This window comes from Euleptes europaea, chromosome 1 (assembly GCF_029931775.1).
Source record: "Euleptes europaea isolate rEulEur1 chromosome 1, rEulEur1.hap1, whole genome shotgun sequence".
Lineage (NCBI taxonomy): Eukaryota > Metazoa > Chordata > Lepidosauria > Squamata > Sphaerodactylidae > Euleptes > Euleptes europaea.
The window spans coordinates 10,141,683-10,284,490 of NC_079312.1; the positions used below are offsets into that span (position 1 = coordinate 10,141,683).

The 142,808-nt window shown below is 46.5% G+C and overlaps 6 protein-coding genes across 6 annotated transcripts; 3 read left to right on the forward strand and 3 right to left on the reverse strand.

Moving 5' to 3' along the window:
* Positions 1-14,955: 14,955 nt before the first annotated feature.
* On the reverse strand, positions 14,956-18,947 carry LOC130487984 (zinc finger protein 501-like). The gene is made up of 4 exons (XM_056861599.1): positions 18,935-18,947; positions 16,576-16,736; positions 15,931-16,182; positions 14,956-15,594 (listed from the first exon to the last, which is right to left on the reverse strand). The coding sequence occupies exons 1-4, from the start codon at positions 18,945-18,947 to the stop codon at positions 14,956-14,958; spliced, it is 1,065 nt and encodes a 354-aa protein (XP_056717577.1).
* A 10,773-nt stretch (positions 18,948-29,720) lies between these two features.
* LOC130488068 (zinc finger protein 345-like) lies at positions 29,721-75,272 on the reverse strand. Its single transcript, XM_056861688.1, has 7 exons — positions 75,189-75,272; positions 58,871-59,000; positions 55,634-56,689; positions 42,166-42,815; positions 37,620-37,640; positions 37,178-37,276; positions 29,721-29,867 (listed from the first exon to the last, which is right to left on the reverse strand). The coding sequence occupies exons 1-7, from the start codon at positions 75,270-75,272 to the stop codon at positions 29,721-29,723; spliced, it is 2,187 nt and encodes a 728-aa protein (XP_056717666.1).
* A 3,682-nt stretch (positions 75,273-78,954) lies between these two features.
* Positions 78,955-85,863, reverse strand: LOC130488166 (zinc finger protein 883-like). The gene is made up of 4 exons (XM_056861807.1): positions 85,417-85,863; positions 85,189-85,320; positions 81,019-81,120; positions 78,955-80,259 (listed from the first exon to the last, which is right to left on the reverse strand). The coding sequence occupies exons 1-4, from the start codon at positions 85,861-85,863 to the stop codon at positions 78,955-78,957; spliced, it is 1,986 nt and encodes a 661-aa protein (XP_056717785.1).
* A 6,604-nt stretch (positions 85,864-92,467) lies between these two features.
* Positions 92,468-95,500, forward strand: LOC130493248 (zinc finger protein 24-like). Its single transcript, XM_056866949.1, has 3 exons — positions 92,468-93,238; positions 94,326-94,455; positions 95,034-95,500. Exons 1-3 carry the CDS (start codon positions 92,468-92,470, stop codon positions 95,498-95,500), a joined length of 1,368 nt encoding a protein of 455 aa, XP_056722927.1.
* Positions 95,501-106,713: 11,213 nt separating this feature from the next.
* LOC130488250 (zinc finger protein ZFP2-like) lies at positions 106,714-110,325 on the forward strand. The gene is made up of 3 exons (XM_056861931.1): positions 106,714-107,325; positions 108,387-108,507; positions 109,325-110,325. Exons 1-3 carry the CDS (start codon positions 106,714-106,716, stop codon positions 110,323-110,325), a joined length of 1,734 nt encoding a protein of 577 aa, XP_056717909.1.
* Positions 110,326-123,834: 13,509 nt separating this feature from the next.
* Positions 123,835-124,745, forward strand: LOC130493250 (zinc finger protein 397-like). Its single transcript, XM_056866951.1, has one exon. It carries the CDS (start codon positions 123,845-123,847, stop codon positions 124,703-124,705), a length of 861 nt encoding a protein of 286 aa, XP_056722929.1. The 5' UTR covers positions 123,835-123,844; the 3' UTR covers positions 124,706-124,745.
* Positions 124,746-142,808: the final 18,063 nt, after the last annotated feature.

Genomic DNA, 142,808 nt, shown 5'->3' on the forward strand with positions numbered 1-142,808 from the left:
AAAATACCAAGACCACCGTCACACAGCCCGGATAACCTACAAGAACCGATGAACTCTGACCGTGAAAGCCTTCGACAATACTGAAAACAGAATCAGCAAACTGTGGCCAAACGCCGCTGCATCGAGCAACGGGGGGGGGGGGGGCAGTAACTGGCCACGAGCCCTGCTGGGTCATATCAAGGGTCCGCCTAGCAGTCAAGAGCAAAACGAGCTCAGGCTGGTTGCAGGGAACAAAGTGGGTGGAAACACAAACCCCAGACCTGCTGCATGAAACCCTTCGATGACTCACCTCCCCTGCAGACGTGCAAAAGCCCGATTCTCCCTCCAGCCGGGGGGGACCAGACAGGGGAGAGGCCCTGCAGGACTCCATGTTGGCCAGATTTCCTTCTGCCGCTTATGTCCTCTTATGGATTGAGAGCTGGCTGAAAAATAGGAAGCAGAGAGTAGGAATCAATGGTCAGTTTTCCCAATGGCGGGATGTGAGCAGTGGGGTGCCTCAGGGATCTGTGTTGGGACCGGTGCTTTTCAACCTGTTCATCAATGACCTGGAGTTGGGGTTAAACAGTGAAGTAGCCAAGTTTGCAGATGACACCAAATTATTTAGGGTGGTTAAAACAAAATCGGATTGTGAAGAGCTCCAGAAGGATCTCTGCATACTGGAAGAATGGGCATTAAAATGGCAAATGAGATTCAATGTGAGTAAGTGTAGGGGGGGGGGAAATCCCAACTTCACATATACACTGGTGGGATCTGTGCTGGCAGCAACAGACCAAGAAAGGGATCTTGGGGTGGTAGTGGATAGCTCAATGAAGATGTCAACCCAGCGTGCGGCTGCTGTAAAAAAGGCAAATTCCATGCTGGCCATAATTAGAAGAGGAATAGAGAATAAAACTGCTGATATCATACTGCCCTTGTAGAAATCTATGGTGAGACCACACTTGGAATACTGTGTACAGTTCTGGTCACCACATCTCAAAAAGGATATTACAGAGCTTGAGAAGGTGCAGAAAAGAGCAACCAAAATGATTAGGGGACTACAGCAACTGTCCTATGGGGAGCGGTTAAGACGCTTAGGGCTGTTTAGCTTGGAAAGAAGGCGGCTGAGGGGAGACATGATAGAGGTCTATAAAATTATGCATGGTTTGGAGAGAGTGGACAGGGAGAAGTTTTTCTCCCTCTCCCATAATACTAGAACACGGGGTCATCTGCTAAAGCTGGAGGGTGAGAGATTCAAAACAGATAAACGGAAGTATTTTTTCACACAACGCATCGTTAAATTGTGGAACTCCCTGCCCCAGGATGTGGTGATGGCTGCCAGCTTGGAGGGCTTTAAGAAGGGCGTGGACATATTCATGGAGGAAAGGGGTAGTCATGGCTTTTAGTTAGAATGGATACTAGTCATGCTGCATACCTATTCTCTCTAGTATCAGAGGAGCATGCCTATTATTTTGGGTGCGGTGGAACACAGGCAGGATGGTGGTGCTGCCATCGTCTTGTTTGGGGGCTTCCTAGAGGCACCTGGTTGGCCACTGTGTGAACAGACTGCTGGACGTGATGGGCCTTAGTCTGATCCAGCAGGGCCTTTCTTATGTTCTTAGAGTAAAGCGATACCATCACTTCACGTGATCTGGACACTATACTTCTGTTGATGCAGCCCAAGACTGCATTTGCCTTTTTAGTTACCGCATCACACTGCTGACTCATGTTCAGAGATTATTCATATCTAGAATAACAAGATGAAAACTAGAAACCTCAAAACTGGCACCAGCATCCGAATAACTGCAGGAGTTGCAATTCCAAAAATGCAGGGTAGGAATGGAAACATTCTGGTCCAGATTAATTGTCGTATGTATAATATTTTTAAATAATTAAAAATGTTTTAATTATGTACCTAATACGCTTGTATTATTATTTCATGTTACTTTCCCATTTTATTAGATTCCCCCTGTTGATGCTGCACACGAAATGCATTGGGGTTGCAAGAATGACGACAGAATCTGTTCCCCTTTGCACCATTTGTTTCTCTGACTTCGTTTTGCCTGGCTGCAGCCCCCTTCTTTTCTTCCCAGATGAACAACATAAAATCCCTCTAACATTTTGCTAGGAAAAGGTGAGGCCAGCAGGAAAAGAGGCAGACCCAACAAGAGATGGATGGACTCAACAAAGGAAGCCACAGCCCTCCGTTCGCAAGATCTGAGCAAGGCTGTTAAAGATCGGACGTTTTGGAGGGCATTGATGCATAGGGTCGCCCCACACACAATATTTGGCAATGGAAGTGCCGGTTCTCTGCAGACGAGCCCAAAAGGAAGAGGCAGGACAGGCGGGGGGGGGGGTGAATTAGGTCCCCTCCCTTGACAAACCTGCAGACCAGCGGCCAGTTCAGAGCCCTTCTGAGGCTCCTGGGGATCCTACAGCAGAGGAAGCAACAGCAGGCACTGGAAACACAACTAGCCAACTGTGGCCAAACGAGCCACGGGGGGGGGGGGCAGAAACTGGCCCCGAGCCCCGCTGGGCCAGATCAAAAGGGTCCGCCCAGCAGTCAAGAGCCAGACGAGCTCAGGCTGGTTGCAGGGAACAAACAAACCCCCACGTGGGTGGGAACACCAACCCCAGACCTGCTGCAGGAGACCCTCCACGGACTCACCTCCCTTGCAGACGTGCAGAAGCCCGGGTCTCCCTCCCCCCGAGTAGGGGGGCCAGACAGGGGAGAGGCCCCGAGGGACTCCATGTGGGCCAGGTTTCCTTCTGCCGCTCTAGGAAAAGCCTGGCGGAGGCAGACGGGGCCTCGATGGTGCTCGCAGCGCCTTCTGGGAAACGTAGTTCCCTGCAACCACCGGACCCAGGCGGAGGAACAGAGGCCTTTGGAAAGAGGCGGTTTCCTCGCTCCGCTTCTGGGCGGGGGGGGGGGAGCAGCTAGAGAGAGGCTGGCAAAGGGACAGGGGGCAACGGGGAAGAAACACTTTCCTGCCCAAAACTTTAGGGTTGGTTGCAGCACTTTGTTCTCCTGCAGGAAGCTTCGCCTTCCCAGGTATCCACGTATTAAAAGGGAGGGTGACCAGGCCCAGGCTGCTCAGGCCTCGCAAACTGAGGGCCGGAGCTTCCCTTATGAAGTCAAGCTGGGTCTTCCTCTTTTCCTGCCACTTTCAACTTTTCTTAGCCTTATTGTCTTTTCCCGTAACTCTGGTCTTCTCGTGATGCGACCAAAGTACGATGGCCTCAGTTCAGCCATTGAGCTTCTAGGCTTGACTTGATCCAGAACCCAGTGATTTGTCTTTCTGGCAATCCGCAGCATGCCTCAAACTCTCCTCCGACACCACATGTCAAAGAATCAGAGAGTGGGAAGGGGCCATACAGGCGCCGTCTAGTCCAGCCCCCTGGGGCTCAAGGCAGGACCAGCCCAGAGCAGCAGGGCTCCTTGCACTTTTCCCACTCGTGACTCCTTTTCACCTGAGAAATTTTTACACGACCCCGGGTATAAAGGTATATATAAAATAGGTATACAGATCAAACATTTACAGATAATAAATTGTAAAGAAATTTATTTTAAAACAATCTGGTGTACATATAACTTTTGCACGACCCGCCACATGCGACCCACAGTTTAAGAAGCTTTGGCCTAGAGCATCCCTGACAAGGGTTTGTCCCACTGCAGCTCAAAGACTGCCAGAGAGGGGGAAGCTCGCCAGCTTCTTAGGTAGCTGTTTCCACTGCTGGACAACTCTGACTGTGAAATGTTTTTCCTAATATCCAGCCGGTACCTTGCAGCCCGAGGAGCCCCGTGGCACAGAGTGGTAAGCTGCAGTACCGCAGTCCAAGCTCTGCTCACGACCTGAGTTCGATCCCAACGGAAGTTGGTTTCAGGTCGCCGTCTCAAGGTCGGCTCAGCCTTCCATCTTTCCGAGGTCGGTAAAATGAGCACCCAGTTTGCTGGGGGTAAAGGGAAGATGACTGGGGAAAGCACTGGCAAACCACCCCGTAAACAAAGTCTGCCTAAAAAACATCAAGATGTGACATCACCCCATGGGTCAGGAATGAGCCGGTGCTTGCACAGGGGGACCTTTACCTTTTTACTTACCTTGCAGCCCATAATTGAAACCCATTATTGCGAGTCCTATCTTCCACTTCCAAAAGCAACAGGGCCCTGCCTTCCTCTAAGTGACAGCCCTTCAAATACTTAAAGAGAGAAATCATGTCCCCCCTCAACCTCCTCTTCTCCAGACTGAACATTCCCAGGCCCCTCAGCCTTTCCTCGTAGGGCATGTTCATGGTAGTATAGCCATTGTCCAGTGGGACCTGGAGATCTCCTGGAACTTGAATGTATCTCCAGGAATTTCCCAACCTGGAGCTGGCAAACCTAGGTGGAACGCTCCCGGCAAAGAAAGCAGAGTATATGTTTCCAGACAGCCTTGACCACCCAATAAATCTAGGATTTTCCCAGAGCAATTCTAAGCAGGTGTACATGGAAGGGACTCCCATTTTACTTAATGGAGCTTATTTCTAGGAAAATGTCCTAAGGCCTGCACACTTTGTGATCCATTGCTATATGTGGAGGTCACACACCCCATTGCAGACGAACTTGAATGTTTGCAAGGCTAATATTTGGATGAGTGCCATGGACAAAGTCCATGATCTGAGACATGTGCTCCTCAGGAGGCTTTGACCATTACAGAGGGATCTGTCCCCATCTCGAATCATGTGTTCAGAATGGCAAACAGTTTGGTTCTGTCCTTGCCGCCAGGAATGATATGCACCGTCTCGGCGGGGGCTTCTTTTTTTAACATTTTCTTTCCTCCTAAATTAATGTTGTTGTACTTTGTTCCGTTGGACTACGATGTACCTTGTTGCCCAAAGCTGGTGGACAGGGGGGAAACGAAGCATGGCTTGTGAGGAGGCCACGTTTTGAAGTACACGGTGGTGGAAAGCTGACTTACGGTGACCCTGTAAGGTTTTCAAGGTGGTTGAAATTCAGAGGTGGGGTTGCCATCGCCTGCCTCTGCATAGCAACCCAGGACTTCCTTGACGGTCTTCCATCCAAGTACTAACTGGGGCAACTCAGCTTAGCTTCCAAGGTCGGACCAGACTGGGCCAATCAGGTCGGGGCTTAAAGTACATAAGTAACATTAAAGGGACAACCCTTTCTGATATTCAGTGGGGCAGGGGTTCCCAGCCTTTATGAAGAAGAGTTGGTTTTTATATCCCCCTTTTTCTCTACCTTTAAGCAGTCTCAAACTGGCTTACAATCACTTTCCCTTCCTTTTCCCACAACAGACACCTTGTGAGGCAGGTGGGGCTGAGAGAGTTCTGAGAGAACTGTGACTGGCCCAAGGTCACCCAGCAGGCTTCATGGGGAGGAGAAGGGAATCAAACCCAGCTCACCAGATTAGAGTCCGCCGCTCATGTGAAGGAGCAGGGAACCAAACCCAGTTCTCCAGATTAAAGTCCACTGCTCTTAACCACTACACCACAAGAGAGCCAGGGTGGCGTAGCGGTTAAGAGCGGTGGTGAAAGATCGGTGGACTCTAATCTGGAGAACTGGGTTTGATTCCCCACTCCTACACAGGAAGCCAGCTGGGTGACCTTGGGCCTGTCACAGCTCTCTTGGAGCTCTCTCAGCCCCACCTACCTCACAGGTGTCTGCTGTGGGGATGGGAAGGGAAGGTGATTGTAAGCCGGTTTGATTCTTCCTTAAGTGGTAGAGGAAGTCGGCATACAAAAACCGACTCTTCTTCTTCTTCACACGGAGTCCCTGGGCACCTTCAGACTTCTGGCAGGGCCTGGTGGGCACAGAGCCACAAAGCGACTGCCAGAAAATGGGCTGCCGCAGGAGGCAGAGAGAGCCACAGAATGGCTGGCACAGCTCACCTTCAATCACACAGTGATGCTTCTCGTACTGGGGCGACAGCTGCTGCAAAGCAATGTTTTTAAAAATGTGAACACCCAATCGAATCTCCAATGGCCAATCAGAAGCCTTGGCTGGGCAATAGTCCCACCTGGCCCCACCCACTTTATAAAACCACTTAGTGGGCACCAGGAAAGGTGTTAGCGGGCACTATGTTGGGCATCCGTGCGGAATAGCATCTACCAATGAGCCCTACTGAATAACTTGGAGCAAAAGGCACAGTAGTCTTGGGATGGATGGCAATTGCCAGTGTAGCTTCCCATGAGCCACAGAGAGAGTACCACTAGTGTGGCGCCGTACAGAATGCTTCACAAGGTTACTTGGATAAACTGTTAGGGACTATGGCCTCTACCGCTGGGTATAGTTTACTGTAAGTAGGATCCTGCTATGTAATTCTTGCACCATTTAATGTCTAACGCTTTGCTTGAGTTCCGTTTTTAAACTGAAGACCAGTGGCGGGTTCAGAGAGATCTTCTTGAGGACGCTGCTCACTGGGATCAGACACCAGAAAAAGCAACCGCAGGCACAGAAAATGCAGCTAGCAACAGGTGGCCAAACTCCATGTGCATCGAGCCACGGGGGCCACTAATAGGCCACGAGCCCTGCTGGATCCGATCAGGGGTCTGTTGGGCTTTTAAGAATAAAATAAACCCAGGCTGGATGCAGAAAACACATCCTGCACCCCCCCCCCTCCGCATGAGGCTTTGGTACAGCGAGGCTTCTGGTTGGCCTTTGGAAGAGCTGATTGCTTGTGCAAGTTTTTAAAAACATTGCTATGGCACCGACTGCGACTACAGCACAAGCATCTTCGCTTTGTGACTGAAGATAAGTTGCAGCAGCAGCCACTTTGAGGCTGGCTCCGCCCCCTGTAGTAGCCGTTTTGGGGTAGCCTCACCCGGAGATTGGCAGCCCTAGCTTAAACCTAAAACCTTGCTGCGTTGTGGGTCAGTTGCTAGGGAGGGGACCCAAGCTGGAATTCAGTGCATACCTAGCAGGGGATATGAAACGTCCAATGCCAAGATGTGGAGAGCGCAGCAATACCACTGGCATCCATAACCATCAGCATCCACCCGTCATGGCACAGACAGACATCCCTGTGATCGGCAGAGATGGAAGTGGCCAACGAGGGTGCCCTGACGCAGCCACAGATCGGCACACTGTTGCCCACAGGAAGGACACAACAAGAAGGTGATGCAGGCATGAGTGGGAAGGGGCAGGATAGAGACCCACCAGGGAGCTCTGTGGAGGCAGGTTCGAGTCCCCCTCCTACAACCGTGTCCTTTATGGCAAGGCAGACTCACAAAAAAAGAAACGTGGTTGTCCCAACCACATCACCCCTGGCCCAGGCCTCCGTAGAACACTTGGCAGGGGCGGCCCTGACGGAAAACCAGAGTCATCCTCTCTTTTCGCAGGGATTCAGGTGAGTGAATGCGAGCAAGATGAGGGAGACCAGCTTTTTGCCCCCTTAAACGAACCTGCCTTTCTCTGGGGTAGTCCCTTGGTCTACCTGTTGCAGATGCCAGGGACTGATGCTGGGAGCTTCCGCATGCCAAACAGCTGCTCTAACTCTCAGCCACTGCCCCTCCTTTGGGGGCAGCATACCTTTGAAGACCATTTGCTGGGGGCCAGTAGTAGGGGTCCATGTGAAAGGTAGTCAGGTAGGAGTTAAATACTCCTCCAACAGCTTATTCCTGCAAAGAACTCAATACATGCCCTGTAGAACCTGTTACAGCCTAGATCAAGTGTACATAGTTGAATTAAAGGTAAAGGTCCCCTGTGCAAGTACTGGGCCATTCCTGACCCATGGGGTGACGTCACATCCCGACATTTACTAGGCAGACTATTTACGGGATGGTTTGCCAGTGCCTTCCCCAGATCTTCCCTTTACCCCCAGCAAGCTTACCTTGCAGCCCATAATTGAAACCCATTATTGCGAGTCCTATCTTCCACTTCCAAAAGCATAAACCCCCTTTAAGGTAGCTCAACTGAGACTGGTTAGGACTCTTGCATATGCAGTAAAGCACACCAATAAAAGCATTTTCTTAAAAGGAATATTAAAAGGTTCATGTACATACATAAGGCAATTTAGTAGGTGGAATAAAAACAGAAACATGTAACTTCTTAGCATACACTGACATACATGAAGATAGATCGGCATGAGCGAAGCATCAGGAAGATGATTCTGGCAAGATGGTCCTTTAGTTTTTCTCTTCATGATGATTCTAAGAATCAGGTTATCCCCCACCACCACCCAGTGTTTTTTCACGAGCTAGTTATCCACCCTCCCTGTCTTTGCTGCTGGCACTTACCTGGCTTCACACGAGTAGACCTTTGTTTCCATCACAAGCACCAGAGTGATGTTGTGCAGCTAATCTGTGCCAGGAGGGTGTGATTCCCTTCATTTTTGGCACTGCATGGCCCACCATCACCCTGAAGCAGGTGGCCAATTTTGAGGCTCCTAGCTTTAGTTCTGGATGAGTTATGCCAGCCACAGACAACCATAGCTTCCAGTACACATGCGGGGGGGGGGGGGGATGCTCTGGAAATAACCTTGAACAGGATGGTTCTGTATCAACTTGGAAATTCCTGTCATCATTCAGAGGTGAGAGACCCCTTTGGAAGAGTTATGCGTGCCACGGACAGCTGGAGCCTTCTATTTAAGTAGAAGCAAAAACAGGAGGGGTATGTCCACTAAAAAAGCAACAACACTCTTTTGCCTCATGAGTTGGATCAGAGCTGAGGCTGCTGAGCTGGGAGTCAGAGCAGGAGACACAGTGGCTGAATGAAAAGGACTTGTTTGCCTGGGGTTGATTGCAGGCCCCACCCTCTCCTGTCAGCTGTTGAGAGGTGGGGCTGCGATCCTTTACATTGCAAGGCTCCTCCTTGCCAGAGGCAGAGTGGGGTCAGAGTTGAGGCAGAAGTCAGAGCTGCTGGCAAGGCTTGTTGGTTTCAGGTTAGATCAGGGGGTGTCCAAACTTTTTTCAAAGAGAGCCAGATTTGATGAAGTGAACATGTGTGAGGGCCAACCATTTTGCCTGACATTCTTAATTAAATTAATTAAATGCAAATTAACTATTTTATGCAAAGTTTATTGCAAATGGCATACTTATTATGCCCATAACCACAGACTGCACCACAAAAAACCATGGCTACATTCCTTCCTTTCCCCCAAATCCCTCACCGGATGCCCCCCAGCTTCTAAATCTCCAACCTTCCTTCTGTAGGGAGGGAGCAGGAACTCTTCCTCCCCCTCCCCCCCCCACTCATGTGCCTCTCTGGGACTGTTGACTCTCTCCCTTCAACCATGCTGGGGGTATTCTGTCCTCCCCTCATCTGAGCCAGGAAATAAACTGGTTTTCATTCTCATGGAGTCCAAGATTCAAACACTCTGACATCTCCCGTGCAGGGAGGAATGTGGAGTTTTTCTCCCCATGAGAGCCAGCGTGGTGTAGTGGTTAAGAGCGGTGGTTTGGAGTGGTGGAGTCTGATCTGGAGAACCGGGTCTGATTCCCCCACTCCTCCACATGAGCGGTGGAGGCTAATCTGGTGAGCTGGATTTGTTTCTCCCACTCCTACACACGAAGCCAGCTGGGTGACCTTGGGCTAGTCACAGCTCTCTTAGCCTTACCTACCTCACAGGGTATCTGTTGTGGGGAGGGGAAGGGGAGGGCAATTGTAAGCCACCCTTAAGTGGTAGAGAAAGTGGGCATATAAAAACCAACTCTTCCCTTCTTCTTTCCTTCTGACCTCTTTGCTCTCTGCTCGGGGCTTTGACCTCCGGAATGAACACAGGTGTTCTCTGCAGACTTGGTCCCATCTGAACGCACCTCGTTTCCAAACACGATACATGCCAGGAGTCATTTATTTCCCCCACCCCATCCCTTCTTTCGAAGCAGCCACTTGCCTTGGAGAGAACCTGCTGGGGGGTCTGACTCCAAACACTCCCTGCCCCCAAATCCAGCCCCCTCTCCCCCCTGCCTTTCCTTGACTCACAATCCCCCCACTCAAGACCCATCCAGTCTCTCCCCTCCTCCCTCCCACCCACCCTGCAAATCTGGATCCCTCGCGAGGCCTCCGAAATGCAGGGAAGGGGCTGCATCTCCCCCCCCACCCCAGCCTTCTGCAGAGAGGAAGGAGGAAAAAGGAGAGCCAGAAAGAGCAGCCCCCCCCCACTCCCAGGCTTTTCGGTGTGTGTGTGTGGGGGTGTTTTTCTTCTCCTGACCTCCCTTGCATTTCCCTTCCCCCCCGCCACCTTTCCCACCCTCGAGTCCCCCCCAACCCATCCTCAGGATCCCCCTTGACCCACTCGGGAGGAGCTGCTGCTGCTTTTCAATGCATCAGAACAACAAAGGCCGCGTCCCCACGCACGGGTTCTGGGTAAGAAGGAAGTGGCCTCTCTAGGGTTTCAGACTCGCTGGCCTTCATTATGGGGGGAGGGGCTGAGACAGCCAATCGAGGCGAACCTCCGCCCAAGCATCGCCCCCTCGGTCGGGGATGCAAAGCACAGGAGCAGCCTCCACGTGCCCCCTTTTCTCTCTCTGCAAAACGGGCTGGGGGGCCGTATTAAACCGGCCCAGGGGCCGCAATTGGCCCCCGGGCCAGACTTTGGACATGACTGGGTTAGATCAACACATCAAGGTATTTCTGGTGTGAAAAGATTCACTACGAGGGTGATGATGGATGCTCACAAACCATTTCCAGTCACCTGAAGGATGTGCCATGTTTGTTTTTCTCCCTGAGGACAAGATGGACTTCACCTGCCACAAGTATAAATTGATAGGTCTCATAGAAGGTTCGGAGTCTGGAGGAGAGGATTGCTACTCTCCATGGCATCAAAGAAGGGGAGGATTCTGTTAGCAAAAGCCTGGAGGCCATGCATAAGGAAGGGGAGACTATTCAGAAGGTCAACAGTGGGGTTGCCTGCCCTAATGAGACTCCTCAGAGCTGAAGCGGGTCAGTGCCTTTCAGTGCCTATGCTCTTAGAATTGACCCCTTCCTGAGAACGGGTATGTTATCTTCTTCAGTTAGTCACCTACTAAGCAGGACTCAATTTACTCACAAAAGCAAGTCTTTTTATTGAATAGCTTCAATGTAATATACGTGTATAAGCAAGTATTACCAAGTCTTAAAAGTATACAAAAATGCAAGCAAGTTCTACATATTATTTAGTTTTAAAATCCAATACTTAAAATATAACAGTTAAAGAAGTCTGATTTAGTTAAAAGAATCTGATTCACACTATCTAGAATAGTAGATAAATAAATCCTTTCATACCAAAAGCCAATCCCTTCTGGGATTCTCTTAGTCCAAAGACTTAGAGAGATCTATTTTTTTAGCCTTTCCTTTATTTATACTGTCAAAAGTCACCTATTTACGACTTGGTATGTTTTTTACGACACATCCTCTGTAGCTGCAAGCTTCCTGCAGACTACCATAGAAGGATTTCCTCTTCCAGCAGATGATTTGCTGGTCATAGCTATTTCCTAGACAGTCAGTTTTTAGATTTGTTATATCTCTATAATGATTAATTTTACCAACATCTTCATCTCCTAAAGAACACAATAAAAATGAATATATTTTCAATATTCTACTACAACTCCTTCATATTTAAACCTTAAAACCCAGTATAGCATTTATACACCATTATTATTAGTTAGTTATTAGTTAACAGATCAGCTAAATACGGCTTGCTAAATATGACAGCGTAAATAACCAAAAGATCGTTTAAATACGTCCTTATGCTTAGAAGACAAAAAGAGTCTTTTGGCCAGGCATGTCTAGGCTTGTCCAATTTAAAATGAAAGACAAGCCTCTAATGGCTTTTCATGAAAAATACGGTTTTACGTTGAACAATTCTGCAAATGTACAACACGAATACAACAGTTCATATTTTCTAATATGTCAAAGCCTATAACAGAGCGTTTCAGGATGTCCCCAAAGGCGTTTAGCAAGATGGTACTCTGTGCCATTTGAACTCAGGAATAGATTCCAGGTCCTTGTGGGGGTGGCAGAGCTGGAAACGCTGCCAGCAGAAGAATCACAAGCACAAGGAAGACAGAGGAAGGAGAATAGGGAGACATGAAGAAATAGCACCGGAAGGGAAAGAAAGGTGTTGGTTGTTTGTGACTCCCTGTTGAGGGGTATAGAATGTCAGGTGTCCAGGCCTGACCCCATGGCCCGGGAGGTATGTTGCTTTCCAGGGGCGAAAATTAAAGATATTGTAGAGCAGATACCAACACTGGCCACACCTCAAGTTCATTACCCATTTGTGATGGTCCATGTGGGAACCAACGACACAGCCATGAGCACAACAGAAAACATTAAGGCTGACTATGAAGCTCTCGGGAGGAAGCAGAAGGGAACGGCGGCGCAAGTGGTGTTCTCTTCAGTCCTTCCTGTCTGAGGAAGGGGAATATGACAGGAACCTAAGATAACAAAGGTGAATGACTGTCTGCGTTGGTGGTGCAGGCAGGAGGGATTTGGATTCGGGGACCATGGGCTGGGTTCTCTGGACGACAACCTACTCGCATGCGATGGAATTCAGCTTTCATGGTCAGGGAAGAATATTTTGGGAAGAAACCTGGGGAGATTCATCAAGAGGGCTTTAAACCAATACCGCAAGGGAACGGAGATGATCAACATAGGGATTTAAATGAGGGAGAGCAAACAGCAGAGGCCTACCTGGGAGGGACGGGTCTAAAGGAGACAAAGGTGCAGGGCTTCAGGTGTCTATGCACCATTGGCCAAAGCTTTGGCAATAAGACGGAAGAGCTTGAACTTCTAATGTAGTCAGAGATATGATTTAGTAGGGAGTACAGAAACTTGGTGGGAGGATTCCCATGACTGGAATGTAGTACTGGATGGATACAAGTTGTTCTAGAAGAACTGAACAGGTCAAAGAGGTGGTGGAGTGGTGATGTATGTGAGGAGAGGGATTGCTCGCCGAGAAATACTAGGTTGAGGAGGTGGATGCTGCCCTCCTTGAGCAGCTTGACAGGGTATCCAAACAACAAGAGCTGGTAGCTATGGATGATTTCAACTTCCCCGATGTGTGCTGGGAGACCAACTCTGCAAAGCGACCACAGTCATGCAAGTTCCTCACCTGCCTGGCGGACTTCCTTCATCAAATGGTGGCTGTAGCTACGAGGGGCTCAGCCATACTTGACTTAATATTGACCCACAGGCAAGAGATGGTAGATGAGGTGAAGGCGGTGGGGACCTTAGGGAGAAGCGATCATGTCCTCCTAGAATTCATTTTGTTGTGGGGGACCAAGGAAGTTCATAGCCACCCACACTTGTTCGATTTTGGTAGGGCAGATTTTAATAAACTCAGAGGCCTAATGAGAATCATTCCATGGGCAAGACTGCTAGAAGGGGAAGGAGCAAGGGAAGGGTGGGCGCTCCCAAAATATGAGCTCTTGCAAGCTCAAGCCTCCACTATTCCAACAAGAAGGAAACACTGTAGGGGATCAAAAAAGCCAGTGTGGATGATCAGAGAACTCCATGATGAGCTAATGGAGAAAAGAGGAAATGTTCAAGAAATGGAGGCAAGGACATACCTCTAAAGAAGAGTATCTGTGGGTTGCTAGGCACCGTAGGTCAGCCATCAGAGAGGCGAATGCTCATTGAGCGAACGCTCAAAGTGAGCTGAGGCTGGCCAGGGAGGCTCGCTACAAGAAAACTTTCTTTAGATTTGTGAGGAGGAAATGCAAGGGAAAAGAGGCTATAGGCACACAGTTGGGTGAAAATGGAGAAATTGTGACAGAGGACAGAAAGAAAGCAGAAAGGCTCAGTGCCTACTTTGCCTCAGTTTTCCCCTGAAAAAGAGAACAGGCTCATCTAGCGATAATAGTAAGCAAGGCAAGACGTCAGGGCTGCTGGTGGACATGAACAAAGAGAAGCACCCGGCTGCATTGTATGAGTACAAATCTCCTGGGCCCCCGAGAGTGCTCAAAGAACTTTCTAGAGAGCTTGCAGAGGCTTTGTCTTGGAGGACAGGAGACATGCCACAAGACTGGAGGAGGGCAAATGTTAGCCCTATTTTCAAAAGAGGAAAGAGGGACGACCCAGGAAACTACAGGTCAGTCTATCCCAGGGAAGATAATGCAGAAGATATTAAAGAGATCAATCTACAAGCATCAGAAGGAAAACTTGGAGATCCAGGGAAGTCAGCACGGATTTGTCCCCAACAGGTCCTGCCAAACCAACCTCGTTTTCTTATTTGAGTGAGGAGCTTACTGGATTGAGAAATTGTGGTAAATGCGATTTACCTGGATTTCAGTAATGTTCTAACAGACTAACTGGTAAACTAGAGGACTGTGGACTTGACTTTAGGATAGTGAGGGAGTTGGGAATGTTTAGTCTGGAGAAGAGGAGGTTGAGGGGAAACATGATTGCTCTCTTTAAATATTTGAAAGGCTGCCACTTAAGAGGAGGACAAGTAGCTGTTCCTGTTGGCAGCAGAAGATAGAATAATGTGTTTAAATTGAGAGTGGAAAGGTACCAGCTAGATATTAGGGGAAAAGTTTTTAAATCAGCTACCTAGGAAGGTGGTGAGCTCCCCATCACTGGCAGTCTTTAAGCAGAGGCTGGACAAGCACGTCACGGATGCTCTAGACCAGGGATGGAGAACGTCAGGCCGGCGAGGACATTTTCGGTGGCCCCTGGGAGCTCCAGGGCCCTGCCATTGAAACGCAGCCCAGCACAGCCCTCCCCGAAACTGAGGCGCCCTTTAAACCTCCACTCACCCCCTGTCAGCTGTCGGGCGGCAGGAGGGGGGGAAAGAGGAAGCCATCCGCGTGCATGCGGTTGGGCGAGGCAGGAAGCCTTCAGCCCTGCTGGGCTGCGTGCGCATGTGGGGGAAGGAGGCGGTGTGTTGGTGCTCTTTCCTGCCACCCCCCTCGAAGGCCAGCCGCAGCAGCACCAAGCCCAGCCCGGGGGACAACGGCGGCAGCAGCCTGGAGCTGGACTTTTGGGAGCCGGCTGAGGGGGATGAGGAGGAGGCAGGCGGCAAGGAGGAGCTGCTGCTGCTGGAGCCTGGAGGAGGAGGCCTGGCCTTATCGCTGCTGGCCTCCCCGTCGCCGCTGCCGCCCCCCGGGCTGGGCTCGGTACTGCTGGCGGAGGCCTTCGAGGGGGACGGCAGGGAAGACCGCGAACACACCGCCCTTATATGGCTTCTCCCCTGTATGAATCTTTCGATGGACAGTAAGGAGGCTATTGTGAGAGAAGCACTTTCCACATTCTAAGCATTTATATGGCTTCTTCCCTGTGTGAATCATTTGATGTTGAGTAAGGTGGCTTTTCCTATAGAAACACTTTCCACACTCCAAGCATTTATACGGCTTCTCTCCTGTGTGAATCTTTTGATGTCTAGTTAGGCTGCCATTATCAGAGAAGCACTTTCCACACTCCAAACATTTATATGGCTTCTTCCCTGTGTGAATCTTTTGATGTCTAGTTAGGTTGCTATTATTAGAGAAGCCCTTTCCACACTCCAAGCATTTATACGGCTTCTCTCCTGTATGAATCTTTTGATGTCTGGTTAGGGTCCCATTGTGAGAGAAGCACTTTCCACACTCCAAGCATTTATATGGCTTCTTCCCTGTGTGAATATTTTGATGTATGGTTAGGGTGGCATTCACAGAGAAGCACTTTCCACACTCCAAGCATTTATATGGCTTCTCCCCAGTGTGAGTCTTTTGATGAGTAGTTAGATTGTTATTCTGAGAGAAGCACTTTCCACACTCCAAGCATTTATATGGCCTCTTCCCTGTGTGAATATTTTGATGTTTGGTTAGGGTGCCATTATGAGAGAAGCATTTTCCACACTCCAAGCATTTATACGGCTTCTCTCCTGTATGAATCTTTTGATGTCTGGTTAGGGTGCAACTGTGAGAGAAGCACTTTCCACACTCCAAACATTTATATGGCTTCTCCCCTGTGTGAATCTTTCGATGTTCAGTAAGGTGGCTACTGTAAGAGAAGCACTTTCCACACTCCAAGCATTTATATGGCTTCACCCCTGTATGAACTCTTTTATGTAAAGTTAGGTTGCTATTATGAGAGAAGCACTTTCCACACTCCCAGCATTTATATGGCTTCTGCCCTGTATGAACATTTTCATGTGCAGTTAGACTACCATTATGAGAGAAGCACTTTCCACACTTCAAGCATTTATATGGCTTCTGCCCTGTATGAATCCTTTCATGTGCAGTTAGACTACCATTCTGAGAGAAGCACTTTCCACACACCAAGCATTTATATGGCTTCTCCCCTGCGTGAGTCTTTTGATGTGCAGTAAGGTTGCTATTCAGAGAGAAGCATTTTCCACACTCCAAGCATTCATATGGCTTCTGCCCTGTGTGAACCCTCTGATGTGTAGTCAGGCTGCTATTATGAGAGAAGCACTTTCCACACTCCCAGCATCTATATGGCTTCTGCCCTGTACGAATCCTTTCATGTTTAATTAGGCTCCGAGTATGAGAGAAGCACTTTCCACACACCAAGCATTTATATGGCTTCTCCCCTGAGTGTATCCTTTCATGTGTTTTTAGTGCACTACTTCCAAAATTGCAGCTCAACCCATTCTTCTCCATTGAACCCTTACGCCTTGTCTTTCTTTTCTGTGTTTCATTTTGGGCAGAGACCTCTGGCTTATTTGTGCTCTGACAACCAACCAATTCCTTCATCTTCTTCTCTTTTACTTTCCATTTCCTTCTGCAATCCTTCTTTAGTACTGTTTGATCCCCAGATTTCACTTCCACCTGCTGATCTTTATCTTTTTCCAAAACTCTCCTTCCTAATTCCTTTTCACTCAGCATCTCCCTCACATCTGCAACTGCATAAGAGAGAACAGAAATTAAGTAAGAATGAACCGACACCAAATACCAGTAATCAGGTAAAGTCAGTAGTGAATGGCATTTCCTATAATGGAAGCCACAGTCCTGGACAAATGTCAGCAAAATTTAACCACACACTTGGCTGACTTGGAAAAAGAGAAAAAGATGACCAAAGGAAGGGGCAGAAAGCTGCTCTTGAGACCACATTCAGGTTAGTATTTTTTCTGGTGCTTATTCAGGAAACATACAGAAAGAGAATAGGGAAAGAAATGTTTTTGTTTTTTTTTAAATCATGACAAAAGGAATGAAAGATGGAAAGATGGCCTGAGAATTGTCCGGCTGTCCTCAACCAGGGCTTTCTCGGCCTTGCCCAGGACTGATGGGACTCCCTCTCAGAGGAGACCAGGACCCTACGGGACCTGTCACAGTTCTGCAGGGCCTGTAAAACTGAGATGCTCTGCCAGGCCTATGCTTGAGGGCTGAAATGGTTTACACAAAGCTGGCCTCCCTATCTCCCCCGACGTTCTTCCTACCATCTATGCGGGGGGAGCCTGACTGCCTTTTCAGGTTGGCCAAAGTCCTATAATTGAAACAGAGCACCACTGATGTTATATTTCAATCTGGAACTATTGTTTTTAAATTAATTATGTATTGAATTTATTCTTTTATTATGTTTTAATTATATCATTGATGTTAGTCGCCCTGAGCCTGGCTTAAGCCAGGATAGAGGGCAAGATACAAATCTAAATCTAAATAAAACAAATAAACAAATCTAGAGATTGAAGACATGGAAAGACAAGGTAGCTCTTTCTACAAACCTGGAAAATGATCTAGGTTTGCAGAAAAATCTGGCAAAAAGAAACATTGGGGCGTAGAACACCCAAAATAATAGAAGTAGTGCCTGTAACATAAGACACACATGCCTTCAGTGGCCATTGCAAGGCCATCACACAGTACTGTCAGCCTTCAAGCCTTGGTTTCTGTCAGTTAGAGGCACAGGCAGGCAACAGTGCCCAGCCAGCACCACACAACTGGGCCCACCCTGGCAGCTGAGCAGGCACATTACTAGGCCAGATTTCTCCCAGGTAGAAGGAAAGCTGAAGTAGGGGGGGGAATAAAGGTAGGTTGGCTGGTAGGTAGGAAAGAGAGACGAATGAACAGAATGATGAGGAAATGGGGATTGCCACAAGGAAGGAAACAGGTAATAGTGTTGGACAGGGGATATGGTGGGACATCAGTTGCCCCCAGAAACTATGCCAACTATTCAAGGAACTGGACGATCCTGGACCAAGGAACCCCGACTCCCCCCTCCAGCCCAGTGCCATGTGCTTTTAGTATTCAAAGCTATGGTTGGTGGTGAAAAGTGCCACAGCAAAGAGAGGATGGGAAATATCTCCCCTCTACAAAACAGCTGCAAAAAAGGCTTATGCGGTCTTATGGTCTATCCACAGAGGCACAACATGTAAATTGAAAGATGTCATAGTCTTGCTGTATTCCAAATAGGTCAGCCTGCACCCAGACTACTGTGTGCAGTTCTGGAGGCCTCAATGCAAAAGGGATGTGGACAGAATGGAGTGGGTGAAGAGCAGAGTGACAAGGAGGATCAGGGCCCTGGAGGCCAAGCCCTACGAGGATAGGCTGAGGAACTTGGGAATGTTCAGTCAGGAACAGATTGAGTGGGGACACAATTGCTCTCTTGATGTATTTGAAAGTCTGTCCCATACCCAATAATGAGTATCAATTAGGGACGGAAAGGCTAAATAGTAATTTTATTTGATAATAAGACTAGTGCAGCCTTTCTCGTTGGAATGGGCTGGGGGGGTGATGAGCTCCCCCTTGCTGGCAGTCTAAATGCAACAGTCAGATGAACACTTGTCTGGGATGATCTAGAATGATCGTGCATTGAGCACAGTTGGAGTAGATGGCATGTATGGCCCTTTCCAACTCTATGATTCTAACCTAACCAGATATTGTACCTCTCCCCACATCAGAGCCCTCTTCATCAACACAAATCTCTTTACCACAAGGGAATAATTAATGCTTTCATTTTCAGGCATTGTGATTTCCATACCCATGGGAGCTCCGTTATTTTGTCTGTGATGGATTGAAGTGTGCTCTGAAATTCAACAAAGAAAAGGGAAGATGCCGCCCCCTCTCTTCTCTTCCATGTTCATAATTAAAGGGAAAAGATCCTTACCCAAAGAGGCCATTGTCTCATAACTTTCCTTCATCACTTCCCAGTAGAGTTTCCTTTGGCCTGGATCCAGCAAAACCCATTCCTCCCCAGTGAAGAAGACTGCTACCTCCTCAAAGGACACTGGGGATCTCTGAAAGAGGAAAATATGTCACTGTTCGTCATCGATTCCTGTCTTCCAGTATTCAAGAAAGAAGAAAGGATCCCATTGGACACTCAGTGTGAAGCAGGCAAGCAGTATTTTCAATATATTTTTAACTTAAAATGATGTTTTTTTATGTAACATTTGCTAATTAAAATCTAGTTTCCACATCAGTCAGTTGGGAAGTAGAAAAACCTTTTGCGAAAACGTCGTGGCTAACCGGCAGTAAAAGTCTGGGCTGAACGCCAATAACCTTCAAAAAACGTCGTGGCCAACCGGCAGTAAAAGTCTGGGCTGAACGCCAATAACCTTCGAAAAAAGTAAATAACATTGGATCCTTTTCAAGGATGCTTTTAATGGCTTTAAGGTCCACTCTCTCAAAGCCTCCTCTATCTCTTCCACTTCCACACACTTCCCCCACCCCCATTCAAGCTGTTGATGAAGTCACCTTTCCAGCAGAGGTGCGAGAGCCAAATTCTCCCTCAGGCCGGGGGAAAGGAAAAAGAAGAGAGACCCCGTGGAACTGCCCATTCCATGCACTTCCTTCTCCGCCTTCCGGAAAAACCACCCCATGGACACCTAGGAAAGGCAGGGTTGACTTCTCTGGTGCTCGCAAGGTCCTCTGGGAAATGTCGTTCCCTGCAACTAGACCCAAACAGAATACAAAACCTGAAGTATTTGGGAACGTGGGAAATAAAGTTTCATTGTTTATTTGTCACTGTGTGGGGCAGCTTCACATGTATATCTTTGCTGTTTTCTGAAACCCAAGCCTGCTTGGGTGATTTCTGTCCCCTTCAGGCTTAATACAAAACTTACCTCACAGCAGTGACTTTGGGACCCCACAGGGAGGAAAGGCAGTAGGACGTTTGTTATACGTTTCATTTTGCCTATAGTCTGCCTGGAAATACTGACCTCTGAGGCTGTTCCTTTGTACAGTATTACCGCAAACCTTTCGTCAGAAAACACAGATAGGACTGTAAACAGAGTGCTGGAAAATTCCTGGAGATTTGGTGCAGCTTCCTACCCTCAGAACATCTTGGCACTGAAGGGAAGGCTTATACCACAAGAACAAAACTGAAGGCCGTAAATTTTCCAGCTGGTTCTCCCCAAGGGGTGGTGCCTCACGAGGGTCGCAGGCCTTTCCCAGCCTTGCAAACAAAGACCCTCCGGGTTAAACCCTTTTTCAAACTCCACGGACGGAACTCCAGACTTTCTAGATGCAGAACAGGAGCTCTGCCACTGAGGGAGGAGCCTTCCCCTGGCCTAGTCAAATCAATAAGACCTTCTCCTTCTATCAGCCTCAGTCACTCAAACAAAGGAGTGTGGAAGAGCCACTCTGCATCAAAATGGAAAGAACAGAGAACAAAATAGGAGCTGCACGGATTTGTTGTTACTGCAATTGTAACAGTATCTGACATGATCATGGTATTTTGTGAACATGTGCAGAATTAATTCCACATAGAGCTTAAACACATCATGCAATCTAAGCCACTACATAGGTTTGTGTAATGTATAATGAATGTCTGTGTCATGCTGACAGGCTAGCTCAAGGTTAGCTCTATCAAAGCTAACTACTAAAGTTACTCTGGCTTTGTCCTTGAAGGGGCAGCGCAGGGTACCTTCACTTATCTGTCCATAAAGTGTGCAAAAGTCACCTTTCTGACTCAGCTGCCAGATGTCAGAATCTCAAAGAATACCAAAGGCAGAATACTTGGCCTTTTCAAGGTCTCAATAGCTGAAACTGTGCTATTGAGGCATTAAAGTTCTCTTAAAGATAAGAGTAACAGGCTTACTTGCTCTTCTGTAATCTGCCCAAGGCTGTCAGTTACTAAAAGATGTTACACAGTGACAAATGTAAACAATAATTGTGTTTCATGAGTTATATAGTTAAATGTTGTGCTACAGATTTCGAAGTAGACTCATTTAATGCGTATAGTCCTAACGAAGAGGATGGTATAGAAATTAAATATGTAATGTGATCGTGTAACTCAGAAATGAGTGTTTATACTTTAAGCACAGAGGAGTGAAAGGGAAGGATGTCCATATTTGGACAATAAGATATCAGAGGACAGGAGCAGATGCCACTAAGCTCCTGGTATCTGATAAGAAAGAATAAAGGTACCCTTTTGAAGGATAAGGAAGAGGGGATAAAGGAACACTCTTCACTCTTAATGGGTCTAGAAACAGCATAAATACAGCTGCAGAACAGCTAGCACTTTAGAGTGCTATGACTGGCAGACTGCAGCTGTCTGATGTAGCACCTCCATCTCAAAAGGCTTGAGATGTAAAACATTGAAACTCTGGTCCTTGCGTGGACAGCAGTTCTCTAAGATATCTTGAAGTATCAAGATCTGGATATTTCAACATATCTTACTTACAGTCTTCTTGTGAGACTGCTCTATTCCTAGAAGAGGATAGAGACCCTTAGAATTCCTATTCTTTGAATGGGAATCTAAGTGCAGTGATCTTTCCATGTATTGGAACACTGAGAGTCCATTGTATTTATGGATTCTTACAAACTAAGCCTATTTGGCTTACCAATGCTAAGAAGCATCCTGAATACAGGGCTAATAGCTAGACCTCTGGGATTGTGTCAGAACGTCCTCTACTTAATAGAGGGACTTCTGAACCTCCTCAGAGCAAGAGACCAGAGATGTTCCTGAAGGGAAAGGAGACTCTCTGTATGTGAGATATGCACAATGCACATACACAGATTGTAAACAGCTTTAAGCTAACACATAGTATTTATATATTCAGCATTGCTGTCTAAAACTAGAAAGAACATGCATAGCATGTACATAGACAATGCCTGATCTTAATGATGATCAGTTAAGAATATTAATAGAAGTCTTTAAAGGATTCAAGACTTAGCAAATACAGATGCTCTGGGATAACTTCATATGTTCTCATAGAGCTTAGACTCTTACAGGACTCCAGATGACACAAATGACACAGCAAGGTATAGTGTGTCTTCTGTACAGAAATGTTATGATGTTTTGAATGGTTTAAGTTAGGATGCTTCTAACCAAATCTTTCTCCTAAGAATTAACCATATTTTGACAGGATTTCTGTAACCTTATATTCTGAATGAAGGTGCATTGCACTAAGGATACTTTATGAGTATATTCTGACTAAAATACTCCTTTATGGAGGCATAGAGAATGTGAATGATTACTTGCTACATAAACATGTTTAAGACTAATGATGTCTATCCTTATATGATATTTTAAGGCTTTGCAACCAAAAAGCATATATTGTATAATGTAAATAAATGTGTTTTTAATATACTTCTACTCTTGTCCATTATTATAAATTTATTGGCGTGTTCAAGAGATTTCCTAGGAGCAATAAGAAGTTTCTAGGAACCGTTGATTCCGGTCTAGTGGTGTCTCACTGAATAAGATAACATATCCCTTCTCAGGAAGGGGTCCTTTCTAAGAGTGTAGGCACTTAAAGGCCTGAACCACGACACAATGTTACTGGAGATTGTCCATCTCTCCCAATCAAAGCCCTCTTGATCAACAGATTGCTCTTTACAGCATGAAATGTTGAATGCTCTCTTTTTCAGATGCTGTAAGATTCCAGTTGTGGGACCTCCACCCTTTCCTCTGTGGCAAATACAACTATGTCCAGAAATTCAAGAGGGCCAACGGAAGCTGTCTCGGGTCATGCTGTTAAAGTAACTAGGCTCTTAGAAAGGATCACTTCCTGAGAAGTGATATATTATCTTATTCAGCCAGTTACCCAATAAGCACGACTCAAAGATTCCTACCAAAGTAGGCTTTCTACTGAAATGTGACAGTAAATTTATAAACAGTGGGTTTCATTTTACCATTTATTTCACATAAAATGTATGCATGTGAATATTTACACACTCTCAAAACATGTCATGAAGTACAAACATTATGATTCTTTTACATGTCATATATGCAAGCAATCTTAAACAATCTTAAGCAGTTTCTATGTTTCTTTATATTTCTCCATATAAGAGGTCAAACCTTAAACCTGTAATGTACTTTAATTCAGGAATATAAGTTACAGAAATCCTGTAATATAGGATTAGTACCAAGGGAAAAAGACCTGTCATAGTTAAAAGCATCTTAATTCAGAGTACCTGAAATGTAAGACATAAATTGTAGTAATCCAAGTATAATCTCATATTATTTCTAAATCTCACCAGCTCATATGCTTAGTTTAGGGAGCTTTGTAAAGGCTTAAACATAAATTAGGACCTTTATTCATTTTCAGGATATGCAAACCTTTTTCTGTAAGGATATTGTATTATTCCAATATTTCCATGTTCTTACAATACATCTTTGGGATATGCAAAGGTCAGAGAATCTCTGGTTCCTAGTTTATATGACAGCTGTAGTCAAAAAGCTCTTTAAGTAGTCCATGTCAGTTTTAGGAAACCATGGAGAATTCTTACATTATTCTCAGCCTATGTAAAGGCCTCTGATCTATGTTAGGAACAGGTTTATGTGTATGCAAAGCTGAAATCAGTCAGTGCTTTGTAGCTATGTGTAGCTTTATTATTCAAGAGTTGTTCTTAAAACTCTGAAGTCTCTCTATATGCCAATTGTAGAGAGATCGGTATGTGAACCTACAGCTCTGTGCAAGAGTTTCTGTGTATGCACTATCATGTCACTGAGTGCAGAAGCTTCCTCGGTTTTGTTGGGAAAACGTCTGGCTCTTGCCCTGAGAGATATCTCTGGTTGGTTAGAGGAATCTCCAAGAGTATCTCCATGAATTATATTCTTAGTCTCTTCAGCTCTGTGAAGGACCTGTATTAAGGAAGCTCCTGGGTTTCACAATTTCCATGTTTTGCAAGGAAAGCCAAGCTAGACCATTTAGATCTTTTAGTGAGAACCCATCAATCCTTGCTAGAATTAATGAGATGTCAGTGTTTCCAAATATGGAATGATCCAATACTCTTAGATCCACATTAAAGTTAGTAGGAATTCTAAGAGCCTCCATCTTATGGAATAGTCTGCAAGCATTCATTTCAGTCATCTTGAAATGAGTCTCCTTCAAGAGGAGTCTTTCCCATTCTCACAATGAAGCTCGTGAAATGTTAGAGTTCCATCTCACGCAAGAAATGGAATGATGGAATGAGCCATGGCCAGACAGACATGCTGCCCTCCGATAACTCAGTTCTTACGTCTCATGCAAGAGACGGAGAAAGCAAATGGCCAGACAACCATTGTTGTCCTCCACTCACACTTCTGCCTTCTGCGTGTTTGGTTCTTCCTTATATCCTCTCCAGATCAATGGTTATCTAAGGGGAGATGTTCCTGCAGTATGTGGCAGGGCTTCCACACCCCTGGTTATAGTGCTCTTGCACCTGGGAATCCTTGGAATGCTTGTCTCCTGCACCTGTGGAATACAGGGTTGTGGTGCTTCTGTACCTGTAGAATGGGAGGTTTGTCCTTGACAATGCGTTAGCACTGCATCTTTGGCAAGGATACAATAAGGAGAATAGTCTATTTCTCTAGGTTAGCAGCTGCGAGAAGGGCTAACCTACCACACCATTACATCATACAGTTCACAGTCAGCACTTTCACAGGGTATTTAAACATCTCCTCACTTCTTATCTGACCTTGAGAGGAGCTCTCACTCCTAGAGGAGCAAGACCCTTTAGTTCATGACATTGCTCCAAGACAGCACTATCAGCTCAACTCATAAAACGAAGTGAATCTCTTTGCCTCTGATAAGTAGTGCTGGGTTCTCACACATCCACATGGCAGGCGACTATACCCAGCTCATGACCTTGTAACAGAGAGCTGCAAACCATGCCCTCCTCAGAGAAGTACTGAGAACAAGCACTGAATAGTCATTACAATAATATATCACAGCATTATTCTGCTTCATTTTATACATCTAAGAGTTTGATATGGGATTCTATGAGCATATTATTCTTCATGTTGATCCTAGCCCATGACAAAGCTGCCAACCTCATCCTTCTCTTCTGGATTCACAATAAAAAGGGAAAATCCTTACCCAGAGAGGCCACATTCTCAGAATTTTCCTCCATAACTTCCCAGAAGAGTTTTCTTTGGCTTGGATCCAGCAGAGCCCATTCCTCCTCCGTGAAGAACACGGCTACCTCCTCAAGAGACAGCAGAGATCTCTGAAAGAGGAAAAGATGGCCCATTTGATCATCTATTCCTTTCCCCAAGCATTCAAGAAACAAAGAAGAATCCCATTGACCAGTCAACCGACTAAATGAATTATGTACATCAAACCGACAGCAATGACAATTGTATACATTGTTTTTTCCCAACCTCTGACAAGTAGAATATACTGAAAGTTTCCAAGAAATACAAATTCAGAAAAATGCACAGAAGTGGGCTTCTTTTGGCCAAGTCCAATTAAATGGGGGGGGGGGGGGGAGGAATGACCAATTTGACTGTATACCAGTCAAATTCAACAACAGAACGACCTTTCACGTGTAACTGCAAACATACACAGAAATCGTAATTTCATAGGTTTCTGCTTTAAACATCTTTTTCTGCAGAAGCTTTCTGTGCTACTCTTAAGTTTGCATCCATCTTAGCAAATGTTAATTGGCCTAATTTAGGCCATCCTGTCTTTGGTTCTCGCCCCCCCCCCCCCGCAACAAACCCAGGCCCTGTGATTCTCAGGGCTTGGCGGATGAGAGATGCAGGGTAAAGAACACTCAGCACTCTGCTGCCTAAGAGGAGGCTGAAGTTGGTTCCTTATTCCCAGTTCGTTCCCAGTTCCTTATTCACATTTCCTAGTTGCTGAATGATTTTGACGACAATTCACAAGCTCTGTACTCCAAAATATGGATTGGATCACCAAATACCATACACCCCCACATTCAGGGGACTGTGCTCTTCGAGATGGTGCATGCTGGGTCCTGGTCCAAAGTCCGGTTCTTGTGCCAGCGCCTCCCAAGTGGGGTGACTCAGGACAGATGCACAAACAGACACTGCACCCCAAAATAATCTTGGGATCACCCCAAATGACACATCCCCACACTCCAGAGACTGTTCCCTCCAAGAAGACATACAGGGGTGCCTGGTGCAAACACCGGTTCTGGCACCACTGCCTTCTTTTTGGGTCGTTTCCCCCCCCCCAGAAACCTGTATTGCAAAGAAGTTTTGAATAGGGAACTACTGTCCCCTGCAAGAGGACATGCAGTGGTGCTGTCCACACACTGGTTCTGGTATCACCTGTTTCTATTTGTGGTGGCCCCTGAAAACCTATATTGTGAAGAAATGTTTGGGACATTTGTGAGCCTTCTGCACCCTAAAATTAAGTTTTGAGCACCACATCTCATACACCACATCTCATACATTCAGGGTACGATGGAGGGCAGGTTTTGCAATTTAAATTGGGTTGCAAACCAAACGGAAAAAATGGATTTTCTAGATGTTGGTGTGTAACCAGGCCAATTATTTCATTTGTCTATGTAATGTTTTTTCTTGAGATGGGGGGAGGGGTGTGTTCAAAGGTAATGTGCTAATCATTGTCCTGTAAGTATCAAGATAATGTGTTAATGAGGGTGTTATATTGGTTCTTGTAGGTTATCCGGGCTGTGCAACCGTGGTCTTGGTATTTTGTGTGATATGTTAATATGGAACCATTGTATCCTGAAGTGATCTGTTAATGTGTGAAATCCAAAGCTAATCCGCATGGCTATTGTGGACGGTAGTCTTTGTTAGTCTGGAGGTTTGATACTTTTTGCAGGACAATGATTCAGCTCAAACCCAACCCCCCTTTCTGACTATATATTACTCTTCCTACACACTTGACACTGAGAGACACTGTCCTTCAGTGTTACTCCTCTGAAGATGCCGGCCACAGCTGCTGGCGAAACGTCAGGAAAGAAAATACCAAGACCACCGTCACACAGCCCGGATAACCTATAAGAACCGATGAACTCTGACCGTGAAAGCCTTCGACAATACTGAAAACAGAATCAGCAAACTGTGGCCAAACGCCGGTGCATCGAGCAACGGGAGGGGGGGGGCAGTAACTGGCCACGAGCCCTGCTGGGTCATATCAAGGGTCCGCCTAGCAGTCAAGAGCAAAACGAGCTCAGGCTGGTTGCAGGGAACAAAGTGGGTGGAAACACAAACCCCAGACCTGCTGCATGAAACCCTCCACTGACTCACCTCCCCTGCAGACGTGCAAAAGCCCGATTCTCCCTCCAGCCGGGGGGGACCAGACAGGGGAGAGGCCCTGCAGGACTCCATGTTGGCCAGATTTCCTTCTGCCGCTTATGTCCTCTTATGGATTGAGAGCTGGCTGAAAAATAGGAAGCAGAGAGTAGGAATCAATGGTCAGTTTTCCCAATGGCGGGATGTGAGCAGTGGGGTGCCTCAGGGATCTGTGTTGGGACCGGTGCTTTTCAACCTGTTCATCAATGACCTGGAGTTGGGGTTAAACAGTGAAGTAGCCAAGTTTGCAGATGACACCAAATTATTTAGGGGGGTTAAAACAAAATCGGACTGTGAAGAGCTCCAGAAGGATCTCTGCATACTGGAAGAATGGGCATTAAAATGGCAAATGAGATTCAATGTGAATAAGTGTAGGGGGGGGAAATCCCAACTTCACATATACACTGGTGGGATCTGTGCTGGCAGCAACAGACCAAGAAAGGGATCTTGGGGTGGTAGTGGATAGCTCAATGAAGATGTCAACCCAGCGTGCGGCTGCTGTAAAAAAGGCAAATTCCATGCTGGCCATAATTAGAAGAGGAATAGAGAATAAAACTGCTGATATCATACTGCCCTTGTAGAAATCTATGGTGAGACCACACTTGGAATACTGTGTACAGTTCTGGTCACCACATCTCAAAAAGGATATTACAGAGCTTGAGAAGGTGCAGAAAAGAGCAACCAAAATGATTAGGGGACTACAGCAACTGTCCTATGGGGAGCGGTTAAGACGCTTAGGGCTGTTTAGCTTGGAAAGAAGGCGGCTGAGGGGAGACATGATAGAGGTCTATAAAATTATGCATGGTTTGGAGAGAGTGGACAGGGAGAAGTTTTTCTCCCTCTCCCATAATACTAGAACACGGGGTCATCTGCTAAAGCTGGAGGGTGAGAGATTCAAAACAGATAAAAGGAAGTATTTTTTCACACAACGCATCGTTAAATTGTGGAACTCCCTGCCCCAGGATGTGGTGATGGCTGCCAGCTTGGAGGGCTTTAAGAAGGGCGTGGACATATTCATGGAGGAAAGGGGTATTCATGGCTTTTAGTTAGAATGGATACTAGTCATGCTGCATACCTATTCTCTCTAGTATCAGAGGAGCATGCCTATTATTTTGGGTGCGGTGGAACACAGGCAGGATGGTGGTGCTGCCATCGTCTTGTTTGGGGGCTTCCTAGAGGCACCTGGTTGGCCACTGTGTGAACAGACTGCTGGACGTGATGGGCCTTAGTCTGATCCAGCAGGGCCTTTCTTATGTTCTTAGAGTAAAGCGATACCATCACTTCACGTGATCTGGACACTATACTTCTGTTGATGCAGCCCAAGACTGCATTTGCCTTTTTAGTTACCGCATCACACTGCTGACTCATGTTCAGAGATTATTCATATCTAGAATAACAAGATGAAAACTAGAAACCTCAAAACTGGCACCAGCATCCGAATAACTGCAGGAGTTGCAATTCCAAAAATGCAGGGTAGGAATGGAAACATTCTGGTCCAGATTAATTGTCGTATGTATAATATTTTTAAATAATTAAAAATGTTTTAATTATGTACCTAATACGCTTGTATTATTATTTCATGTTACTTTCCCATTTTATTAGATTCCCCCTGTTGATGCTGCACACGAAATGCATTGGGGTTGCAAGAATGACGACAGAATCTGTTCCCCTTTGCACCATTTGTTTCTCTGACTTCGTTTTGCCTGGCTGCAGCCCCCTTCTTTTCTTCCCAGATGAACAACATAAAATCCCTCTAACATTTTGCTAGGAAAAGGTGAGGCCAGCAGGAAAAGAGGCAGACCCAACAAGAGATGGATGGACTCAACAAAGGAAGCCACAGCCCTCCGTTCGCAAGATCTGAGCAAGGCTGTTAAAGATCGGACGTTTTGGAGGGCATTGATGCATAGGGTCGCCCCACACACAATATTTGGCAATGGAAGTGCCGGTTCTCTGCAGACGAGCCCAAAAGGAAGAGGCAGGACAGGCGGGGGGGGGTGAATCAGATCCCCCTCCCTTGACAAACCTGCAGACCAGCGGCCAGTTCAGAGCTCTTCTGAGGCTCCTGGGGATCCTACAGCAGAGGAAGCAACAGCAGGCACTGCAAATACAACTAGCAACCTCTGGCCAAACGCCGGTGCATCGAGCCACGGGGGGGGGGGGGCAGAAACTGGCCCCGAGCCCCGCTGGGTCAGATCAAGGGTCCGCCCAGCAGTCGAGAGCCAGACGAGCTCAGGCTGGTTGCAGGGAACAAACAAACCCCCACGTGGGTGGGAACACCAACCCCAGACCTGCTGCAGGAGACCCTCCCCTGACTCACCTCCCCTGCAGACGTGCAGAAGCCCGGGTCTCCCTCCCCCCGAGTAGGGGGGCCAGACAGGGCAGAGGCCCCGAGGGACTCCATGTGGGCCAGGTTTCCTTCTGCCGCTCTGGGAAAAGCCTGGCGGAGGCAGAGGGGGCCTCAATGGTGCTCGCAGCGCCTTCTGGGAAACGTAGTTCCCTGCAACCACCAGACCCGGAAGGAAGAACAGAGGCCGTTGGAAAGAGGCGGTTTCCTCGCTCGGCTTCTGGGCCTGGGGGGAGCAGCTGCCTCCTCTGACGGCCCCCCCTGCAGGGGAGACCAGCAGGAGAGAGGCTGACAAAGGGACAGAGGGCAACGGGGAAGAAACACTTTCCTGCCCAAAACTGTAGGGTTGGTTGCAGCACTTTGTTCTCCCGCAGGAAGCTTCGCTTTTCCAGGCATCGACCTATGAAAAGGGAGGGTGACCAGGCCCAGGCTGCTCAGGCCTTGCAAACTGAGGGCCGGAGCTTCCCTTATGAAGTCAAGCTGGGTCTTCCTCTTTTCCTGCCACTTTCAACTTTTCTTAGCCTTATTGTCTTTTCCCGTGACTCTGGTCTTCTCATAATGTGACCACAGTGTGATGGCCTCCGTTCTGCCATTCGAGCTTCTAGGCTTGACTTGATCGAGAACCCAGTGATTTGTCTTTCTGGCAATCTGCAGCATGCATCAAACTCTCCTCCAACACCACATGTCAAAGAATCAGAGAGTGGGAAGGGGTCATACAGACCCCCATCTAGTCCAACCCCCTGGGGCTCAATGCAGGATCAGGCCAGAACAGCGGGGCTCCTTGCACATTTCCCACTCGTGACTCCTTTTCGTCTGAGAAATTTTTACACGACCCCGGGTGTAAAGGTATATAAAAAAGGTATACAAATCAAACATTTACTGATAATAAATGAGTACCCAGATTGTAAAGGGAAGATGACTGGGAAAGGCACTGGCAAACCACCCCGTAAACAAAGTCTGCCTAGTAAACGTCGGGATGTGACGTCACCCCATGGGTCAGGAATGAGCCGGTGCTTGCACAGGGAGATCACCTTTTTACTTACCTTGCAGCCCATAATGGAAACCCCTTATTGCGACTCCTATCTTCCACTTCCAAAAGGAACAGGTCCCTGCTTTCCTCTAAGTGACAGCCCTTCAAATACTTAAAGAGAGAAATCATGTCCCCCCTCAACCTCCTCTTCTCCAGACTGAACATTCCCAGGCCCCTCAGCCTTTCCTTGTAGGGCATGTTCATGGTAGCATAGCCATTGTCCAGTGGGACCTGGAGATCTCCTGGAACTTGAATGTATCTCCAGGAATTTCCCAACCTGGAGTTAGCAAACCTAGGTGGAAAGCTCCGAAAAGAAAGCAGAGTATATGTTTCCAGACAGCCTTGACCACCCAATAAATCTAGGATTTTCCCAGAGCAATTCTAAACAGGTGTACATGGAAGGGAGTCCCATTTTACTTAATGGAGCTTACTCCTAGGAAAATTTCCTTAGGCCTGTACACTTTGTGATCCATTTCTATACATGGAGGTCACACACCCCATTGCAGATGAATGTGAATGTTTGCAAGGCTAATATTTAGATGAGTGCCACGGACAAAGTCCATGATCTGAGACATGTGCTCCTCAGGAGCCTTTGACCATGACAGAGAGATCTGTCCCCATCTCAAATCATGTGTTCAGAATGGCAAACGGTTTGGTTCTGTCCTTGCTGCCAGGAATGATATGCACCGTCTCGGCGGGGGCTTCTTTTTTTAACATTTTCTTTCCTCTTTAATTAATGTTGTTGTACTTTGTTCGTTGGATTGCATTGTACCTTGTTGCCCAAAGCTGGTGGGCAAGGGGAAAACGAAGCATGGCTTGTGGGGAGGCCACGTTTTGAAGTGCATAGTGGTGGAAAGTGCTATCAAGTCACAGCTGACTTAAGGTGACCCTGTAAGGTTTTCAAGGCAAGAGACATTCAGAGGTGGGTTTGCCATCGCCTGCCTCTGCATAGCGACCCTGGACTTCCTTGGCGGTCTCCCATCCAAGTACTAACTGGGGCAACTCAGCTTAGCTTCCAAGGTCGGACCAGACTGGGCTAGGCTGGGCCAGTCAGGCTGGGGCTTAAAGTACATAAGTAACATTAAAGGGACAACCTTTTCTGATATTCAGTGGGGCAGGGGTTCCCAGCCTTTATGAAGAAGAGTTGGTTTTTATATCCCCCTTTTTCTCTACCTTTAAGGAGTCTCAAACTGGCTTACAATCACTTTCCCTTCCTTTCCCCACAACAGACACCTTGTGAGGCAGGTGGGGCTGAGAGAGTTCTGAGAGAACTGTGACTGGCCCAAGGTCACCCAGCAGGCTTCATGGGGAGGAGCGGGGAATCAAACCCAGCTCACCAGATTAGAGTCCGCCGCCCAAGTGAAGCAGCGGGGAACCAAACCCGGTTCTCCAGATTAAAGTCCACTGCTCTTAACCACTACACCACAAGAGAGCCAGGGTGGTGTAGTGGCTAAGAGCGGTGGTTAAAGATCGGTGGACTCTAATCTGCAGAACTGGGTTTGATTCCCCACTCCTCCACATGAGCAGCGGACTCTAATCTGGTGAACTGGGTTGGTTTTGTCGCAGGCCCAGGTGATAGAAGTTTAAGGTAGAATTCCACCTTTTTTGAACTCCATATGCAATGTATAAGAATGGAAAGTAACAGTTTTTAAGCCGACTGAATCACAAAGGAGCTGCCCTCTCAGAAAGACTGACCTTGAAGATAACGAGAAGGCATACAGGATGCTGAGAATTAAACTGCTGACAAAATGACTTTTAAATTCTCTCTCCGTAAGAGACATTTTTATTCTGTGCTGTGATGTAATTACAATGTGATTTTAAATGTGAAGCTGTAAGCAGGAACTCCTTTTAAGGTAATAGAGGCTCAAATCGCCAACTCAGGATCAGATAAAGGCAAGAGATCCTGATCTTAAAAGGTATAAAAAGGGAGGAAAGTACCAGCTTAGAGTTAGAGATTTCCTAGCAAATTAACACACATTAGCTTGACATGGATTCCTCTCCATCCCTTGCCTGGGATGTAATGTCTAAACTGTTAGCTTTGATTCTTGCGTGGACTGAAGCGCTAAGTCCCTTTTTCTTAGAAAGATTTCTCTAAGTATTTTTAGCCTTTAAATATGCTGAATGCTTACAGATTTCACCAACATTTACAAGTCTTCCTGTGAGACTGGAGAACTCCCAAAGGGGGGATTCTTTTCATGACAGCCAGTACTCGCTAAGGCTGGATGTCTGAAATGAATGCTTGCAGACTTCTTCATCCTATGAATAGGGTGGAGACTTCTAAAATCCACCAACCTTAGGATGGGGTCTAGGAATTTGGATCTTTCCCTATTTGGAACACTGAGAGCCCATTGATTCTAACAGGGATGAATGGATTCTCACAAAGAGCTATCTAGTCTTCTTTGGCTTCCCAGTCCTGGCAAGCATGAAGATTGTAAAACCTATAGTCTCCTTTACACAGGACTAGAAGGTTATTCTCTGAGCTTGTGACAGAAGAAGTCTTCTCTAGTTAACAGAGAGAATTCTGAACATTCTCTGAGCAGGAGCCAGAGGTCGTCCTAACTGACAGGAGAGCCTCTGTACTCTGTGATAGAGCACAGGGCTTACACAGTACACAGTGCTTACACATATTACATGGGGTAAGATGGAGCTTTTAGGCTCTTACATTGAACTAAAGGTTCATACACAGATCTCTCTGATATTAGCACTATCAGAGAGACTCTATAACAGAGTCCTACACAGAACTTAACATTCTTATAGCTTTAAGCTTACACATAACACATTACATGGCTTTCTCATAAGCTTTGCATTGCTGTCTGATTCTGACACAGCTATGGATAGCATGCACATACACACAGATATCCCTGACCCTAACATAGATCAGAGGCCTTTTCATAGGCTAAGAACACTGAAAGATTTCTTTAAGGTTTCACAGACTTGGTCCTGGCATGGACTGAAAATATTCTTTAAAATAATTATGATTACATAAACTCATGGAACCAGAGATTTCTCTAACCTTTGCATACAGCAAAGACATACATTGAAAAGACATTGCAAAGACACAGCAAAGACATACATTGCACGGACATTGCAATACTAAAATAACATATAAAGGACCTTTGAATTAAGATGATTTTAATATGTGCATTGCACTAACCATATTTTACAAGATTTCTATAACTGATTTATATTCTGAATGAATTTGCATTGCACTAACCATATTTTACAAGATTTCTGTAACTGATTTATATTCTGAATGAATTATCATTACTATATTAAGATAAGTTACTCTTTTATAGAGGCATAGAGATTGTTAAAGATTACTTGCAACATAAACATGTTTAAGACTTATGATGCCTAAACGTATATAATATTTTAAGACTTTGTAACCATCTACAAGCATATATTGTGGTGTCAAATAAATTGTACATACATTTATGTCCCTTTTCATAAATTTATTGGTGCACTTCAAGAAAAAGCTAACTTTGGTAAGAAATGTTGATTCCTGCTCAGTAGGTGTCTATCTGAATAAGATAACGTATTTCTTCTCAGGAAGGAGTCCATTCTAAGAGCTTAGGCACCGAAAGGCATGAACCGCGACACTTTCACCCAGCACGGTTGCTTTTCCCCTCACAAAGCTCTGGAGTTCACAGGGCAGGTTTGAGACACTCGTTCCACTCACAGAGATGACTGGTGTGGGCTGCATTTAAAGCCCTGCCTGCCCCCTTCCCCTGCGGTTGCCAACTGCCTGGAGAGAAAATGTCCTGATGGGAAATACCTATCCTTTACCTGGCAAGGTGATCGCTCTCCATCCTAGGAAAACCTTCAACGTCCCATTTCTACACATGAAGCCTCTGCTAAAGACAGGATGTTTTCTTCCAGGCCTGTTGGCAACCACATCCTTCACCTAACTTTTCTATTTGTAAATAAGCAAATATTGGAAAGGCCTTGCCAGCTAACCCTCTGCACAAGGAAGCTGCTGTGAAAAGCAGGATCAAAAAAAATATTCAGCTGTGGGGAGCTGGGGTTGCCAACTCTGGGGTGGGAAACTCCTGGAGATTTTCGGGGGGGTGCAGCCTGGGGAGGGTTGGGTTGCAATGGGGGTGTAATGGGGCTTCAATGGGGTGTAAGACCATGAAGTCCCCCTCCAAAGAGCCATTTTTCTCCAGGGGAACTGCTCACTGTTGCCTAGACATGAGTTGTAATAGCAGATTTCCAGGCCCCATGTGGACCTTGGCAACTCCAGCTGGGGACTGAAAGGGGCCCCCAATTTTGTCAGTGGGATGAGAAGGTCTCTGTTGGCTTTATGCTGGTTGCTCAGACCTAAGTGGGCCAGCAGCTTATTGGCCCGAGACCGGCTGACCCCAGGAGCAGCCCTGGGAATTGGCATGACTGAAGCAGGATTCAAGCAAGATCAAGGCAAACATGGTACCTTCCAACGTTGTCTCTGTCACAGGCGGTGGAGAGGTGTTGCTGAGCCACGGTCTTAGCAGAAGAATGAAAATGGCTGATGCCCCTCTGGTCCAGGTTGGAGAGATTGGGGGGGGGGGGGTGCCTGCCCTCACCTTCTGTTTTCAGAATGGAGCTGCTTCAAGGGGTCCATGCGAAAGGTAGTCAGGTAGGAGTTAAGTACTCCTCCAACAGCTTATTCCTGCAAAGAACTCGATACATGCTCTGTAGAACCTGTTATATCCTAGATAAAGTGTACATAGTTGAATTAAAGGTAAAGATCCCCTGTGCAAGCACTGGGTCATTCCTGACCCATGGGGTGACGTCACATCCCGACATTTACTAGGCAGACTGCGTTTACGGGATGGTTTGCCAGTGCCTTCCCCAGTCATCTTCCCTTTACCCCCAGCAAGCTGGGTACTCATTTTACCAACCTCAGAAGGATGGAAGGCTGAGTCAAACTTGAGCCAGCTACCTGAAACTGACTCCCTCCGGGATTGAACTCAGGTCGTGAGCAGAGCTTGGACTGCAGTACTGCACAGTGGCTGTCGAGTCGTTGCTGAGTGAAAAGGACTTGTTTGCCTGGGGTTGATTGCAGGCCCCACCCTCTGCTGTTAGCTGTTGAGAGGTGGGGCTGCGATCCTTTAAATTGCAAGGCTCCTCCTTGCCAGAGGCAGAGTGGGGTCAGAGCTGCTGGCGAGGTTTGTTGGTTTCAGGTTAGATCAACACATCAAGGTATTTCTGGTGTGAAAAGATTCACCACGAGGGTGATGATGGATGCCCACAAACCATTTCCAGTCCCCTGAAGGCGTGTGCCATGTTTGTTTTTCTCCCTGAGGACAAAATGGACTTCACCTGCCACAAGTATAAATTGGTAGGTCTCTTAAAAGGTTCGGAGTCTGGAGGAGAGGATTGCTACTCTCCATGGCATCAAAAAAGGGGAGGATTTTGTTAACAGAAACCTGGAGGCCATGCATAAGCAAGGGGAGACTATTCAGAAGGTCAACAGCATGGTTGCCTGCCCTAATGAGGCTCCTCAGAGCTGAAGCGGGTCAGTGCCTTTCAGTGCCTATCCTCTTAGAATTGACCCCTTCCTGAGAAGTGGTATGTTATCTGATTCAGTTAGTCACCTACTAAGCAGGACTCAATGTACTCACAAAAGTAAGTCTTTTTATTGAATAGCTTCAATGTAATCTGTGTGTATATGCAAGTATTACAAAGTCTTCAAAGCAGTAATAATGTATACAAAAATGCAAGCAAGTTCTACATACTATTTAGTTTTCAAAATTTTTACGGCTTGATATGTTTTTTACGACACATCCTCTGTAGCTTCCTGCAGACTACCATAGAAGGATTTCCTCTTCTAGCAGGTTATTTGCTGGTCATAGCTATTTCCTAGACAGTCAGTTTTTAGTTTTGTTATATCTCTATAATGATTAATTTTACCAACATCTTCATCTCCTAAAGAACACGATAAAAAGGAATATATTTTCAATATTCTACTACAACTCCTTCATATTTAAACCTAAAAACCCCGTATAACATTTATACAACACCATTAGGTAATGTTTCAGACAGCTGCAGCTGACCAAGTCATTCTATGCAGTCATTATTAGTTAACTGATCAGTTAAATACGGCTTGCTAAATACGACAGCGTAAATAACCAAAAGATCGTTTAAATACGTCCTTATGCTTAGAAGACAAAAAGTCTTTTGGCCAGGCATGTTTAGGCTTGTCCAATTTTAAATGAAAGACAAGCCTCTAATGGCTTTTCATGAAAAATATGGTTTTACATTGAAGAATTCTGCAAATGTACAACACGAATACAACAGTTCATATGTTCTAATATGTCAAAGCCTGTAACAGAGCGTTTCAGGATGTTCCCAAAGGCATTGAGCAAGATGGTACTCTGTGCCATTAGAACTCAGGAATAGATTCCAGGTCCTTGAAGGGGCGGCAGAGCTGGAAACACTGCCAGCAGAAGAATCAGCGGCGGCGGCCCGGAGCCGGACTTTTGGGAGTCGCCTGAGGGGAACTTGGAGGAGGAAGGCGGCGAGGAGGAGCTGCTGCTGGAGCCTGGAGGAGGCAGCCTACCCTCATTGCTGCTGGCCTCCTCACCGCCACTGCCGACCCCGGGCTGGGCTCGGTGATGCTGCTGCTGGCGGAGGCCTTCGAGGGGGGCGGCACACACCCCTTCAAGGGGAGAAGAGCACAAGCACACCGCCTTTCCCCCCCACATGCTGCACGTCAGCAGCAGCAGCTCCTCACCCAGCTGCAGGCCGCCGCCTCCTCCTCCTCCTCCTCCTCAGGGCGCTCTCGGAGGCCAGACAACCCCTCAGCAGCTGCACATCCGCCAGAGAAGGGCCTGCTGTCTCCCTCAATTCTTTTCTTTCTCTCCTCCCTCCATTTCTTTCTTTCTTTGTCCCTCCCCCTTTCTTCCTTCCTTTCTCCCTTTCACCCTTTCTTCCCGTTCTGTCCTTCCTTTCTTTCTTTGTCCCTCCCCCACTCTTTTTTCCATCCCTCCCCTTTCTTTCTTTCTCTTTCTTTCTTTCTTTTGCTTTCTTCCCCAGTTCCTTCCTTCCTTTCCCAGTTCCTTACTTCTTCTCTCCGTTCCTGCTCCTACTCTTTCTTTGTCCCTCCCACTTCTTTCTTCATTTTTTTCTTCCACGTTTTTCCCTCCCCCCTTCCTTCCTCTCTTAGAGTTGCCAAGCTCCAGGTGGTGGCTGGAGACCTGGCAACCCTAGCATCCCCCTGCCATGCGGGAGATATACGCCTGGTGTGCCCCCCGAGCGATGTTATAAATATGCAAATGTAATATTTCCACATAGACTTACATAAATTTTCCTCTCACCCAACCCCAGGTACCTAGCTTTTGTTTTCAGGTTGGGTTTTATTCCCCCTTTTTTTTTCTTCCACTGGTGGTGAAAAGTGCCACAGCAAAGAGAGGATGGGAAATATCTCCCCTCTACAAAACAGCTGCAAAAAAAGGCTTATGCGGTCTTATGGTCTTATCCACAGAGTCACAACATGTAAAGTGAAAGATGTCATAGTCTTGCTGTATTCCAAATAGGCCAGGCTGCACCCAGACTACTGCGTGCAGTTCTAGAGGCCTCACTGCAAAAGGGATGTGGACAGAATGGAGCAGGTGAAGAGCAGAGTGACAAGGAGGATCAGGGCCCTGGAGACCAAGCCCTACGAGGATAGACTGAGGAACTTGGGAATGTTCAGTCAGGAAGAGAATGAGTGGGGACACAATTGCTCTCTTGATGTATTTGAAAGTCTGTCCCACACCCAATAATGGGTATCAATTAGGGACGGAAAGTCAGTTTTTAGTTTTGTTATATCACTATAATGATTAATTTTACCAACATCTTCATCTCCTAAAGAACACGATAAAAAGGAATATATTTTCAATATTCTACTACAACTTCATATTTAAACCTTAAAACCCAGTATAACATTTATACAACACCAATGTTTCAGACAGCTGCAGCTGACCAAGTTACGCTATGCAGTCATTATTAGTTAACAGATCAGTTAAATACGACTTGCTAAATAAGGCTTGCTAAATACCACAGCGTAAATAACCAAAAGATCGTTTAAGCATGTCCTTATGCTTAGAAGACAAAAAGAGTCTTTTGGCCAGGCATGTCTAAGCTTGTCCAATTTTAAATGAAAGACAACTCTAATGGAAAATATGGTTTTACGTTGAAGAATTCTGCAAATGTACAACACTAATACAACAGTTCATATGTTCTAATATGTCAAAGCCTATAACAGAGTGTTTCAGGATGTCCCCAAAGGCGTTGAGCAAGATGGTACTCTGTGCCATTAGAACTCAGGAATAGATTCCAGGTCCTTCGGGGGCGGCAGAGCTGGAAACGCTGCCAGCAAAAGAATCGCAAGCACTAGGAAGACAAAGGGAGGAGAATAGGGAGACATGGAGAAATGGCACCGGAAGGGAAAGAAAGGTGTTGGTTATTGGGGGACTCCCTGTTGAGGGGTATAGAATGTCAGGTGTCCAGGCCTGACCCCATGGTCCGAGAGGTGTGTTGCTTGCCAGGGACGAAAATTAAAGATATTGTAGAGCAAATACCAAAACTGGCCAGTCCTCAAGTTCATTACCCATTTGTGACGGTCCATGTGGGAACCAACGACACAGCCATGAACATAACAGAAAACATTAAGGCTGACAATGAAGCTCTTGGCAGGAAGCAGAAGGGAACGGGGCACAAATGGTGTTCTCTTCAGTCCTTCCTGTCAGAGGAAGGGGAATATGACAGGAACATAAGATAACGAAGATGAACCACTGGCTGCATTGGTGGAGCAGGCAGGAGCGATTTGGATTCTGGGACCATGGGCTGGGTTTTCTGGATGACAACCTACTCACATGCGATGGAATTCATCTTTCAAGGTCAGGGAAGAATGTTTTGGGAAGAAACCTGGGGAGATTCATCAAGAGGGCTTTAAACCAATACCACAAGGGAAAGGAGATGATCAACATAGGGATTTAAATGAGGGAGAGCAAACAGCAGAGGCCCACCTGGGAGGGACGGGTCTAAAGGAGACAAAGGTGCAGGGCTTCAGGCATCTATGTACCAATGGCCAAAGCTTTGGCAATAAGACGGAAGAGCTTGAGCTTCTAATGCAGTCAGAAAGATATGATTTAGTAGGGATTACAGAAACTTGGTGGGACAATTCCCATGACTGGAATGTAGTACTGGATGGATACAAGTTGTTCTAGAGGAACTGAAAAAGTCAAAGAGGTGGTGGAGTGGTGATGTATGCGAGGAGAGGGATTGCTTGCCGAGAAATACTAGGTTGAGGAGGTGGATGGTGCCCTCCTTGAGCAGCTTGACAGGCTATCCAAACAACAAGAGCTGGTAGCTATGGACGATCTGCAAAGCAACCACAGTCGTGCAAGTTCCTCACCTGCCTGGTGGAGAACTTCCTTCATCAAATGGTGGCTTTAGCTACGAGGGGCTCATCCATACTTGACTTAATATTGACCAACAGGCAAGAGATGGTAGATGAGGTGAAGGAGGTGAAGGTGGTGGGGACCTTAGGGAGAAGTTATCATGTCCTTCTAGAATTCGTTTTGTTGTGGGGGACCAAGGAACTTCATAGCCACACACGCCTGTTTGATTTTGGTAGGGCAGATTTTAATAAACTCAGAGGCCTAATGAGAATCATTCCATAGGCAAGACTGCTAGAAGGGAAAGGAGCAAGGGAAAGGTGGGCTCTCCTAAAATAGGAGCTTTTGTAAGCTCAAGCTTTCACTATTCCAACAAGAAGGAAACACGGTAGGGGATCAAAAAAGCCAGTGTGGATGAACAGAGAACTCCATGATGAGCTAATGGAGAAAAGAGGAAATGTTCAGGAAATGGAGGCAAGGACATACCTCTAAAGAAGAGTATCTGCGGGTTGGTAGGCACTGTAGGTCAGCCATCAGAGAGGCCAACGCTCAAAGTGAGCGGAGGCTGGCCAGGGAGGCTCGCTACAATAAGAAAACTTTCTTTAGATATGTGAGGAGGAAACGCAAGGGAAAAGAGTCTACAGGCATACTGTTGGGTGAAAATGGAGAAATTGTGACAGAGGACAGAAAGAAAGCAGAAAGGCTCCATGCCTACTTTGCCTCAGTTTTCCCCTGAAAAAGAGAACAGGATCATCTAGAGATAATAGTAGGCAAGACATCAGGGCTGCTGGTTGAAATGAACAAAGAGAAGCACCCGGCTGAAATGGGTAAGTACAAATCTTCTGGGCCGGACGATATGCACCCAAGAGTGCTGAAAGAATTTTCTAGAGAGATTGCAGAGCCTTTATTTATCATCTTCCAGTTCTCTTGGAGGACAGGAGACATGCCACAAGACTGGAGGAGGGCAAATGTTAGCCCTACTTTCAAAAGAGGAAAGAGGGACGACTCAGGAAACTACAGGCCAGTCAGTTTGACCTCTATTCCAGGGAAGATACTGCACAAGATATTAAAGAGATCAATCTACAAACATCAGAAGGACAACTTGGAGATCCAGGGAAGTCAGCACGGATTTGTCCCCAACAGGTCCTGCCAGTCAAACCTGGTTTTCTTATTTGATTGAGTGACGAGCTTACTGGATTGAGAAATTGTGGTAAATGCTGTTTACCTGGATTTCAGTAATGTTCTAACAGTCTAACTGGTAAACTAGAGGACTGTGGTCTAGACTCTAGGATAGTGAGGGAGCTGGCACTGTTTAGTCTGGAGAAGAGGAGGTTGAGGGGAAACATGATTGCTCTCTTTAAATATATAAAAGGCTGCCACTTAAGAGGAGGACAAGTAGTGTTCCTGTTGGAAGCAGAGGATAGAATTATGTGTTTAAATTGAGGGTGGAAAGGTACCATTGGATATTAGGGGGAAAATTTTAAATCAACTACCTAGGGAGGTGGTGAGCTCCCCGTCACTGGACAAGCACGTCATGCTCTAGACCAGGAATGGGGAACGTCAGGCCCGCGAGGACATTTTAGGTGGCCCCCGGGAGCACCAGGGCCCTGCCATTGAAATGCAGCCGAGCACAGCCCTTCCCAAAACTGTTTCAGAAGCCGCAGCGTGCAGGAATGCTGAGGCACCCTTTAAACCTCCACTCTCCGCCTGTCAGCTGTTGGGCAGCGGGAGGTGGGGAAGAGGAAGCCATCCACGTGCATGCGGTTGGACGAGGCAGGAAGCCTTCAGTCCTACTGGGCTGCGTGCGAATGTGGGGGGGGGGGAGGCGGTGTTTTGGTGTTCTTTCCTGTCACAGCCCTCGAAGGCCTCCGCCAGCGGCAGCAGCACCGAGCCCAGCTTGGGGGACAACAGCGGCGGCAGCCTGGAGCTGGACTTTTGGGAGCCGCCTGAGGGGGACGAGGAGGAGGAAGGCGGCAAGGAAGAGCTGCTGTTGCTGGAGCCTGGAGGAGGAGGCCTGGCCTCATCGCTGCTGGCCTCCCCACCGCCGCTGCTGCCCCCCGGGCTGGGCTCAGTGCTGCTGGCGGAGGCCTTTGAGGGAGGCGGCAGGGAAGAGTGCAAACATACCGCCCTTATATGGCTTCTCCCCTGTATGAATCTTTCGATGTACAGTAAGGTGGCAATTGTGAGAGAAGCACTTTCCACATTCTAAGCATTTATGTGGCTTCTCCCCTGTGTGAGTCTTTCGATGTCTAGTTAGGGCGCTATTATCAGAGAAGCACTTTCCACACTCCAAACATTTATATGGCTTCTCCCCTGTGTGAATGTTTTGATGAATAGTTAGACAGCGTTTCCAAGAGAAGCACTTTCCACACTCCAAGCATTTATACGGCTTCTCCCTTGTATGAATCTTTTGATGAGTAGTTAGATAGCCATTCCGAGAGAAGCATTTTCCACATGCCAAGCATTTATATGGCTTCTCCCCAGTGTGAGTCTTTTGATGAGTAGTTAGATTGCCATTTTGAGAGAAGCATTTTCCACACTCCAAGCATTTATATGGCTTCTCTCCTGTATGAATCTGTTTATGTTTAGTTAGGACGCCATTATCAGAGAAGCACTTTCCACACTCCAAGCACTTATATGGCTTCTCCCCTGTATGAATCTTCTGATGTTTATTTAGGTAGCCATTGTGAGAGAAGCACTTACCACACTCCAAGCATTTATATGGCTTCTCCCCAGTGTGAATATTTCGATGAGTAGTTAGATTGCCATTGTGAGAGAAGCACTTTCCACACTCCAAGCATTTATATGGCTTCTCCCCTGAGTGCATCCTTTCATGTGTTTTTAGTGCACTACTGCAGCTGAAGCTCCTTCCACATTCCAAACATTTATACGTTTTCCAGTATGTTGTAATGGAAAGACATGTTTTAACACCGAAATTGCAGCTCAATCCATTCTTCTCCACCGAACCCTTATGCCTTCTCTTTCTTTTCCGTGTTTCATTTTGGGCAGAGACCTCTGGCTTATTTGTGCTCTGACAGCCAACCAATTCCTTCCTCTTCTTCTCTTTTACTTTCCATTTCCTTCTGCAGTCCTTCTTGGGTACTGTTTGATCCTCAGATTTCACTTTCACCTGCTGATCTTTATCTTTTTCCAAAACTCTCCTTCCTAATTCCTTTTCACTCAGCATCTCCCTCACATCTGCAACTGCATAAGAGAGATAGAAATTAATTAAGAATGAACCCACCCCAAATAACACTAATCAGGTAAAGTCAGTAATGAATGGCATTTCCTATAATGGAAGCCACAGTCCTGGACAAATGTCAGCAAAATTTAACCACACACTAGGATGACTTGGAAAAGGAGAAACAGATAACCAAAGGAAGGGGCAGAAAGCTGCTATTGAGACCACATTAAGGTTAGTATTTTTTCTGGTGCTTATTCAGGAAACATACAGAAAGCAGGGACAGAAATGTTTTGTTTTTAAAATCATGACAAAAGGAATGAAAAATGGAAAGATGGCCTGAGAATTGTCCAGCTGTTCTTGGCCAGGGCTTTTTCCACCTTGGCCCAGGACTGATGGGACTCCCTCTCAGAGGAGACCTGGGCCCAACGGGACCTGTCGCAGTTCTGCAGGGCCTGTAAAACTGAGATGCTCTGCCAGGCCTCTGTTTGAGGGCTGAAACGGTTTACACGAAGCTGGCCTCCCACCTCCCCCTACGTTCTTCCTAACATCTAAATGGGAGAGCCTGACCACCTTTTCAGGTTGGCCAAAGTCCTGTTATTGAAACAGAGCACCACTGATGTTATATTTCAATCTGGAACTATTTTTTTTTAAATTAATTAAGTATTGAATGTATTATTTTATTATGTTTTAATGATATCATTGATGTTAGTCGCCCTGAGCTTGGCTTTGGCAAGGATAGAGGGCAAGATACAAATCTAAATATATATAAACAAATCTAGAGATTGAAGACATGGACAGACAAGGTAGCTCTTTCCACAAACCTGAAAAATGATCTAGGCTTGCAGAAAAATCTGGCAAAAAGAAACACTGGGGAGTAGAACACCCAAAATAATAGAAGTAGTGCCTGTAACATAAGACACATATGCCTTCAGTGGCCATTGCAAGGCCATCACACAGTACTGTCAGCCTTCAAGCCTTGGTTTCTGTCCGTTAGAGGCACAGGCAGGCAACAGTGCCCAGAGAGCACCAGACAACTGGGCCCAGCTTAGCAGCTGAGAAGGCACATTACTAGGCCAGATTTCTCCCAGGTAGAAGGAAACCTGAAGACGGTGGGGAATAATGGTAGGTTGGCTGGTAGGTGGGAAAGAGAGATGAATGAACGGAATGGTGAGGAAATGGGGATTGCCACGAGGAAGGAAACAGGTAATAGTATTGGACGGGGGATATGGTGGGACATCAGCTGCCCCCAGAAACTATGCCAACTATTCAAGGAACTGGACCATCCTGGACCAAGGAAACCCCTGACTCCCCCCTCCAGCCCGGTGCCATGTGCTTTTAGTATTCAAAGCTATGGTTGGTGGTGAAAAGTAAATTTATGTAAATCTATGTGGAAATATTACAAATATATTTTATTAGAAGGGCTATACAGTTTTTAAAATTCTTTAAAAGCATTAAAATGGCACAATGGCCAAACGTAAGGTTGATATCTGTAACCACAAACCCAAATGCGTTTCGACCTTGAGGGCCTTCATCAGTGGTTAGTTAAAACCTTTTCTAAAAACTGCACACATATATAGAAATACGATGATGTGAACAAATACAAATACAAAATACAAACAGTTTAAAACCCAACCAGGTAAGTGAATATGTTGTCTGAAAAGGTAGAACAGAAATGGGTTAGTTGCCATCTGTTTGAAAGGCCATTATATAAGTTAAGTTAAAAATGTTTTAGAAATACTTATTAAGTTTATTCTCAATTATTCAAACAACTGGTATATTGGGTTTTTGTTGTACTACTGTAAAACATAATAATACAGCTGTATTATTACGTTTTACAGTACTACAACAAAAACCCAATGGTCATTGAGCCATTTTAATGCTTTTAAAGAATTTTAAAATCTGTACAGCGCTTCTAATAAAATATATTTGTAATATTTCCACATAGACTTACATAAATTTTCCTCTCACCCAACCACAGGTACCCAGCTTTTGTTTTCAGGTTGGGTTTTATTCCCCTCTTTTTTCTTCCACTGGTGGTGAAAAGTGCCACAGCAAAGAGAGGATGGGAAATCTCTCCTCTCTACAAAACAGCTGCAAAAAAAGGCTTATGCGGTCTTATGGTCTATCCACAGAGGCACAACATGTAAAGTGAAAGATGTCATAGTCTTGCTGTATTCCAAATAGGTCAGGCTGCACCCAGACTACTGTGTGCAGTTCTGGAGGCCTCACTGCAAAAGGGATGTGGACAGAATGGAGCGGGTGAAGAGCAGAGCAACAAGGAGGATCAGGGCCCTGGAGACCAAGCCCTACGAGGATAGACTGAGGAACTTGGGAATGTTCAGTCAGGAAGAGAATGAGTGGGGACACAATTGCTCTCTTGATGTATTTGAAAGTCTGTCCCATACCCAATAATGGGTATCAATTAGGGACGGAAAGTCAGTTTTTAGTTTTGTTATATCACTATAATGATTAATTTTACCAACATCTTCATCTCCTAAAGAACACGATAAAAAGGAATATATTTTCAATATTCTACTACAACTCCTTCATATTTAAACCTTAAAACCCAGTATAACATTTATACAACACCATTAGGAAATGTTTGACAGCTGCAGCTGACCAAGTCACTCTGTGCAGTCATTATTAGTTAACAGATCAGTTAAATACGACTTGCTAAATACGGCTTGCTAAATACGACAGCGTAATTAACCAAAAGATCGTTTAAGCATGTCCTTATGCTTAGAAGACAAAAAGAGTCTTTTGGCCAGGCTTGTCCAATTTTAAATGAAAGACAAGCCTTTAATGGAAAATATGGTTTTATGTTGAAGAATTCTGCAAATGTACAACACGAATACAACAGTTCCTATGTTCTAATATGTCAAAGTGTCAGGCTGTTATCTTGGTTCAGTTGTTTTTTCATTTCTCTGCTGAACCGTCCAGACCTCAAGGACGGCTTCACATACCAAAGCCTGGGAACGCCACTCCTGGGAAATAATGCTCTGTTTATGCTTTGTAATCTCCCGCCATTTCTCTGCCTTATATTTCTGAATACTGAGCAAGACAGCTCATAGCTGTCATCTTATCCTTAATGCACTGTAATGCCTATTTGACCAGTAAAGCCATCTGCTTGGATTCTGACTGTCTCTGTGGTGATTTCTGGTTCAATGGGTCAAGAGCTGACATTATGACAGCTATCCCCTTCATCACCCTTTCCATCAGTCAGGCTGGAGCCCAGGAGGGTTCGCCTGCCACTCGGATGGGAGCTAAGTCAAAGCTCTTTGAGTGAGTTTACCGTGGCTGGAGCCCCGTGTGGCTCGCCTGCCACTCGGATGGGAGCTACGACGGAGCTCTCCGAGTGAGCCCGGTGTGGTTCGCCCCGATCCCGGTGGATCGGTTCCCCGGAGCCGTAACCCTGGAAGGATCTCCTCCTTCCTTTGAGGACACCCTAGACAACGTTCATCGGGCAGAAGTGGAACGTTGCTGCCTGACTGGACTTGTACGGGTGCAGCGTGAAGGCCAGCGCCCGCCACGACCTCCTAGTGTCGGATTGTCTAGTGGAGGAAGCTCAACTGACCCGGTGGTGCGGAGCCGGGTTAAAAGCACTGGCAAAACGGATGGTTGCGCTCTTCCACGGAATGACCTCGACCACCGCTTCAATGGCCGGAATTGCTAAGCTGTCAACCCCCGTCTTTGGTGTCAGCGCAGCGACCTTAGCGGTTCAGGTCCAACCGCAACTGGATCTTCCGGATCAAGCCGGACCTATTTCGGCATGGGAGCAGGAAGCTCTGCCACTAGTGACCACGACCCTGACCACCAAACTTGACGCGGACCAAGTTTTAGCGGATCGTAAGGGGACCAAAGAGGACTTGCACCATGAGGAAACTCTCTGGACTGCAAACCTCCGCATCGGCCAGCCCCGTCGCTTAGGTGATGTGGGCAAGGATATGGTTTTGCTCCGACAGCACAATCGGGAACACTTAGACCGGATGGCCCACTTGCAGGGTCAAATGCACTTTGTGCTTCACGACAACGACTGCTTGCAGCAGATACAAGCCGAACCAGATGGCTCAGTCCCAGCTCCACAACCAGGGTTTCCTGATCAGGCTCAACCGCAACAACCTGCGGCACCTCTGGGCGGAGCGTCCATGTTGCCAGTAACTCCAGCAGTGCCTGTGGCGCCAGGAGACCCCAGAGCTCCCGTCCTGCCACCGCCAGAAAGTCCAGGAACCCCGTTCCTTGGATCTACACCAGCACCCGTACTACCTCCAGTTCCATGGAGACCACCCAAACTGAAGATCTCTTTTGCCGGCTCGGCAGAGATACTACCTTGTCAGCGACCCAAGGTGAGGGGAAGCCAGAAGTCTCCCCCCGAAGCTTTCGTTCCCTGCCCGCAGAGATCAGCGCGGCCCCCTCAAGATCACGAATCCCGATTCCAAAGGGGAGCTTGCCTCGTTTGCGGCGCAACGAACCACTTTGTTTCAGCATGTCCTCAACGCCTGGAACTCCCTCGACCGAATGCATTGCCCCGGGCTCGGGGACGACCTCAACGCAGAGGCACCGCGGCCACCCGCAGTACAGCACCGGGATGGCCCACACCCTCTGCACTTCCTACTTCTGCAGACCCCTCCGGGTCCTGGATTACAATTGCCCCAGTGGGGGACAATTCTCCATCTTCGGACGGGGAGCTTCCCTGGGATACCCCAGCGTTAACCCTGGACTCGCTTCCTGACCTATCACAAAACCGGGGAAGACCTCAACGCAGAGGCACCGCGGCCACCCGCAGTACAGCGCCGGGACGGCCCACACCCTCTGCACTTCCCACTTCTGCAGACCCCTCCGGGTCCTGGATTACAAGTGCCCCAGTGGGGGACATTTCTCCATCTTCGGACAGGGATCATCTCCAGGATACCCCAGCGCTAAACCTGGACTCGCCTCTTGACCTGTCTAATAACCGGTCACAGTCTGCGGCGAATGGGACGTCCCCACAGACCCCCGCAGTTTCTCCTGCAAAACCTACGAAACCGACGAAGGTGAAAGAAGTAGAAAATACGGTGTATGTGGATGCAGTGTTGCAACACTATAAAGGGGGTCCCCAACTGCCTGTCAAGGCACTTATTGACTCCGGTTGCGGTCGCACTCTCATCAATGAGGCCACATTTGCAGCACTCAAAGTCAAGTCCGAGGCTTTACCAGCCCCCGTCCGATTTGCCCAAATGGATGGAAGCCATTTCAAGGGGGGCCCAGTTGATCATCGCACTATAGGGGTGGCGATGGGAATTGGCTCCCACTGGGAGCAAATAGACTTTACCATAACCCCTATCCGATTTGACGTAGTCCTGGGAATTAACTGGATTAAAGGTCATAGTCCCAGTATAGACTGGGAGACGGACACGATCTCCTTTGCCAACCCCAAATGCGACCAGCACCGGCAGCAAGTTGCGGTGCTGTCTCCACCCGCTCCGGCATTAATCTCCGATGTCCCAGCACCGCCGTCCCTACCTAATGTATACCAGGACTTTGCAGATGCCTTTAACATTAAAGAATGTGATGCCTTACCCCCCCACCGGGCCACTGACTGTGCAATTGAAGTGGTTAAAGACTGCACATTAACCAAGAGTAAGATCTACCCTATGAGCACTTCCGAGCGCACTGTACTACGGGACTTTCTAGACAAAAACCTTGCCAGGGGATTTATTCGCCCGTCGAATGCTCCCAACTCAGCCCCGCGTTTTTCGTCCGAAAAAAGGAGGGCGACCTACGTCTCTGCATTGACTTCCGAAAACTCAATGCAGTTACTCAAGCCAACGCTTATCCTATTCCGCTGATTTCAGACATCTTGGGACAACTGCAAGAGGGACGTATATTCTCCAAATTAGACCTAGTGGAAGCCTACTACCGCGTCCGTATCCGCGAAGGGGACGAACCCCTCACTGCCTTCTCTAGCTGTTTTGGAATGTTTGAATTCCTTGTAATGCCCTTCGGGTTAAAAGGTGCCCCGGGGGTCTTCATGCAACTCATCAACGAAATCCTCCATGATTTACTGTACCACGGAGTGGTAGTTTATTTGGATGACATTCTTATTTATTCAAAAACCATGGACGAGCACGTCACTTTGGTCCGAGAAGTTCTGCACCGCCTGCGCAATCACCAACTCTTTGCTAAGCTAGCTAAATGCGAATTTCACCAAAGCAAAATAACCTTCTTGGGATATATAATCTCCCACCATGGCCTTAGAATGGACCCGGCCAAGGTCCAATCCGTCCTCGATTGGACTCCTCCCTCCAACCGCAAACAAGTACAACAGTTTCTGGGCTTTGCTAATTTCTACCGCGGATTTATTCCTAACTTTACCCAAGTAGCACTGCCCATCACCCACCTTCTGAAAACCAAGGGTAAAGAAAGCTCTGCTACATTACCCTCCGCTACGATACTGTGGACTGATCAATGCCAGACCGCCTTTGTAGCCCTCAAACGCCTTTTCGCGTCGGAACCTGTGCTACGGCACCCAGACCCAAATCAAATGTTCATTGTGCAAGTCGATGCCTCCGACGTAGCTATGGGAGGGGCCCTGCTCCAAAGAGGACCAGATGGTCTCCTTCACCCCTGCGCTTACTTCTCAAAGAAATTTGCGCACTCCCAATTGAACTGGCCCATTTGGGAGAAAGAAGCCTCAGCCGTTGCATGCACTTACTCTATGGCGACAATTCCTGGAAGGGTCTAAGGTCCCCTTCGAAGTTTGGACTGATCACAAGAATCTAGCCGCCCTCACAGGAACCCATAAGTTATCCGCGAAACAACAGCGTTGGGCGGAACTCTTTGCTCAGTTTCGTTTTGTCCTGAAGCATGTCCCAGGAAAACAAAACGTTCTCGCAGATGCTCTCTCCCGGTTGCCTCAATATCCAACGAAACTCGATCGGCCAACAGACTCTTTATTTACGCCCGCGCAAAGAGAAGCCCTACCCGTACTGGCTGTACAAACTCGATCCCAGACGCTGCCCCAGCGGAAGCACGCAATAGCCGGCGCGCAAGCTCCTCCAGCCCTACCGACCGCCCAGCTGCCCCCACTGCAGAAGCTCACGATGACCGGCGCTCCAGCTCCTCCAACCCAACCGGCCGCCCAGCCGCCTGCAATCTGCACACCGCCGCACGTAAGCGCTTCCCCCTCGTCATCCCCCATAGCTGCTCCTACTGCCACCGTAAACAACGGGGGGGTTCCCGTCTCCGAATCTTTCTTAAATTCCCTTCGGGAACAATGCCTTATAGAACGCTCTGATCAAACCCTGCCTCCTGGTGTAATCGAACAAGGAGGCTTTTGGTACAAAGACTCGAAATTATATGTGCCCAAAACGCTCCGAAAAGACGTCTTACACTTGGCTCATGGAGTAAAAACAGCTGGACACTTTGGATTCCTAAAGACCCTTCACCTGTTGCGCAGACAATTTTGGTGGGGGGGAATGCGTTCTGACATTGACTCTTTTATTCGCAGCTGTCCTGTTTGCGCCACAGTCAAACGATCTCAAGGCAAGCCCCCAGGACTGCTGCAACCACTTGAAATACCCAGCAAACCCTGGGAGGTGATTGCTATGGATTTTATGACGGATCTCCCTCTCAGCGGGGGAAAGACTGTGTTATGGGTTATCACTGACTTATTTTCTAAGCAAATACATTTGGTTCCATGTGCGGGGGTCCCCTCCGCTCAGAAGTTGGCCCGCCTCTTCGTATCACATGTCTTTAGACTACATTCGTTTCCGCGCAAGATAATCTGCGACCGCGGAAGTAGTTTTGTTGCTAAGTTTTGGAAAGCTTTTCTCAAATTGGTGGGGGTTGAGCAGGGATTGTCTAGCGCATACCATCCCCAAACGGATGGTCAAACCGAACGTGTCAATGCTGTACTTGAATGTTACTTACGCTGTTATGTCAATTACCATCAAGATGACTGGGTAGAGCTGTTGCCTTTTGCAGAATATGCCTACAATAATGCTGTACATCAGTCCACAGGTTTCAGCCCGTTTTATGCGGTGTATGGACAGGACTTCGGTCCTATCACCCCAATAGAAGGAGGGGAGGGGGAAGGGGATGCCGACATTGCCTCTTGGGCACATACCCTCCGTACAACATGGCCCTGGCTGGTTAGCAACCTAGACCGAGCCAAGCGTAAATACAAGGCGCAGGCTGACAAGCATCGTTCCCCCGGTGAGGAGCCGCAAGTGGGTAACTTAGTATACCTTTCCACCAAAACCTGCGCTCCACCCGTCCGTGCCATAAGCTCAATGCTAAATACATTGGCCCATTTCCCATCATCCGCGTCATAAACCCTGCCACGGTGGAACTGTCACTCCCCAAAACTCTGAGGCATGTGCACCCCGTTTTCCATATCAGCCTTCTGAAGCCCCATGTTGCTTCCCCGCAATGGCACCCGGAGCCGCCTCCTGAACAACCCATAATGGTGGGGGGGGGGGAAGAACATTTCGAAGTCTCCAAAATCCTGGATTCCCGCGTACACCATGGGGCATTGCAATACCTAGTCCGCTGGAAACACTTCCCCCTGCCTATGACGAATGGGTTCGCGCACGAGATGTCTCCGCCCCCAAACTTGTCAACGCATTTCACAATGCCAACCCAGACAGACCAGCCCCCTTGCCGGAAGGGAGGGGGCCTTAAGGGGAGCAGGATGTCAGGCTGTTATCTCAGTTCAGTTGTTTTCTTTCGTTTCTCTGCTGAACCGTCCAGACCTCAAAGACGGCTTCACATACCAAAGCCTGGGAACGCCACTCCTGGGAAATAACGCTCTGTTTATGCTTTGTAATCTCCCGCCATTTCTCTGCCTTATATTTCTGAATACTGAGCAAGACAGCTCATAGCTGTCATCTTATCCTTAATGCACTGTAATGCCTATTTGACCAGTAAAGCCATCTGCTTGGATTCTGACTGTCTCTGTGGTGATTTCTGGTTCAATGGGTCAAGAGCTGACACAAAGCCTATAACAGAGTGTTTCAGGATGTCCCCAAAGGCGTTGAGCAAGATAGTACTCTGTGCCATTAGAACTCAGGAATAGATTCCAGGTCCTTTGGGGGTGGCAGAGCTGGAAACACTGCCAGCAGAAGAATCGCAAGCACAAGGAAGACAGAGGGAGGAGAATAGGGAGACATGAAGAAATGGCACCGGAAGGGAAAGAAAGGTGTTGGTTATTGGGGGACTCCCTGTTGAGGGGTATAGAATGTCATGTGTCCAGGCTTGACCCCATGGTCCAAGAAGTCTGTTGCTTGCCAGGGGCGAAAATTAAAGATATTGTAGAGCAGATACCAAAACTGGCCAGACCTCAAGTTCATTACCCATTTGTGATGGTCCATGTGGGAACCAACGACACAGCCATGAACACAATAGAAAACATTAAGGCTGACTATGAAGCTCTTGGCAGGAAGCAGAAGGGAACGGGGGCACAAATGGTGTTCTCTTCAGTCCTTCCTGTCAGAGGAAGGGGAATATGACAGGAACATAGGATAGCGAAGGTGAAGCACTGGCTGCGTTGGTGGTACAGGCAGAAGCGATTTGGATTCTGGGACCATGGGCTGGGTTTTCTGGACGACAACCTACTCACATGTGATGGAATTCACCTTTGAAAGTCAGGGAGGAACGTTTTGGGAAGAAACCTGGGGAGATTCATCAAGAGGGCTTTAAACCAATACCGCAAGGGAAAGGAGATGATCAACATAGGGATTTAAATGAGGGAGAGCAAACAGCAGAGGCCCACCTGGGAAGGATGGGTCTAAAGGAGACAAAGGTGCAGGGCTTCAGGTGTCTATGTACCAATGGCCAAAGCTTTGGCAATAGGATGGAAGAGCTTGAGCTTCTAATGCAGTCAGAAAGATATGATTTAGTAGGGATTACAGAAACTTTGTGGGATGATTCCCATGACTGGAATGTAGTACTGGATGGATACAAGTTGTTCTAGAAGAACTGACAAAGGTCAAAGAGGTGGTGGAGTGGCGATGTATGCGAGGAGAGGGATTGCTTGCCAAGAAATACTAGGGTGAGGAGGTGGATGCTGCCCTCCTTGAGCAGCTTGACAGGGTATCCAAACAACAAGAGCTGATAGTAGGAATGATTTCAACTTCCCTGGTGTGTGCTGGGAGACCAACTCTGCAAAGCGACCACAGTCATGCAAGTTCCTCACCTGCCTGGCGGACAATTTCCTTCATTAAATGGTTGGAGATAGCTACAAGGGGCTCAGCCATACGTGGCTTAATATTGATCCACAGGCAAGAGATGGTAGATGAGGTGAAGGTGGTGGGGACCTTAGGGAGAAGTGATCATGTCCTCCTAAAATTCGTTTTGTTGTGGGAGACCAAGGAAGTTCATAGCCACACACACCTGTTCTATTTTGGTAGGGCAGATTTTTAATAAACTCAGAGGCCTACATGGGCAAGACTGCTAGAAGGGAAAGGAGCAAGGGAAGGGTGGGCTCTCTTAAAATAAGAGCTCTTGCAAGCTCAAGCCTTCACTATTCCAACAAGAAAGAAACATGGTAGGGGATCAAAGAAGCCAGTGTGAATGAACAGAGAACTCCAAGATGAGCTAATGGAGAAAAGAGGAAATGTTCAGGAAATGGAGGAAAGGACGTACCTCTAAAGAAGTGTATCTGCGGGTTGCTAGGCACCGTAGGTCAGCCATCAGAGAGGCCAATGCTCAAAGTGAGTGGAGGCTGGCCAGGGAGGCGTGCTACAACAAGAAAACTTTCTTTAGATATGTGAGGAGGAAACGCAACGGAAAGGCAACTATAGGCACACACTTGGGTGAAAATGGAGAAATGAGGACAGAAAGAAAGCAGAAAGGCCCAATGCCTATTTTGCCTCAGTTTTTCCCTGAAAAAGAGAACAGGCTCATCTAGAGATAACAGTAGGTAAGACAAAACGACAGGGCTGCTGGTTGACGTGAACAAAGAGGTAGTTGAGAAGGACCCGACTGCATTGGATGAGGACAAATCTCCTGGGCCGGACAGTATGCACCCGAGAGTGCTCAAAGAACTTTCTAGAGAGCTTGCACAGGCTCTGTCCATCATCTTCCAGACCTCTTGGAGGACAGGAGACATGCCACAAGACTGGAGGAGGGCAAATGTTATCCCTATTTTCAAAAAAGGAAAGAGGGATGACCCAGGAAACTACAGGCCAGTTAGTTTGACCTCTATCCCAGGGAAGTTACTGCACAAGATATTAAAGAGATCAATCTACAAGCATCAGAAGGACAACTTGGAGATTCAGGGAAGTCAGCACGGATTTGTCCCCAACAGGTCCTGCCAGACCAACCTCATTTATATGATTGAGAGACGAGTTTACTGGATTGAGAAATTGTGGTAAATGCTGTTTACCTGGATTTCAGTAACGTTCTATCAGTCTAACTGGTAAACTAGAGGACTGTGGACTAGACTCTAGGATAGTGAGGGAATTGGGAATGTTTAGTCTGGAGAAGAGGAGGTTGAGGGGAAACATGAATGCTCTCTTTAAATATTTGAAAGGCTGCCACTTAAGAGGAGGACAAGTAGCTGTTCCTGTTGGCAGCAGAGGATAGAATTATGCATTTAAATTGAGGGTGGAAAGGTACCAGCTGAATATTAGGGGGGGAAATTTAAATCAGTTACCTAGGGAGGTGGTGAGCTCCCCATCACTGGCAGTCTTTAAGCAGAGGCTGGACAAGCATGTCACGGATGCTCTAGACCAGGGATGGGAAACATCAGGCCCGCGAGGACATTTTCGGTGGCTCCCGGGAGCTCCAGGGCCTTGCCATTGAAACGCTGCCCAGCCACAGCGTTCCAGAAGCCGCAGAGTGCAAGAACTCTGAGGCGCCCTTTAACCCTCCACTCACCACCTCTCAGCTGTTGGGCAGCAAGAGTGGGGGGGAACAGGAAGCTATCCACGTGCGTGTGGTTGGGCGAGGCAGGAAGCCTTCAGCCCTGCTGGGCTGTGTGCGCATGTGTGGGGGGAGGCGGTGTGTTGGTGCTCTTTCCTGCCACTCCCCTCGAAGGCCTTTGCCAGTGGCAGAAGCACCGAGCCCAGCCCGCCGGACAATAGCGGCGGCAGCCTGGAGCTGGACTTTTGGGAACCGCCTGAGGGGGACGAGGAGGAGGAAGGCGGCAAGGAGGAGCTGCTGGAGCCTGGAGGAGGAGGCCTGGCCTCGTTGCTGCTGGCCTCCCCACCGCCGCTGCTGCTCCCTGGGCTGGGCTCGGTGCTGCTGGCGGAGGCCTTCGAGGGGGGAGGCAGGGAAGAGCGCAAACACACCACCTTTATATGGGTATGAATCTTTCGATGTACAGTAAGGTGGCTATTGTGAGAGAAGCACTTACCACATTCTAAGTATTTATATGGCTTCTCCCCAGTGTGAGTCTTTTGATGAATAGTTAGATAGTCATTCCGAGAGAAGCATTTTCCACACTCCAAGCATTTAGACGACTTCTTGCCTGTGTGAATCTTTTGATGTCTAGTTAGGACGCCATATTCAGAGAAGCACTTTCCACACTCCAAGCATTTATATGGCTTCTCCCCAGTGTGAGTCTTTTGATGAGTAGTCAGATTTCCATTACGAGAGAAGCATTTTCCACACTCCAAGCATTTATACGGCTTCTCTCCTGTGTGAATCTTTTGATGTCTAGTTAGGACGCCATTATCATAGAAGCACTTTCCACACTCCAAGCATTTAAACGGCTTCTCTCCTGTATGAATCTTTCGATGTCTAGTTAGGGCGCCATTATCATAGAAGCACTTTCCACACTCCAAGCATTTATATGGCTTCTCCCCAGTGTGAGTCTTTTGATGAGTAGTTAGACTGTCATTCCGAGAGAAGAATTTTCCACACTCCAAGCATTTATACGGCTTCTCTCCTGTGTGAATCTTTCGATGTCTAGTTAGGGCGCCATTATCAGAGAAGCACTCACCACACTCCAAGCATTTATATGGCTTCTTCCCTGTGTGAGTCTTTCGATGAGTAGTTAGACTGCCATTGCGAGAGAAGCACTTTCCACACTCCAAGCATTTATATGGCTTCTCCCCTGTGTGAATATTTTGATGTATGGTTAGGGTGCCATTCTGAGAGAAGCACTTTCCACACTCCAAGCATTTATATGGCTTCTCCCCTGAGTGTATCCTTTCATGAGTTTTTAGCGCACTACTGGAGCTGAAGCTCCTTCCACATTCCAAACATTTATATGTCTTCCAGTATGTTGTAATGGGAAGACATGTTTTAACACCGAAATTGCAGGTCAACCCATTCTTCTCCATCGAACCCTTATGCCTTCTCTTTCTTTTCCGTGTTTCATTTTGGGCAGAGACCTCTGGCTTATTTGTGCTCTGGCAGCCAACCAATTCCCTCTTCTTCTCTTTTACTTTCCATTTCCTTCTGCAGTCCTTCTTGGGTACTGTTTGATCCCCAGATTTCACTTTCACCTGCTGATCTTTATCTTTTTCCAAAACTCTCCTTCCTAATTCCTTTTCACTCAGCATCTCCCTCACATCTGCAACTGCATAAGAGAGATAGAAATTAATTAAGAATGAACCCACCTCAAATAACAGTAATCAGGTAAAGTCAGTAGTGAATGGCATTTCCTATAATGGAAGCCACAGTCCTGGACAAATGTCAGCAAACTTTAACCACACACTAGGATGACTTGGAAAAAGAGAAAAAGATGACCAAAGGAAGGGGCAGAAAGCTACTATTGAGACCACATTAAGGTTAGTAGTTTTTCTGGTGCTTATTCAGGAAATATACAGAAAGAGAACAGGGAAAGAAATGTTTTTTTAAAAAAAGAAATCATGACAAAAGGAATGAAAGATGGAAAGATGGCCTGAGAATTGTCCGGCTGTCCTCGGCCAGGGCTTTCTCGGACTTGGCCCAGGACTGATGGGACTCCCTCTCAGAGGAGACCAGGGCCTTACGGGACCTTTTGCAGTTCTGCAGGGCCTGTAAAACTGAGATGCTCTGCCAGGCCTATGTTTGAGGGCTGAAATGGTTTAGACGAAGCTGGCCTCCCACTTCCCCCTACGTTCTTCCTACCATCTAAATGGGAGAGCCTGACCGCCTTTTCAGGTTGGCCAAAGTCCTATTATTGAAGCAGAGAACCACTGATATTATATTTAAATCTGGAACTATTGTTTTTAAATTAATTATGTATTGAATTTGTTTTATTATGTTTTAATGATATCAATGATGTTAGTCGCCCTGAGCCTGGCTTTGGCAAGGATAGAGGGCAAGATACAAATCTAAATATAAATAAACAAATCTAGAGATTGAAGACATGGACAGACAAGGTAGCTCTTTCTACAAACCTGGGAAATGATCTAGGCTTGCAGAAAATTCTGACGAAAAGAAACATTGGGGCGTAGAACACCCAAAATAATAGAAGTAGTGCCTGTAACATAAGACACACATGCCTTCAGTGGCCATTGCAGGGCCATCACACAGTACTGTCAGCCTTCAAGCCTTGGTTTCTGTCAGAGGCCCAGGCAGGCAACAGTGCCCAGCCAGCACCACACAACTGGGCCCAGCCTAGCAGCTGAGCAGGCACATTACTAGGCCAGTTTTCTCCCAGGTAGAAGGAAAGCTGAAGAAGGGGGCTGAATAAAGGTAGGTTGGCTGGTAGGTGGGAAAGAGAGACGAATGAAAGGAATGATGAGGAAATGGGGATTGCCATGAGGAAGGAAACAGATAATAGTGTTGGACAGGGGATATGGTGGGACATCAGTTGCCCCCAGAAACTGTGCCAACTATTCAAGGAACTGGACCATCCTAGATCAAGGAATCCCCTGACTCCCCCCTCCATCCCGGTGCCAAGTGCTTTTAGCATTCAAAGCTATGGTTGGTGGTGAAAAGTGCCACAGCAAAGAGAGGATGGGAAATATCTCCCCTCTACAAAACAGCTGCAAAAAGGCTTATGCGGTCTTATGGTCTATCCACAGAGGCACAACATGTAAATTGAAAGATGTCATAGTCTTGCTGTATTCCAAATAGGTCAGGCTGCACCCAGACTACTGTGTGCATTTCTGGAGGCCTCACTGCAAAAGGGATGTGGACAGAATGGAGTGGGTGAAGAGCAGAGCGACAAGGAGGATCAGGGCCCTAGAGACCGAGACTGACAAGGATAGGCTGAGGAACTTGGGAATGTTCAGTCAGGAAGAGATTGAGTGGGGACACAATTGCTTTCTTGATGTCTTTGAAAGTCTGTCCCATACCCAATGATGGGTATCAATGAGGGACGGAAAGGCTAAATACTAATTTTATTTTATAATAAGAGTAGTGCAGCATTTCTCATTGGAATGGGCTGGGGGGATGATGAGCTCCCCCTTGCGGGCAGTCTAAAAGCAACAGTCAGATTAACACTTGTCTCGGATGATCTAGATTGATCCTGCATTGAGCACAGTTGGAGTAGATGGCATGTATGGCCCTTTCCAACTCTAGGATTCTAACCTAACCAGATATTGTACCTCTCTCCACATCAGAGCCCTCTTCATCAACACATTTCTCTTTACCACAAGGAAATAATTAATGCTTTCATTTTCAGGCATTGTCATTTCCATACCCGTGGGAGCTCTGTTATTTTGTCTGTGATGAATTGAAGTGTGTTCTGAAATTTAACAGGGTCAAGGAAAGATGCCGTCCCCTCCCTTCTCTTCCATGTTCATAATAAAAAGAAAAAGATCTTTACCCAAAGAGGCCACCGTCTCATAACTTTCCTTCATCACTTCCCAGTAGAGTTTCCTTTGGCCTGGATCCAGCAGAACCCATTGCTCCGCAGTGAAGAAGACTGCTACTTCCTCAAAGGACACTGGAGATCTCTGAAAGAGGAAAATATGTCACTGTTGGTTATCGACTCCTGTCCTCCAGTATTCAAGAAAGAAGAAAGGATGCGACTTCAGGTGGGGGAGCTGGGCTGAGTGCCACGTTTCCCAGACTCTCTTTGGGAAAATCCAAGCAGCGATGAACTTGGGGGGGCTAAATAGCACCCCAACCTGGTCCTAATAAGTGGACTAGGGGAGCAGGAATTCCCTGCAGCCACCAAAGCGGTGTGTTCTCCTGAACTCCCCGAGGGAGCTTTTTAAAAGTCCCTTGGAGGTTTAGATGCCGGTCCAGCAGGCAAGAAGGGAAGAAATAGCCAGAACGCTGCTTCAGCATAAGGCTCTACCCTCCCCCATCTAATATCCATCAAGAAAACATCACTAAGCTTAAAACCTCACCTTCTGAAGCCCAAGTGAGTTACCAGCAATCTTTCGTTCTTAATTAGATTAAATAACTAAAGGGGGGGGGGGTAAATGAACATCTCTCCCGAACCCCTGAATCCCACTTAAGCTTATCGGATAAGTTTGGAATTTAAGAACCATCAGATAAAGCGGCAGGAGCCTTATCAAACGGATCAGATTAAAGACAAACAAATGAGCTGTATTGACTGGCATGGGACTTACCAATCAGACACAGCATTAGTGGAAGGGGAGGGAACTCTTCCTCCAACAATTTTTTCCGGCTTAGAGAAGTCTTCCAACCATGTTGGAGTCCTCTTAGAATCAGAAGACATCTACTTTCATTCTCTACTGCTCGGCTTAAGGAACAACAAAGGGAGAAGGCTGCAGGACTGTAAAACGTCTTGCTCGCGTTACATTGAAAATGCTCCGGTAAGCAATAACCATAGAGACGAGACGATAGACGGTACGCACCAAAGTAACTTCCTGCATACTTCCTGTTTCTGCCGACCTAGAGCGTCCTAAAAATTTTGTTGGTATAGCAAACTTTTAAAGACTATTTTCAAGTGGAAAAAATAACCTTTTTGCGGCGAAAAAATTTGTTTACTGATCAGTAAAGTATTTTCTACAAGACCTATATATTGGCTTCCTGCCGAAAGACTATCATTTAAACAGCTAAAGTAAATGTCTGGAGGACGTCCTCCCTCTGGTTCTCTTCACAGTCCTGCATATTTAAAATCAAAAGAAACATCACAGGATTCTAACATGGAGAAGAAAGTGCAAGAAATGTTAACCAAACAGTCAGAGGTGACAACTAAACAGTTTGAACAGATGTCAACACAGATAGCACAACTTACTGCAATGATGACTACCCTTAGCCAGTCATCACAAGCTATTAACCAGAAACTAGATGCTGATACAGAAGATATCAAGGATGTAAAGACTCAAATGTGGACAATGAAAACAGATATGCAGGCAATGGATTCTTCAGTCAAAAAGGTAATGGAGGAACAAAAAGACGTAAAGAAGAAAATAGAAAGACAAGAAAGACAAATTGAAGTAATTCATACTACTCAAGACACTACTAAAGACCAACTTGCAATGATGGATATGAAGGTCAGAGAATCTAACCTTCATTTGCGCAATTTACCTGAAGATTTGGGGGATAATAAAGAGGCCTTAATTACTGCATTAGCTGACCTATTTCAAATTCAAGAACAAATCCTGGAACAGGCTATAAATAGGATTTACAGGATACCTTTACGGGCAAGACTGAAAAAATCAAAACCAAGAGATGTCATGATAATCTTCTATGACATAAGGATTAAAGAGACGATGATGCAAATTCATTATGATAACCGTGTTCATGTAGGAGAGACACCTCTATTAATTCTCAAGGATAACCCTCGCCATCTGATGTCTCAAAGAAGTAAATACAAAGACTTTGTACAGGTATTGAAAAATAATGGAATAAGGTATTGCTGGATGATGCCACAAGGCCTGGCTTTTACCTACAAAGAGGTCAAAACAACAGTTACATCACTGGCTGATGTTGGGAAGTTTACGAGGAGATACAAAAGAGTTAGTAGGTCTCACTCAAGAACAAGAACGAGGAAAAGAAGATGAAGAGAAGGAGGAACTAAAAGGCGCAACTGGATGTTCTAAATCATAAACTAAAAATTTACTTTTTTTCTTCTATTAATCATCTCATTGACATGGCTAAAGTGATTTCATGGAATGTAAACGGACTGAATGAAAAAATCAAATGGGCCAGGATTTTTAAATACCTGCAGAATCAAAAATACTCATTGATTTGTCTACAAGAAACTCATATTTCATCAAAGAACAGGAAATATTTAGAAAGACAAATGCTTGGACAAGCATTTGTCTCATCAGCCAAGACAAAAACAAAAGGAGTAGTCCTTTATGCTCATCCAAATTTAAGTTCAGAACTGATATATAAAGATGAGGAAGGCAAAGTTGTGGTTATTAAAATAAAAATAATGGGACAAAAAACAATTGTTGTTGGAATATATGCACCCAATGAAGGGAAGGCAAAATTCTATACCCAACTGAATGAAGTAATTTCCCACTACACAGGTGATCAGATTTTGTTAAAGGGAGATTTTAATGGAATTGTTCTGCCTACTTTGGATAAGAAAACAAAAGCTAAGAATGATAAAGATGGATGTTTACCAAAAACTTTTTTTTCTATGACAAAGGAACTAGAACTGCAAGACATCTGGAGGACAATGAATACTACAGGCAAAGAATTTACTTTTTACTCAGCAAGACAAGATTCTCACTCCAGAATAGATATGATATGGGCTAGTAAATCAATTTTCACACAATTACGTAAAATTCAAATCATTCCAAGAACTTTTTCAGATCATAATCCAGTTGTATTTGAATGGAAAAAAATAAAGATTTGATTACAAATAACTATTTTTTTATCTTTAAGAAAGATATAAATTGGGCAAACAATTTTTTTTTCCTTTTTGGGACGTATTTCGACAGTTCAAATGAATATTCTACCGAGGATACTCTTTTTATTTCAAAATGTACCTATTATTTCCCATGTAAAATATTTTGAAGTATGGAAAAAAGACTTACTAAATTACATCTGGCAAGGGAAAAAATCGAGAAACGCTTATAAACATCTTGTGGACTCTAAAGATAGAGGAGGTTTTGCACTCCCAAATTTCCAACTGTATGCTGAGGAGGCTGCTTTGGTATGGTTGAAGGACTGGATTAACTTATCAAATGCACGATTACTTGATTTAGAAGGTTTCAATAATATAAGTGGATGGCATGGCTATTTATGGTATGATAAAATTAAGATTCAAACATCATTTGGTAATCATAGAATCAAATCCTCTTTAATGAGAATATGGATGAAACATAAACATATCTTGGAGCCAAAGACACCAATGTAGATATCATCACAAGAAATGTTGACATTACGCCCACTTAGACCGGAACAATTTGTTATATATCAAGACCTATTGAAATGGGATGGTAATAAATGTTATTTAAAAGACTACCAGGAGGTGAAAGATGTTTTAACCTGGTTTCAATACCACCAAATCAATTCAGTTTTTATACAAGATTTGAAAACAGGCTTTTCTAAAGACAAATCACTTTTCCACAAATCATTATTGGATAACAATACCCAATTAATTTCCAGGATGCATAAATTGTTATTGGAAATTTATTGTAAACAAGAAAGAATTAAACCAACCATGATTAATTGGGCACAAACTTTGGGTCATGATATTCTTTTGGACAAATGGGAAAGACTGTGGACTCGAGATTTAAAAGGTATCTACGCACAATCAATGAGAGAAAATATTTATAAAATGATGTATAAGTGGTACCTGACACCCAAGAAGATGGCGAAGATGTACAAAACGATGTCTCCAAAATGTTGGAAATGTAATACAGAAGTTGGTTCATTTTATCATATGTGGTGGACATGTGACAAAGCTAAAAAATTTGGGATATGATTTATATTGAGATAAGACTGATTATTCACAAAAATACACCGGTACCAAAACACCTGAGATGATGTTACTAAGTATGATTCCGAGTAATATTTTGACTCAAAGAACATTTTTTATTTATGCCACTACGGCTGCAAGACTGCTTTATGCAGCTAAATGGAAATCGACGGACACTCCAGAGAAAAAAGACTGGATATTAAAAATGCTGGAACTGGTGGAGATGGCAAAATTAACTGCCATGATAAACCAAAAAGACAATGAACAATTTTTGGGAGAATGGGAGGATTGGAGGAATTACTGTGAACAAGAATTACATTTTGGGAAAATGGAAAGTTACTCTTTAATTTGATCCGTAATGTACTATTTTTGTAATTGGTTAGAAAACAGAATAGATATTTTACGGAAGAGTTAATGGTAAATCAGATATTTAGAATTATATAAGGATCAAAACTACAAACGATAGAACATAATATTTTATTTTGAGGCAGACGGAGGTGGGGAAGTCAACACATATACTAATAAATTTATATTTAGAACAACTAATGGAGATTTTTTATGTTTAAGATTTATACTTTCAATGGTTGTTAAAATGTTGTTGAATTTATGTTTTAAAAATCAATAAAAATTTATCAAAAAAAGAAAGAAGGATCCCATTGGACACAGTGTGAAGCAGGCAAGCAGTATTTTCAATATATTTTTAACTTAAAATGATGTTTTTTATGTAACATTTGCTAATTAAAATCTAGTTTCCACATCAGTTAGCTGGGAAATAGAAAAAAACTTTTGCAATAACATCATGGCCAACCGGCAGCGAACGTTTGGGCTGAACGCCAATAACCTTCGAAAAAAGTACATAACACTGGATCTTTTTCAAGGATGCTTTTAATGGCTTTAAAGTCCACTCTCTCAACGCCTCTGTAACGGTCTGTGACATAAATATGGTATTTTGTGAACATGTGCAGAATTAATTCCATGTAATTCCATATAGAGCTTGAATACATCATGCAAATTGAGCCATTGCAGAGGTTTGTGTAATGAATGAAACCTTGAAACCTTTAATGGCATAAGTAATATTACAATTGTTACAGAAAGTACATAAAATATGCAGTCATTAAGAAAAAACATAGGCCAGAAAGTTCCAAAAATAGAAATTACAAACGTTGGGCTTTTTGAACTTTCATCACATCCACTAGAAAGTTGGCAACATCTACAGTAACCTCCGGATTGGAATCATTTAATAAAAATTGACGTTTTGCTTGGGTAGATAGGAGATATTTTGAAAGAAGCCAATTTTTTAACCATTTCCCACGGGGTGTTTCATATAGAGGGCAGACCAACAGAATATGATCAATTGAGTCCAGGGAATGGGTATCACAGGGACAAGTCCTTTCCTGGATTGGTATTTGTTGATACCTTCCATATAACATCCTTGAAGGAAAGGCATTAACCCTAGCGAGAGAGAAGGCTCTGCGAAGGGGTGGGATGTCCAGAGTGTGAAAATAATGGGGAATATTGTTGGTTAAATTCTTGAGACCCAACATTGCAGGGGAACAGACCAAGGGTTGAGTGGGGAGTAACGTCTGACGCTCCATATCCAAGAAACGCTGTTTAACAATTTTAAAAATATGGGCCTCAGTAGTTAAAGCCAGGTCTTCCACAGAGATTCCAGATGATCTTATTTTAGACAGAATTAGACAATCCCAGGAGGTATTATGAAGTTCTTTTAGCAGCAGGGACATCAGAGAACCACGCTCTGTTCTAAAAAACAGTTTAAGCCAATAACGAATGGTTAGCAGCCATGCCTTGGTTTCACACAAGCTTTGACCAAGTTCAGAGGTAATAGCATAATAAGAGACACAGCGAGGGAGACCAAGCATTTTTCTAAAAAAGTTAGCTTGAATGGATTCTAAGTCCCGATTGAACGCATTGGCCCAGATAGGTACACCGTACAGAATCTGGGGTAAGATTTTTGAGTTGAATACCTTAACTGCAGCGGGGACATACTGGTTACCCTTATAAAGAAAGAAGGACATCAGTTGGTTTGAAGAGAGTCTCCCTAGTTTGGTAATCCTGGATCTATGAACTGCCCATTTAAGGTTATAATTAAAAGTAATGCCAAGATATTTAAAACTCTTCACCTGTTGGATTTTGGCCTGACCTATACGCCAGCTGGTGGGCGACCATTTTTTTGAAAAAACCATGATATTAGTCTTAGAGTAATTAATTTTAAGAAGATTTAGATGACAGTATTCCTTAAACGCACTTAAGTAGCGTTTGAGTCCAATTTTAGAATAGGATAAAATAGTGGTGTCATCGGCATATAAAAGAATAGGAACAGCTTTGCCTCCCAATTTAGGAGGATGTCCATTAATAGGCTCTAAAGAACAAGCCAGGTCTGTCAGAAACAGATTAAAAAGAAGGGGAGCAAGTATACAGCCTTGCTTCACACCCTTATTAAATTGGATCTTATCAGTAAGGCCACCGTTTGAAGAATATTTTACTTGGCATGTTGTGGATGAGTGGAGTTTTTTTTAAAGGAATAAAAGACGAGGGTCAATTCCCATACTAGACAGCTTAGACCAGAGTTTATCTCTGATAATGGAGTCGAAGGCAGATTTGAGGTCAATAAAAGCGACAAAGAGTTTCTTGCCACCCATTTTCATATACTTTTCTGCAATTGTGGCAAGAACCAGGCAGTGGTCCAAGGTTGATTTGTTTTTGGAGAAGCCGATTTGTTCTGGGCCTATTATTGCATTTTCCTTTATCCAGCTAAGGAGACGCTGTTCTAGATGTTTCGCGTACAGTTTGCCCAAGACTGGAAGAAGACTGATGGGACGGAAGTTATCAGGAAGAGTTGGATCACCCTTTTTAAAAATAGGAATTATTATTGAATTTAGCCAGGAGTTTGGCAAGATGTCATACAGGTCAACAGATGTGAATAGTTTAGCAAGGAGCGGAGCCCACCAATCAGTAGATGCCTTAAACAATTCGGCCGGGAGACCATCAGGACCTGGGGCTTTGCCTGGCTTCAGATTACCTATTAATTCAAGAATTTCCTCGACATCTACAGCTGGCCATCTAGGGTAAGTTAAGGGCATAGATTCATCAGAATTAAACACATGGTTAGTGTGAGAATTGAAAAACTTGGAAAAATGTTCTACCCAAACTTGGGGAGGGATACTGACATCAGGAAGAGAGTTGCAGGAAGCTGGGGTTGCAATGGCCTTCCAAAAGGTTTTACTATTTCTAGACTTAAGAGACGAAAGCAAATGTGACAATCTATGTTGAAAGAAGAATTTCTTCTTTTTAGTAACTAGGTTTAAGTACAACTTTTTGTATGTAAAGCAATCATCGTAGCTGACACAGGGATCCTTCATACTAGCTTTCCTAAACAGGGTTCTTAGAGATCTTTTATGTGCTAGGCATTCCTTGTCAAACCAAGATGCAGACTTGATAGAATTAGTCTGAAGTGGTTCGGCCAATGAAAAGCAGTGCTTTTCAATCTGGGAGAAGGCTGATAATATCTCCGTATGCGAGTCAGAGTTAAAGATTGATGATTTCAGGGCCAGCAATTCTTTAGAATGGAGAAGAATGGAAGAGGAAATTCTCATAGAGTCAGACCATTTAATTCTTTTCAAATTCTTAATGGCCTGCAATGCAGATAGAGATTCTTGTGGGGAAGAATTTTCAGATGGGCATCGCCAGGAGAATAAAACCGGGAGGTGATCACTTTCAGTACGGAAGTCTATGTAGACATCGTTGATTAAAGGTAGATATCTAGAGGAACAAATTCCATAGTCAACCACACTCCTCCCTAGCCCCGTACTAAATGTAAAATACTGAGAAGCTGGAAATCGGCAGAGACCATTTAAGGTAATCAAATCAAGTTCAATACAAAATTCGATTAATTTGCAGCCCGCTTTGTTAAAACAAGAATCATGAGAATGGCGAGGCAAGCCCAGCTGCAGAGGTGAAGGCTCTATATCATCTAGATCTATAGAAATTGCCCATTTCCGAGTATCGTGGCCTATCCTAGCATTAAGATCTCCTAAAAGGAAAGTCGGGATCGTTGGAAAATCTTGAGAGATTTTCGAGACGAAATTGGTAAGAAGTGACCAGTTTGAATCTAGTGAATTGTCATTATCGGTAGAGGGAAGATAAATATTGATTAAAATAAAGCGAGGCGCAATATCAGAAATTAAAACAGCTTGAGCAATACATTTACAGGAGCCCAGTGACACAACCCTAGGGAAAACATTTTGTTTAATTAGAATGGCTAGGCCGGCTTTACCCCGACCCTTTGGGTTGTCTTTATGTGCTGGTAAAGGAAAAGAATGATATCCGTTAACAGTAAAATTTTCTGTCATCCAGGTTTGTGTAATGTATAATGAAAGTCTGTGTAATGTTGACAGGCTGAATAGAATACTCTCAAGGTCAGCTCTATCAAGAGCTAACTAATAATGTCACTCTAGTCCTTGTCCTTGAAGGGGCAGAGCAGAGCACCTTTCCTTATCTATCAATAAGATTGACTAAAATCACCTTTCTGACTCAGCTGCCAGATGTCAGAATCTCAAAAGCAGAACACTTTTGTCCTTCTCAAGGTCTCAAGATATCTTAATGTACTAAGAGTGCATTAATAGCTGAAACTGTGCTTATTATAGCTTAAAGGCATTAAAGTTCTCTCAAAGATATGAGTAATATGCTTGCTTGCCTTCTGTAATCTGGACAAGGCTGTCAGATGTTCACAAAGTGACAAATGTAAACAATAATTGTGTTTTATGAGTTATATAGTTAAACATTGTGCTACAGATTTCTAAGTAGTCTCATTTAATGCGTATTGTCCTAACGAAGAGGATGGTATACAAATTATGTATATAACGTGATCATGTAACTCAAAATTAAGTGTTTATACTTTAAGCTAAGTGGACTGAAAGGAAAGGAAGTCCAAATATGCACATAATGAACTGAGCAGCTGCCACTAAGCCATTACTGCACTGCTCCTGATATCAGACAAAAGGAATAAAAGGTAACCCTCTTGATGGATAAGAAAGAGGATCTCTCTTCACTCTTAATGAGTTTAGAAATGGTATAAAGACAGCCACAGTACAGCCAGTACTTGAGAGTGTTATTGCTGGCAGACTGCAGCTGTCTGAAGTAACATTTCTCCATCTCAGAAGCCTGAGATGTAAAACACTGAGACTCTGATCCTTGCGTAGACAGCAGTTCTCAGAGGTATCTTGAAGTATCAAGATCTGGATATTTCAACATATCTTACTTACAGTCTTCTTGTGAGACTGCTCTATTCCTAGAAGAGGATAGAGAGAATTCCTATTCTTTGAATGGGAACCTAAGTGCAGTGATCTTTCCATATATTGGAACACTGAGAGTCCATTGGATTTATGGATTCTTACAAACTAAACCTATTTGGCTTACCAATGCTAAAGAGCATCCTGAACACAGGGCCAATAGCTAGACCTCTGAGATAGTGTCAGAAGGTCCTCTACTTAACAGAGGGACTTCTGAACCTCCTCAGAGCAAGAGACCAGAGATGTTCCTGAAGGGAAAGGAGACTCTCTGTACTCTGTGAGATATGCACAATGCTGATACATTGTACAGCACATACACAGATTGGCACAGCCAAAGAGACTTTAAACAGCTTTAAGCTAACACATAGTATTTATATATTCAGCATTGGTGTCTAAAACTAGAAACATGCATAGCATGTACACAGACAACGCCTGATCTTAATGATGATCAGTTAAGAATATTAATAGAAGTCTTTAAAGGATTCAAGACTTAGAAAATACAGATACTCTGGGATAACTTCATATGTTCTCATAAGAGCTTAGATTCTTAGAGGACTACAGATGACACAGCAAGGTATAGTGTGTCTTCTGTACTGAAATATTATGATGTTTTGAATGATTTAAGTTAGGATGCTTCTAACCAAATCTTTCTCCAAAGAATTAACCATATTTTGACAGGATTTCTGTAACCTTATATTCTGAATGAAAGTGCATTGCATTAAGGATACTTTATGAATATATTCTGACTAAGATACTCCTTTATGGAGGCATAGAGAGTGTGAATTATTACTTGCTACATTTTGTTACATAAACATGTTTAAGACTAATGATGTCTAGCCTTATATGATATTTTAAGGCTTTGCAACCAAAAAGCATATATTATATAATGTAAATAAATGTGTTTTTATTATACTTCTACTCTTGTCCAGTATTATAAATTTATTGGCGTGTTCAAGAGATGTTCTAGGAACCATAACAAGTTTCTAGGAACCGTTGATTCCGGTCTAGTGGTGTCTCGCTGAATAAGATAACATATCCCTTCTCAGGAAGGGGTCCTTTCTAAGAGTGTAGGCACTTAACGGCCCGAACTGCGACACCTCCTCTTTCTCTTCCATTTCCACAGACTTCCTCCCCCCCCCTCCGTTCATGCTGTTGATGAAATCCTCAACTCACCTTTCCTGCAGAGGTGCGAGAGCCAAATTCTCCCTCAGGCCGGGGGAAACGAGAAAGAAGAGAGGCCCGGCGGAACTGCCCATTCCATGCACTTCCTTCTCCGCCTTCTGGAAAAACCACCCCATGGACACCTAGGAAAGGCAGGGTTGACTTCTCTGGTGATCGCAAGGTCCTCTGGGAAATGTCGTTCCCTGCAACTAGACCCAAACAGAATACAAAACCTGAAGTATTGGAAAATAAACGTTTCCTTGTTTATTTGTCACTGTGTGGGGCAGCTTCACATATATATCAATATATAAATCTTTGCTGTTTTCTGAAACCATCTGCTTGGGTGATTTCTGTCCCCTTCAGGCTTAATACAAAACTTACCTCACAGCAGTGACTTTGGGACCCCACAGGGAGGAAAGGCAGTATGACATTTGTTATATATTTCATTTTGCCATTAGTCTGTCTGGAAATAATGATCTCTGAGGCTGTTCCTTTGTACAATATTGCCGCAAACCTTTCGTCAGAAAGCAGAGATAGGACTGTAAACACCGTGCTGGAAAATTCCTGGAGATTTGGTGCAGCTTCCTACCCTCAGAACATCTTGGCACTGAAGGGAAGGCTTATACCACAAGAACAAAACTGAAAGCCACACATTTTCCAGCTGATTCTCCCCAAGGGGTGGTGCCTCAGGAGGGTCGCAGGCCTTTCCCAGCCTTGCAACCAAAGACCCTCCGAGTTAAACCCTTTTTCAAAAGACATGGATGGCTTTCCAGACTTTCCAGATGCAGAACAGGAGCTCTGCCTTTGGGGGAGGAGCCTTCCTCTGGCCTGTGTGTGTGAAGTGCCCTCAAGTCGCAGGCGACTTATGGCGACCCCTTTTTGGGGTTTTCATGGCAAGAGACTAACAGAGGTGGTTAAGACCTTCTTCTATCAGCCTCAGTCACTCAAACAAAGGACTGTGGAAGAGCCACTCTGCATCAAAATGGAAATGACAGAGAAGAAAATAAGAGCTGTAGGTATTTGTTAGCTGCAGTGTTACTGGAGATTGTCCATCTCTCCCAATCAGAGCCCTCTTGATCAACAGATTGCTCTTTACAGCATGAAATGTTGAATGCTTTCTTTTTCAGATGCTGCAAGATTCCCCGTTGTGGGACCTCCACCCTTTCCTCTGTGGCAAATGCAACTATGTCCACAAATTCAAGAGGGCCAACGGAAGCTGCCACTCCCACCCTTCTCTTCTGCGTTCACAATAAAAAGGAAAAGATCCTTACCCAGAGAGGCCACGGTCTCATAATTTTCCTCCATAACTTCCCAGAAGACTTTTCTTTGGCCTAGATCCAGCAGAGCCCATTCCTCCTCCGTGAAGAACACGGCTACTTCCTCAAGAGACAGCAGGGATCTCTGAAAGAGGACAAGATGGCCCATTTGATCATCTATTCCTGTCCCCAAGCATTCAAGAAACAAAGAAGAATCCCTTTGACCAGTCAACCGATTAAAACAATTATGTACATCAAACCGACAGCAATGAAAATTGTATACGTTGGTTTTTCCCAACCTCTGACAAGTAGAATATACTGAGTTTCCAAGAAATACAAATTCAGAAAAATGCACAGAAGTGGGCTTCTTTTGGCCAAGTCCAATGAAATGCGGGGGGGGGGACGACGACCAATTTGACTGTACACCAGGTTCAACAACAGAACTACCTTTCATGTGTAACTGCAAGCACACACAAATCGTAATTTTGTAGGTTTCTGCTTTAAGCATCTTTTTCTGCAGAAGCTTTCTGTGCTACTCTTAAGTTTGCATCCATCTTAGCAAATGTTAATTGGCCTAATTTAGGCCATCCTGTCTTTGGTTCTCTTCCCCCCGTCCCAACAAACCCAGGCCCTGTGAACGTCAGGGCTTGGCGGGTGAGAGATGCAGGGTAAAGAACACCCAGCACTCTGCTGCCTAAGAGGAGGCTGAAGTTGGTTCCTTATTCCCAGTTCGTTCCCTATTCCCACTTCTTTATTCAGATTTCCTAGTTCCTGAATGATTTTGAGGACAATTCACAAGCTCTGCACCCAAAATATGGATTGGACCAGCACATATCATATACTCCCACATTCAGGGAACTGAGCTCTTCGAGATGGCGCATGCTGGGTCCTGGTCCAAAGTCCGGTTCTTGTGCCAGCGGCTCCCAAGTGGGGTGACCCAGGACAGATGCACATACAGACACTGCACCCCAAAATAATCTTTGGACCACCCCAAATGACACATCCCCACACTCCAGACTGTCCCCTCCAAGAAGACATACAGAAGTGCCTAGTGCAAATACCGGTTCTGGCACCACTGCCTTCTTTTTCGGTCGCCCCCCCCTCCAGAAACCTGTATTGCAAGGATGTTTTGAATAGGGAACTACTGTCCCCTGCAAGAGGACATATGGTGGTGCTTGGTCCACACACTGGTTCTGGTATCACCTATTTCTATTTGTGGTGGCCCCTGAAAATCCTGTATTGTGAAGAAATGTTTGGGACATTTGTGAGCCTTCTGCACCCTAAAATTAAGTTTTGAGCACCACATCTCATGCATTCAGGGTACTATGGAGGGCAGGTTTTGCAATTTAAATTGGGTTGCAAACCAAATGGGAAAAATGGATTTCTAGATGTTGGTATGTAACCAGGCCAATTATTTCATTTGTCTATGTAATGTTTTTTCTTGAGATTGGGGGGGGGGGCTATGGGACAAGGCCAAGTAATCCCCATTTCCCAAACTTGAAATTAGGGTGTGTGTGTAGGTCTGATTAAGAGTTAAAAGGTAGAAAGTGACTTTAAAAACGAAGGATGTTTTCTTTCAACTTTGTTATGTAACTGTGATAAGGATATTATCTGATGACTGAAATCATTCTGATATACTCAAAGCACCCTTTCAATGTCCATTTCAGAATCACTATAAAAAGCTGCGGAGGCAAACATCAATTGGGCTCTTGTTTATTTGCCAATGGACCACCATGGATGCTGCTTATTACTCTTGCAGTCAAAGCTCCATACAGAAATACAGATTAATTTGACCCACGGAACTTCCCAGCTGAGATCTCAGTACTTAGCATTACGTATGTCGCGAGCTCAATTTTCAACTTTAAACACATTATTATGCTTTATTGTAATTGAATATCTATGAAGTAAAAATCCTGATGCCTTCTTTAAATTGTAAGGTAGTCCCCTGTACAAGCACCAGGTCATTACTAACCCATGGGGTGATGTCAAATCCCAACATTTACTAGGCAGACTTTGTAAATGGGGTGGTATTCCATAGCCTTCAGCAGTCATGCACACTTTACCACCAGCAAACTGGGTACTCATTTTACCCACCTCAGAAGGGTGTACGGCTGAGTCAACCTTGAGTCGGCTACCTGGACCAGACTTCTGTCAGGATCAAACTCAGGTAATGAGCAGAGCTTGGACTGCAGTACTGCAGCTTACCACTCTGTGCCACAGGGCTCCTGATGTGCTTTCTACTTGCTCATAAAGTCAACAGGAAAAAAAAATAAGAATGCATTCCTCCCTTCTCCCCACCCCAAGAGTGCAACACATGAACAACTCCATATAATAAACAGTTGTCTTCTCTCCAGATACAAAGTTGTTGGAATAACTTATAACACAGGACAACATTTTGTTTGCTTCCATAAATTTGGAATGAAGGGCCACTGGCATCTATATGATGGACTGCAGGAACTACAGAGCTCAGGACATGGCAACATAGAGGCTACAGAAGCTGGTTCAGCAATATTCTCAAACGACATCCATTTCCCAACCACATTGTTGCTGTACGTCAGTAATGCACCTAATGTTCCTTGCCTCACCTGGAGAACAGACTCCCATTTCCAGGGACAGTCAATAAAAAGTATCTGAAACAAGTATGCAGTTCCAATTTTGTATGATTTATTATTTCATGGTCCATATACACTGAGCTGCCTAAGACACTTTCAGATAACTGCGCACTGTGGAATGACTGCAGTTTGTACAACACACCTTTCAACTGCAAGTAAGCTACTGCATCGTCTCAGCAGATGTAGAATTTCATACAATAGAAACTGTTCGAGGCAAAGATTAACATACAGCAGGAGATTTACTAAACAGGGGGGAAATAATAGAATCACAGAGTTGGAAGGGACCACCAGGGCCATCAAGTCCAACCCCCTGCACAATGCAGGAAATTCACAATTAATTCCTCCCCCCCCCACACCCCTAGCGACCAGAAGATGGCCAAGATGCCCTCCCTCACATGATCTGCCTAAGGTCACAGAATCAGCATTGCTGACAGATGGCTATCTAACCTCTTCTTAAAAACCTCCAGGGAAGGAGAGCTTACCACCTCCCGAGGAAACCTGTCCCACTGAGGAACCGCTCTAGCTAAATTCTTCCTAATGTCTAGACGGAAACCCTTTTGATTTAATTTCAACCCGTTGGTTCTGGTCCGACCTTCTGGGAAAACAGAAAACAACTCGGCACCCTCCTTTATATGACAGCCCCTCAAGTACTTGAACATGGTTATCACATCCCCTCTCAGTCTTCTCATCTTCAGGCTAAACATACCCAGCTCCTTCAACCTTTCCTCATAGGACTTGGTCTCCAGATCCCTCACCATCTTTGTCGGCCCTTCTCTGGACACGTTCCAGCTTGTCTACATCTTTCTTAAATTGTGGTGCCCAAAACTGAACACAGTACTCTAGTTGAGGTCTAACCAGAGCAGAGTAAAGTGATACCATCACTTCATGTGATCTGGACACTATACTTCTGTTGATGCAGCCCAAGACTGCATTTGCCTTTTTAGTTACGCATCACACTGCTGACTTATGTTCAGAGAGATTATTCATATCTAGAATAACCAGATGAAAACTGGAAACCTCAAAATTGGCACCAGCATCAGAATAACTGCGGGAGTTGCAATTCCAAAAATGCAGGGTAGGAATGGAAACAATCTGGTCCAGATTAATTTGTCGTATGTATAAGATTTTAAGATAATAAAAAATGTACCTAATATGCTTGTATTATTATTTCATGTTACTTTTCCATTTTATTAATTTCCCCTGTTGATGCTGCACACCAAATGCATTGGGGTTGCAAGAATGACGACAGAATGTGTTCCCCTTTGCACCATTTGTTTCTCTGCCTTCGTTTTGCCTCGCTGCAGCCCCCTTCTTTTCTTCCCAGATGAACAATATAAAATCCCTCTAACGTTTTGCTAGGAAAAAGTGAGGCCAGCAGGAAAAGAGGCAGACCCAACAAGAGATGGATGGACTCAACAAAGGAAGCCACAGCCCTCCGTTCGCAAGACCTGAGCAAGGCTGTTAAAGATAGGACGTTTTGGAGGACTTTCATTCATAGGGTCGCCATGAGTTGGAAGCGACTTGAGGGCACTTAACACACAAACACACATGCACAGAAAACACACACACAATATTTGGCAATGGAAGTGCCGGTTCTCTCCAGACGAGCCCAAAAGGAAGAGGCAGGACAGGCGGGGGGGGGGGGTGAATTAGGTCCCCTCCTTTGCAAACCTGCAGACCAGCGGCCAGTTCAGAGCCCTTCTGAGGCTCCTGGGGATCCTACAGCAGAGGAAGCAACAGCAGGCACTGCAAATACAACTAGCCAACTGTGGCCAAACGAGCCACGGGGGGGGGGGGCAGAAACTGGCCCCGAGCCCCGCTGGGCCAGATCAAAAGGGTCCGCCCAGCAGTCAAGAGCCAGACGAGCTCAGGCTGGTTGCAGGGAACAAACCCCCACGTGGGTGGGAACACCAACCCCAGACCTGCTGCACGAGACCCTCCACGGACTCACCTCCCCTGCAGACGTGCAGAAGCCCGGGTCTCCCTCCACCCGGGTCGGGGGGCCAGACAGGGGAGAGGCCCCGAGGGACTCCATGTGGGCCAGGTTTCCTTCTGCCGCTCTGGGAAAAGCCTGGCGGAGGCAGAGTGAGCCTCGATGGTGCTCGCAGCGCCTTCTGGGAAACGTAGTTCCCTGCAACCACCAGACCCAGGAGGAGGAACAGAGGCCTTTGGAAAGAGGCGGTTTCCTCGCTCGGCTTCTGGGCCTGGGGGGAGCAGCTTCCTCTTCTGACGGCCCCCCCTGCAGGGGAGACCAGCTGGAGAGAGGCTGACAAAGGGACAGAGGGCAACGGGGAAGAAACACTTTCCTGCCCAAAACTGTAGGGTTGGTTGCAGCACTTTGTTCTCCCACAGGAAGCTTCGCTTTTCCAGGCATTCACCTATGAAAAGGGAGGGTGACCAGGCCCAGGCTGCTCAGGCCTTGCAAACTGTCAAGCTGGGTCTTCCTCTTTTCCTGCCGCCTTCAACTTTTCCTAGCCTTATTGTCTTTTCCTATGACTCTGGTCTTCTCATAATGCAACCAAAGTACGATAGCCTCAGTTCAGCCATTCTAGCTTCTAGGCTTGACTTGATCGAGAACCCAGTGATTCTTTCTTTCTTTCTTTCTTTCTTTCTTTCTTTCTTTCTTTCTTTCTTTCTTTCTTTCTTTCTTTCATTCATTCATTCATTCATTCATTCATTCATTCATTCATTTTTGTATTCCTAGCCCGCCCTCCCCCAGCGAAGCTGGGCTCAGGGCAGGTTACAACATCAAAATTTCCAATATACTAATAACAATAAAATATATAAAACCACAGAACAACCCGATTAATTTAAAAGATTAATATATAAAAGATTAGTATATAAAGATATATATAAATATATATAGTATATAAAAATATATATAAAACATTAGTATATAAGTGCATACTGTGGCAGTATGTACATAGTATTTAATCAGTTCGGCTATCCACCCTCAATTAGGTCCTAAACTGAGGGTGGGGAGTAGGGAGGCCAGCACAGATCTTACTTAATCTCACCTGCGACCGTCCTCAACCATAGGCCTGGCGGAACAGCTCTGTCTTACAGGCCCTGCGGAACTCCTTCAGGTCCCGCAGGGCCCTGATGTTATTCGGCAGAGCATCCCATCAGGAGAGGCCCTGGCCCTGGCCGAGGACAGCCGCACATTTCTTGGCAATCCACAGCATGCATAAAACTCTCCTCCTATGTAATTTTTGCACCATTTAATGTCTGAATCTTTGCTTGAGTTCCATTTTTAGGTATCTGGTGGGTTCTATAACCCTAATCCCTATTGCAGTTTATTGAATGTCCCATCCTGTTGATGGTATTGACTCGCTCTGTGTAATCTGCCTTGAGTCCCAGTGAGAAAGGTGGATGGTAAATAGCATAAATTTAAAAGAAAAATAAAGGAAAACATGGACAGAAAATCCTTTGACCCTCAGGCTGGCCAAACCAGTGGTTCCCAAACTTTTTGGCCACCGCCCCCTTGGTTCCACAAACTCAACCCCAGCACCCCCTACCCTATCCAACACACAGTTGAAGGGGCCCACCTCTAGCACCCCCTGCTTCCCCCTTGCTCCTAGTGCCCCCCTAGCTAACTCACTGCTCCCCAGGGGGTGGTACTGCCCACTTTGGGAACCGCTGGGCCAAACACTTCCCAATTGATGATATGGATGTGAAAGAATAGCTGTGGCTCAGAAGTATTTATGTATGGTCTGGAACAAGAGAATCTTAAGGATCATTTACTCCCAGATGAGTCTGCCCATCAACTAAGATCTTTGGCTGAGACCCTCTGTCAGCTGGTGGGTAGTTATCAGAGACACAAGCCTTTTCTGTAGTAGCACCCCAGTTATGGATTTCCTCCCCTAAACGCTCAAATTTGCCCCATGTCTCAGCTTTTAACATACACATCTGGCACGTCTTCTGGTATTTAGGTGACGCTTTATCATTTTTATCGTTCGTCTACATCAGTGGTTCTCAACCTTTTTCGAGTCGTGACCCCCTTTTACAATTGCCAAGTAACCTGCGACCCTCGTCACATTTGCATAAATTTGCATAAATGACATTTTCAATAGGATAAAGAAAACACATTTGTTTTTTTGGCAGTCCAGGGTATCCATATATATAATTACTTTAAAGTTTAAAGTTTAAAACAAACAAGCAAACGGTACTACCACCTGTTGCGCAGCGGCTGTGATGGTGTGGCGCAGCAACCTTTCCTGGCAAGGAGGAAAGAGTGCCTTTGAGCATGCACTGCATTCCTTGTCCTCCCCTCTCCCCCAAAAAACTCTTCCAGGCAGGCCGGGGCTCTCATGAGGAAACCCCCTCTCTGTGACTGGGACACTGCTTGTGCACAGAACTGCAGTTATTCCTCAAAGCGGAGCTCCGTTTAATCACCTCACAAGAGTGAAGGGCCAGGAAAGAGCCGAGGGCCGCTTATCCTGCTCTGACTTTTCGTGCCTTTTTCTCCCCTCCGCCAGTCACCGCTCCTTCTGCGCCTCACCGAACCTGCACGCTAGAGGGGGAAATCCCGAACTGCGCATGCACCTCGACTCTCTCCCCCTTGGCCTTGCCAGAGCGGAACTGATGACTCAGGGCAGAGCGGAATCAGGGCAGAAAAGCGAAGCCACACTACAGACACGCGCACTTGGATTCCAGGCTGAAGCTCCCGCCCCACCAGAGCGTGGCTAAAAGTAAAAACAACGTGGCTGTAGCGGCCTCAAGGGGGACCACCCTCCTCTCCTCCGAGACCTGAACTGGCCAAGCCAGGGGAGCTTCCTCGGCCTCCCACACATCCTGCCGCATCATCCGCCCGGCGCAGGTGCGACCGCGCCCAGGGCTGGCCCGCCTGCCTCTCAGCTGGCAGCGGGGCTACAGCTGGTGTGCGGCGGCACGCAGCCGCGTCTCTGCAGCCCGGCTCCTTCTTGCTGTCTATCGGCCAGTTCCTCATCTCTCTGCTTGGGGTGTTCCCTGCCCTCGAGGATGGATCAGGGTTACAGGGCGTCTAGGTTAGTCCTGGACAGCCCGGGATGGGGGCTGTCCCAGGACAGTGGCGGCGACCCCCCAGAAAACACTTCGCGACCCCCTTGGGGGTCCCGACCCCCAGGTTGAGAATCACTGGTCTACATTGTAATGGAAAGGCGGGATTGATGACCAAACAAAATAACCAAACAATAAATGTAAACAAATTTATCACCCATTCTTTCCTAAGGTTTGTTTGTGCATGTAAAAGGATACAAACTGTTCCATCCTCTTCCTGGCCACAGAATCAATATTTTCAAATTCATTGATCATATTTATATCACATCTTTCCTCCAAGCCAGTCACTGGCTTAAAAGTTACACAATTAATCAAAAACCAAGATTATAACTGTTGGGAGGAAAAAGTCATTGTTCCTTTGTTTATACGGGAGCCCATAAAAATCTCCACAGAGGAGGTATTCCTGCCAAGGGAATGAATCTTTTCTCAGGGAGACGCCAACAGAAGTACATTCTATTGGTGGTGGAAAATGCGGTAAAGTCACAGCTGGCTTACGGCAACCCTATAAGGTCTTCAAGGCCATAGATGCTCAGTGGGGGTTTGCAATCGCTTGCCTCTTTGTGGCGACTCTGGACTTCCTTGGTGGTCTCCCATTCAAATACTAACCAGAACTCACCCTGTTTAGCTTCCAAGATCTGACACGTTTTGGCTAGCCTGGGCCATCCAGGTCAGGGCACACTCTATTGACTCAGTGCTAAAACTGGTTTCCCTGAGTTGTGTGTCCTCTCGTGTCTAGCAAGATGCGCTTTCCGGCTGAAGCTTTTCCCACAGTCTTTGCATCCATGTGGCTTCTCCCCCGTGTGGGTTCTCTCATGCACTACAAGGGTCGACCTGGCGCTAAAGCTTTTACCACAACATGCACATTGGAAAGGTTTCTCTCCCGGGTGGTCTCGCCAATGAGTAAGGAGGTGCGATTTCTGGCTAAAGCCCTTCCCACAGTCTGGATATTTATGTGGCTTCTCCCCGGTGTGGATTCTCTGGTGGCTATTCAGATTTGTTTTCTGGCTGAAGCTTTTCCCACAATATTGGCATTTGTGCAGCTTCTCTCCTGTGTGGGTTCTCTCATGGGCAACAAGGGTGGACCGGCCACCAAAGGTTTTCTTACAGTGTGAGCATTTGTATGGCTTCTTCCCTGTGTGGGTTCTCAAGTGTCCAGTAAGAAGGGAGCTCAAGTTGAAGGTTTTTCCACAGACAAAACACTTATAGGGCTTGTCTCCTGTATGCACTCTCTGATGGTTCGTCAGCTGGGATTTGTTACTGAAACCTTTCCCACAGTCTGAACACTTGTGCGGTTTCTCTAAAGCATGGGTGTTTTCATGAGCAATCAGAATCGATCGCAGACTGAAACTTTTCTCACACTGTGAGCACTGAAACGGCCTCTCTCCGGTGTGAATTCTCTGATGACTATTAAGATGAGCCCTCTGGCTGAAGCTTTTCCCGCAGTCCGAGCATTTGTGTGGCTTATCTCCTGTGTGGGTCCTCTCGTGAGCTAGAAGAACAGACCTGAAACTGAAGCTTTTAACACATTCCAAGCACTTATACGGTTTCTCCCCTGTGTGGATTCTCTGGTGCCTTCGGAAGGTTGCACTCCAGCTAAACGTTCTCCCGCACTCAAAACATTTATAGGGCTTGTCTCCCGTGTGTATTCTCTGGTGGCTAATAAGCTGTGACCCGGCACAGAAGGTTTTCTCGCAGTATGAGCATTTGTAAGGCTTCTCCCCAGTGTGCGATCTCTCATGCACATTCAGGTTTGTGCTCCTGCTGAAGTTCTTCCCACAGTGAGAACATTTAAAGGGCTTTTCTCCCGTGTGGATTCTTTGGTGGATATTAAGGTCTGATTTCTGGCTGAAGCTTTTTCCGCAGTCCAGACATTGGTAAGGTTTTTCTCCTGTGTGGGTCCTCTTGTGCTTAATAAGGTCGGTGCTCCAGCTGAAACTTTTCTGGCAAATGCTGCATGTTTTTCGCCTCTCAGCCCGCAGAATGTTCTGTTGGGTTGAGGTTTTGGCAAGATCCCTATCTGCTCTCCTATAACAAATGGATTTCCCACCTTTGTGGTTTCCTCGCTGCCTCTCAGGCGTAGGCTGACTCTCAAAAGCATTTTCCTGATCAGGACACCAAACCCTACCAAGGTCGAGTTCCTCTACCAATGACCCAGGAGACTCCAATCGATCAGTAAATCCTGGGGCATGATTTTCCTCCTCAGTTTTGAGTATCCAGTCAACACTTGCTCTAGCAAAGGAAGACTCGTTCTCTGCAGAAAAGAAAGAACCACAAAACGGGGAAGGCTTTCAATTTCATTCATTGAATTTACAACTGGTATGCACTATACTGGGGAGGGAAGGTAGTATGGTATAGCCTGATCTCGTCAGCTAAGCAGAGTGAGTACTTGGAAGGGAGACCCCCAAGGAAGACTCTGCAGAGGAAAGCAATGGCCGGCCCCTTCTGCTTCTCACCTGCCTTGCTGGGGTCAACTGTGACTGGATGGCACTTATTGCACTATCCTGAAGGTTCGGAGGTGGGGGGAGTTGGAAGTTGGACAACAAAGAAAATTTAAAAGCCCCATTATACAGAGTGAAAACATTACAGGACCACGTCGACTTGATCCTCTCCAGCAAAGTCAGTTCACAACAGAGAAGGCCAAGTGGCAAGGTGATTGCAGACCAGGCCGTGAGGTGACAACCACACACTTCCAGCCAATGAATAGAAAGAGGGGAGCCAGTCACAAAACAGGTGCCACAGCTTACCTTCAACCACACAATGAAGATCTTCCACAGCAGTGCTGTGGTGGCAGCTGCTGCAAACTCAACATTTCTAAACGTCTGTCTCCCTCTATCAGTGCCTTTCACCTGCCGGCGAAGACATTTTTGTGTTGTCTGGCATACCCCCAATAATGGTTATTGGCCCTCGTTATAGTGCTGTTTATGTGTTTTTAACTGAATTTTATAATTTTAACTATTTTTAATTGTTTAAATGTTTTAATGGTTTTACGTTTGCCACCATGTGGACCCTGACTGAGAAGAAAGGCTGTGTAAAAATGTTTTAAATAACTGACTACATAAATACCCACATTGCCAATCAAATCTCCAGTGGCCAATCAGAAGCTTTGTTGGGTGAACCCACCATCTGGTCCTGCCCAGTTTCTAAAAGCACTTGGTGGGTACCACCATGGCACCCCTGGACACCACGTTGGGGACCCCCGCTCTAACTACTGCATCACACTTCTCTGCCACTTCCCATAACAGCTCTCCCGTAACAGCACATCTTACCGAGTAAGCCATAATCCCCTGGCTTAGTTTCTTCAGATTCCAAAGGAGCCGGCTCTTCTTTGGGGGAATTCAAAGATGTGTCATCCCTAAGTGGCTCCAGGATCTGAAACAATAAATGATTTTTTTGTCAGGCCTGACTGAAACCCGATTCAGGCATATCTCTGTGGGAGGAATATATCACTTCTGTGGACCCAAAGTCAGGCCATTATAGAATTCAGCTTTGCCATTAGAGAATCATAGAGTTGGAAGGGGCCAGCTAGTCCAGCCCATTGCTCAATGCAGGATCAGCATAGAGCATCCCCGACAAGTATTTGTCCAGCCGCTGCTTAAAGACTGCCAGTGAGGGGGAGCTCACCAGCTCCCTAGGTAGCCAATTGCACTGTTGAACAACTCTTACAGCTAAACTTTTTCCTAATATCTATCCAGTACCTTTCCGCCTGTAATTTAATCCCATTATTGTGGGTCCTATCCTCAGCTGCCAACAGGAACAGCGCCCTGCCCTCCTCCAAGTGACAGCTTTTCAGATACTTAGAGAGAGTAATCATGTCCCCCCCTCAATCTCCTCCAGACTGAACATTCCCAACTCTCCCAGCCTTTCCTCATAGGGCTTGGTCTCCAGGCCCCTGATCATCCTCTTCGCTCTCCTCTTCATCCTCTTTGCTCTCTCCACATCCTTTTTGAAGCGAGTCCTCCAGGACCTCGCACAATACTCCAGGTGCGGCCTGACTGATGCAGTGTACAGCAGGACCGTGACATCTTGCGATTTGTATGTTATGCTTCTGTTTTTACACCCCAAGATCGCATTAACCTTTTTTGTAGGCTGTAACAGTAACATCTGGCCACAGAATCCACACGTCCTGGGCAGGCAATATACTTCCCTGCTGACAGACAAAGAGGAAATACTTCTTCACACAGTGAGTGATTAAAAATGTGGATCTTGTAGGTTATCCGGGCTGTGTAACCGTGGTCTTGGAATTTTCTTTCCTGACGTTTCGCCAGCAGCTGTGGCAGGCATCTTCAGAGTAGTAACACTGAAGGACAGTGTCTCTTCAGTGTTACTACTCTGAAGATGCCTGCCACAGTTGCTGGCGAAACGTCAGGAAAGAAAATTCCAAGACCACGGTTACACAGCCCGGATAACCTACAAGAACCAATGAACTCTGACCGTGAAAGCCTTTGACAATATTTTAAAAATGTGGAATTTGCTACCAGAAGATGTAGTGATGGCCGTAGGCACAGACGGCTTCAAAAGGGGATTGGGCAGATACATGGAGGATAGGTCTGCCAGTGGCTGCTGGCCATCGTGTCTCAAGGGAACTTCCGCATTAAAAGGCAGTCAGCCTCTGAACAGCAGTGCCAGGGAAGGGTTTTGTGCTCTATGCCCTGCTGTCAGTCCTCCAAAGAAACTGGTTGGCACTGCGTGACACAGGATGCTGGACTAGAGACCACTGGCCTGATCCAGCAGTGCTCTTCTGGTGTTCTCCATCACAATTGCCTTGGAATTCAGATCATTGTTTTGGAGAGTGGCATGGGATGAGCACCTTCTCTCCCACCAAGGATCCCTGCCTGGAAAAGGTCCCTGCTGTGGCATTTTGCATAAAGCTCTTCTCAACCTGCTTTGTGTTGCATTCAATTCAACTTTTCAACAGGTGGCCCGACAACAGATTCAGAAGCAAGATTTTGGAAAAACTGGTTTTGTATGTATATGGGGGGTGTTAAAAATGTTGCCTCTCCTAGTGGATTGGGGCTGTTCCCGATTACAAAAAAGCCACAACACATTCAGCAATATTCATTTTCCATATAAGACTCTCACAATTGTGGACCAAAAGTATGGGTTGGCATTGTCTTCCCTGTAGAAGCAATGATCACAGGTTCACCACAGATTTTCTCCGGTTTCTATGCAGACTCTTAATGCATTGTGGGATTTTCCTCCTCTCCCAACTCCTTGGATAAGCTCTTCCTTTTCTTATCTATCTACAGTAACCTCAGACCCGAAAGGAAGGGTTTTCTCTTCCCCCCCTTTCACTCTCGCTCTAGGCTCTCCACCTACCAGCTCTTATTTATTTGTTTATTTAGAATATTACAGTCCCTCCTTTTGAGGGTCCTGCTTGAGATAGCTCTTAAAAACCACAATATTAAAACACAAGCCATTGGACATAAGCAGTACAAAAACGATCGATAACATCACTAAAAAGCACTATACGCCAGCTGTGACTTGATGAGAAAACTTTAAGAGCTGTGACTAGCCAAAGGTCACTCAGTTGGCTTCATGTGCAGGACTGGGGAAACAAATCCAGTTCATCAGATTAGCCTCCGCTGCTCATGTGGAGGAGTGGGGAATCAAATCCAGTTCTCCAGATCAGAGTCCACCAATCCAAACCACCGCTCTTAGCCACTACAACATGCCAGCTCTCATCTAGTTAGCGTGGAAGGAAGGATCCCACCAGGCAAAAGGACAGGAAACTCATTCTCATAACCTTGGCAATCACCCTCCAGGTCAGCTGGCCACAGGGATGTTTCTCTACTGTGAAGGTAAAAAAAAACACTCCACTGTCATTGGCTCGAGCAGAACCCTAATCTGAACAAGGAGGTAAACTGACCCCAGAACGTGTATGTATGTGTGTCTTAAAGATGACAGTTGTCCTGTGCACTTTCTCTCCCCCCGCTTGTAATTTCTGACCAGCTGCAGTGTAGACAGGAATGATGGTGGGGTCATGCTTACGCCCACATGTACTGAGTAGAAAATAGGGTTGCCAACCTCCGGGTGGAGCTTGGCGATCTTCAAGTATAACTGGTCTCCAGACAACCGAGATCAGTCCTCCTGGAGAAAAGGGCTGCTTTGGAGGGTGGACTCTACAGCATTATACCCTGCTAAGGTCTCTCCCCAAAATCTGCCCTTCCCAAGCTCCCCACCCCCACCCCAAATCCCCAGGAATTTTCCAGCCCAGAGTTGGCAACCCTAGTAGGAAATGGGCATGAAACCCTAGGCCAGGGGTGTCGAACTCATTTGTTAGGCGGGCCGGATATGACATAAATGGCTCTTGGTCGGGCTGGGCCATGTGCACATGAATAAATAAGTAAATAAATACCATAGAAAGAGAGAGAGAGAGAGAGAGAGAGAGAGAGAGAGAGAGAAAGAGAAAGAAAGAAAGAGAAAGAAAGAAAGAAAGAAAGAAAGAAAGAAAGAAAGAAAGAAAGAAAGAAAGAAAGAGGGAGGAAGGAAGGAAGGAAGGAAGGAAGGAAGGAAGGAAGGAAGGAAGGAAGGAAGGAAGGAAGGAAGGAAGGAAGGAAGGAAGGAAGGAAGAAAAGAGAAAAACCTCCCACACACATCCCTGGCCACGTCAGTGGCGCGCAGCCCAGTGGCCACTGCAAAGCACCCCCCCCCACACACTCCGGGCCGCCCCAGTGGCCCCGCAGGCCGGATAAAAGCCCTCCGGTGGCCAGATCTGGCCTGCGGCCGCATGTTTGACACTCCTGGCCTAGGCCAACATCGACAACATATTTTTCGCCTGCAGTCTTTGCTCCTTTCCTAACAAAACAAAATACTGAAGTATAAGAGGGCTGATTTTTACTTCAGCGGCTTATTTGGAGGTCATTTGGACTCCCACCCTGGTTTAGCAGAGTGGAGCGGAGATGAAACTCACTCACTTGCTTCTCTGCTGTTGTGGCCGCTCCCTGCCTCCGCAGGAAGTCCTCGGCCAACACTACCGCCTGGGCGCAGGTCTCCGCTCTGCGCTCCCTCAGCCAGCTCTGGATCTCGGGGGGCAGGACAGCCAGGAACTGCTCCAGGATCACCAGCTCCAGGATCTGCTCCTTGGAGCGGCTCTCTGGCTTCAGCCACTGGTAGCAGAGATACCAGAGCTGGCCGCAAACCACCCGTGGCCCGTCTCCTTCTCGGTAGCGCAGCTGCCTGAAGCGGAGGCGAGGGGCCTCCGCGCGTTGCACGGTCTCGTCTTGAATCTCCTCCTTCACCTCTGCGGCATTTTGCACAACGCTGTCTTCCAGCTGAGAGTCCTTCTCAAGGCCGAGCCAGCTTCCGAGCCTTTGCTGGCTTCTAGCATCGGCTGCCCCTTCCAAAGGAACCAGAGGCGCCTTTAGGTCCTCCGTTGGCCCTCCCATGGCCCGTTGGTTCCTCCATTGCAAGTGTGAGGACTCAACCATCTTGAGGAACTCTTGCCACTGGGTTTCCCAGTACCGCGCCAGACCGTCCTCTGGTTCCTGTTTAACCACACCGTTTGGAAATTCCCTCTGGCACATATGAGGGGGACACGTTTCCTCCAAGTCCTCCCCGGGTTTTAGGTCTGCTGGGTCTTGTTCCTCCATTTTTGTATTTGTCTCTAGCACCGTCTGAAAATGGGGGCCTCAAGTGGAGCGAGAGCCCGGTCCAGCAGCCGTTTTGTCTCCGGCCACAACCTCCTCCGAAGTCCATTGGTTCCCAGGTCTTTTTTTGTGTGGCAGTTGTTGGGGGAAGCTTATATTGTGAAGGCCCGGCAAGAGATCCTTCCCTCAAGGGTGGTTTGACCCTAACAACAATATTTGCTCCTCATGCCACACAGATTTTTCTTTTTCTTTTTTGGACTGAGGACCAGAGGCCATAATCTTCAAGGCAAGCAAAAGGTAGATGCTCCCTGTGGAAAGCAAGACAAAATTGAAAACGTGAAAAGCTGCGTACGGGATCCTTTCCTACAGTTTTTACAGAAACCTCATTTTTTTAAAAAAGGAGAGTCTTCCCTAGTGGACAGCCTGATACTTTCGGCAAGCCCACAAGCAAAGCAAGGCACCGTGCCCGTTTGCCCTCTTGCAGTATCCGATATTCAGGGGTAAACCACCAGCGTGGTGTAGAGAACCGTGTTCGATTCCCCACTCCTCCATATTAGTGACAGACTCTAATCTGGTGAACCGGGTTGGCTTCCCCACTCCTCCACATGAAGCCTGCTGGGTGACCTTGGGCTAGTCACGGTTCTCTCTGAACTCGCTCGGCACCACCCAACTCACAAGGTTTCTGTTGTGAGGAGGGGAAGGGAAGGCGATTGTAAGCCACATTGAGACTCCTTACAGTAGAGAAAAAGCAAGGCATAAAAACCAACTCTCCTTCTTCTCTTCTAGACATAGATGCTCCTTCTAGCCATTTTTCAAATTTACACTAAACAACAGCTGCACGGAGCTAGCCAGCATTTGGGGATTCAGATTATTTTGCTCTTTGTTGAAACCCAGCACTGGCTGTTTCAACGGCATCTCAGAACATGTGCTGTTGGCAGTGCCTCTGAACATGCATCAAGTGCTTTCTCCTCCACTCCCTCCCGCACCATTTATTATTGGAAAGCAGGAAGCCGAGCTGAATAACCCTCCAAGTCACTGGCATCTGTGCAACCGTGGGCCCCTGCCAAACGCAACCCGTTTTGAAAAGACCCTCTCGGCTAGGGTTGCCAGCCTCCCAGCGGGAGCTTTGGCCTAGATCTGCCCGTCCCCTGTTGCCTCCTTTGCAAACAGCTCTGGGGAGTCTAAACTTTTCCAATGCAACAAACAATAGCAACATTTATTTCTTCTTTTGCAGCGACAGATCCCCCCCCCCCCCCCCCCGCTGCTACTGAAGCTCACCTCTCCAGCCCCTTGGAAATCAGCCGCTTCCTCCTCCGTTAATGTAACCCACCCAACAGGGTCCTTTCCATTGCACCCCCCACCCTCCTTTCCCAGTTACTCTGATCCTCTCTAGGAAAGGCTTCTCGGTTTGCTTTAACCCTTCAATTTGGAACATTTCAGCAGGACTGGCCCTTTCAATGAAGAGGCTTTGGAAAAGCCTCCCTGGCTTTCTTACCCTACCTTACTTCGCCCACCTCCACCCCCGAAGCCCCAAATATGGGTGCAGTCGTGGGCAGATTAGGGCTGCCCACCCCCATTTGGGGTCTGGAGATCTCCCGGAATGACAACTGATCTCCAGGTAGGATTGCCAACCTCCAGGTATTATCATAGACTTGCCTTTATTGAAGAAGCTGCTGCGAAATGGGACAACTTACCGGATACCCATAATATTGGCAACTATGGACTATGAATTTAATTGATATCAAAAGAAAATATATGAATTGTACTTAAGTGACATTTATATGTATGAACATTACCTGTTGAATAGAACTTGCACCTTGCACTTTTGTAACTATGGCTGGAATGCTTTGGTTATAAGCATTATATGCTTGTTTACTTGTATGACAACTTTTGTTACACATTTTGAAATGCATTCACTTGGCATATCAATTTTGTGCTTTTTTCTGCCAGTAGTGCTTTTGTGATTGTTTAACTAGGTACTAGCTGGAGACCTCCAGCCGATAGAGATCAGTTCTCCTGGAGAAAATGGCCACTTTGACAATTGGACTCTATGGCATTCTCCAAACCCTTCCCTCCTCCGGCTCTGCCCCAAAAATCTCCAGATATTTCCCAACCCGGAGCTGGCAACCCTATCTCCATATGACAGAGATCAGTTCTGGAGAAAATGGACTGCTTTGGGACTGCTGCAGCATTATATCCCACTGAACCCTCCCCAAATCTAGCCTTCCCAGACTCCAGGTGTTCCCCCACCTGGAGTTGGCACCCCTAAGTGCAATGCTCTTTGCACATGCTCAAAGGTGCTACTTAATTGGACATCAGAGTTCGAGTCCCCACCCCCAGAAGAGGCTATCAGAACATCAGAAAAGGTGCAGATAGGATCCCGTCCGACCAGCGCTCTATCCTAGTCCATTTCACACAGCCACCCACTAGTTGCCCTATAGGGCCAACAAACAGACCTTCCTCCATGGTTGCCAACTTCCAGGTAGGACCTGGAGCACTCCCACAATTACACCTAATAGCCAGATGACAGAGGTCAGTTCCCCATCCTGAGAAAAATGGCTGTTTTGGAGGGGGGACCTTAAGGCAATGTACCCTGCTGACCCCCCCCCCAAAAACCCACCCTTTCCAGTCTCCACCCCCAAATCTTCAGGAATTTCCCAACCCAGAGCTGGCAACCGTACCTTCCCCTGATGCTGCCTCCTAGCATTGACATTCAAAGGTTGACTGTCTCTGGTTATGGAAGTTCTATTAAGTCATTGTTTCTGATAGCCATGGATGGACCCATTGCTTATGAATCTGACAGGCAGAAATCCACCAGGTGATGTTTCCCTTTCTCTGTTGCCCCATGATGCGAAGCAGACACCCTACTGACTATCCGCTTGTCACCTGACTGTTTGCTTCTTTATTACGTTTTAATCTGCTTGGTTCTCTAAGGAATTCTGGGCAGGGTGCCTGGACCCCTCTCCCCATTCTGTCCTCACGGCAACCCTGTGAGGTAGGCTAGGCTGAAAGAACAACTGGCCCAAGGTCATCCAATAAGCTTCATGGTCAAATGAGGATCTCAAGGCAAGTCAGTCTGGAGAAATAAAACATCCTGTCCCTTTAATAGGAACTTAATTGGATGGGATTTCCCTCCATGCCTTGAAAAGCTTCAGCTGCCTATTTCCACCCATGTAACATTGTTTTTTTCCCTTCCGGGCAGCTGGCAACCCTACATCCCAAATCTTAGAGAAAAAGAGTGGGAAGAGGCCTCTGACAGGAGACAGAGAAAAAGATGTGCAAGAGCGCCACAGGTTACAAGGCGTTTATCTAATCACTTGTAGCCACTCCAAAGTTTTACAAAATAGTAGTAACATCAAAGGTTCAATTAAATTGCAAACATTACAGCATACAAATAATGAGCAAACACACTTAATTTCTGATGATAGCTACAGTAAGCCCCATGTAACCTGTTGTAAATAAGTTATATGTAATTACTGTGTGATATTTGTACTAGTTATTCTTCTGTTTGTTGCTGAATTTCAAGGTTACAATCCGAAGAAGGATATTGAAACGGGATACTAGCCGACAAAGCTGTTGGGGTTTTATGTTATGTTATCAACGCTTTTGCTTTTTTGTTTAAAACTTTGGAGCAGCCGCAAGTGATCAGATAAACGCCTTGTAACCTCTGGTGCTTTGCACATTTTCCCCCTCTGTATTCTAACCGCTACATCATTTGTCTGCCTTGCAGCTCACAAAGGTCATTGATGCATCCCGGCTTTGACTCATGTTCCCTGCCGTTCTGACCCGATTCTTCAAAGCTGTTGGGGTTTTATGTTGCATTATCAATGCTTTTGCTTTTTGCATTTAAAACTTTGGAGTAGCCGCAAGTGATTAGATAAACGCCTTGTAACCTCTGGTGCTTTGCACATTTTCCCCCTCTGTATTCCAACCGCTACATCATTTGTCTGCCTTGCAGCTCACAAAGGTCATGGATGCATCCCGGCTTGGACTCATGTCCCCTGCCATTCTGACCCGATTCTTCATTTTGGTTCTCAGGAGCTCTATGCGGGTTAAAAAGATGAGGACTCTCGATGCCCTTTTTCAACATGCAGGCTTCCCAGTTTTCCAAGGGTTACTCTGATAGAACTCTCAGCCCTAGAGAGGACCGGAAAGAAGAAAGAAGGGGAGGCGTGCCTGAATACAAAAATAAGACAGTCTGAATTTAGACCCCCCCCCCTTCCTGCCAGGCTTCAGAGCAGCTGCCTTCAGAGATTAATAGTGTGGTGAGCCCCCACCCCCAGCATAGAGTAATAGAAAGAGCTGTTTGCATGATCAGGGAAAGATGATCTTGTGTTGTGCTGGGCTACATCGGTGTTCTATTGCTCAAAAGGACTTACTCCCAGGAAAGTGCACATAGGATTTGCAGCTCGGCCGGTGCCAGACTGGAAGCTGGAGATCCCCCTCCCCCAGCTGTACCTTCCTTACAATATAGGCCAAGCACAGGCCAGTCTCCAATTTACCTTTTCTGGGAAGGTGATAGAAGAAGCAGAGTTGGTTTTTATACGCCGGCTTTCTCTACCACTGGAGGGAGAATCAAACCGGCTTACAATCACCTTCCCTTCCCCTCAACAGACACCCTGGGAGGTAGGTGGGGCTGAGGGAGAGTGACTAGCCCAAGGTCACCCAGTTGGCTTCGTGTGTAGGAGCGGGGAAACCAATCTAGTTCACCAGATTAGCCTCCGCCGCTCACGGGGAGGAGTGGGGAATCGAACCCGGCTCTCCAGATCAGAGTCCACCGCTACAAACCACCGCTCTTAACCACTACACCGCGCTGGCTCTCATAGAGAGTGTAGTAGCGGCAGAGCTGTTCCAGGAGCTTCCCGGATGACCCATCTGCCCTGGACCCATTTCAATCCAGTTTCAGGTCTGGGGATGGATATAGGGCTGCCACAGCATCACCGGGCACCCCCTGGGAAGTAGGGCACAGAGTGGAAATGATGTCATGAGATACATTGATAAGGCTGCAAGGTCCCGTCCCCCCCCCGGCCATCGGCGAGGGAGGGGGTGGGGGGATCTCACCAGGCTTAAAATGGTGCCTAGGTCTGTGTGATGATTAGAGTTGCCAGGTCCCTCTTCACCATTGGCGGGAGGTTTTGGGGGCTGAGCCTGAGGAGGGCAGGGTTTGGGAGGGGAGGGACTTCAATGCCATAGAGTCCAATAGCCAAAGCGGCCATTTGCTCCAGGCGAACTGATCTCTACCTGCCGGAGATCAGTTGTAATAGTGGGAGATCTCCAGCTAGTACCTGGAGGTTGAGCAATCAAAATATACACCACCACACTATTGCACACAGTCAGGAACTTAGTATGGAGTCGGCTAGTTAATTTCAAGTCAATCACAGACACAAAGTAATCCAGAACTTGATAATTTATCTCATAGGTGCAAAAGTGCAAATGTGCAGTGAAAGACAATTTTCTCTTGAGTAATTTTTACAAAGGTAACTGGAGAGCAAAATTCAAAAAGTCCCGTGAGGGTAAGGTTTCAATAGTATTTCAAGAAGAATGAAGAGGGGGACGATCGTTTCAGTTCAGGGGCTGAAGAAGAACTGAAACGATCGTCCCCCTCTTCATTCTTCTTGAAATACTATTGAAACCTTACCCTCATGGGACTTTTTGAATTTTGCTCTCCAGTTACCTCTGTGAAGATTACTCAAGAGAAAATTGTGGAGATTGTTACCTTATAGGATTGAGAACATAGGATTGCATATAGAATTGTATGTTGTAAGTCTTTCACTGCACATTTTCACTTCTGCACCTATGTGATAAATTATCAAGTTCTGGATTACTTTGTGTCTGTGATTGACTTGAAATTAACTAGCCAACTCCATACTAAGTACCTGGAGGTTGGCAACCCTAGTGATGACGTCACTTCCAAAAGGGACATCGTTATGCCGCCGACGATGAGGAAGATGCTCTGCTGTCTGGGCAAATACCAGAGTGTCTCCCCGTCGTTGCCTGTGTGATTATATCATCACACCGGCAACGTTGAGGTCTAGGCCTCGCTTTAAGCCTGGTAAGATCCCCACTGGCCAGCTGGATGGCATCGGGGGGGGGGGGGGAAAGGGGTCCAAAGGAGGTTCCCTGCCCCTGGCGGGAGTCTGGCAACCCTAATACGTCAACCTCCCTTCTGATTGAAAACTCAGGCATGGTGTCAGCTTGACAGGTGACGCTCTGGAAACCCTGCCCCCAAAATGTATGGTAATACCACAGAGTTTCAGGTAAATTACAGAATGCTGAGTGATGCACTGAAATCACAGCCAGGTTTTCACCTGGAAGTGATGCCAATGCCTCATGTGATATGTCATCGCAGGGAAGTGTCTTTCCAACTGCCTGTTATCTGAGACCCTTTAAATGGCGGTGGCAACGGCGGTTTGTAATAATTGTCCGTCTCTTATCCCCAGGAAGATGCCTTCTTGCTATTCCAGAATATGGTCATTTCTGGTTTAACCTCCACTTATGTAGAGATCCCGAGGGACAGGAAGAACAAAGACTCCTTTGGCTCCTAGAGATCAGGAAAGAGGCTTTCGGGAACGCGAGCCTGACAACTCTGACCTTGTCCGGAGGCAAAATGACCACAGCAGAGGAGCGAGATCTCCAGTTTCCTGCCCAGTTGGAGCAAGGGGTGCAGAGCGATATCAGAATGGAGGAGGAAAGCTCAAGAGGCCCCCAGCTGACTGAAGAGTCCAGAAAAGCCCCGCACGCCCGCCAAGCTGGGGGATTCCCGCCAAGGAGCCTGGGAGAAGAAGTGAAACAGGAACAAGACGAGGGGCAGCTTCAGAGATGGGAAGTCCAATGGCAGGAGTTCCTGAAGACGGTGGAAGCCTCTCCGTCAGAGTGGAAGAACCCCCAGTGGAGGGGTGAATGTGTCCCTTCAGGCGAAGCTGAGGTGGTTCCCACTCCGCTTCTAGGTCGGCCTGTCTCCGGCTGCCAAATTGCAGGAGAGCAGAATCTACCAGATCCTCATGAACCTCCCGGGCAAGTGTGTGCCAGGCTCAAATGTGGAGACTTTGGGCAAGTGAAGGAAGAAATGGAGGGCCAGGAGGCCCTTGGCCCAGAAGTGCAACGCCAGCGCTTCAGGGGGTTCCTCTACCTGGAGGCCGAGGGCCCCCGCAGTGTTTGCTGCCAGCTCCGGGAACTTTGTCATCGGTGGCTCCAGCCTGAGAGACGCACCAAAGAGCAGATCCTGGAGCTGGTGATCCTGGAGCAGTTCCTGGCTGTCCTGCCCCCGGAGATGTTGAACTGGGTTAAGCAACGTGGCCCAGGGACCTGCTCTCAGGCCGCCGCCCTGGCAGAGGAGTTCCTGCTAGAAAAGCGAGCAGCGGAAGGGCTGGAAGAACAAGTGAGAGGGACATAGGAATTTCCGCAGGGCTTGTCGTCAGCCCTGAGAGTCTGCTTTGACTGATGGGCAGGACAAAGCTGTAGAATAAATTAACCTGTACACCTTAGAAGGGTCTACGGTTGCCCAAATAAAAGCAGAGAAGAGTATTCTGTTAAAATTCTAAATAACAAGAGGAACACCCGCAAGGGCTTGTGCGGGAGGGGGGGGGAACAGGACAGTCCCTCCCCTCTGCCTGTTTTTGCAACCCCCCAGGTTCTGCCCACAGTGTGTGTGTGTGTGGAGGGGAGAAGCCCAGATCCAGATTTCTGCCCTTGTGGTAGAGGTGCTAACTCCAGGTTAGCATCCTCCTGGAGATTTGGGAGTAGATCCTGGGAAAAGCAGAATTTGGAGTGGGGAGGAACCTCAGCGGAGTACAATGCCATAATACTGTCGAAGGCTTTCACGGTCAGAGTTCATTGGTTCTTGTAGGTTATCCGGGCTGTGTGACCGTGGTCTTGGTATTTTCTTTCCTGATGTTTCGCCAGCAGCTGTGGCAGGCATCTTCAGAGGAGTAACACGGAGAGACACTGTCCTTCAGTGTTACTCCTCTGAAGATGCCTGCCACAGCTGCTGGCGAAACGTCAGGAAAGAAAATACCAAGACCACGGTTACACAGCCCGGATAACCTACAAGAACCAACAATGCCATAAATTTGCAATGCGGATTCTATGACCTTAGGCAGATCACAAGAAGGAGGGCATCTTGGCCGTCTTCTGGGCATGGAGTAGGGGTCGCTGGGTGTGTGCGTGGGGTAGGTAGTTGTGAATTTCCTGCCTTGTGCAGGGGGTTGGACTAGATGACCCTGGTGGTCCCTTCCAGCTCTATGATTCTATAATTCTATGAAAGGCCACCCTCCAAAGCAGCCATTCTCTCCAGGGGAACTGATCACTGTAGTCTGGAACTCAGCTGTACTTCAAGGAGATCTCCAGTCCCCATGTGGACGCTGGCAACCCTCTCCTGTGATGGGACATGGAGTGGGGGTGGGGGTGGGGTCGCTAACACACCCTTTCTGGCCTTTACCTGAATGGACTCTTCATTTCTGCTTCAGGGTCTGGAGCCAATGGAAGAGGCAGCCCTGAACACTTCCAAAGCAGCACAGTCTTCCTTGCGCCACTGGCAGATGCCAGTCCACAGGGAGGCAGGACAGGAGGGTGACGCTGGAAGTGGAAGATTCCCAGGTAAGGGTTGACCTTGTGCCCGACTCATCCATCTATCATCTTTTAGCCCGCCCTTGCAGAGGTTCAGGGCTGCCCGTATGGGTCTTTCCTTCCTCCGTTTACTATGATGACCCTGTGAGGTAGGTAAGGTTGCCAACTCTGGGTTAGGAAATTCCTGGAGATTTGGGGATGGAGCCTGTAGGTGGGCCAGGTTTGGTACAGGGGTGGGGAGAACTTCTGTGGAGTGCAATGCCATAGAGTCCACCCTCCAAAGCAGCCATTTTCTCCAGGGGAACTGATCTCTGTAGTCTGGAAATGTGCGGCAATTCCAGGAGATCCTGTTCCAGGAAAACCTTAGACTTTTGCCCAAATTCCAGAGCATCCCTGCCATTGCTGGTGACGCATTGACGTAACTTCTGGCTCACATAGGAAGTGACATCAGTGTATCGCCGGTGATGTCATTACGTCACCAGCAAGGGCCTCCACCACCCGGTAAGTTGCCCCCACCAGTTGTCGGGGGTCTGGCAACCCTGCCAACACCGGCTCTGGTTTCACCACTCACTGGCAGGTAACCTGTGATTCTTTTTCTCTCTTAATAGGCAAACGGTTCAATAATACGAATGAGGAAGAGAAATGTGGTCTGGAAGGATCCGACCACACGGCTGCCAATGATGTATCCAAGAGAAGAGCAAATGAGATGCCGTTCCAGAATCTTAGAGGGGACTCAAGGTGTCCACGTGGGCCAGAACAGAAGGGAATGTGCCCCAGGGCAGGAACACAGGAGTCAGTTCCTTCTCAGGGCCCAAAACCTGCCTTTAAAACCATCATGCAACACAGAATTCACCAGCGGCAGAACCTGCACACGGTCGGTGGGCGAAGCTTCCGGCGGTCCTCAGCTGTTGTCAAATGCGAGCACACCCAAGTGAGGCGTAAGCCGTACTTATGCTCGGACTGCGGTAAAACTTTCTTCATGTTCTTAGCTCTGAGGACTCACGAGAGAGCCCATGCGGACCATGAAAGAAGCCAAGCAAGAGGGGCAAGCCATACAGTAGGGCCAATGCTATAAACTGTGGGAACAGGGTTGCTGAGCCGTACCTGGCAACTGGTGGGAAGCTTGGGGGGGAGAGGAAATGGGGGGAGGGAACCATGATGTCCTGTGCAATGCTATGTCACTTCTGGAGGAAACCCGGAAGGGATGGCAGGAAGCTCTAGGAATCACAGGAAACTATGGTTTTGCCATAGAGTTTCCGGCGATTCCTAGAGCTACCCTGTGTCACATCCAGGTTTTTCCCAGAGCTGATGTAATGGTGCAGATGCTGCCGGTTTTTTTTCCTCCTGCCGCTCCTTGGAGCAGTGGTAGACAACAGAAACTGGGGTGGTGGTGCAGAATTCATTGGCCCCACTGGGGAAATAGCAAGCCTGTGTGAGAAAGAGGTCAGCTTTGGGCTTGTTAAACATCTTCATCAAAAGCGGAGGTAGGAATGGACAGTGCAGTGTATGAGAAGATCAGATACAACAGCCATGTGATCTGAACCACCTTCCAAGCTGGTCAAGGTGGCAATGAGAATCAAACAGAGCCTAGTGAAAATGTGAATGAAGAGCCAGTTTTTATGAGGAATTGTGGGAGGGGAAAAACAATTTGGAAAGCCTGCCCCATCCCTCAAAATCTGCCTCTCTAGGATTCTCTAGGAACCCCCCCCCCACCCTTTTCCCCTTCAGCAAGGCTGCTGTCAACATCCCGTGCGCCTGGAGCATGCTTAGTCCTTTTCTGAGGGATTTTCTTTGGGTTCATTTTTCCGATGGCATATTTTTTGGCCTACCTGGAAGTCCTCGAATGACGCTAGAGCCTCGCCTTGACCACGAGTGATCCTGCTGCTTGGCTTTTCTTTTCCCTATGGGGAGGGGCAGGAGCCTCTAAAGATGTTTTTACACATTTAAATTATTGAAATGTTCGTATTATTTGAGCCAGCCATTTCGTGATGAGGGATTCCACCCATGTAGTCATGGGCACTGGCCAGTAGGTGCTTTGCCCAGCACGAGTGCCACTCTATGTGCCACAGTGTCGACAACTGCAGGTCTTGACAAATACCTAAATACAAAAATCTCCACCTCTTTAAAAACTAAAGAATGGATCTGTGCCTTTAATCACCATATGTCAGGCAGAAATTCAAGAGGTTGAGGTATCCTAGCACACAGGTGCTGTGAGCACAAAAGCTGCCCCCATGGGTATTCTGCCTGCCGGTGCCAGGGCAGAATACTTCCTTTTATCTGTTTTGAATCTCTCCCCCTCCAGCTTTAGCAGATGACCCCCGTGTCCTAGTATTATGGGAGAGGGAGAAAAACATCTCCCCCTGTCACACAGTAAAGGTAAAGGTCCCCTGTGCAAGCACTGGGTCATTCCTGACCCATGGGGTGACGTCACATCCCGACGTTTCCAAGGCAGACTTTGTTTGCGGGGTGGTTTGCCAGTGCCTTCCCCAGTCATCTTCCCTTTACCCCCAGCAAGCTGGGTACTCATTTTACCGACCTCGGAAGGATGGAAGGCTGAGTCAACCTTGAGCCGGCTACCTGAAACCGACTTCTGTCGGGATTGAACTCAGGTCGTGAGCAGAGCTTTTGACTGCAGTACTGCAGTTTAACACTCTGCGCCACGGGGCTCTGCCTGTCACACAATGCATCGTTAAATTGTGGAACTCCCTGCTCCAGGATGTGGTGATGGCTGACAGCTTGGAGGGCTTTAAGAGGGGAGTGGACATATTCATGGAGGAGAGGGGTATTCATGGCTGTTAGAATGGATTCTAGTCATGTTGCATACCTATTCTCTCTAGTATCAGAGGAGCATGCCTATTATTTTGGGTGCGGTGGAACACAGGCAGGATGGTGCTGCTGCAGTCGTCTTGTTAGTGGCTTCCTGGAGGCACCTGGTTGGCCACTGTGTGAACAGACGCTGGACTTGATGGGCCTTGGTCTGATCCAGCAGGGCCTTTCTTATGTTCTTATGTTCTTAGATCCCTCCCCAAACCCCACCTTTCCCAGCCTGCATCCCCGCCCCCACCCCACCCCCGGCCCAGATCTCTAGGAATTTCCCAACCCAGCATTGGCAACCCTATGATGCCACACACTGCTTCACAGAAGGAACATATCCACCAGAGACACATGGCCACATCTATAAAACTGTGGCAGTGTGGGAATTATTATTTTATTTTATTTTTTGAATTCTGCTAAACCTTTCAAGTGCGGTTTTAGCTATGGTTTCAGCTGCGGCTATAGGCAACCCTCAGTTGTGCCCCTCCCCAACTAGAGTTGCCAACTCTGGGTTTGGAAATTCCTGGAGATTTGGTGGGTGGAACCTGGGAAGGGTGGGGTTTGAGGAAGGGAGGGACCCAAATAAGGTATCATGCCATAGGGTCAACTGGCCACAGGAGCCATTTTCTCCAGGGGGAATTGGTCTCAGTCCTTTGGAGATCTCCACGCCTCACCTGAAGGTTGGCAACCCTGCCCCCAACATAGTCACTAGTTGTTTCTGCTTTTGGGAAGGACCAGATGCCAGCGCTCATACATAGATACTGCCTTTCTTAGCTTGGCCTGCTGAGAGGTGACGTGGTGAGGTCATTCAGTGGCTGCAGAGAATTCTTCCAGGGCTCCCGACTCTTGCTCCACTATCCATCATCCTGGTTTAGACAGCGGTGAGGTCATGGCTCTGGCTCCTCCTCTTCCTGCCATGTGCTTGCAGGTCAGCAGGTCCCATGCTACCACCTGGGAGTTCAACTTGGGGTGCAAGTCTGGAAAGGTTGGAGACCACTAAAGTTATGCCAGTAAGCTGGCCTGGACCACTTCTGGTTGTTATTCTCCTTAGATCTGATAGCCTACTGCCATTTATAGGCCTAGCCATTTAAAAAAAATGAAAGCCCTTAAGAGGTCCTTCTTAATTCATGCTTCAAAGGTTGGTCAAATCAAGCATTAAGAACCAGCAACTGAGATTCAAAGGTAACCTGCCTCCGAACATGGTGGTTCCATTTAGATCTCATGGCTATTAGCCGCTGATGGCAGATGGAGATCTGAGTATTTTAGACACATGACAGGTTGCTCACAAGCTCTCTTATTACATGTCGCCTTTTGTGAAGATAACCTTGTTTGGGTGCTCCAATTCCCATAATTTCTCCCCCCATTCTGCAGGTTCAGTTAATTAATTTATAATTTATTCAATTTCTGTCCTGCCGTTCCCAACAAAAGCCAGGCTCAGGGCAGCTAACAATCCAAACAGTCGGAAATTAATCTAAATTAGTAGATTAGTAGATTGAAATGACTAGAAATTAATCTAAACTAGTAGATTAGTAGATTGAAATGACTACTGCTGAAAGTTAAAAGATAAAGTGCCAAAGCAGGACTAAAGCTGAACATCAAGAAAACAAAAGTAATGACTACAGGAGAATTACACAACTTTAAGGTTGACAATGAGGAAATTGAAATTGTTCAAGACTTTCTATTCCTTGGCTCCACCATCAACCAAAAGGGAGACTGCAGCCAAGAAATCAGAGGGAGATTGAGACTGGGAAGGGCAGTCATGAAGGAGCTAGAAAAGATTTTGAAGTGTAAGGATGTGTCACTGGCCACCAAGACTAGATTAATTCATGCCATCGTATTCCCTATTACTATGTATGGGTGTGAAAGCTGGACAGTGAAGAAAGCTGATAGGAAGAAAATAGATTCCTTTGAAATGTGGTGTTGGAGGAGAGTGTGATGGATACCGTGGACTGCCAAAAGAACAAATCAGTGGGTTATAGATCAAATCAAGCCTGAACCGACCCTAGAAGCTAAAATGACTAAACTGAGGCTATCATATTTTATTGTCGAAGGCTTTCACGGTCAGAGTTCATTGGTTCTTGTAGGTTATCCGGGCTGTGTAACCGTGGTCTTGGAATTTTCTTTCCTGACGTTTCGCCAGCAACTGTGGCAGGCATCTTCAGAGTAGTAACACTGAAGGACAGTGTCTCTCAGTGTCAAGGGTGTAGGAAGAGTAATATATAGTCAGAAAGGGGTTGGGTTTGAGCTGAGTATTGTCCTGCAAAAGTATTGTCCTGTAAGTATCAAGATAATGTGCTAATGAGGGTATGGTATGTTAATATGGAACCATTGTATCCTGAAGTGATCTGTTAATGTGTGTAATCCAAAACTAATCTGTATGGCTATTGTTGAATGTTGTCTTTGTCTGGAGGTTTTTCAGGGCAGGAAGCCAAGCCTTATTCATTCTTAAACTCTCCTCTTTTCTGTTAAAGTTGTGCTGATGTTTATGAATTTCAATGGCTTCTCTGTGCAATCTGACAAAATAGTTGGTAGAATTGTCCAGTCTTTCAGTGTCTTGGAATAAGACCCTGTGTCCTGTTTGTGTCAGTCCATGTTCAGCCACTGCTGATTTCTCAGGTTGGCCAAGTCTGCAGTATCTTTCATGTTCTTTTATCCTTGTTTGTATGCTGCGTTTTGTGGTCCCGATGTAAACTTCTCCACAGCTGCAAGGTATACGATATACTCCTGCAGAGTATACCTCCGGACAAAGACAACATTCAACAATAGCCATACAGATTAGTTTTGGATTACACACATTAACAGATCACTTCAGGATACAATGGTTCCATATTAACATACCATACCCTCATTAGCACATTATCTTGATACTTACAGGACAATACTTTTGCAGGACAATACTCAGCTCAAACCCAACCCCTTTCTGACTATATATTACTCTTCCTACACCCTTGACACTGAGAGACACTGTCCTTCAGTGTTACTACTCTGAAGATGCCTGCCACAGTTGCTGGCGAAACGTCAGGAAAGAAATTCCAAGACCACGGTTACACAGCCCGGATAACCTACAAGAACCTATCATATTTTGGTCACGTCATGAGATGACAAGAGTCACTGGAAAAGACAGTCATGCTAGGAAAAGTTGAGGGCAGCAGGAAAAGAGGAAGACCCAACAAGAGATGGATGGACTAAATCCTTCAATTTGCAAGATCTGAGCAAGGCTGTCAAAGACAGAACATTTTGGAGGACTTTCATTCATAGGGTTGCCATGAGTTGGAAGCGACTTGACGGCACTTAACACACACACAGTAATGACTCCCCCTTTTTTTTCAAGCATGTAGCATTATTTTCTGATGAGTTATGCCTGCCACAGAGACCCTTAGCTTTCATTGCCAATAGCATGGGGGGGTTGCCTTGAAATAACCTGGGCCAGGATACTCCCATACCTTTCATTTTTGGCCCTGGAACGCCCACAATCATCCTGAAGCTGGTGGCCAATATGGAGTCTCCTGGCTTTATTCTTTTATGCCTCCTACAAATGGACAGAGGGACAAAAAAAAGGCAAATTATTTTATTACTATAGATTCATAGTTAAAAACAAGCCAGGTGATTTGTTTTGTTGTGATATTTGGGTCATGTGTGTGTGTGTGGGGTGGAATCTTTGTCTGGGGGCCAACGGTGGCTCTCGGCAGTCCTGATGCCAAACACTTTCACTGACACACCTTTGTCATTTACAGTTTCCTTTATTTCCCTTGGTATGCATGTGGATAAAGTATACTTCCTGTTCTTGATAGGAGTGCCAACTTTTTAAATAAATTTAATTTAAAAACCTTCTTAATAACTACTTTTTAAACAACAGCAACAGTTTGCAACTAACAGAACCATATTTTCTGTATCCGTCCCCAAGTGTTATTGTCGTTGCTATCACAGCAACTCTGCAAGGTAGGACTCTTGCTCCATTTTTACAGATAAAGGACTTGAGTCTGGGAGACAAACAAGAAAAAATGGGATGGGGAACCCAACCTGAAAAACTAAAAGCTGGGTACCCAAGGTTGGGTGGAGAAAGGCAAAATGATGTTATAGAGAAATATATTTATTTTAAGGCACTTATATCAAGGTTAAATATATTAAAAATGATAAAACAATGTATCACAATATATAAACAAAATTATAAAAGCCCAGGTATGTATGTAGAGCATATAACACATTTCAAATTTGAAAGCCTTCTAGATTAAATACCTGCAAGTTGTTCTACTCTGGGCTATATTAGTTTCCCATACAGAGTGTGCATATAGTTTTATAAGTTTAAATGCTTTTTTTTTATTGTTCCACCCGGAGCGGGTTGAAAGGCATCATCAGAAATGTTTCAAATATGTAAATAATTAAAGTTGTACGGTCAGCCACCTCCACATTCCATGGCCTCATCCTCTCGCATGTGTGAACGAAGACTTGGTATCAGCGAACAAGCAGGGCCCTGCTGGATCAAGGTTATCCTTCTGACCTCAACTTAAAATCAGAGAAGGAAGCTTACATCCAGGGCACCAAGGCAACGGGAGTCCTGATTCTTGCCCATTTTCAGATTTGCAGAAAAGAAGGGGGGGGCGCACCAAGGCAAAACGAAGGCAAGGAAACAAATGGTTCCGGAGGGAAATGAATTCTTTAGTAACGTTTATAACCCCAACGCATTTTGCATGCAGCTTCATCAGCTTCATCATAAATAATAAATAACACAAGATAATAATATAAACATGTGTGATACATGCTTTAAAATATGCTGGACTTATTTTTATGAATGATGGTTTTAACCATAGAACTGTATTGTGTTTTTTAATAAAGTTTTTATTGTTTTCTCATTTTATACATCATAAATCAATTTCCATTAACACTTAACAATATAAAATTGAATCTGTAAAAATTTCTAATCTAAGAAATAACAAAAAATAATTGACTTCCCCTTCACTCTCTTCTGTCCAAAATTAAATTGTATAGACTTTTGCTAACAGTATAATCCCCCTCTGCTCAGTTACTTATAAGTATCTTATTTTATCTAGTTAATATACCTGTAATCATCCTAATATTTTCACTATACCAAATAAATGTGAGGGATTAAATCAAAGGGAACTGTATTGTATTTTAATGTGATATGGATTGTACTGAATGATGTTTTGGTGTAAGCTGCCCCGAGCCCGGCTTTGGCTGAGAAGGGAGCAGGGAAGATGGCAACAGCTTGGCCCTCCACTGCATTGACAACAGGGAGGAGCAGTGGCTCAGCGGGTAGAGCATCTGCTTGGCGTGCAGAAGGTCCCAGGTTCAATTCCCGGCATCTCCAGTTAAAGGGACTAGGCAAGTAGGTGATGAGAAAGACCTCAGCCTGAGACCCTGGAGAGCCGCTGCCGGTCTGAGTAGACAATACTGACTTTGATGGGGCAAGGGCAGGGCCGGATTTAGGTTTGATGAGGCCCGAAGCTACTGAAGGTAATGGGGCCCTTTATATGTCCTTTGTCAACAACAAATTGTTGCTGTTTTTTTGTGTTGAATATATGCTATATGGTAATTTACGGCAGGGTCAGCCCTGGTTAGTATTCGGATGGGGGACCACCAAAGAATACCAGGGTTGCTGTGCAGAGGAAGGCCCTGGCAAACCACCTCTGTTCGTCCCTTGCCATGAAAATCCCATACGGGGTCGCCATAAGTCGGCTGCGACTTGACGGCACTTTACACACACACACGTACACACCATAGGTATCTAAAGCCATTTGCACACAACAAAATATGCATTTTATCAAAGTAACGGTTGAACTGAAATACAATTAAGAAGAAGCATATGAATAGTGAAATAATGATTCAGCTCTGTAGGGTCTGTCTAGGCCTATAAGGTATAGGGTATAGGGTTTTGGCCTAACTGGTTGCTGGCACACCACCCAGTACGTGACGTAGAAAACTACGTCGCCCAGGCACACAGCTCTAACTTAAAATGCTAACACTGTTGCTGTATGTAGGTTTCATTTTATTTGGTTTTTTTATCTTATATTTTGGAAATTTACATCCAGTTTTTTGTTCCTTTAAAAAAATTTTTGGGGGCCCCCCAAGAGAGTGGGGCCTTAAGCTATAGCTTGTTGAGCTTATACATCAATCCAGCTCCAAGGGGTCTGATTCAGGGTAAGGCAGCTTCAGGTGTGCGTGCGAACGGCCCTTTAAGGGTCAAACCGACAGAGCGCCGAGTCCTAGAGAGGACTTTTTTGGCAGGGGGCTGTCCCCGGCCCCGCCCCTTGGCTGGCATAGAGGAAGCCGCGGAACGCTGCGTGGCTGCAGGAGGTGAGAGCGGGTGGTTGGATGGGAAGGGCGAGATCGGTGCAACATCCCAGGTGCAACATCCCAGGTGCAACATCCCAGGTGCAATCCCAGGTGCAAATCCGCCTGGGATGTTGCACTGGAGGAGCCCCGGGCCAGGCAGGGGGCTGCAGCAGAGAAGCAGCAAGCGAGTTGGGAACCGGATCGGGGCCAGGAGGTTGCTCTCTGGAAGGTGACTCCATCCCCCAACTGCACCCCCCACCCACCCCGGTGCAAACCATACCCAGGGCTGCATGCAAAACTCCCTTGGGCCCCTAGCAGGGCTCCCGCGCCCACTTTTCAACAGCAGGATGACAGCCAAGAGAATTTATTTAATTCATTGATATCTCCCTCCCCTCCCCACGACTTTTTGCCCCAGGCGCGGCTTGCCTCGTTCTCCTGCTCTCCGTTTTATCCTCAGCCACTCAAAAGGTTTATCCTCCATTTGTGGTGGTTGTATAGGGGCACAATGTGTGCTTTGATGAAAAGGTTAGAACTAATTGTCAAAGAGTATATCAGGAAGTGTAAGGTTGGGTCACCGGCCACCAAGACTAGATTAATTCATGCCGTCGTATTCCCTGTTACTATGTATGGGTGTGAAAGCTGGACAGTGAAGAAAGCTGATAGGAAGAAAATAGATTCCTTTGAAATGAGGGGTTGGAGGAGAGGGTTACGGATACCCTGGACTGCCAAGAAAACCAAATCAGTGGGTTCTAGATCAAATCAAGCCTGAACTGACCCTAGAAGCTAAAACGACTAAACTGAGGCTGTCGTATTTTGGTCACGTCATGAGACGACAAGAGTCACTGGAAAAGACAGTCATGCTAGGAAACGTTAAGGGCAGCAGGAAAAGAGGAAGACCCAACAAGAGATGGATGGACTCAATAAAGGAAGCCACAGCCTTCAATTTGCAAGATCTGAGCAAGGCTGTCAAAGATAGGGCATTTTGGAATACTTTCATTCATAGGGTCGCCATGAGTCGGAAACGACTTGACGGCACTTAACACACAAACACACACACACACACACACACACATATCAGGACTGCTCTATCAGCTATTCGAGGAGGATCTTGTTGTGGATATGGAGTCCCAGGAGTGTGAGATGTGTATAAAATGTGTGTTTTATTAAAAAATACTAAAAAATATATTTTTTTAGAAAAAATGTTTATCTCCATTTTATCCTCCACAACAACGCTGTGAGGTAGGTCAAGCGGAGAGTGCCTGACTGGCCCAAGGTCACCCAAAGAGCTTCTGTGGCGGAGCGGGGATTTGAACCTGGGTTTCCAAGACACTGCAGGGCTAGAAGGAGGAAGCTTTCTATCTTTGGTCTTTCTCAGGTGTTTGATTTTAGATGATAAAGTTGAGCACCGGAGGAAAGTAAGATCATAGAATTGTAGAGTTGGAAGGGACCACCAGGGTCATCTAGTCCAGCCCCCTGCACAATGCAGGAAATTCACTACCTCCCCTACACACCCCCAGTGACCCCTACTCCATGCCCAGAAGATGCCCAAGATGCCCTCCCTCTCATGATCTGTCTAAGGTTATAGGATCAGCATTGCTGACAGATGGCCATCCAGCCTCTGCTTAAAAACCTTCAGGGAAGGAGAGCTTACCACCTCTTGAGGAAGCCTGTTCTACTGAGGATCTGCTCTATCTGTGGATCTGTGTAGATCAAACCTCTGAAAGCCACAAGAACAATCTGGGGTGTCACTTTCTTGCTTGGAAAGCCGCCAGCTGCAGCGGGGGCAGGGGGTCTATGAAAATACCAGCTTTGTTTATAAGTCACCAGAAATGTCTGTAGGCACGATCTGGCTGAAGGGAGGTACTTTTAACTCTTGTTGGTTTCTAGAGGCAGCATGGTTAAGAGTGTTCAGTTAGGATCAGGGAGACCCGGGTTTGAATCCTTCCTCTGCCATGGAAGGTTGCTGGTTGGATCGGTCGCATGCTCTCAGCGTAACTTACCTCACAGGGTTGTTGTTTCGAGGATTAAAAGGAGGATCGGAGAGCGAAGTGAGCCGCTTTGGGTCCCCTTTGGCAAGAAAGGCAGGGTATAAACGAAGCAAAAAAAGAAATGGTGCATGAAGCGTGGGTAGAAATTTCCCACAGTAATTAATAGGACAAGCAGTGTTTGAATTGTGGCCTCTATGTAGTGTTGTTTTAAAAACTTTAGATATTCATAATTTTTTACAAATCTAGATTTTTTAATGTACAGAAGTACTGTGGTTGGGAATATCTTTGCCTGTTGGAATTCCCATCTGTTGCAAGGTGCCTAAGCAATGGGTAAAATATTTGTTCAAATATCTCTCGGAAGGTGGAACATCCACCCCCCATTTCATGTCGTTTGGGTCTGGTTGTCTGTGTGCTACTAGAGACCTTTTAAAACAACATTCTGGTGTTCACTCTGTGGCTGCTGCTTCACAGAATTATTTGTCTTCCAGGTGAAGAAGAATCATACTGACTTGTGCGCTACTTTTCCCTTCTCTGGGACTTTTAGCAGCTTCTTGAGGCACAGTGGCGAAGCTTCCTAGGGCAAGGGATGGGGAGTGCTCCACCTGTTGAACTGTGGCCTGGCTGCAGCTAAAGACCCAAGAGCAGGGCCACTCGAAAAGGTGGCTTCCCTAGTTGTGAAGGATACATGCTGGGCTTCCCAGTGAAGCACTATGTGTCTCAAATAAACGGATTCTCTGGTGACAGTCTTTTCTTGGGGCCTCCCGATTATCGCCGAGGTGGTGTATCTCTTGCGGCCACAGAACTCAGAGTCTTCCCCTAATTTTGGTTTCATGGAGTACTTCATTTTTGCTTGTAATTCTTATTGGCACCTCCATTCCCTGTTAATTTAGGAAGACGTTTCCGTTGCCTGGAAGGCCGCTGTCTTGTGTGTCGTCCCACTACTTGATTTGGTTTGGGACGAGGCTCGGCGGCATGTTTGAACCGATGACAGTTTTAATCGTCCATGGTGGAATATTTTGCCGATATCGGCGGTGAGATCTAGGAGCCTGAACTGGAATAAACCTTGACTGGGATCATCCAGACGGGAACTGAAAGGAGAGGCATTTTTTCCTAATCTCTTGGAGGAACAAGAATGTCTTCTGCCCAAAGAACCTCGGCAGCCCTGGGTCTCCCATTCCAATCGGTGCCAGGAAACATGGTTCTTCTGCAAAGGAACACAGAGGATCAGAAATCTGTGGGGTCCAACCTTGGAGATAGATTGTTTGGATGTCCAGAAAGCCCCCGTAGCGACATTCAGGGGAAAGATGAAGACTACCTGAGCTGCAGAAAGGAAGTCCACATAGGAATGAAGGCCCTAAATTCAGAGACTGCTTTCCTGCCCACTGCAGAAAGAATGGCTTATCGCAGAGAGGTGGTGACCCGCCTTTTGCCATGCATCAGTGGAGAAGCTGAGCCAGGCTACACCTGCCTGGACTCCAGGGGAACCTATGAAGGGCCTTCGGAAACGGATACTACCGCGGCGAAAATGCTGCGGCGGAACTTCCGGCAGTTCCGCTACCGGGAGGCTGAGGGACCCCGGGAGGTTTGCAGCCAGTTGTGGTATCTCTGCCATCGGTGGCTGAAGCCGGAGAAACGCACCAAGGAGCAGATCCTGGAGCTGTTGATCTTGGAACAGTTCCTGGCCATCCTGCCCCTCGAGATGCAGAGCTGGGTCGAGAGGGATTGCCCCGGGACCTGTGCCCAGGCGGTGGCCTTGGCCGAGGATTTCCTGCAGAGGGATCGAGAAGCTATGAGGTGGGGAGAGCAGGTGAGGGGAGATATTCAGCCTTCGTTGGGTGTAGAAAGATGTAGAAAAAAAATACATTGGCATCCTCATACAAAGTGCTTCTCTGGTATCAGGTGCTGAGGAAAGCCTCTCATTGCCTAAAGTTCATAGAGATGAAGTCGCTCAGAGTACTAGCCACTGTTTGGCTAGGCGGGCTATTGGTAGGTCAGACTCTGCCTAAGTCAGCTTTGTATAGTCCTGTTTAACAGAAAGGAGCCGTGGCTCAGTGGCAGAGCCCCTGCTTGGCATGAGGAAGGTCGCAGGTTCGATCCCTGGCATCTCCAGTCAAAAGAAGGGGATCTCAGGCTGGGGAAAGAAGAAAATTCCTAGAGTCACCATAAAGACTAACAGCATTTATTCTGGCATGAGCTTTCGAAAGGCAGTGCTCTAATTTCTTCAGACCCTATGAAGGGGAAATCATAGTTCACATTTTTATAGGGAAAATTACAGATGGGGAAGGATGGGGAAAGGGAGTTTCCCTATTAAAAATTTCCTTAGAAAACTGTGGAATATGGATTTCTCTTCACAGAGTTTGAATAAGTGAGCACTGACTCATGCTGGAATATTTTTTCCCCAGTTTTTTTGTTTTGGTATTTATTTAAAACATTTATTAGCCCATCTCTCCCTTATGGAGCTCATGGCGGCTTACAACATAGATAAAATCATAACCCAGGACTGCTAGTAAACGTAACCAAATATGGTTAATGTTAGTCTTTAGGGTTCCACCAGATTTTGTGTTTATTTAGCAATAGACTAACACGGCTACCCTCTGGGAAAGAAGTCACTGCATAGCGCTACAAAGCTGTATGGATGGTGTAAGACAGCTTCATATCTTTATACATATTTTGCTGTTTCTCTTCTTAAGGTATAGTTGTGCCCTCTTTTAGAAGAGTGTACATTCATGTTGCTTTGCTTTACGACACCCCTGTGAGGTTTGCCAGTGTGGTTCCCAGGCCAAATTGCTGAACTGGTCTTTTGGATCAACCTCCAATCAGAAGAGCCTCACTAACTCTTTGAACAAGATCCCCATTCCTATTTTTTAGGAGGCATTTCCAGAGATACCTGTGAATTCCCTTGAAGTGGAGCAGACGCCTTCCGAGGCTGGCGAGGAATGGTTCCGCCCAGAAGTGAAACATGAAGGCCGTGGGAGCGCCAGTTGTCTGGGTGAGCATAATCTTCCTCGAAGGAGTTCAAGGCAGTATACACAGTTCTTTTCTTCTTCACTTTTTCTTCACAAGAGTCCTGCAAGGTTGGCTGTGCTGAGGCACTTTGCTCAACCAATGGTTGATGTGGCAGATTATGGGTTTGAGCCCAGGCATCCCTGTTGTGCAGCCTACTAACCAGTACGTAACACTAGCTGTATTCCTTGTGTCTACAGTTTTAGGGGATGTTCTGATGAGAACCAGCGTGGTGTAGTGGTTAAGAGCAGTGGTGTGGAGGGGTGGACTCTGATCTGGAGAACCGGGTTTGATTCCCCACTCTTCCACATGAGCGGCGGAGGCTTCTTAAAGCTTCTTAAACTGTGGGTCGTGACCCCATATGGGGTCACGTAACTGAATGTGGGGGTCGCAAAAAATTTGGCAACAGTAAAAGGTCTCTTTATGATTTATTATCAGTAAATGTTTGATTTGTATACCTATTTTATATACCTATATACCCAGGGTCGCATAAAAATTTCTCGCGTGAAAAGGGATTGTGAGTGGAAAAAGTTTAAGAAGCCCTGCTATAGACAATGCAAAAAGTGGAATGATAAAAGGCAGATGACACTGCAATAAATGCCAAGGTGATAACTACAATAAATATTGCAATAGACAACCATCCTATTCCCTTATAAATGCACCTTGCTGGAGAGTTTCATTCCACTGCACTTCTGACCTAAAAATGCCTTCTTGAATATTTCTGGGTTTTCATGTTTTGTAGAAGTGTGGGGAAAAGAATTTGTCTGTATTAGCACTGGAATTTTTTTGTCTTGTTCTCACAGGTGATGGGCAGCTGAGCCTAAAGGAGATGCCACCACTGGAAAGTCTGAAGCAAATTGGGGTGTGTGGGGAGGGGAAAGAGAGATGCTCTCTGCCTTCAACAGAGGAGGAAAGCGTTTCCAGCCCTCCCGGATCAGACAGAGAGCTAGGCAAGGATCTGTCGGACGGTACTGCTGGTTCCAAAGCCCCCCGCAATCTCGGTGAATCCACAATCAATTTGAAAAGCTCCAAAGGCAAGCAGGAGACAACGTGTAGCGTTTGCGGGAAGAGCTTCAGCCGAAGGACAGGCCTCTTGGCCCACGAGAGGGTCCACACGGGGGAGAAGCCATACAAGTGCTCTCATTGCGGAAGAAGCTTCCGCTCCAAGTCGACCCTAGTGGTGCACCAAAGAACCCACACCGGGGAGAAGCCTTACCAGTGCCGTGAGTGCGGGAAGAGCTTCCCAGTGACCACACAGCTAATCGAGCATGAGCGGACCCACTCGGGGGAAAAGCCCTATGAGTGCGCTGAGTGTGGGCAGACATTCCGCCAGAGGTCGCACCTGAAGAACCACCAGAAGATCCACACAGGCCTCAAGCCATTCAAATGCTCATACTGTGGGAAGGGCTTCAGCATCAGCTCTGACCTCATCCGGCACGAGAGGGCCCACACAGGGGAGAAGCCCTACCAGTGTCCGGACTGCGGCAAGCGGTTCTGCAACAGCTCGCAGGTGATCACTCACCGGCGGGTCCACACGGGAGAGAAACCGTACAAGTGCCTGGAGTGTGGGAAAGGGTTTACCGTCAGCCAGCAGCTGATCCGACACCAGGCCGTCCACACCGGGGAGAAGCCGTATCAGTGCCTAGAATGTGGGAAGACCTTCGGCGTCAGCACACTGCTGGCCGGTCACCTAAGGATCCACACGGGGGAGAAGCCGTACGAGTGCTCAGAATGTGGGAAGTGCTTTCGGCTGCGCTCCACGCTCATCACACACCTAAAAATCCACACGGCAAGAAAAACTTAGGAATTAGAGGACTTCAGAGAATGCTGGATGGGGCGAGGGTAGAAGCTTTGTGGTGGAAAGTGCCATCAAGTTGCAGGCGACTTAACTGAGGTGATTCGTCAGGACCTGCCTCTGTGTAGTGACTTTGGACTTCTTTGGTGGTCTCTCCAAGTACTAACCAGGACTGACTCTGCTTAGCTTCCGAGATCTAATGAGATCAGGCTTGCCTGGGCCCCCTAGATGTGGTGATGGAATGGCCATCAAGTTGCCGCCAAGTTATGGCAACCCCTCATGGAGTTTTCAAGGCAGGAGACATTCAGAGGTAGTTTACCATTGCCTGCCTCTGTGTAGCAACCGTGGATTTCCTTGGTGATCTACCATCCAGCTACTAACCCAAGCCGACCCTGCTGAGCTTCTGAGATCTGATGACATCTGGCCATCCAGGAAAGGCGAGAAGCTTTAGGTTATAATTAGGAAAGACTTGGAAGTAAATTTGATGGTTGAAGGTTGTCACCCTAATTTTAACAACTAATCAGTGTATTTATATAGTATTTGCAAAATAAGAGTTGCTTATCATGTGGTATTTTATAATCCTTACAACAACCCAGTAAGGTAGATCAGTATTATGATTTCCATATTGGAGATGAGGTGAGGTAGAGAGAGTGCAACTTGACTAAGGTCGGCCAGTAAACTCATGGCAGAGGCAAAATTCAAACCAAGAAATTGGTAATTTGTAATGAGGAAAACAGAGCTATGTCAGAACTGAATTCTGAAAAACGATATGTTTGAGAACATTCTCTGGATTCTTAAGAAGTTTTGGATGAAGGATAAAGGGGTGGTTGGAGGCTGGGTGGGAGAATTTCACTGTTTAAAATTTGATCCATCCTGCAGATGAGAGAAGCTACCCAGAAAGCAATGGAGATTAGGGATTAGAAACCAGTGCGTCCCCCTCCAGGGTAAAATCAGGCTCAAAGGTTAGAGTTGCCAACAGACCTGGAGAAAAATGTCCTGTCCCTTTAATAGAGACTAGGGGTGTCAAACTCATTTGAGGGCCAGATATGATGGTCACACCGGGCCATGTGTACCATAAAATTTAATGCCTGGTACTGGAGATACAAACTTTATAGAAGATACAGGCAAAGCCAATTAATGAGATTATTTTTTTACTTGATTTTTTACTTAAAATACAAACATGCTTAAAACAATTCACAGTGGGTAGCTGTGTTAGTCTGTCTGCAGTAGTAGAAAAGAGCAAGAGTCCAGTAGCACCTTAAAGACTAACAAAAAGTGAGCTGTGGCTCACGAAAGCTCATACCCTGCCAGAAAATATTTCTGTTAGTCTTTAAGGTGCTACTGGACTCTTGCTCTTTTCTAATGCTTAAAACAATAACACTCTTACAGTATTTTCTTTTAACACTCTTTGATAATTGACACCTCGGTACTGGGGAAGGTGGCTGGCTCATGGGTTGGATAAGAGCTCTCAAGGGGCCAGATCTGACCCGTGGGCCACATGCTTGACGCCCATTGCTCAAAGTGTGGGAAATGGGCAGGCGAAGCTTCCCATGGCATGGAATTGAATCATGTCACCTGGTAAATAACATCCTATTAAGCCTCTATTCAAGGAACAGGACATTCCCCACCCCCCACCCCCAGGCCTGTTACTAACCCTGCCAAGAGCACCTGCCATTTTGCCTTCCACCACAAATAAAGACACCTCTGTACGATTACAGGCAGATTGAGACTTAGTAGTGGAAACGGGAGGCATGAACCATTTGGCAGAGAAGAGTGGACCAGCCTCTCCTGCCGGGCAGGTTAGTTGTTTTAGAGACTCCTAACGGAGGGAAATCTTCATGGCAACCGTTCTTGTCGCAGAGCTCTTGCAGGTTCAGAGTTTGGATGGTGGGGAAAGGTTATATAAGAACATAAGAAAGGCCCTGCTGGATCAGACCAAGGCCCAAGTCCAGCAGTCTGTTCACGCAGTGGCCAACCAGGTGCCTCTAGGAAGCCCCCAAACAAGACGAGTGCAGCAGCACCATCCTGCCTGTGTTCCACCGCACCCAAAATAATAGGCATGCTCCTCTGATACTAGAGAGAATAGGTATGCAGCATGACTAGTATCCATTTTTGGTTGATGCATACTGTGAAACAGCACTGAGTTGCACAGAAATTTATAAGACGATGGAGAAAAATTCTTCAGTAAGACCATTTGAGCTGGGGGAAAAAATCTGGACGGAAGCAGCCATTGGTGGTTGGTGTCCCTGCCTCTATACCAGTGATGGCGAACCTTTTAGAGACCGAGTGCCCAGACTGCAACCCAAAACCTGCTTATTTATGGCCAAGTGCCAACACGGCAATTTAACCTGAATACTGAGGTTTTAGTTTAGAACTCTCTCTCCCCCTCTCCCTCTCCCTCCCCGGGGGCCAGATCTACCAGCCCGGATGACCTGGCTCCAGTGGATGGCTTTTCCCAGGGGCCAGGTCTACCAGCTCGAATGACCTGGCCTCCAGCGGATGGCTTTTCCCAGGGGCCAGGTCTACCAGCTTGGATGATCTGGCCTCCAGTGGATGGCTTTTCCCAGGGGCCAGGTCTACCAGCTCGGATGACCTGGCCTCCTGGAGCAGGGGGGGGGGGGCTTTGAACCGAGCGGTTCAGGGAAGGGGGGGGAGCGGTTCAAAGTCCAGGGAAGGGGAGGGCTTTGAACCGCTCTGGTTCAGGGAATGGGGGGAGCGGTTCAAAGCTGGGCGGCAGGGAGTCCAGGGAAGGGGAGCTGGGCGGCGGGGAGTCCAGGGAAGGGGAGGGCTTTGAACTGCTCAGTTCAAAGCCCCCGCCACCCAGCTGCTCAACTTACCCGCTCGTGCCAGCAGAGAGGGCTCGGCGTGCCGGAAGTGGCACGCGTGCCATGGGTTCACCAACACGGCTCTATACTCTCTTTAAGCTGCCTTTCCATTCAGCGTCTGAACTAATCCAAAACTGGATTAGTTTCTATACCTTTGGGAGCACCCCTCTGTTCTCTGGAACATTGCTTTCCCCCCTCCAAGATTTGTACCTCAGACTGTGCTGAGGAATCCCCTGAGTGGTCGGTATGGTCTGTGGATGATATTGGCTAGGACTCAGCCAGGGCCAGTTGCAGATTAAAGAAGAAGAGTTGGTTTTTATATGCCGACTTCCTCTACCACTTAAGGAAGGATCAAACCGGTAATTTTTAAATTACCCCGCTTCCCCCCTGAAGTGGGGCTTCTGCTCTGTCTGTGTGTATGCATTTATGTCCGTGGCTCCGTCTCTCATGGCAGCCATTTTTGTAGTTGGCTCTGCCTCCTGTGGCAGCCACTTTGTGGTTACACTCAAAACCCTGTATCAGAATTCCACGGGTGTCCACAGGATCAAAAAGTCTGGAAACCCCTGCAGCAAATGATGCCTCCATGCTTGGAGTGTACAAGTCTGTTCATTTAATGTTTCCAAACTTACTGCGCCAGAGACGTAGGAGTGAAAATCTTATTTCTCCAAGTAGCCTGGGGTCCAGAACCCTTTTGGGCATTAAAGGACATAACCAACACACTGAAATCTGCCTGGAATTAAGGCTCTTTTAAATCTGAATACATCAAGTTCCTTGGTATGGAACTGGTGGTAAATATTACACAGATTTTAACGTGTTTATCAAATACATAGATCATATAAACATGTTTATACTTAAATATGGCATAGATCATACATAATTTCTTCTTATTAAACACATTTATTAAACACATTTATAGGATTGCCAGTCTCCAGGTGGTGGCTGGAGATCTCCCACTGTTACAATTGATCTCCAGGCAACAGAGATCAGTTCTCCTGAAGAAAACAGCTGTTTTAGGAGGTGAACTCGTATGTTATTACACCCCACTGAGGTCCTTCCCCCCTCAGGCTCCACCTCAAAATATCCAAGTATTTTCCAACCCAGAGCTGACAACCCTATTTACGAAACACATTAATTAAATGAATTCGTTTATCAAAGTGATCCTGCCAGCAAATTAATTTATGTTATTTTTATGTATGCTACTTTTAGCCCGCCTTTCCCACGGAGACTCAGGGCAGATTACACGGTGTAAATCAATGCAATCGATGGGATAGGACATCCAATAAACAATGCAATGAGGTTTGGATTGCAGAAATCTGGACAGCCAATAAACATTGCAATAGGACTTGGCTTGGAGAACTCTAGAACCATTCAGAAATCTGAACACGGCTGAAACAAACCATAAGCATTTTGCGCCTCAAACCCATGAATCGGGCTTCGTGTGTAATGCAAAATCATAGAATCATAGAGTTGGAAGGGACCACCAGGGTCATCTAGTCCAACCTCCTGCACAATGCAGGAAATTCACAACTATTTCCCCCCCCCCAACCTCAGTGACCCATGCTCCATGCATGGCCAAGATGCCCTCCCTCATCATCTGCCTAAGGTCATTAGCATTGCTGACAGATGGCCATCTCTCTCTGTGTGTGTGTGTGTGTGTGTGTGTGTGTGCGTTAAGTGCCGTCAAGTCGTTTTCAACTCATGGCGAACCTATGAATCAATATCCTCCAAAGTGTCCTATCCTTAACAGCCTTGCTCCGATCTTGCAAACTGAGGGTCGTGGCTTCCTTTATAGAGTCACTCCATCTCTTGTTGGGTCTTCCTCTTTTCCTGCTGCCCTCAACTTTTCCTTGCATGATTGTCTTTTCCAGTGACTCGTCTTCTCATAATGTGATCAAAGTACAGCAGCCTCAGTTTAGTCATTTTAGCTTCTAGGGTCAGTTCAGGCTTGATTTGATCTAAAACCCACTGATTGGGGGTTTTTTTTGGGCAGTCCAGGGTATCCGTAACACTCCCCTCCAACACATTTCAAAGGAATCTACTTTCTTCCAATCAGCTTTCTTCATTGCCCGTCTCTCACACCCATGCATAGTAATAGGCATCTAGCCTCTGCTTAAAAACCTCCAGGGAAGGAGAGCTTATCAGATTATTAATAGCTGAGCAAATGAAGAGGTGGGCATCAAAGACATTCCAATCGTTCCACGGGTACAGGGCCGGATTTAGGTTTGATGAGGCCCTGAGCTATTGAAGGTAATGGGGCCCTTTATATGTCCAGCTGCCCTTTGTCAACAGCAAATTGTCACTGCTTTTTGGGTTGAATATGTGTGTGTGTGTGTGTGTTAAGTGCCGTCAAGTCGCTTCCGACTCATGGCGACCCTATGAATGAAAGTCCTCCAAAATGTCCTGTCTTTGACAGCCTTGCTCAGATCTTGCAAATTGAAGGCTGTGGCGTCCTTTATTGAGTCAATCCATCTCTTGTTGGGTCTTCCTCTTTTCCTTCTGCCCTCAACTTTTCCTAGCATGACTGTCTTTTCCAGTGACTCTTGTCGTTTCATGACGTGACCAAAATACGACAGTTTAGTCCTTTTAGCTTCTAGGGTCCGTTCAGGCTTGATTTGATCTGTAACCCACTGATTTTTTTTTTGGCAGTCCATGAATATATGCTATATGGTAATTTATGGACCTAATAGGTCTCTAAAGCCATTTGCACATAACAAAATATGTGTTTTATCAAAGTAATTGTTGAACTGGAAATGTGCATCCAGTGGGGCCCTAAGCTATAGCTTGTTTAGCTTATACGTACATCCAGCACTGCACGGGTAGCCCCACCTCACCCCTTTAACCCCTCCAGAGAAGAGTGTTAAGTCGCGTGGGAAGGATTCACGCGATCAGCAGTGTTCACCAACACAACTTTATTCGATTTCAGCACAGAAACTAACTTACACCCTGAATGTGCCCTGCTTATATGCCCCCCCTGGCCGCCTGCGGCCACTCCCCCCCTGATCCATGATAGGTGGGGAATACCCTCTTGGTGACCAATGGGACATGCTGGCTTAGGGCCAATAGGATCCGTTTGTTTGACCAATAGGATGAGCAGGGTTTAGGATGCTTCGTGTAGAACTCAAGCTCCTGAGTCCCCCTTGATTACTCCCCAACTATATACATACACAACAAAGAGTACAGTCCTAAATATTGTCGAAGGCTTTCACGGTCAGAGTTCATTGGTTCTTGTAGGTTATCCGGGCTGTGTGACCGTGGTCTTGGTGTTTTCTTTCCTGACGTTTCGCCAGCAGCTGTGGCAGGCATCTTCAGAGGAGTCACAATGAAGGACAGTGTCTCTTAGTGTCAAGTGTGTAAGGAAGAGTAATATATAGTCAGAAAGGGGTTGGGTTTGAGCTGAATCATTGTCCTGCAAAAAGTATCAAAGGTAATGTGCTAATCATTGTCCTGTAAGTATCAAGATATTGTGCTAATGAGGGTGTGGTATGTTAATATGGAACCATTGTATCCTGAAGTGATCTGTTAATGTGTGAAATCCAAAGCTAACCCGCATGACTATTGTGGACTGTAGTCTTTGTTAGTCTGGAGGTTTTCAGGACAGGGAGCCTAGCCTTATTCATTCTTAAGCTCTCTTCTTTCCTGTTAAAGTTGTGCTGATGTTTATGAATTTCAATGGCTTCTCTGTGCAATCTGACAAAATAGTTGGTAGAATTGTCCAGTCTTTCAGTGTCTTGGAATAAGACCCTGTGTCCTGTTTGGGTCAGTCCATGTTCAGCCACTGCTGATTTCCCAGGTTGGCCCAGTCTGCAGTATCTTTCCATAGTAACATACCACACCCTCATTAGCACATGATCTTGATACTTGCAGGACAACGATTAGCACATTGATACTTTTTGCAGGACAATGGCTCAGCTCAAATCCAACCCCCTTCTGACTATATATATTACTCTTCCTACACACTTGACACTGAGAGACCCTGTCCTTCAGTGTTACTCCTCTGAAGATGCCTGCCACAGCTGCTGGCGAAACGTCAGGAAAGAAAATACCAAGACCATGGTTACACAGCCCGGATAACCTACAAGAACCAGTCCCTAAATGGTTAATGTGCTAATGAGGGTGTGGTATGTTAATATGGAAAGATACTGCAGACTTGGCCAACCTGAGAAATCAATAGTGGCTGAACATGGACTGACCCAAACAGGACACAGGGTCTTTATTCCAAGACACTGAAAGACTGGACAATTCTACCAACTATTTTGTCAGATTGCACAGAGAAGCCATTGAAATTCATAAACATCAGCACAACTTTAACAGGAAAGAAGAGAGTTTAAGAATGAATAAGGCTTGGCTTCCTGCCCTGAAAAACCTCCAGACTAACAAAGGCTACAGTCAACAATAGCCTTGCAGATTAACTTTGGATTTCACACATTAACAGATCACTTCAGGATACAATGGTTCCATATTAACACACCACACCCTCATTAGCACATTATCTGGATACTTACAGGACAATGATTAGCACATTACCTTGGATACTTTTTGCAGGACAATGATTCAGCTCAAACCCAACCCCTTTCTGACTATATATTACTCTTCCTACACACTTGACACTGAGAGACACTGTCCTTCAGTGTGACTCCTCTGAAGATGCCGGCCACAACTGCTGGCGAAACGTCAGGAAAGAAAATACCAAGACCACGGTCACACAGCCCGGATGACCCACAAGAACCAGTCCCTAAATGGTTAAAGCGACAGAGTGCGATTCCTAGAGCGGCCAGTGTGCGCCGAATATTGCAGTCCTCTCCTTTTCCTGGCCAACCGGGAAAGGAATCCCGCCAATGGAGCATTACTGCAATTGCTGCAACTCAAGATTAAAGAGGTGAAGGTCTGGGGTTCTGCATGGGGAGAATTGGAGGGGGGTGGGGAGAGAGAAAAAGGTAGTAAAAGATAAAACGTTTTGCAAAAAAAGGGGGACTCCAGTTCAGTCGGGAGCAGCGTCCTGGTGAAAAGGCAGGTTTGGTCGCATGAAGCCACCCTCTGGCCAGCTCTGCAGATGCTTTGCCGCTTTGATGTTGGGCCGCCCCCGTTGCTAGCGTTGCCAGGCTCTCCAGGTGGGGCCTGGGGGTTGCCCGGAATCGTGTCTGGCCCCTTGACCCCAGAGGTCAGGAGAGGGAGGGCGTCTTGGCCATCATTCTGGGCCTGGAGTAGGGGTCCCTGGGGGGGGGGGTCTGGGGCGGGAGGTAGTTGTGCCTTTCCAGCATTGTGCAGGGGGTTGGACTAGGTGACCCTGGCGGCCCCTTCCCACTCTAGTAGAAAAGGGCGAGAGTCCAGTAGCACCTTAAAGACTAACAAAAATATTTTCTGGTAGGGTGTGAGCTTTTGTGAGCCACAGCTCACTTCTTCAGCAAAGAGCAAGAGTCCAGTAGCACCTTAAAGACTAACAAAAATATTTTCTGGTAGGGTGTGAGCTTTCGTGAGCCACAGCTCACTTCTTCCGAAAAGAGCAAGAGTCCAGTAGCACCTTAAAGACTAACAAAAATATTTTCTGGTAGGGTGTGAGCTTTCGTGAGCCACAGCTCACTTCTTCCGAAAAGAGCAAGAGTCCAGTAGCACCTTAAAGACTAACAAAAATATTTTCTGGTAGGGTGTGAGCTTTCGTGAGCCACAGCTCACTTCTTCACAGCTCACTGCAGACGGACTGACACGGCTACCCATTGTCAAGACTGTGCTGTGTGTGATGGGAGAAAAGCCATCCTGCACTAGAGAGCGAGGGGTGAAACAGGATCCACTTTTCTGCTGCTAGAAACCTCGGTGGTTTTTTTACCCCTTTCCTTCCTTTTAGGGTGATCGGAGTTTCCTCTGGGCCAGTAAATTATCTGGACGTGTGGGGATTCCTCTGAGCCAGCCTCTGTCCACACATTTGCATCACCACAAGATCTGCCCACCTGCCTATTCCTGCTGAACCTTTACAGCAAACCATAAATAGTAAATGAATCATTAATATCTTAATATTTTACATCCTTAGCTGGCGCTCATCCGCACTTACTGTTGTGGGATTTGAGACCCTCGGCCAAGTTAAGAGACCCCGGAAGTCTTGCAAGACCAGACGTTGATTAATTGCAAGTGTGAGTTAAGAGCCGAAGTGGAACGAGCCCTCGATGTTCTTGCATTGCGATAGAGAAGAAATGGACCAGAGGGAAATGACACCGGAAGATCCCTGGGTCCAAGCACCAACAGAACTGAGGGCAGAGCCAGGAGATCCCACTAGAGTGCTGGGCGGATTTCAATCAAAAGCAGAGGAGGTGAATGGAGGATTCCCAGAGGGTATGGTCGATGACAAAGACCCTACACAGCAAGAGTTCCCAACAGTGGTGCAGTTGCCTCATTCAGGACGGGAGAGGCCAAAGCCTGCCTTGCGGAACAATACCAAGCCCGGTCTGTTCTCACTGATAGGGAGAAACGGTCGAAGCTGTGGTCTGGAAAGAGATGGAGTGACCCACCTCAAACTGGGCCTTGCTGGAGAAGACAAGGAGACCTATGGCTGTTTAGATTCCACGGGAGCTTCCGAGAGTGGGAACGAGGAGGCTGCAGGGAAAGATACTACCACCATGGAGACCCAGCGGCAGAACTTCCGGCAGTTCCAGTATAAGGAGGCTGGAGGGCCCCGGGAGGCTTGTAGTCAGCTGTGGTACCTCTGCCATCGGTGGCTGAGGCCGGAGAGGCACACCAAGGAGCGGATCCTGGAGCTTTTGATCCTGGAGCAGTTCCTGACCATCCTGCCAATGGAGATCCAGAGTTGGGTGAGGGAACATGGACCGGAGACCTGTTCCCAGGCAGTCGCCCTGGCTGAGGATTTCCTCTTGATGCAGGACGGGGCCAAGACACCTGATGGACAGGTAGAGCATCTTTTCTTAAATTACCTACAAATAAAATGGAAGTCTAGCAGCACCTTAAAGACTAACAAAATTTATTTTAGCACTAGGTTTTGTGAGTCAGTGCTCACTTCCTCAGATACAATGGGAGTGAAGAAAATTGAGGAAGTGAGCTCTGAATCATGGAGGTGCATGCTGGAATAAATGTTGTCAGTCTTTAAAATGCCTTCAGACTTCCATTTTATTTTGGTGCAACAGATTAAACCCTCCTGATAAATTACCCCCAAGGCACCCCAAATGCGGCTGTCAGCATGCAATAGAGTTCTTCTTGGTTGCAGGTTGGGAGCATCCATGAAATGCTTCCCTGTTAAAAACAAGCATTTGCAAATGAAAATCAGTTGTGTCAAGAAGGCTGTGAAATATACCCCCCACTCAGAAGCAGGACATTTTTCTGTTTTTGAGACCATTTGAATTTATCCCTCCTCCAGGCGTAGTCTGAAGTGGTCTGAAACAGTACAGCCCATCAAACTGGACTGGATCTCAGCCTTTGTCTAGAACCATGCTATTGTTGACTTCGGGGAGGGGGTTGTTTTTGTTTTCTTGCTTTTGTGAATAGGGTTGCAATCCTCCAGGTGGAGCCTGTGGATCTCCAGAATTACAACTGATCTCCAGTCTACAGAGGACAGCTCCCATTGAAAAAATGGCAGCTTTGGAAGGTGGACTCTATGGCATTATATCCTGCTGAAGTCCCTCCTGCTCACCAAACCCCAACTTACCCCAGCCCCATTTCTCATCCTGGAGTTGGCCGCCCTAGTTCGTGAGCAGTGAATAGTCCAACTGCAGCCTTTACCTCCTGTCAAATTCTATCCCTCCCCCCCCTCCCAAAAAAAATTGAAGGGGGATTCAGATAGATGAATATATGCAGCTGCTTTCTGCAGATCGGTGGTCCATCCATCCCACTTTGTCTACTCAGACTGGCAGCGGCTCTCCAGGTTTTCAGGCAGAGAAGGGCCTTCCCAAACTCCTGTGTCCTGAGACCCTTTAACCAGAGATACTGGGGACTGAACCTAGGCCTTTCTGTATGTAAAGCACACCCTCCAACCAACCACCTCTTTTCAAATTCTGTTCTGGAGAACTGTGGGCATTCCTCAGAAGGTTAGCAACAAAAGAAGAGAGGAAGAAGAGTAGGTTTTTATATGCCAACATTCTCTACCACTTAAGGGAGAATCAAACTGGCTTACAATCACTTTCCCTTCCCTTCCCCTCCCCACAACAGACATCCTATGGGGAAGGTGGGGCTGAGAGAGCTCTAAGAGAGCTGTGACTAGCTCAAGGTCACCCAGCTGGCTTCATGTGTAGAAGTGGGGAAACCAACCAGGTTCACCAGAGTAGCTTCCGCCGCTCATGTGCAGTGGGGAATCAAACCGGTTCTCCAGATTAAGTCCACGGCTCCAAACCATCACTCTTAACCCCTACACCACGCTAGCTCTCAGTGAGGGACTATGGTTCTGTGGCACAGCATTTGCTTGGTATGCAGAAGGTCCCAGGTTCAATCCCCAGCATCTCCAGTTGAAAGGCTGAGGCAGACCAAGGGTCTAACTTGGGAAAAGGCAGGTTCGTTTAGGGAGGGGTGTGTGGCTCAGTGGCAGAGCTTCTGCTTGGCATACAGAAGGTCCCAGTTTCAGTCTCCAGCATCTCCAGTTAAAGGATGTGAAATATCTCTGCCTGAGACCCTGGAGAGCTGCTCCCAGTATCAAGACAATACTGACCTTGATGGACCAAGGGTCTGATTCAGTATAAGGCAGCTTCATTTGTTTGTGTGTGGCAGACTGGCCGCCGTGATAGATGGCTTGTCCGCTGCTAAGGATCCCACCCTCTTCTCTACAATCAAATACATGAAGCTACCTTATACTGAATCAGACCATCGGTCTATCAAGGTCAGTATTGCCTACTCAGACTGGCAGCAGTTCTCCAGGGTCTCAGCTAGAGGTCTTTCACCTGCTACCTGATCCTTTTAACTGGAGATGCTGGGGACTGAACCTAGGACCTGCCGCATGCAAAGCAGAGGCTTTTCCACTGGCACAGCCCCTCCTCCAACAATGTATGAGTATGGAGGGGGGGAATTAGGTGCGCTTTTCATACATATTATCAGTTGCCAAGGGATAATGGTGAGGGGTTTTGTTCTGCATTATTCTGGCTCTGCTACTCATGAGAGGCACAAAGGTGTTTGACTCCCTCCCCCCGGCCTTTGCAATCATGTTAATCCACTCACCAGGTTCTGAGATTTCAGCATGGATTGTCCACCCACATGTTCATGGAGGATAGGGCTAGCCATGACTGCTAGTCAAAATGGTTATTAGTCATGGTGCATACCTATTCTCTAGTCTACAGGATCAGAGGAGCATGCTTATTATATTAGGTGCTGTGGAACACAGGCAGGATGGTGCTGCTGCAGTTGTCTTGTTGGTGGGCTTCCTAGAGGCACCTGGTTGGCCACTGTGTGAACAGACTGCTGGACTTGATGGACCTCAGTGTGATCCAGCATGGCTTTTCTTATGTTCCAAATTTATTTTTTTAAGCGGAAATTCCCAGGAATCTAAGAAATATGTACCTATTAGCAGTCCTAATTTTGATTTTAAAATGTGGTCTGTGTATTTTTATAAATGTTGTTTTATTTACATTGTAAGCTGCCTTGAGTTCCACAGGGGAGAAAGGCAGCTAATGAATGTTATCAATAAATTAAATTAAATGCTGAATTTGATCTCCAGCAGAATTACAGCATAAGCACAGCACTGCCTGTTCCCTACGCAGTCTCGAGCCATCTGGCCTCCCGTGTTCTTCCGTAACAAGCAGTCCTCTTGGTTGTTTCAGGTGGCTGCCGTGCTTTCTACCGATGTAGACGTAACTCCTTCAAATAGCAGGAAGAAGCTGTTGTGTCTGGAAATCAAGCAAGAAGGTGATGGCTCTTGGGGGGTGTTTTTAACTGCTCTGGGCATTCTGATATTTCTGGCTGCCTTTTTCCAAACCAGCTGTGCAATTGACCATCACGGTGTGTGTGTTATGTGCCATGAGGTTGCTTCTGACTTATGGCAATCCTATGAATTAATGACTTCCAAAACAACCTATCGTTAAAGGCCTTGCTCAGGTCTTGCAGTCTGAGTGCCATGGCTTCCTTGATTGAGTCAATCTCTCTCATGTTGGGGCTTCCTCTTTTCCTGCGGCCTTCAACTTTTCCTAGTATTATTGTATTTTCTAGTGACTCTTGTCTTCTCACGATGGGACCAAAGTATGATAGTTTCTTGGGAGAATTTAGGCTTTATTTGATCTAGAATCAATTTATTTGTCATTTTGGCAATCCATGGTATCTGTAAAACTCCTCCAATGCCATGCTTTAAATGAATCAACTTTCTTCCTGTCAGCTTTCTTCACCGTCAAACTTTCAGGCCCATACATAGTAAGAGGGGGACTCCATAGTATGACCATCACTACAGCCTGTGAAAGTGAGTTCGACAAATAATGTGGAAAAAGTTATCTCTGTCCACTTTCCCCACCTCATGTATAATTTTTGTTTAAAACATCTTGTATAATTCTTTAAGGAGGAAATGGCTACCCACTTCTTCCTTCTGAAGTTCCTTTTCTTCTCAGTGCTGGAAATTATTCATATCAGAAATCTCTCCTTTTTTCAATTCTGTAGCTGTAAGGTGGTTGAGTGGACATGAAGAAGAGGAGGACAGGCCAGTGCTGAGAAGCTCTTTGTCTGTGGAATCTTATGAGAAGGAAATATCTTTGCAACATCCGCCCGAGATAACAGCCCAAGTTTATTCAGAGGCAAAGATGGGAAGTCACCCAGAAGACAGCAGCAGTAACACAAAAGAAATCTTGCTAAATGTCAGTAAACGTGGAGGCCAACAGATACCCCCAAAAGGCAAGAAACAGAGGACTTGCAGCGTGTGTGGGAAAAGCTTCAGCCGGAGCACTGGTCTGATCGCACATCAAAGAATCCACACTGGAGAGAAGCCTTATGAGTGCTCAGCTTGTGGGAAATCCTTCGCACTGCGGTCCAACTTGATTTCGCACGAAAGAACCCACAACGGGGAAAAACCATATCTGTGCCAAGAGTGTGGGAAAAGTTTTAGTGTCAGTTCACAGCTCATTAAACACAAGAGAACTCATTCTGGGGAAAAACCCTACAAATGCACAGAATGTGGTCAAGCATTCCGTCAGAGCTCGCATCTTAAAAACCACCAGAGAATCCACACAGGAGACAAACCATTTAAATGTTCGGACTGTGGAAAAAGCTTCAGCGTGAGCTCAGACCTGATTAGGCATGAGATATCCCACACAGGGGAGAAACCGTACCAGTGCCCAGACTGTGGCAAACGGTTCTGTAACAGCTCACAGATCATTACTCATCAGCGTGTTCATACAGGAGAAAAGCCCTATAAATGCCTGGAATGCGGGAAAAGCTTCACTGTGAGCCAGCAGCTCAGTCGGCACCAGAGAGTTCACACAGGAGAGAAACCGTATAAATGTCCCGAGTGTGGGAAAACCTTTGGTGTCAGCACACTCCTTACTGGACACCTGAGGATTCACACTGGAGAGAAGCCATATGAATGCTCAGAATGTGGGAAAAATTTCAGGTTACGTTCAAACCTCATTGCGCATCAGAAAATACATGCTGCGAGGAAATCCTAGGAATTGTTTGACTGTGGGAATAAAAAAGGATTTGCCTGAATTTAACTAATTTGTTTTTTGGAAGTCACACTTATGTAAGGATTTCTGGGGCCCTCATCAGATCCCCAGAAGATATCTTTGTTTTAATTATGAATATAACTAAAGAGTTATTTACTCCCATGGCATTCTCATGTATTAGTACATTTCCTTACATTTCTAGTAGATGTAATATGAAGAAAGGCTTTTGAGGTACTAGGATTGTTTCTGAAAACTTGGATTTGTAGAACTAGATTAAGAAAATGAATATAGTCTTGTAATTTGGACCTGTGAAACCATATCCAGCTTGGGGTGTTTTCATGAGAATCCTGGGCGTTGGAGTAAAAGTGGTCATGACTTTTAATTATAGAAAATCTGCTGCTCTGAATTTATTTATTTGCTTTTTATACTTTGCCTTTCTCTCCAATGGGGACCCAAAGCATTATACATCGTTCTCTGTTTTATCCTCACAACTACCCTGTGGAGTAGGTTAGGCTGAGAGTGTGTGACTGGCCCAAGGTCACCCATGGCAGAGTGGGGATTCGAACCTAACAGTGCATTCCTAAGGAGAGTTACTCTGGTCTAAACCCACTGAAATGAATGGGCTTAGACTGGAGTAACTCTCCTTAGGAATGCTCTGTGAGTCTCCCAGATCCTGGCCCAACGCTCTAACCACTACTCAACACTGGTTCTCCCAATAAAAAACCAATTTCTCCAGAACATATTGTTTCCCACTTAAGAACAACCAGAGTCTAATACAGATCCCACCCTCGGCTAAATCTTGGTTCAGTCATGGTAAATTTTCATGCCAGGGAAGTCCCATATTGCCCCTCAAACCATACAGAATTAGAGAACTGGATCTCTTTGCTGATACCTGGTGACAACTGAATTGTAAGATTCACCATTGTAACAATCGCCTTTCGTTTTTTGTTGGAATATATATCAACACACTCAGATGGGGGGGAGGATATACCTCAGTGACGTACCTGCCTCTCCACACTATTTTTTCTCTCCATCACCCTGGCAGCCCCCACAGCCTCTCCCCTTTTCCTGCTTTCCTTCTCTTTGCATGCAGAAGATTCTGAGTTCAATCCCAGGCATCTCTGGTTCAATCCTAGGCATCTCCTAAAAGGATCAGATAGGAAGTGATATGAAAGATCTCTGTCTGAGATCTTGGCCAGCCGCTACTAGTTAGAGCTGACAGTGGTGTAGGTTTTGACATACCAGTGGTCTGATTCAGTACAAGGCAGCTGCATGGTGTATTCATGGCAATAGAATGGATGTAAAAGTTCCATTGTTTCTGGCCATCAAATAAGTGTTGAAAGCACAAGACGGTAGGGAGTAGGGTTGCCAGCTCCAAGTTAGGAAATACCTGGATATTTGGGGGGGGGGCGGCTGAGGAGGGCGGGGTTTGGAGAGTGGAGGGACTTCAAAGGGGTATAATGCCAATCTCTGTCGCCTGGAGATCAGTTGTAATAGCGAGAGATCTCCAGCCACTTCCTGGCGGCTGGCAATCCTAGCGTGGATCTAGTGGGGGGGGCGGAGGGAGTCCCAATCCTTGACTCTGCTGTTCCCAACCTCTTCTTCCCACCCGGTGCCTTTAGGCACATCAGAGTCTCTGACATAGTTGAGATACAAGATATTTTGTACAGTCTTGCATCTTTACAATGTCTGAGACAACTTTTTTCCTCCTTTTGGCCTGCCAGGCTGCCAAATAAATATATTTACTTCATGTACACTGTTGTGGGAAAACGGAGGTTCGCGGAGGAGAGAGACCCGAGACCGTTATTCGAGAAAACAGTTTTATTACAAAATATTGTCGAAGGCTTTCACGGTCAGAGTTCATTGGTTCTTGTAGGTTATCCGGGCTGTGTGACTGTGGTCAGTACCAAGACCACAGTTACACAGCCCGGATAACCTACAAGAACCAAGTTTTATTACAGCTGACGCCCAGCCTGCAGTTGATAAGCAGAAAGACGGAGCCCCGATTGTACTGGGGAATGAACATTTATCCCAATTCCAGTCTAAGACATAACACGTCACCATTCGGTGCTTATCGGATAGTCAGGAGCACAAATACACAGCGTTTCTATCCAGTCCCCGTTATTTACCATGACGTTTCCCCCACTGACTCAACACACAGGGTTGTCTTGTGCTGCAGCAGACTTCTTGCCTTGCTGTCTTATAGCATTCACACAGAAAGGAGAAAAGGTTATCAAGAACTATTAAATCAAAACACTTAAGTGGATCCTCCACATTCAGAGGAAGTCTACCTTGCTGTCTCAACACCCCCACCTTTCTCCCCAATGGGGACCTAAAGGGGTTTACATAATTCTCCCTTTCATCCTTACAACCACAACCCTGCGAAGGTAGGTTATGCTGAGGGTCACCCAGATGGCGGAGCGGGGATTCAAACTCGGGTCTCCCAGATCCTAGTCTGAAACTCTTAACCACTACACCACACTAAAGACAGAGTCTTTGGGGTGGCCAAAGCTGTCCTTCCTGCAGGCTCTTGAGCCTTTAAGAGCAGCCCACAGCCTTTGAAAAAAATAAAAAGTCCAGTGGGACCTTAAATACGAACAACATTTATTTAAATAAGGCCTTTGGTGGGTCGCAGCAGCCCACTTCGTCAGATAAATGCATTGGCAGAAACTCAACAGGTAAGGTTTCCCAGAGGGGAATGAGCTTCGCCAGTTGAATTGCTACCTGCATACCGCCCCCCCCCCATTCCTCCCTCAAGGCGAAACAAAATGGCGCCGCCTCCGCCACACCTGCGACCTCCAGATCTGACCGTTGGGACTCCTAAGCAACCGTCAAGCCTTTTCCAAGCCTGTTACTATGGTTACAGGAGGACGTCGGGCCCGCGGCTGCTTAGTGACGAAACCCGCTCCGTGGTCTAAAACCAGCGAGAGGACGCCTAGAGAGGACCGGGGGGGGGGGAAACGGGAGAGGAGGAGATGGAAGATGGCCGCTAAGCCCGTTGCCATGGCTACGGGAAACGGCGGGCCTGCGGCGGACGCCTAGACGGGAGAGGCAGGAAGTTGGAGAGAAAAGGGTTCGGTATGATTGGAATCTCTATGGTGGAAACTCCTTCCGGCCCCGCCTTCTCATGGGTGGGAGTTGCTAGAGGCGCTTCTCAATCACCAGGATGAATGCTGTTGGTAAGGGGTGTTATTGGGGTGCAATTTGACATATTGCACTGGCTGCTGGGGTGCAGCGTGGGGTTTTGTTTGCATTGGTTATTGTGGAGTATAAGCAAAGTGGTGAAATGTGGTGTTGGAGGAGAGGGTTACGCATTCCGCGGACTGCCAAAAGAACAAATCAGTGGGTTCTAGATCAAATCAAGCCTGAACTGACCCTAGAAGCTAAAATGACTAAACTGAGGCTGTCGTATTTTGGTCATGTCATGAGACGACAAGAGTCACTGGAAAAGACAGTCATGCTAGGAAAAGTTGAAGGCAGCAAGAAAAGAGGAAGACCCAACAAGAGATGGATTGACTCAATAAAGGAAGCCACAGCCTTCAATTTGCAAGATCTGAACAAGGCTGTCAAAGACAGGACATTTTGGAGGACTTTCATTCATAGGGTCACCATGAGTCGGAAGCGACTTGACGGCACTTAGCACACACACACGCATACACACGCATAAGCAAATGAATACATAAAATGTGTTGCATGGGGTCGAAGTGGCTGAGCACTCGCCACGATGCTCGCTGGGTGAGCATTTCCAGTCTCCGGGCCGTTGTTTTGTTGTGTTTACTGCTTCAGTATTCAATAAGCAGAGCCTTCCCCTCCCAAAGTCGAGGACTGGAAGTGTCCAGGCAAAGGGGATTTGATGTAATCCGAGAAGAAATGGAGGCTGCTGTGTCTTTTGCTGTTGTGCTACTCTGTCACTGACTGAAGTTTGTTAACAGAGAACTCGATGGGATCAAGTGACCGGAACGCCTATATTTATGTGGGATCCTGAAGTGAAACTTTCCATCATTCTTTCATTATTTCTCTATTTTGTTTTTAAATCTCAGGGTAGCTATCTTCTGGACAACACCTGTGAAAGGCCTTTCCCTCCCCCGGTGCTCTGTAGAACCCTGGAAAGCATATGTAGACCCTATGGGACCAGCTCATAGGCTGGCAGGTAGCCAGCTGGTGACCCTGGAGCAGTTCCTGGCCATCCTTCCCCTGGAGATCGAGAGCTGGGTCAAAGAAGGCCAACCGCGGAGCTGTGCCCATGCGGTGGCCCTGGCAGAAGACTTCCTGCTAAAGCAGCGGAAAGGCAAGAGACCAAAAGAGCAGGTGTGGGTGTTTCGTTGGGAAGGCCCAAAGGTCTTGGGAGTTCTGGCCATGGCTTTGTGTTGAGGGAAGGCTTGGCGACTCTACACTCTTGTGCTCATGTAACGGTAGTAGGAAGTAGCAATGGCCTGTTCTCAATGGCACTGGCCACCGCCTTTTGTGGTTTCTGGAAGGAGAAGACATCCACCCCACTGTTAAACAAGTGCATTAAAGTGAGCTTACATGATCAGCACAAAGGTCCCTCTGGTCTGTTACTGTGTTTCATACAGGAGATTGCATGCTTATGTAAGCTGTATTTTTTAAATTAAAAGTTGTAAAAAAGTTGTGTGTGTGTTTTCTAAAAAAATACAGGTTTATTTTACCATTTTTAATTTTTTTAGCAATGTAAATTTTACAACTTTTAAATTTTACAACTTTAAATTAAAATAAATGCTCATACCCCTTTATCTTCGAGAATCAAAGCTCCCCTGTCTGATAAAGGGAGCTTTGACCCTTGAAAGCTTGTACCCCGAAAATCTTGTTTGTCTCTAGTGCTGCTGGACCTGAATCTAGCTCTTCTACTGTAGGCCAGCATGGTTGTGCTCTGAATCTTTCCACATACCTCTTGTAAGTCATCTTTGCTTCAGGCAGATGAGAAAGTTTAGCAATGCACTAGATACAGTTGCTCAAAGTTTGGGGAGGGGTTGTGGCTCAGTGGTAGAGCATCTGTTTGGCATGCAGAAGGTCCCAGGTTCAATCCCTGGCATCTCCAGTTAAAGGGACTAGGCAAGTAGGTGATGTGAAAGACCTCAGCCTGAGACCCTGGAGAGCCACTGCCGGTCTGAGTAGACAATACTGACTTTGATGGACCAAGGCTCTGATTCAGTATAAGGCAGCTTCATGTATTCATGTGTGTTCTAAGTCATCCAGGTTTTTAAAAGGAAATGCCCAGGCAGAGTGATGCTTTTCTTTCTAATATGCAGGGTTAATTCCATTGGTTGGAACTCTGAGGCATGTGGTCTATGCAGCCCTAGCACATCTTGTTATTTTTATGTCTTTCAATGTAACGTATTTGTTTTTAATTGTTTTGATGATGTGTGGTGTTTTTTTATGGGGTGGTTGGTTTTAATGACTACATTTTACTGTGTATGTTTTAACTTGGTAGCTGCCTTGGTAGCCCTGGTGAGGACAAAAAAGCGAGACATAAATGTTGTCAAAGAAATTTAAAAAATCTTGGTGGTAAATGCATAAACAACAGGCAGTAGTGAATGGGACCTTCCCTCCTCTTTTAAGGTGATGACACCAGTTCAGGAGATAGTCGTGAATTTCTCTCTGGCCTCCGGGACTTCGTTGGATGCTGGAGAGAGGCTGGCGTTGACCAAGGATGATGGTTGAGACACCAGCACACCAGGTGAGTTATCCTTGTGCCAGAATTTGGAGATCCTCCTGGGCGGGTTTTGGGTTTGGCTGCCAAACTGTTTCTCCTGCTTGAGATTCAAGGGGTGCTGGTTGCCCATACAGATCCTGAAGCTGGTGTGTGTGTGTGGGGGGTCCTTCTCAGCTGTCCTCCCTGCAATAGGGCATTACCTGTCCCAGGAGTTAACGATGTCTAGTCATGCTTGCAGGCCTTCCAGCTGCATTTGGAAACGAATTTGCTCCTGAACCGCTTCCAGAGTAACTGATGATTACCTTGAGGTTTTTAATACCTAAAATTCTTGGTACTGCTGCATTGATAATTATTTATTTTATTTATACCCCACTTCTCATTTTATTCTCACAACAGCCCTGAGAGGTAGGTTAAGATGAGAGGCTGTGGCTGACCCAGTGTCACCCAGAACGCTTTTATGGCAGAGTGAGGATTTGAACCTGGGTCTCCCGGATTCTAGTCTAACACTCCAGCCACTACACCATGCAGGTACATTGATGTAGTGGTTATGGAGATTAGGTTACTTGGGGTGCTGTATTTTTTCTGGCAGAAAAGCAGGATATTGACTATAGTAGAATGCACAAAAGGAACAATTAGATGAAGAGCTACACCCTTGGCTGAGCTACACCCTTCCAAACCTACTGATTTTAGTGGATATGGTTAGGATTGCATTGTAATAGTTTGACTGGTCTTGTTAAGCTTGGTAGATTTAAAATTTTAAATTATTGAAGATAAGAGGCTCTCCTTCCTTCCTTTCTCCTTCATGCTTTGGAATGACTTGTGTAAAGTTTCCATGTTTGTTCCCGCAGGTGACAGGCGAGCAAGTGAGTACAAACAGGAGAATCCTCTGCCAGAAAATCCTGGCCAACAGGAGCCTCCATGCCAAGAAAATGGAGGGTCAGCTGCAAGTCAGAAGGGGTCAGAGAGGGGAAAGGGATGCCGCCTGGAGGATATCCTGGCCAATTCTGTTCCTCTTGCAGGGGAGAACAAATTCATTGGAACAACAGCTCTTCAACAGAGGTGGCTCAAAGACAACAAGCGGCACAAGTGCGCCGTGTGCAGGAGAGGTTTCATGCGGCCCACCGCCCTCACTGCACATCAGGTGAGAAACCCTATAAGTGCTCAGAGTGTGAGAAAAGCTTCACCTTGAAGTCGACCCTTGTGGCACATGCGACAACCCACACAGGAGAGAAGCTGTATATGTGCACTCACTGTGGGAAAAGCTTCACTGTGAGCTCAGACCTGATGAGGCACTACAGGACTCACACAGGGGGAAAGCCCTACAAATGCTCCAAGTGTGGGAAGTGCTTCTGACAAAGCTCCTCATTCATGTGCCATTTGAGAATCCACTCTGGGGAGAGACCGTTTCAGTGCTCCAGTTGCGGGAAAGCCTTCACCGTGCGCTCAGACCTTACGAAACATTATAGGACCCACACCGGGGAAAAGCCATATAAGTGCCCCGAATGCGGGAGGAGATTCCGCCAGCACTCCTCTTTCACCAACCACCTGAAAAGCCACAGAAGTGAGCTCCCATTCAAATCCTTGTACTACAGGAAATCCTTCAGTGTGAGCACATTCCTCATCAGGCATGAGCAAATCCACACCGGGGGGAAACCGTATCAGTGCACGGATTGCGGAAGGCGGTTCGGTCACAATTCACAATTCATTTCACACTGAAGGGTTCATACAGGGGAGAAACCATACAAATGTCTAGAGTGTGGAAAGACGTTCCCCGGTAGCTCCCTCCTCCAGGGACACCAGAGAATACACACAGGCGAAAAGCCCTATAGCTGCTCCGTCTGTGGGAAGACGTTTAGCCTGAGGTCAAACTTCCACCAGCATCAGAGCACTCACACAGGAGAGAAACCGTATAAGTGATTGGCCTGTGGGAAAAGCTTCATTACCAGTTCGGATCTTCTTGCACATGAGAGAACCCATGTCAGAAAGTAACTAGAAATGCACAGGTTGTGTGAATCCTTTTTTAAAACAAAAAATTAATGAAGCACTCTCTAGAATGGGGGGGGGGTGTCCCCAGTCTTCTTGAGCCTGTGGGCTCCTTTGGACTTCTGAGAAAAAGAAAGGGGAGAAACCTCTAATAGGAGACAGAGGAAAAGATGTGCAAAGCACCAGAGGTTACAAGGCGTTTATCTAATCACTTGTAGTTACTCCAAAGTTTTACAGAACAGTAGTGACAACAAAGGTTCAAGTAAATTGCAAAACATGTATTACAGTATACAAATAATGAGCAAACGCAAAAAGCAAAAGTGTTGATAATATATCATAGAACCACAACAGTGACAGGTTTGCCGGCTAGTATCCCAATTCGATATCCTTCTTTGGACTGTAACCTTGAAATTCAACAACAAACAGAAGTATAACTAGTACAAATATCACACAATAATTACATATAACTTATTTACAAAAGGTTACATGGGACTTACTATAGCTATCATCAGAAATGAAGTAATTATCCTTTATGACACATGAAGTCTGTAATGAGTAACATAAAATACATAACAATTAGTAAACACAGACACATAAAGATAAAACGAAGTCTCCCAAGCCCAGTTTAAAGACAGTGGGAGACAATGAAGCCATAAATTCAATTAACACCTTTGGACTTCTGACGTATGGCAGTGGGCATAGCCACAAAATGGCTCCCACAGTAGGCGGAGTCGATCACGAAATGGCTGCTGCAGGATGTGGAGCCAGCCACAGAAAGTCAGGGATTGAAGTTCTATATAACTCTAAAAGTAACTCTTCAACATTTCCAGCAAAAGCTCTGGGTAACAGGATGTCTTTTAATCTATACAACTAATCAGAAGCCCTGCTAGGGAAAATCCCCATCTAGCCCTTCCCACTTTCTAAAAGCACTTGATGGGTGCCAGGAAAGGTGTCAGCGTCCTCCATGGCACCCATAGCCACCACGCTGGGGTGCTCTAGATTGTCCATGTAGCAGGAATTTGGTCTGTAACCATGAGATCTTAAGCGAATTAAAAGGAGTTGAAAAGAGCAAGTGTCCAGTTGCACCTTAAAGACTAACAAAATTTCTAGCAGGATATGAGCTTTTGTGAGTTATAGAATCGTAGAGTTGGAAGGGACCACCAGGGTCATCTAGTCCAACCCCCTGCAAAATGCAGGAAACTCACAACTACCTCCCCCACACACACCCAGTGACCCCTACTCCATGCCCAGAAGATGGCCATGATGCCCTCCCTTTCATCTGCCTACTGTCATAGAATCAGCATGGCTGACCGATGGGCATCTAGCCTCTGCTTAAAAACCTCCAGGTAGGGTTGCCAGGTCCCTCTTCTCAACCGGCAGGAGATTTGGGGGGCGGGGCCTGAAGGGGGCAGGGTTTGGGGAAGGGAGGGGCTTCAGTGTCATAGAGTTCAATAGCCAAAGCTGCCATTTTTCTCCAGGTGATCTGATCTGTATCGGCTGGAGATCAGTTGAATTAGCAGGAGATCTCCTGCTACTATCTGGCAGTTGGCAACCCTACCTCCAGGGAAGGAGAGCACTGTGCATTGAATGAGAATTGTGGTGCTGTTGGCGCAATAATTGCTTTCCTGTTTTTTCAGCCCCAGCAAATGTCTGGCTTTGCTGGTTCTAGCCATACCACATTCCTCTAGGGCAGGGATCCTCAACCCTTGTGAGCCCGCAGGCACCTTTGGAGTTCTAACACAGGGCACAGCAGCAGCTTACCATCAATTACACAGTGAAGATCCTTGTGTTGTGGTGGCAGCTGCTGCCAAAGCAACATCCTTAAAAATCTGAACAGCCAATCAGAAGCCATGCTGGGCCAAAGCCCCACACGGCCCCGCATGGTGTGGTGGTTTGGAGCAGTGGACTCTGATCTGGAGGACCGGGTTTGATTCCCCACTCCTCCACATGAAGAAGAAGAGTAGGTTTTTATATGCCGACTTTCTCTGCCACTTAAGGGAGAATCAAACGGGCTCACAATCACCTTCCCTCCCCACCACAGACACCCTGTGAGGTAGGTGGGGCTGAGAGAGCTGTGACGGGCCCAAGGTCACCCAGCTGGCTTCGTGTGTAGGAGTGCTGAAACAAATCCAGTTCACCAGGTTAGCCTCCGCCACTCATGTGGAGGAGGAGTGGGGAATCAAACCCGGTTCTCCAGATCAGACTCCACCGCTCCAAACCACCGTTCTTAACCACTACACCACGCTGGCTAATCCAACAGGGCTCATTAGTGGCGGATGCTAATCTGGTGACCTGGATTTGTTTCTCCACTCCTACAGCTGAAGCCAGCTGGGTGACCTTGGGCTAGTCACAGCTTTTAGAGCGCTCTCATCCCCGCCTACGTCTGTGGTGGGGAGGGGGAGGGAAGGTGATTGTAAGTCGGTTTGATTCCTCAAGTGGTGGAGAAAGTCAGCACATAAAAACCAACTCCTCTTCTTAAAAAGGTTCGGCAGGCACCTTGTCCACTATGGGCATCACATTGGGAGCCCTTGTTCTAGGGAGATGGCCTTGAAAGGATTAGACAAATGATTGTAGATTTTCTCCGTCAAGTAATACTTATGGCTGGAACCTCCCATGTTCGGACGTGATGTTATTGATACTGGGTGGTGGTGTGTGGCCGTCAGCTTTTTGAGGTGGAGGACCACTGGGTGACATGAACCATCCCACACTCCATCAAACAGTTCCCCCTCCTAAGCCATTTTGCTCTGCCTCAGTAGCCAGCTGAGTTTGCACTTTGCAGAGGCCTTTCCCTTCCCATTCTCGGAAGAGGATCAGGGTCGTCTCTCTCTAGATCTCACATCTCTGAGCAAATTCCAAAGGGGGTGCAAAGGGGATGAGCCCCTTTTCTCCTACTATCTTATGCGGGAGGATGGCAGAACACCACTGCAGAAGTTTACTCTTTTGTCCTATCTGACCTACAAGGAACCTTGTAGTGGGGAAGCATGCCCAACTTATGTTCTGAAAAGGGTCACATGCTGCTAATCAGGGACTGCCCCCCATCTCCTGCAAGGCCTCATTTTGATATGTTGAGTTGGCCCACTAAGCCACAAGGGGATGGTCCTCTGGACGGCCAAAGCTACTGTGGGTGGAGTCAAGAAAGAGGACTAAAGAGAGGGGTGCAGAGGTTGAAGCTTGGATCCTTGGATCTGGCTTTGTTCTCACGAGTTCCTTCCTAGAAGGGTCAAGAGGAGAAGAATTAAGACCACTCCTTGAAAGAGTGCTCATTCTGCTTCAGTGGTATTAGTGCTTGGATCTCAAGAGTAAAGGGATGGCGTGTGCTGGAACTGAGTTTTATATATGCCCCATACTAAAATTTCCAGACACTCATTTCTTGGCATGCCCACATACCGCTATCGGTGAACAAATCAGCCCAAGGGATGCAAGATCTCGCTGGATAACCTGATATTTTCTTGATATGTTCAAGTCCTGTAGCCCCTTAAAGATCAACAAGAATTCCAGGGTATAAGCTTTGGAAAGTCAAAGCTCCCTTCGTCAGATACTTGGACTCTGGAAAGCTTATACCCTGGAAATCCTGTTGGTCTTTATGGTGAAATTATCTAGCTACCCGTCTGTTTGTCCGATTTTGTCTTGGTGTTCATTCTTTGCCCCACATTCATGGTAGTGGTTTGCTGCTGATGGCTCATCCAGGTGACACACCCTTGAAAACCAGGTGAGGGGGGGGCTGTGTGTGTTTGGGGGAGGGGGTTGTACGCTCCACTGTGAATTTAAAAGGGCTTCATACTGTAAACCTGCGCTCATAAGCAGAGTTACACCCTTCTAAGCTCACCTGGCTTCAATGGGCTTAGGAGGGTGTAACTCCGCTTAGGATGGCGCTGCAAAGCCCAAAGAACTGGCCAAACCGGTTGCAAGAATTCTGGAGCCACCTGACAGAAGGCTTGCGAGACCTTAGCTTTTGAGTTGGAAAAGGCTGCAGAGATGAACAAGGTATGTCTTGCAGAGAGATCCATCCACGAGATATGTTTTGCTGTGCAGTGTCTGAGATTCCCTTGAATAAAATCCAGCTACTTTCCGTTCTTCACCAAATACGGTCATTGCAAAAAAGAAACATAAAGGAAGAAATACAGATGAGAATTATCTTTGGTTGTGTAGTGGGGAAACAGGCACCGAATTCTAATCTGTCAATCTGTTTAAAGTATCATATGCAAGTTCTCCAGGTTTCTGGGCAGCTAGATCTTTCCGTTTTGTATGAAAAGAGCATTTCTTGGCTGGATTGTTTGAGGTTGTATCGCAGAGAATTCAGAGACAGTGTGGAGGGCTAAGTAACCCAGCGTGTTTCTAATCTGCTTCAGATGATCCCGCGTCATCCTGAATAAATATTTTTGATTGTTTCAGACGTATGATTGGGCTTGCGACTATGGATAGGTTTGTTGCTGTAACTGGGACCTAGGGGGAGGCTGTCTTTATATGGAAATAAAGAGGATGCAAAATAGTCCTTGAAGGAATCCGAGCATGCCCAGTGTCCTCAGCTGCCAACTTCTTTCTGTGGCAGGGCTCCTATGCCTTTTAATGGCAGGATGGCTAGCAGAAACCGTGCAGGAGATGTTTCTGCTGGTGTGCACATATGGTGATCATAAATGCTTTTGTGTGTGCTGTCAAGTCGCAGATGACTTATGGCAACCCCGTCGGGTTTTGAAGGTGAAAAACATTCATTCGGAGGTGGTTTGCCATTGCCTGCCTCCGCATCACAACCCTGGTGTTCCTTGGAGGTTGCCCATCCAGCTACATGCCAGGGCCGACCCTGCTTAGCTTCTGAGATCTGACGAACTCAGGCTAGCTGGAGGCGATCAAGGTCGAAGCGAAAAAGCTTTACTGGCTGAGTTATCCTTAATGGCATAGAGACTATAAAGGCATAAGAGCGCCCGCAAAGAGGGTTGGGGAGTCTGCAAGCCTGCACAAAGCTAGAAGGCCATTTTGACGGCTTGGGGTAAAGCAGAATATCTCTCTGGTTATACTAAAGGGCAAGCCTGCGTTGACACCTGCTGTCTGCTTCAACCCCGTGCAAAGACGATTGACCTTTCATAGAACCAAAGAGTTGGAAGGGTCCACCAGGGTCATCTAGTCCAACACCCTGCAGGAAATTCACAGCTACCTCCCCCCCCATACCCCCAGTGACCCCTATTCCATGCCCAGAAGATGGCCGATGCCCTCCGTCTCATGATCTCCATGCCCTCCCTCTCATGGCCCAGATGCCCTCCCTCTCATAATCTCCATGTCCAGAAGATGCCCTCCCTCTCATGATCTTTCCTGCTTTCAGCTTTCATACATAAAGCCCAGCCAGAAGAGATAGAGGTCCAATACTTCCTTCTTTTCTGCCCCTTCCACTAACTGGTAATCAAGGGGATCCATTTAGCCACTAGCCGTCAAGGGTCCAATCTTCTATGATATTGTCTGATCCCCTTTCAAAGCTGCAAGAGCCTGCCACCACATCCCATGGCCGTGACTACTGTAAGTTGTACAGCGGTATTCCTTTGTCTGTCCTGCTTGTGTTTTGTCGTCCATGTCACTGGGGGATTGTGGGTGCTTATTCTGATGCCTAGTCATGGTGCTGGTGAACGGTGAAGCGTGGAACCTAACCCTGTCCTGAAGGCACATCTCTCTTGCCTAGAAACTCTGCTCAATAGCTGTGGCTGTGCAGATGAGAGAGGAAGACACTCTGTACTTGCTCATAGGTCTTTTTTGTGCTCCAGGGCTCTATTAGTGCAGAATGTCTGCTCCAGACCACTGTCCTTGCTATAAAGGCTTATAGGAGCCCCGTGGCACAGAGTGGTAAGCTGCTGTACTGCAGACAAAGTTCTGCTCACGACCTGAGTTCGATCCCTACAGAAGTTGGTTTCAGGTAGCCGGCTCAAGGTTGACTCGGCCTTCTATCCTTCCGAGGTCAGTAGAATGAGCACCCGGCTTGCTGGGGGTAAAGTGTGGATGACTGGGGAAGGCAATGGCAAACCACTCCATAAACATAGTCTGCCTAGCAAACGTCATGTCACCCCATGGGTCAGTAGTGACCCGGTGCTTGCACAGGGGACTACCTTTACCTTTTTATAAAGGCTTACATCAGACTGCCTTTTTGTCATTAGTATTTGAGGCTGTTAACAAGGACATTAAAAGAACAAACAAGCAGTGTCGTGTAGTGGTTAGAGTCATACCTGAAATTTTAAAAATGCATTGGCATAGCAGCCAGGACTGTAATCACACATTTCCTCTTGCTCCCTCCCTGAATGCTTGGATGAAATTGGTGTGGCTTAGTGCTGAAAAGATAGTGGGAACAAAAATCTGAAAGCCTGGGGTGCTGCCACCACAAAGAAGGCCCTGTCTTCAACCACCCACCCATCTCAATTTACAGGGAAAACTGGAGCACATTCATATGGCAGTGTGTAGTCCTTCAGGTCCCCTGGCATCTGGAGTTTTATATCCAGTCTTCTCAAAATGACAGCTCAAATGACTTTAGAACGAAGGGGCTGCAAATTTCGACGGCTTTAGTAGCCAGTTGTGGTTCCTCCACACAAGCAGTGCATCCATTTCGTTGTGTTTAAAGAAAAACAACAATTGCAGTTTTGGGTGTGCAGCAATTGTTTCCCTTGACACCAGCCATAGGATGCTGGAACTGACATGCTTTGGCCTCCCAGAATTAGCATTTTCCCAAAATTAGCAGAATTTGGTTTAAAACACACACATAAGCCTTGTAACTTCTGTAATGGAATCCTTCAAAGGCCTTCTCTGCTGACACCAAGCTTATGGCTACTGATGGTGACCTGGGGACTGTATTTGTAAGACATCTACTTAATGCCGATCACCACTTTGGGGTCAGGAAGGAATTTTCCTCCAGGCCAGATCAGCCAGGGAACCTGGAGGTTTTTTGCCTTCCTCTGGGCATAGAGCAGGGGTCACTGGGGTGTGTGAGGGAGGAGGCAGTTGTGACTCTAATCTGACAGGCAGAAATTCAATAGGTGCAGCTTTTCACTTGTCCTGGAGATGTGCTGCTGCAGAAAGCTTTGTCTGCCAGATTCCTGCCTAGAGGTGAATCCTTTTCTACATACCCCCCCCTTTTTAGCAAGCCCTGACTTCTCCAGAGCAGCCCCCTTTCCCTCTCCTGTAACCCATAACTGCCTGCTTCTTTTGTTCTTCTACATCTGCAGACCTCTTCGGGGGGGGGGGGGCAGTAAAGGAAGGGGGACTGCCCAAAAACATCTGGTGTTTCTATTTGGACTTTGCGTTTTTATTCTCTTCTTTTTCCACCACCCCCAGTCTGCTAGGCAGAAAGTAGCAGCCAGGATTGACTTTGTTTCCCAAGCCAGGCATTGTCTAGCCTCAGTCGGCCTTTTAAATCCCTCCCTTAAAACCTTCTCTTTCCGCCTAGCCTGGTTTTTTTCTTCTTCTTCTTATTTCCGCCTTCCCCCTTAACCCTGTCGTATCCCCCATCTTTGTATTTAATCCTCCCTTTCTGGCTTTTTCAGCTTGCACTGGGGAGGAGGAGGAAGGGTGGGGGGTAGAGAGAGGAAGAGACCAATTAAACATCAGAGGATCCCCACAGGGGATCCAAACTCTTTGATGAGTTTGTGGAATCGGGTGGCAATCAGGGGCTGAATGGGTGGGAAAGTGGCCACAGCTGTCCGCACAGCTGCCTTATTTCTCCCCCCCCACAACCTAGTTTCTTTCTTTTTTAAAAAAAATTTTAATTATTATTTTTCAAACTAGTTCACATTCTATTGTATCATTCCATTCGCAGAGCATATAATATAAACAATTTCTATCTTATCACTAAATATATATAGTTGACTTCCCCTCTCCCCTCCTGTCCATTTAATCTCCTTATTTCTCTCTTTGTATTTAATGTCTAATTCATTTAAATAAACCCCATTTATCAATCACTAAACAAATATATATAGTTGGCTTCCCCTCTCCCCTCCTCTGTCCATTTAACCTCCTTATTTCTCTCTTTGGATTGAATGTCTAATTCATTTTAATAAACCCCATTTATCAATCACTAAAACAATATATATAGTTGGCTTCCCTCTCCCCTCCTCTGTCCATTTAATACCCTTATTTCTCTCTTTGTATTTAATGTCTAATTCATTTTAATAAACCACATTTATCAATCACTAAACAAAAATATATAGTTGACTTCTCCTCTCCCCTCCTCTGTCCATTTAAACTCCTTATTTCTCTCTTTGGATTGAATGTCTAATTCATTTAAATAAACCCCATTTATCAAATCACTAAACCAATATATATAGTTGGCTTCCCCTCTCCCCTCCTCTGTCCATTTAACCTCCTTATTTCTCTCTTTGGATTGAATGTCTAATTCATTTAAATAAACCCCATTTATCAAATCACTAAACCAATATATATAGTTGGCTTCCCCTCTCCCCTCCTCTGTCCATTTAATCTCCTTATTTCTCTCGTTGGATTGAATGTCTAATTCATTTAAATAAACCCCATTTATCAATCACTAAACCAATCTATATAGTTGGCTTCCCCTCTCCCCTCCTCTGTCCATTTAACCTCCTTATTTCTCTCTTTGGATTTAATGTCTAATTCATTTAAATAAACCCCATTTATCAATCACTAAACCAATATATATAGTTGGCTTCCCCTCTCCCCTCCTCTGTCCATTTAACCTCCTTATTTCTCTCTTTGGATTTAATGTCTAATTCATTTTAATAAACCCCATTTATCAAATCACTAAACCAATATATATAGTTGGCTTCCCCTCTCCCCTCCTCTGTCCATTTAATACCCTTATTTCTCTCTTTGTATTTAATGTCTAATTCATTTTCATAAACCACATTTATCAATCACTAAACAAAAATATATAGTTGACTTCTCTCCTCTGTCCATTTAATCTCCTTATTTCTCTCTTTGTATTTAATGTCTAATTCGTTTAAATAAACCACAAACAAATATATATAGTTGACTTCCCCTCTCCCCTCCTCTGTCCATTTAATACCCTTATTTCTCTGTTTGTATTTAATGTCTAATTCATTTAAATAAACCCCATTTATCAAATCACTAAACCAATATATATAGTTGGCTTCCCCTCTCCCCTCCTCTGTCCATTTAACCTCCTTATTTCTCTCTTTGTATTGAATGTCTACTTCATTACAATAAATCCCATTTATCAATATCTTACAATCTAATCTTTAACTTGGGTATCTTGATCGCTGCAAAGGGTTTGAATGAGAGCAAGCCCGCAGCCTAGTTTCTAGCAAGGTGCCGGATGGGTTAAGCCCATAGAGGGGCGGGTTTTGCAGAGAGGACGAGAAACTTGAGCGAGAAGCAGCTCTTAATACCCGAGGCCCTTCCCCGACGGGAGGAGGGAGGCGCGCAGAGTGGCTGGATCTGGAGTTAATTTTCTTTCTCTCTCTCCCGCTCTCTCTTATTAATATTATTTTAATTTAAAAAAAAATATTTTTTTTTTGGGATTTTTTTTTTCTTTTGCAAGAGGAGCCCCAAGTCCAGAAGGCGCAAATGCACGGGAGGATGCGCGGCCGGTAAGCTGCCCCCGGGGTGCAAGAGAGAAAGCCGGCGCGCCCCCCCCCCTCCCTCCTCCTCCTCCTCCCCCCCCCAGCAAAGAAAAGTAGCGAGAGAAGTCGGAAACTGGAGGGGGAGGGGGAGGGAGGGGGTATCCCCACCCCCCCACCCCCTCACCCCCTCCCCGATCAGGGCGAGCAGGAGGGGCTTTTGTGCGCTGCTGCAAGCATGGCCTCTGGTCTCCCCGGCCAGGACAATAGCCGCGAGCCGCGGCTGATCCCGGATCAAGGGCACGGCGCGGCGCGTTGTCCTTTGTCTCGCCTCTTCTCTCTCCTCCCCCCCACCCCCCAAAACCAGGGCAAGGCACTCTGGCTTTATCCCCCCCCCCCTACACACACACACACACTTTTTGTCGTCTTTGGGCTTTGCAGTCCGGGAGAGCAGTTCCTGGAACTGAAGTGCCGCAGACGCAAGGAGGAGGCGGGGGGGGGGGTGGAAGACCCCATTGATTTGAACGCCTAGATTGTTTATTTGCTCCTGAGCTGCCCCTACCTTTTTGGGGGGCGTCCTGGACGCTCCCGCGCTTGCATTCCCAGCGATGCATTAAGAGTTGGAAAACGTTCTAAAAAAAAAATACCGTCCGCACTTTCTGTGCATTCCCACCGAGGTATTAGGAGTTTGAAAACGTTATAAAAAAAATACCGTCCGCACTTTCTGTGCATTCCCAGCGATGCATTAAGAGTTTGGAAACGTTATAAAAAAAATACTGTCCACACTTTCTGTGCATTCCCAGCGATGCATTAAGAGTTTGAAAACGTTCTAAAAAAAAATAGTGTCCGCACTTTCTGTGCATTCCCAGGATGCATTAAGAGTTTGAAAACATTATAAAAAAATACTGTTCGCACTTTCTGTGCATTCCCAGCG

Bases quoted from the DNA above. Each gene is read 5' to 3' on its own strand.
- LOC130487984 (XM_056861599.1), bottom strand. The intron at 16,183-16,575 runs GTTGGTTGTCAG...GCACATCAAAAG, and splicing joins AGAAGAAGATGAAGGAATTG to ACTCACGCAGGGGAGAAGCC. The intron at 15,595-15,930 runs GTTCATACAGGG...ACTCATCAAAAG, and splicing joins ACCTAACTTTACATAAAAGA to ACTCACACTGGGGAGAAGCC.
- LOC130488068 (XM_056861688.1), bottom strand. From the start codon at position 75,272: ATGGAGTCCCTCGGGGCCTCTCCCCTGTCTGGCCCCCCGACCCGGGTG. The intron at 42,816-55,633 runs GCAAGAAGTCGT...GGATGCACTCAG, and splicing joins ACATCAAAAGATTCACACAG to GGGAGAAGCCATATAAATGC. The intron at 37,277-37,619 runs AAGAAAGAAAGG...CTCCCCTTGAAG, and splicing joins AAAAGAAAGAAAGAAAGAGA to GGGTGTGTGCCGCCCCCCTC.
- LOC130488166 (XM_056861807.1), bottom strand. From the start codon at position 85,863: ATGGAGGAACAAGACCCAGCAGACCTAAAACCCGGGGAGGACTTGGAG. The intron at 85,321-85,416 runs GTGGTTTGCGGC...ATCCTGGAGCAG, and splicing joins GAGAAGGAGACGGGCCACGG to TTCCTGGCTGTCCTGCCCCC. The intron at 80,260-81,018 runs GTAAGCTGTGGC...TCAACCCAACAG, and splicing joins TCTTCATTGTGTGGTTGAAG to AACATTCTGCGGGCTGAGAG.
- LOC130493248 (XM_056866949.1), top strand. From the start codon at position 92,468: ATGACCACAGCAGAGGAGCGAGATCTCCAGTTTCCTGCCCAGTTGGAG. The intron at 93,239-94,325 runs GTGAGAGGGACA...TTTCTGCTTCAG, and splicing joins CGGAAGGGCTGGAAGAACAA to GGTCTGGAGCCAATGGAAGA. The intron at 94,456-95,033 runs GTAAGGGTTGAC...CTCTCTTAATAG, and splicing joins TGGAAGTGGAAGATTCCCAG to GCAAACGGTTCAATAATACG.
- LOC130488250 (XM_056861931.1), top strand. From the start codon at position 106,714: ATGGTTCTTCTGCAAAGGAACACAGAGGATCAGAAATCTGTGGGGTCC. The intron at 107,326-108,386 runs GTGAGGGGAGAT...CCTATTTTTTAG, and splicing joins CTATGAGGTGGGGAGAGCAG to GAGGCATTTCCAGAGATACC. The intron at 108,508-109,324 runs GTGAGCATAATC...TTGTTCTCACAG, and splicing joins TGGGAGCGCCAGTTGTCTGG to GTGATGGGCAGCTGAGCCTA.
- LOC130493250 (XM_056866951.1), top strand. From the start codon at position 123,845: ATGGGAAGTCACCCAGAAGACAGCAGCAGTAACACAAAAGAAATCTTG.